This window comes from Antechinus flavipes, chromosome 3 (assembly GCF_016432865.1).
Source record: "Antechinus flavipes isolate AdamAnt ecotype Samford, QLD, Australia chromosome 3, AdamAnt_v2, whole genome shotgun sequence".
Classification (NCBI taxonomy): domain Eukaryota; kingdom Metazoa; phylum Chordata; class Mammalia; order Dasyuromorphia; family Dasyuridae; genus Antechinus; species Antechinus flavipes.
The window spans coordinates 255,593,250-255,737,428 of NC_067400.1; the positions used below are offsets into that span (position 1 = coordinate 255,593,250).

Genomic DNA, 144,179 nt, shown 5'->3' on the forward strand with positions numbered 1-144,179 from the left:
GTAATGTGATATTATGGTACCGTAGAAAACAATACAAAAGATGAGTAAAGAGAAGCTTGAACTAATGCCAAGTAAAGTAAGCAGAGCCAAAAATAAAATAACAATGTATACAGTCTCTAAGATATAAAAACCCACCAAGAAAAAATTGGAAAGTGAACGTTGCAAAATTACAAAGGACAAGGCTGTCCAGAAGAAATATATGAAGATAAACACTGATGCTTTTTTGCATATTGTAAAGTGGTACATTATATGTATTTTTAGATTTTTTTGTTGTATTGTTGGGCTTTGTTTTTTTTTTTTTTCCCCTTTTTTTTTAAACGAGATGGCAGGGAAGAGTTGTAGGGAAAAATACTGGGGAAAATTTATGCAATGTAAAAACAAATGATATCCCTAAAACAAGTTTTATAAAAAGAAATTTGGTGTAAAAGGGATTTAATATTGTGGGAGGGAGGAAGAGGGAAATATTGACAAGAGAAGGCTTACTGAAGAAGGTAGGACTTTTAAACTGAGTCTCGAAGGGGGTTCTAAGATTTTTTTTTTCCCAAAGCAATGGATTCAAAATTTATGTATTTCTAGCTCCCACCAGCAATAAACAAATAAGTACCCCGTTTTGCAGCAGTGAGCAAGAATTTAAAGCACAAACTCTTTCTAGAAGCGTCTGATCAGGACTAATAGACCAAAATATGAACTTCCAAAAACCCAGTTTTACACTTTAGGATAATTGTCTTACCTAAAGTTACAAAACAAGGTAAAATTAACAAAAGTAACAATAATAATAATAGGCAGCTATATAGTGCTTTGAACATGTTCTCATTTGATTCTCACAACCCAGGGATGTAGGTGCTGTTATTATCCCTATTTACAGATGTAATCAGAGATTAAGTACTTTGCTAGTAAGCATACCGCTAGTAAGCATCGTGGGACTAAATTTGAACTCAGCGCTTCTTGCCTCCACTTCTGTGATCTGACCAGGTTCCAACAGCAAGCTACTCTCCCCAGACAGAGCACAGCCTGTTCGAAGGCGTGGCCAAGTTGCGCAGACCCGGAAGACAAGCATAGGGCCTTTTCTGCGCCCGCGCATTCCCAGCTCACTGAGAAGCCCCACCCCCTTCGCCAAGTGCCCCTCCCCTGGGCTGGCTCGCTAGTGGTGCACGGCTAGGAACAAGCCAGACTCCTTCCGGCCTTGCTCCTTGGCTCGCTCCGGGTCCTCCTCCTTCCGCCCCACGTGGTTTGTCCGGGAATACACACCGGCAGTCTGCGCCCAGTGCGCAGCCCTTCCAAAGATACCCACATAGGCTCGTTACGACCCTTTGGCCATGGGAAACCCAAAGAGGAAAGCCCTTAAGGAAGAGAGTAAGCCCTCCTCGGCCGGTCCTGCGAAAAGGCCTCGCGGGGAAGATTTCACCGGGCAGCAGTTTAAGACACAGCTCAAAGACCCTCAAACTATGGTGTCAGGTACGCATCCCGCGCTGCGGGGATCGGGGGTCAGGGGTTAAAGGTCGGGCGAGGGGCGGAGCTCTTGCGGGCACGTGGTGCCGGCTCCCATTTGCTTCTGTGATACCTCCCCACGTGTGCGTCCTCTCTTGGTTTATTTGGGGCAACTCTAACATACTCAGCATCTGTCAATGTCCCAATTGACACTTTTGAAGATCACGCCCGCGCTTGTTTCCTCATCTATAAAATTACGGAATACAGTTAGATTTTCTCCAAGGACTCTTAATTTCAGGATCTCATGTCTATTCATCCTTACCCAGCTGTCACAATGATCTTAAAAACCCAGATTTTATAGTTTAGCTCCCAAGTTAAGTGAAAATCAGCGGTTCCTTGTCACCGCCAGGATCAAAGAAGAAACCCCCTGTTGGAGATTCAAAGCCCTAAATCATTCGGTCTCTTCCTACCTTTCTAGTCTTCTTAAATCTTAATCCTCTCCATATACACTGAAGTACTGTAACCCTGGTTTCTCTGCGGTTCCTCGTGGTAGATATTCCCTCTCCTACCTCTGGGCATTTTCCCTTGGCTTTCTCCCATGCATTGAACTCTCCTCTCGGCATCTCTAGCTTTCTTCAACTCACTCCTAAAGTTCCACTTTCTAAGAAGCCTTATCTATTCTTCCTTAATCTTAGTCCCTTCCCTCTGAGATTATCTCCATTTATTCTTTGTCTCTTGTTTGTACATAATTGTTTGCATGTTTTTGCCCTTTGTATCCCCAGTGCCTGGCACATAGTAGGGGGCTTAATACATTCTTGTTAACTTGACAACTCCTAGTATTTGTGATTTATTAGCATATCACAGCAAAAATTAGGACTTGATTAAAAAATATATTTAATAGGACCTTCAGATGGTTGAAAAAAAAAGTTTGCCATTCAGTTTAATGACCAGCACTTTAGAGCAGAAACTTTGCATTTGAGGAATTTATTTAATTAGATTCAGAGAATTTAGAGCTGGAGGAGACTTTTAGAAGTTGTCTGGTCTGACATTTCCATCCAGAAATTCTCTGAGCAGTGACCCAGAATTATATCTGGTGCTATGATTCCAAACCAACTTCTCCCTTCAAATTTTGTGTTCTTTTCACTGACCCACACTTAAGAAATTACATGCTAAATCTAGGTTAAGATTTTGATAAACATTCCCAGCTTTTTAATCCTGGATACTTCACTTTATCTTTCCAAGCCTGTTTCCTAATTGTAAAATGGGGAATATATGTACTACCTACCTCAAAAGTTTTGAAGAAGAGATTTTGTAAGACCTCTCATTGAGCCAAAGTTTGTCATTAGCCAAGTCTTTTTGGTTTTTGGATAGCTCTAATTGTTACTCACAAATATTACTGTAGCAAATATATATAAATTTTACATTTTATGGTATTCACATTAAAAAATGTAATATTAAATATATTTAATATATTTATGTATTATAAGTTATATATTTAACATATCATAAAATGTCTAGTATTTCTAATCATGACATATTTCAATACTTCAAGGATCTGTGATTTCTTCAATGGCTATATAATTGCCATCAATGAAAATAGCAATTCCATTATGTGGACTTAGTAAAAAAAAGACTTGGGAATTTCTGTGGCTGAAAATTTCACTGGTCCATGGTCAACCTAACGATGAGCTTCTCCAGACAATTCAACTGGTTCTTAAATGACAGATATAGTCATTAGGCTCTAACTTGAAGCCTTTCCAGTTTGGTAGGACATACCAAAGCTTAAATAAATAAGTAGTAGCCGCAGCAATATTAGCAGCAGCCAACATTTCTATAACATGAACTATTTTCCTGGTACTGTACTAAGTACCTTACAAATCTTATCTCATTTGATCCTCACAACAACCCTGAGAGGTAGGTGCTATTATTATTTCAGTTTTACAATTGGGGAAACTGAAGCAAACAGGGATTTAATGACTTGCCCAGGATCACATAGCTAGTCAGTGGCTGGATTTGAAATTAGGTGTTTCAGACCTCTGCCTCAATGAATTATAATCTACCTAGCTATTCAGTAAATTCCATTAGGCTTTGAAATCCCAAACTTATTTCCAAGCCAGGATAAGGCATTGGAATGTCATGTTAGTATATTATACTGTAGTATCTCAAAATAATTCTGAAATAGGCAACAACAACAATAATTATAACAGTAGCTGATATTAATATAGCCTTTTATGATTTTAACTTGGGAAACATTTATTAAGCACTTACTATGTGCCAGTCATTTATAAAAACAATTATCTACAAGCATTACCTTACTTGATAAAGTCATTCAGAAGCTTTTATTAAGCACTCTCTTATGTGCCAGGCACTGTGCAGGGCCCTAGGAATACAAAGATAAAGGAAATAACTCTTGCCCTTAAAGAGCTTACATGTTATAACTGCAAAGTGGATAGTAGTGCCTGTATTATATCCTTTATTGAATAGATAATGAATTTGAGACTCAGAAGTAGTGTGACTACCCCAGGTCATGGAGTTTATAAGTGACAGCTAAGATTTGAACCTGTGTCTTGACTGAAGTCCAGGGCCCTTTCTGCTCTGCCATGTTACATTTGCTTGGTAGTTATTACAGTTTTTTCCATTATGAACTTTTTGGTTAAATTTTGTTTTAATTTGCACTAAATTGGAAAGCTGGCCCAGGCAGACCTGAATTCAAATATTGCCTCTGCAAATTACTGGCTGTGTGTTCCTGTTCAAGTCACTTAACCTCTCAGTGCACTGGGCTATTATTCTATAATACTATTTGTTTCAAACAAGTCGAAATATGCATTGGTAGAGGGAATACTATCAAACATTATTAGATTGTAATTTCAAGAAGGCAAGAGTTGTCTTTTTTGTATCCCCAGCACTTAGCTTAGTTTGTGCCATATAATAGGTGCTTAATAAATATTTACTGATTGATTGAAATATATGGTAAATATCAATGCAAGAACTATTCCAAACTATGTCTGATTCCTGTATTTCCTCTCCACGCTTCTCAGTAAAAACTTGGATATCCTCACTATGGTCGGTCATGGATTATACTTTCTGTTGTAACTGGAATTAATATTCTCTATCTGTCCCCTGAACTTGACCTTTCATCTTTCCCTTCTGTGCTCACATAAAAGCTGTTGTCATTTCCTGGATGTAACCTCATCTCACCTTTGCCTTTTGAAATCTTTGAAATCTTCCTTGAAGCCTTCTCTTAGTTGCTGCCTTCTCTAAGAAGTCTTCACTGACGAGCCTTCTCATTCTTCTTCAAGTGTGTGTTGTATTTTCTAATAGCCCTCCAAGCCTCTTGAGTTGGAACTGTTTTGGTTTGTTGTTTTTAATCTCTAGCACAAAACACAGTACCTTGTGTTTAGTAATAATATTTGTTGAAATGACTTGAGAAATAGAAAAAAAAGAAAAACATGAAGACAGTTTTTCTTCTCTTTTCCCATGGTTCCCAATAGTCTTCTGTTTTTCAGAATCACAGCTTTGGTACTTTTTTTGGATTTACTCATCATTCACAGTTCTCCATAATTCAGTATTGCTCATCTTTCCTCTCTTTGCTTTCAGATGGATTTTTTCCCCCTCATAATTTCTTAGCTGGGGAAAGCACTTTAAGTAGACTTAGTAACACTAATGTGTAAATGACTAGATCATCAAATTGTAGGATCTTAGAACTAGAACTTAACCTAAGCAGTAAACTAGTGTTATATAATTTATCACCTTTTATAGGTGAACAAATAGAAGCCAAGGAGGTTAAGTAATTTGCTGTGAAGTATTTGTGTTTTTAAAGAGGAGATTCCTGTTAATCCACATACCTCTTAATTGGCAGGATTTCAGACAGTGTTAGAAAATGAAAGGGAAGAACTCAGATTGAGTGGGAGAAAATACTAAGGTTCTCAGACTTCTAACTTGCTAGGTCAGCACCTCTAAATTGTCCCCAATTTTTATACCTTTCTCCCTTTACTTTTGGATCTGCAGATTGCCCCAACTTCCCATCCCCCCCTCCCATATTTGACTGTCAGGGAATAATTAGCTCTGGTGAGGTGGGAAGAGGAAAGGAAGAAGCAGCAGTTGTATAGTTAACTGAGTAAAAGGTTACTTCTGTTAATGCCTACGTGTAACTTTTATTTCAGCTTTGGAAACTTTTGTCTCCATTGCCAAAATGTTACCACAAACTGGACTATATGATGTCGTAGAAGGATATATAAAAATTTCTGTTGAGTGCTCAGAGATTTTCCAACTTCTAACTGGAGAAAAAAGAACTGAACATGAAGTAAGTTTCATTTGAACATTCGTTACAAATGAAAAACGATCTATCCTGTCATCAGAGTTGGTATATGAAGGATAGCATCTATATGTGTCTAATAAGATGTGATTTTTATTGTTGTCATTGTGATTTCTAAAATACATCTTTTTTTATTAAGATGTTTAAAAAAAATGTTATTGATGCCCTTTTCTGTCTCAACTCCTCCTCCCAGCAAGCGTTGCCTAGTAATAGTGTTAAAGTCAAAAACAACCAACACACTGACCGCATATGGCAGCGCATGCCACATTTCATAACCTCGTTCCCTCTCTCTTTGATGAAAGGAGCATAATCCATTTCTTCATCTTGGACCGTTCTTGGTCATTGTAATACAGAATGGCCTTTTTTATTTTATTATTCTTCTGATTTCCATTGTTGTAGTTATTGTGTATATTATTTCCTTTTCTGTGCTTACTTCATCCTGAATTGATTCATATAAATCTCTCTGTTTCACTGAATTTGTATTCATAGTTTTTTATTGAACAGAATTATCCCATTGTACTCATATACCACAGTTTGTTTATCCATTCTTCAAAAAACAAATACCCATTTTTTTTAATCTTTTACTATGATTTTTAAAAATGTTATTAATATGTTTGTCTATGTGTAACTTTTATTTTTATATGCCCTAGGAGTGGAATCTCTGAGCCAAAGCATATGAACATTTTAGTCAACTTTTTTTTTTTTTTTAAGCACAGTTCTAAATTGTTTTCTGGAATAGTTGGACCTGTTCATCAATATCAATAGTGTATCATTTTGCCTATCTTCCTGTATACCCTCCAATATTAATTTTTTTTATCTTTTTTTTCATCTTTGTCAATTTGTTAAATGTGAAGTTAAACCTCAGAATTGTTTTAATTTAAATATCTATTTATTATTAGTGATTTGGAGAACTCTTTTATATGGCTGTTAATAGTTTGTAATTGTGTTGAGAGCTGTTTGTTTATATTCTTTGATTACTTAGGGATATTCATGTTTTTTTGAAAGAATTCTAATGATGAATAGTTATTTATAGTGTTGAATATAATTTAGTGAAATAGCATTTTATTAAAGGTAGCTTTGAATGTGACTAGTCATCAATACAAGAGACAAAAGACAATTAAAGATGAGAACAGATTTTTTAAAAGACTAGCAATATTCCACAGATTTCAGAAATAGGTGGAGTTGAATTTAATCTTTTCAGGATTTTATATAGTTGAAAATTTGATTTTGGGATGCTTGGTAAACTATTTGAAATCTTGAGTATTTGTAAGAATCTTTGGCCATTAAGATATTAGAAGACAATAAGAAACAGTTATAATTAAGGAAGATTTACTTTTTTTGTTTAGAAAGGAAAAAATGAAATTTGTGAAATGCTTAATTTTATCTTTTTCAGAGGATATTAATTTTTAAAACTTTAGAAGCCATATTACTGCGAACAGCAGGTGATCTTTCTCATTTTCATGTTGTGGGAACCAACATCATGAAAAAAATTATGACTAGCCATATGAAGCTGATTTATGATTCACTAAATGCTTCAAGTTACAAGTAAGTTATTGTCCATGTATCTGTACTGTTTTTAACTTTCGTTTTTACTTTCAGATTTTTCCAGTAAAAAATCTATTTGTCATTTTAGTTGACTGTATTTAGTACATTCTCCCATCTTCTTTTTTTATTTCCAGTTATCCAAGAAATACTTATCAAACACCTATTATTTGCCTGTTAAGAACTTTGATGGTACAACAAGTAAAAGCTTATATTTTGGTCAGGGAAACATGTTTATGTGAAATTATTTCTGAATTAGACCAGTATACAGCATCAAAAAACATCAAAAAAGTATGTCAAATTAAGTATACAGCCTATAAAGTTGAAGACTGGAGTAGTGTGGGAGTAGAAAAAACATGGTATTGTCATTAGAAGGCCTGAGTTTGAGTTTCAACTTTCTGCTCTCCCTCTTTGACCTTGAACAAGTTCTTTCATCATTTTGGGCCTTTATTTCCTCATCTGCAAAATAAGTAATAGATTAAATCATATTTAAAGTTCCTTCTCACTCTGACAGTGTAAGGTCCTATACTATTAGTCATGTAATTGTTATACAGTTTTATATGTAGTATCATCTTCTTAGGAAATACATGCTATCAAGGGATATTTTTTCTTTTTATCTTCCAAATGCAGAAATAAACTCATATGATTATTTACAAAAGGTTCATATACTCATTCTTTAAATCTCATGGCAGTAAATCATTATAATTGTGTTTTTTAACACTTTTGTCCTCAGTTTCCATAAAAGCAGGAGTTTCTGTTTATAGGTATTTTAGAGACAGAAGGAATTTTAGATTTTGGGTCCAAACACATCATTTTTTAGATGAGAAAGTTTAGGATTACAGAAGAGTCACACAATTGGCAATGGTTTCAAACCATTATTTGAAACTAGGTAGATGCCAGATACAATGATCTTTCAATTATACCACTTTATCTCTCTGTGAATACCTTTCCCTTTTTTCTCTGAGCACATAATGGCTTCTCCTTTTTTCCCCATTTCTCCTTTGGAGACTTCTCTCTGATACCACTTCCATCTTGGTTCTGACCCTTATTACCTCACTTCTGGATCATTGTGGTGGCCTTCTAATAGGTCTGCTTACTTCAGGTATTCTCATTTCAGTCCCTCTTTCATTCTGCTGTCAAAGTAATTTTTCCTTAAGTTTAAATTTGACCATGTAAATTTCAATGACTCTCCATTCTTTCCAAGATCAAATATGAAATTTTCTGGCATTTAAAACTCTTCATAACATGACCCCTTTCTACTTTTCCAGTCTTCTTATTTTTTACACACTCCATCTAATCTGTGATCATGTGATAGGCTATACCCTATATCTGGAATTCTTTCCCTCTTCATTCTTGCCTCCTTCAAGATTCAGCTAAAATCCTTTCTTCCTTTCTTAGGGACTAATTTTTTGCTTTTCTTTGTATCCTCAGCACTTAGCATAGTGCCTGGAACACAGTAGATGTTTAATAAATCTTTATTGTTTAACTGATTAGCTGATAGTGTTTCAGTATTAATGTATCTTGCATTTAGAAGAGTTGTTCTCACTGTAAGATCATATATAGAAACGTTATTTTGAATTAACTTTGTATTTTCTTTTCCTGTATACATAGAATGAGTCAAACCTGTTTGAACCTTATGTCAGCTATGGTGGCGCAGGGTCCAGATGCTGCCAGGGATTTCTATAGCCGATTTGACTTCAACAAAAATTCTTTGTATGGTTTGGTGAAAATAAGAAGTCCAAAGGTAAAGAACATTTAACTTCTGCTTTTAAAATTCTATTTGATTATTCCATATTTTTCTTAAAAATACTTATTTTCCTTTCTCTTGTTTTTATTTTCCTCTGTTTTAAACTAAAATGTAAGAGGTAGTATGAAGAAGGTGTTTTTGTGAATATGGGGGGTATTCGGGTGTTTGAGAATAGAGTCTAATCTGGTAATTTAAATTTGACACTGAAACAAAATGAGGCACTCATATTGAATGATCATTCAATAGTCAACAAAAGAAGATTTACTTAATCTTATCTAGAGAAGAATCAATAAGGACAGACATTGAGAATTCTTTAAATTGATTTAGCTGAAATGATCTCCCATCTCAATCTACCAGTCAGCCATCTCAGAACCTCTCTAGCTCTTTTGGACCACTTTGTCCTCAGGCAGTAAAGTGCTACCTAGAGTATGAGTCCTTAGTCCCCGAGGAAACCAAGTCTCAAGGAATATCTTTATACTTTTTAAGGAAAAAGTAGCTCCACTTGCATGGGTAAAAGATTCTTGCTATGTAGGAAGTGAATTATGGGTTAGGTTGAATTATTCTTTTTTCCAAGTAACAGAAAAAATTATAAAACTTATTTATTTTAGAAATCTCCTTTTTCCCTTTCTTCCTTGGTCAGAAATAAATATTAACTATTGTAGAATGTATATTTAATAAACTAAAACTCATTCTTAATCAGTATTAAGCCTGAAATAATAGAATGAACTTTGTCTAACCTGCCTAATTTGACCAATCCCAAATTAACAAAAGAGAGAGATTAAAGTAAAGGAAGAGCCAGCTTCATTTTGAAGACATATTGGGAAGAGAAAATTCTATTTGCAGCAGATAGAAAAATGTATCTCTGCTGGGCAAGTTCTCATAGCCTGGTGAATGGCTAAATGGGATGTGAAGCATGGTTCTGGGATAACTAGATATAGAATGATTAGATGAGATTTCACATATACCCACCAATCAGAGGACTGAGGTCCTAGGATGGAAATCTTAAAACTAAATGAACTAATTCTTTCATATGTACTTCAGATTTCCATGCCCTTCGATATTATTTCTGAATTTATACACTCTTTGCATATATACAATCCCATTTAAAACACCTACCCAAACAAACTAGATGGTAAGCAGAAGAGAAAAAGAAAAAAGTTTAGTTTTGTTGTCAGTATGCATAAGGGAAGTGGTAGTAGTGAAAAAGGATATGTAATCAGGGACCTTGTGAGGTCAGATCTTAGAATCCAGAGAGTTAAGCTAGCTTGGTATCTCAAATCACACTTTAGAAATCTTTAAGGTTTAGTTTATAATGTTACAGGGTAAAGAGTTGATCACACTGCTAAGTGATGTGAACAGAACCAGGAAATCATTATACAAGGTAATAAGATTATACAATGATCAATTTTGATGGACATGGCTGTCTTCAATAATGAGATGATTCAAACTAGTTCCAATTATTTAGTGGTGAAGAGAGCCATCTACACCCAGAGAGAGGACTGTGGGAACTGAGTGTGGTTCACAACATAGCATTTTCACTTTTTTTGTTGTTGTTTGTCTGCATTTTATTTTGCTTCTCTCTGTTTTGTTTTGTTTTTATTGGTTTGATTTGGTTTTTTTTTGTGTGGCATGATAATTCTATAAATAATGTATGTATATGTTGGATTTAACATGTATTTCTACTGTGTTTAACATATATTGGATTATTTGCCATCTAGAAGAGGAGGTGGGGGAAGAGGATGGGGAAATTGGAACACAAGGTTTTGCAAGGGCTAATGTTGAAGAATTGTCCATACATATATTTTGAAAAATAAAAAGCTTTAATAAAGAAAAAGAAAGGAAAAAATTCATCACACTCATTTTTAGTCTCTAAGGGCTCCTCCTTGCTGTTTTACTCATTATCATGTTTATTCTTACCATCTATTTTTCAGGGTATGATATATCCTTTTTGATTACTAAAATTAAAACACTTCTCATTAATTAGCCTGAAGCCTTTCCTAAGATTATTAAATATTAAACATGCTATTATTAAATGCTAATATTGAACAAATTGAAGAAATTTGTTACTATAAACAGTTGCTCTTCACATATATGCATATATATAGGGATAATAACATTTATATACATATGTAAATGCAGGTATACTAATTCTTCTAATCTTATTTACTGAAATTTTTGAGAGCCACTTTTCTCACTTATGGAGTAAATATCAGAGCCTTGTGTTGTCCCAGTATTTTCTGAGGTCCTTCCACTTAGTTCTTTGGGTATGTTCTTCAAGGATCACAGAATGGCTCAGTCTAAGGATATGGCAAAATCCTAAGCAGTCTGATCATTTCTTTCCTGGACTGAGCTTTCCAGACTCTAGATTTTGGTTTTGGTCCTAGGTAACACATTACCAACTTGGCTTCTGCATGGTAATCAAAGAGAACAGTTGCTGGCTCCAGTCCCTTTTAACTTACTGATAAGACCTACATATTTAGAATGATAGAACTTTAGGCCCCAACGTCCCTCAACCCTTGCCCTGATCACTCAGCCTCGATCTGAGTCCTAGATACAACTCTTTGTTATGATAGAGCTACCAGCCTTTCCTGGTCTGTGTTGGTGAGTTGAAACTAAGATCCTGTTCTATTAAGATGCTGGTCTTTCCCTGGTCTTTGCCCCAGACATGAAACCAGAATCCTACTTGTATGTCAGAGCTTCAGACCTGTAGTTTCAGCCTAGAATCTGGGATCCTGCTTGGCCTATCCCTCCCCCCCCTCCCCCACCCCATTCCATAGTTTTAGCCCTGGTCACTTGCCTATGAATTGATTTTATGATCTTGTCCTAGAAAAATGACCTATTGTGGTTTCTCTTTGGATTTCTCTGATAGATACTTGGTTTGGTGCTCTACTTAATTTTTTTTTTTTTTGTTGGAAGCATTCTTCTTTTGATTCTTCAACTCTACTCTTTTTGCTGGTTTTTCTTCAGTTTTATTTATAGATGACATTCTGTAGTTCTATTATTGTTTTCCTTTCTGTGTATTGATTTATTGTTGTTGTTGCTATATAACATTATCACTGAATATGAAGGGTGGTGCCAGTGGTGGTTGATCTTGACTTAGCCAATATATTTTAGGTTTTCTTTGCAATGGAATGACTTCAAAAGTCAAGAGTCCTTTTATAGGAAAGGAAAATTTGGAAGCAAATCTCTAAGGAAGATCACTGACCCTGTACTCTTCTAGCTCAGAGAATGTACCATGGCATATGGTGAAGAGTTATTATTCACTTAGGGGGAAGAAATGATTTCTTTTCCTGAAGTAAGCAAGTTACTTTTTAGAAAGCTGATTTTCTTTTGTGGAAATTTTTAGAGCTTATTCTCTTCTATGGAAAATATATTAAAAAATTAGATTTTTAATAATATCTAATCCTAGGTAGAATAAAACCATAACTTCAGAGAAGGTTTTCGTGATGTTCGTTATGTGCAAGTTTATGTTTTTTGTTTGCAGCTATTGTTTTAATTATGGTTGATGGGTTCTGTCCAAGGGAGACAGAAGTTGAATGATGGATTTATAAGAAGGCTATAGAACTATTTTAGATAGTTCCATTCCACATATCCCCTGCCTCCAATGGAATTTCTGTCTTTAAATAGAAAACATGAAATTGAACATTTTTATTATTTAGTGAGGATATTCATCAGGCATACGTATTACCAATAGGTTATTTAAGTGTTTCTTTTCATTTGCCAAATTGGCTTCTTTCATCTTCCAAGTATTCTGAAAGCTTCAAGTAAACCCTCTCCAAATCTTTCTTAGTGAATATTAAAAGTAGATAAAAATTTACACCAAATTTTTTTAAACCCTGTCATTTCAACTAGAAAGAACTATCTCTAGTTTATTTGACCAAATACTACTTTATTTTTTTTAGAATTTCTCTTAGATTTAAAAATTTTCAAATACTAATGTATTTTGTTATTTATATATCATAGCATTTAGAAGTAGAAGGGACTTTAAAGATCAGCTAGGCCAGGCGTACCCTTCATTGTAATCATGAGTGTTGATTAGCTTACAGTCCACTATAGTTCTCACATTTTTTTTTAGGTGAATTGCTATCTTTCCTCCCTCATGTGTTTGTGAAGCTGATTTTTTTTTTTTTTTGTATATACAAACATACATATACATACATATTGGGGTTTTAAAGTTCTTATTGCACTATATAATATTGTAAGGCTTAGAGTGAAGAAATCTGAATTCTAGACTAGTTCAGAAACTTTCTAGTTTTGTGACTCTGGGTAAGTCACCCACCTTTTTTGCACCTCAATTCCTTTATTTTTGAAAAGGGTAATTCAAATACTATTATCCCTACTTTTAGGGCTTTTGTGAGGAAATTGCTTTGTGTATCATTAAAAAGCACTATAACTGTGACATATATTTTTATAGGTTATAAAGTAGATTATGAGTAATCTAGAGAGAAGGAATTACTTTTTTTTTCTCTTTCTAACCTTACACAGAAACTCTTACTATATTGTTGTGTTCAGAATTGTAAGCCATGACATTGGCCAGTCTTTCCTTCAGCCAGCTTTAAGAACTTTGTAATTTAGCCTTGTAGACATTGATTTCTTTCATCTTGTGTCATTTGGAATTATCTTGGATCATTTTATTGATCAGAGCATCTAAGTCTTTCACAGTTGATCATCACTACAGCATAGCTGTTGCTGTGCACAATGATCTCCCGGTTCTTCTCACTTCACTTGGCATCAGCTCATGTAAATCCTGCCATTGTTTTATTCTGAAACCACTCCTCTTGTCATTTCCCACAACACAATAGTACTTCATCACAATCATATGCCATAATTTGTTCAGCTTTTTCCCAATTGATGAGCATCCCAGAATTTTTATTAATTTTGCCACTGCAAAAAGAGCTGCTGGGAATATTTTTGTACATATAGTTCCTTTTCCTTTGATCTCTTTAGGACATAGATTTAGTAGTGGTATTGCTGGATCAAAGGATATAAAATTTTAAAGCTTTTGGGGCCTAGTTCCAAATTGTTCTCCAGAGTGGTTTTACCAGTTCATTACTTTACCAACAGTTCATTAGTGTTAACTATTTTTTCCCTTATCCCCTCCAATCTTTGTCATTTCTGATAGATGTGAGATAGTATTTTAGTGTTGTTTTAATTTGCCTTTCCCTAATCAATAATAGTTTAGAGCATTTTTCATATGACTATAGATAAATTTGATTTCTTCTTTTTTATGGATGAGTTCATCTAATTCATATTCATGGTTATGATGACTATGTATTTTCCTCTATTCCATTATCTTCTGTTTTTTTCTCTTTTTTTGTTTTTTATCTTGTTCCTCCTCGAAAATGCTTTTAACTACTGCCTTCTTAATTTGCCTTCCCCTTATTACCTCCTTTCCCATCCCCTTTCATCTGTCCAAATCTCTTATCCCTTTCTCTATTCTATTTTCCTATTGGCTAAATCACACTTCTATATGCAACTGAGTGTGTGTGTGTGTGTGTGTGTGTGTGTGTATGATATATACATGTATATGTATGTGCGTGTATCTAGATATAGATGTGTATGTATTCATGTGTTTTTAATTTCTTTCAACCAGTTCTTTCAACCATTAGTTTCTTTTTTTTTCTTTCAGATAAGCTATTATCTTCCATACCCTCATTTTCCCCTCCATTGTGAAAGTTCTTTCTTATGCCCCTCTTTTTATGTGAGAAAATTTCCTCATTCTATCTCCCCCTTCCACCTTCTTCCACGATATCCCTCTTTCTCACCCCTTTGTTTTTTTTTGGATAACATTCCGACATAATCAACTCATTCACTTGCCCTCTATGTAAATTCCTTTGAGTTGTCCTAGAATGATAAAGTTCTCAGGAGTTCCAAATATCATCTTCCCATATAGTTCCCATAGAAATATAAATATTTTCACCATATTAAATCCTTTAATATTTCTCTTTTATGTTGAACTTTTTATACTTCTTGAGTTTTTAGTTTGAAAGTCAAATTTTCTATTCAGCTTTGGTCTTTTTATCAGGAATGCTTGAAAGTCTTCTATTTCATTAAATATTCATTTTTTTTGTCTCCTTGAAGGATTATACTGTTTTGCTGGGTAGGTTATTCTTGATTGCATCTTAGCTCCTTTGCCTTCTGAAATATATTCTAAGCCCTCTGCTCCTTTAATGTGGAAGCTGCTAAATCTTTTGTGATCCTGACTGTGGCTTCATGATATCTAAATTGTTTCTTGTAGTTGCCAGTACCAGTGTTCCTCTTGGCTCTGGAACAATAACCAGGTCCCCTGCTGTCCTACAGCCACAAGTACTAAAGGTCTTCTTGACTTTAAAGCAACAAGGGCCCTTGCTTCCTTATGAACAATGAGAAGTATTCCTTTCTGCCATGTACTCACTATCAACAAAATATTCCTTATAATTTCTTTTTGACCAGTTGTGTTTGTCCCATCCCACCCCAACAATTTTTCTCTTCTCTTATTTGCCCTTCTCTGTGGTTATGCTACTACTTTCATATTCCATGATCTTTCAAATTACACTAGTAGTGTTTCAGCAAACACATCTGCCTCTTCCTTTCATTGCCTAAGAAGCTAGTACATCTGACCTAAGTGACTTGCATTCATCAAAAGAAGGTAGATGTTTTTGTTCTTGTTTACTTATTTCGGTACCAACTCCCTGTGAATCCTTTTTATTCTGTTGTTCTTATGCAGTGATCGTTCTCCTTGGCAGAGAAAATAGAAGAGTAAAAGTTGGTAAACTCTGCCTTCCCCTTGTTATCTTTTATTAGTCTCATCCACCTATGTATATAGGTCCTACCGTTGGCTGTTAAAAAACTAATAACAGTATAAATCTTTTCAGAATGATAACATTCAGAAGAAGGGAAATCTACAAATCTATTTATTGTATTCATGTGAGAGGTAAATGTACATGCGCTTGTCTTTTGCTAAAAGCCTGTTGGAGCACAAACTATGACAGATCAAAATCAAAGGAAAAGTTTTTTGTAAAACCTAACCATAGATCTTCAGTTGGGCCTTGAAGATTCAGCCCAACTAAGTTTGGAGAGACTTAACTCCAAAAGGTTCCCATCTGGTAATGATTTCTTTTTTGTCCATAGCAATACATGAAAACCTGGAGGTATTGTGAACTGTGTTTTTAAAAGTACCCATGCTGATCAAACCATGGATTATCACCATTTTTTAATTATATCCATGTATCTATGTATGTGACATATCTCTTTCCTTTTCCAATAGGGGCTGCCAGATGTTCGATTGGCATATATCCAGTTTGCCCTTTCCTTCTTAATTGCTGGTGATGATAATACCATAGCACGAGTGTTGGAGTTGAAAGGTATTCATATATTTCTAAGGGAAGGATGTTAATACTTTTGGGGAAAAATTAATTTGAATAGCTTTGGTGAGAAAAAAAGAACTAGAGTCACCAGCTACTATTTATAAAAGAACATAAAAGAAGCTTTTGTTACATTAATAGCATTGACCAAAAATAACAGTGGTATATCAAAGTCTTACTATCTGGAATGCTGAGAGATAACAAAGAACAAACAAATACCTTCCAGAGTTTGGAAGCAAAGACGTTTTTGTGGCTTTCACAGGTACTGCTTGCGTGACTTTCCCTAGTGCTGATGTTTAAAAAACTGAAACTCAGTTAATTGTGCTGTTAAGACCATTGTGCTGCTTATTAGAACTAAAAATAAACTTTTAAAAAACCTGTCTCATGTGAACTGGGTACTAGGTTGCTTCCCTTTGTTTAAAAATGAGCAAAATTTGAGATTCATTTCTTTATTGTTTCTTGGGCTGGGCTGGCCTGACTTGAAGCTTTTGATAGGCTTCACCTTTGACCCAGCATATACTTCCTGAGCAAGCAGGGCCTGGTATCAGGCTCTAGCCTGTTTGCATCTCTAGTCCTCCCCATCCTCCATGAGGAACCAGAGGGGAAGTTGCAGGACAAGAGACCTCTTGGAACCTTGAACTAGACTTGGAATGTGATGATGATTTGGGGGTCAGGGAGACCTCTTTAGCCTGGGATTTTTGAATTATCTATGGAGTGTGAATGGAGAATGCTAGTGCTATAATGTTAACAGGAAGCTCTTCTTTTTGTAAAACTCAAGCACAAAATATTTTTTTTTCTTTAAAAGGAGATGCTACATTGTTTATCCTAGTTGTCTATTCCTATCATCCTAACATTTTTGTCTAGATCATCACTTTACCAGGAAAAGAGAAATCTTTTTTCAACTTTCTTTATTTCAGAAAGTCTTTAATTTTTTCTTTAAAAAATCAATTAATTAATTAATTTACAAAGCATATGCATGGGTAATTTTTCCAATATTGACTCTTGCAAAACCTTTTCCAAATTTTCCTCACCTTCTCCCCACCCCCTCTCCTAAACTGGCAGGTAGTCCAATACATGTTAAATATGTTGAAATATATGTTAAATCCAATATATGTATACATATTTATACAGTTATCTTGCTGCACAAGCAAAATCATATCAAGAAGGAAGGAAAAGAAAAACTGAGAAAGAAAACACAATGCAAGCAAATAACAACAGAGAGAGTGAGAGTGCTATGTTGTGTTCCTCACTTTGTTCCCACAGTTCTCTCTCTGGGTGTAGATGGCTTTCTTCATCACTGAAGAAGTGGAACTGGTTTGAATCGTCTCATTGTTGAAGAGAGCCAAGTCTATCAGAATTGATCATCATATACTCTTGTTTTTTCCATGTATGATGATCTCCTGGTTCTGCTCATTTCACTTTGCATCAGTTCACGTAGGTCTCTCCAAGCCTCTCTGAAATCATCCTGCTGGTCGTTTCTTACAGAAGAATAATATTCCATAACATTCATATACTCTAACTTATAAAGCCATTCTCCAATTGATGGGCACCCATTTAGTTTCCAGTTTCTTGCCATTACCAAAAGGGCTGCCACAAACATTTTGGCACATATAGGTCCCTTTCCCTCCTTTAATATCTCTTTGGGATATAAGCCCAATAATAACACTGTAATAATCTGACAGGTGTATAGTGGTATCTTAAGTTGTCTTAATTTGCATTTCTCTGATCATTAGTGACCGTTTCATGTGATTACATATAGTTTTAATTTCTTCATCTGAAAATTGTCTTCATATCCTTTGACCATTTATCAATTGGAGAATGGCTTGAATTATTATAAATTTGAATCAATTCTCTATATATTTTAGAAATGAGGCCTTTATCAGATCCTTTGGATGTAAAAAGAAAAGTCTTTAAATTGAACTTAACTTTTGACAATTTTATTTTCAGAATTCCTCCCTGTCATTTTTGCGACAGGCTTGAAGGAAGACAGAATTTCTACTATCAATCTTTTGTTGTCCACCCTGAAAACCAAGGTATGTTTTAATAGAGTAAACGTTTTCCAAGAGAGGAAAACTATAGAATATATAATTCCGTTGATGATCTTGTTCATAAATTTTTAGTTTGTCTGGAGGGGGGGGCGTCTCTAGACCCCTTTACTCTCTTAGAAATCAAGGACCTCAAAGAGCTTTTGTTTATATGCATTATATAAATATAAGTAACATCTCAAATGGGGCAGCTAGGTGGCGCAGTGGATGGAGTGCCAGATCTGGAGCTCAAATCTGGCCTTGTATTCTAATTGTCTGATCCTGGGCAAATCATTTAACCTTGTTTGCCTCAGTTTCCTCATCTGTAAAATGGTCTAGAAAAGGAAATGGCAAATTACTCCAGTGTCTTTGCATAGAAAATCCCAAATGGGATCACAAAGAGTCAGACATAACTAAAAGAAGACTGAAGAACAATAACAAAAACATCTCAGTATTGTTATGAAAAAAGTTTTGATGTTGTGGACTTACTATAGATTATAGTTCAGGATGAGAATTTTTGTTCATGTACAAATTCTGGAGCTATAGAGCTGTAAAAATTCTAACCCAACCCTTTTTAATCCCCTGACATACATATATTATATGAATGTGTTCTTTGTGTTCTTACCTAGTGGAATATTGGTAATAATGGAGTTAAAGAGGAAAAAAAGTAGTCTGAACTCTAAATTATATAAGTATGATTTGATTTCATAATAAATTGGATATATTTTGTCTGATAAAATAGTAGTTTGGACACTGTCAAAAATTTTGTCTTAAAAATAATAGTAATTTTTTAAAAATAAGTAAAGTTTCATATACTTTGCATTATTTTGCTTTATTACTCTCAGGTGGTTCACAATATTGGTATTACAAAGACTCAGAAAGTTCGTTTCTTTACTGGATATTTGTTAAATAATGTGGCTTCTCTCTATCGTTGGAATGGAATTGCTGATGTCAGCACAGAAAATATCAAGGTACAGTAGTAACTTTGGAATTAAGATTTTAGTGTCATTTTTATGTTTTGAAAAATGAAATTAGGTATTACTTTTAAAAATTCTAGTATGCTGCTTTTGACTTTTTTACATTGTTACTTTCCTTTGGCTAGTAATAAAGGTAACAGGATACTATTTTTTCACTGCAGAAAAAGTTTTTCTTTGGACAAATAATTTCATACTTACCCTCAAATAATTGGCTAGTACATTTTGGTCCTACAGAATTACTCAAAACTTACTCTGCTCTTTTTTCTCTCACACTGTTGTTTTCTACTATGGCTGACTTCCATCCAGATTTTTGAAGATTTCCTGCACCATGCTTCTAACTTCTTATGTTATAGGACATAAAATTTGTTATCTAATGCTTTATTGATAGGATTATTAACATTTCTATACTTAACCAAAGATATATAATACTTTATTCATTTTTACTTTATTTATATGCTCTTGAAGTTAAACATAGCTAAAGAAGTGAAAATTTTAGATCTCAAGTTTCTTTGTAGAGCTTTTAAATTAAATCTTAAGATATTCAATAATCCTACCTTCCTTTTATAATAGTAATTTGCATGTGTTCTCTTTTAAAAATACTTTGTTGTTCAAAAAGACTCATGATAGAAAATGCCATCCATAACCTTGAGAACTGAAGAGTCCAAATGCAGTTTGAAGCACAGTTTTTTTTTTTTCCTTTTGTTCTGTTTTTTCCTTCATAATGTGATTGATGTAGAAATATGTTTTATATGGTTGCACATATATAACTTCTATTGGATTATTTGCCGTCTTTTGGGGGAGAAGGAAAAAAATTGAGAACTCAGAATTTTTCAAAAAATGAATATTGAAAATTGTGTTTATATGTAATTGGGAAAATACTTTTGAATTAAAAAAAAAAAAACAAAGTAAAAATACTTTGTTGGTTTGGAAAGATTATTTGACTCTTGCATGCCAGAAAACTTCAGGTACTTAATAAAACACTTCTAAGTGTGGAATTTTATTTACGAGTAAAATAAATTTGATGTGTTAAAAAGGTATTAAGCTTGTTTTAGAATAAAAAATGCCATTTAACTTGCCTTTTAACAAAAATTCTGTCCTAATCATGTCACACTTTGATATAAAATGTATATATTTAGAAAATTTGTTTTTGTCTATTTTTACCCTCTAGTCATTGAATATTTTTGTTTTTTCTTTTCTCTTTTTCTGTTTTTTCCCCCTTGTTCTTTCCCTTTTCTTCCTCCCTAATAGCCTACTGAAGAAACAGGCAAGACCATGGTAAGGGAACTGGTTCACAACTTCTTAATGGATCTTTGCTGTTCTCTGAAGCATGGCATTAACTTCTATGATGCATCTTTTGGTACTCTGGGCAGGTAAAACACAATATTATTGTATATATAGTAGTCTGTATTGTTTAGAAGCCATTATATATATGTGAAAATCAGTAAATTCAATTAATCTTCAGTTAATTACAGAATTTTAGGATTCAGAGAAACCTTAGAAATTATCTTGTCTTTCCTCTTTTTATTTTTCCCTCCAGACCAGGAAACTGCCCAAAGAGGTTTTATTTATTGAGTTTTTATGAAGATGTCCAATGGTAGATTATACCTATTTGCTCTAGGCTTGAGACTTAGTTGCTGTCAACTGGATTTTGAAGCAAAATAGTTTATGTATAATCATGGGAACCTGTATCATTTGTGGAACCAGACATCCCAAGGAAGCTGGGTTGGGTTTTATGAATTCATTCTTCTCTTAGTAGACTGAGATTAGCCTGGAGGGAGGCAGAGCTCAGAAACTACAATAAAATGACTCAGACCCTCATTGAGTCCTTTGAACTAATCTGAATTATAATCAGGTATCTGGAAATAAATAAATGTGTCCATGACACACTTTTAAGTTTAATCTGCATTATTAACATTTTCATAAGTCTAGAAATCAACAAAACAATAAATTATTCCATGGTTTTTAGCTTTGTTAATTTTCAAAGTGTTAAAGTTCACAGTGAAAATTTAAAAATTGGCTCTTGTGAGTTATTATGAGCTGGTTCCAACACAACCCCTTAGATAAGGCAACAAAGTTCAGGTAAAGTGACTTATCCTCCCTTTATTATTTCCTCAGAATCATCTTGGGAGGCACATTAACTTTGAAAGAAGTTTCCTAAGATGGTGATTGCACCATTTAATTAAATTTACCTTTTTAAAGTACTAATTACTGCTGAAATTTAAAAAACTTGATATCTCATGATTTTTCCTGGTTTATGAGAAGCATGTTAAAAATTGCCAGTAAATATAATAAAATTTAAAAGGTGTATATATTATTAGCACATATGTATATGTACATATTATCTAAGTATATGTAATATGTGTATAGACATGTAAACATATTTATTAAATTTGATATTCTCTATAGTATTGGTCACATAAAATTAATTTTCAGACAAAGTGATAAATGGGGGAAAGAGAAAGAAAATTCCTAAAATTTATTGGTTACAACTTTACATCTCATTTTCCACACTATTATCATTAGTACTTTTTATTTTAATTTTCATCCCACTGAAAAATTTATTTTAATTGGAAGTTTGCTTGGTTTAGGATAAAATCTACTCCTTCAAATATTTGTTTCTTGATTTACTCTTAGCATTTCCAAACCTAGACTAAGAAATTTCTTTAATGTGTTGCTAGAGACAGAGTATTCAGAAGCAAGCAAGAAAAGTCAGAAAATCTAAGTTGTAGATGCTACAAGCTTTTCAGAAATTATTTTGGGTAAATGACATATTTTAGACATCTTATTTAGTGCTCTAAAAACTTTCTTGTGGAGTTAGTATAGGGTTTTTCTTCTCTAACCTTTTCTGATCTCTCATTTGGGTACTTTAGAACAATCCAGATATGAAAGAGAAAAAAGAAACAGAAATAGTTTTTTAAATATGTCTTTGGAGGGCATAAGGCAGAAGAATAAGGAGAAAAACAAAACAGGAGAACAGTTTTCATCTATTCAGATGTAGTAAAAATAAGATTTAAAAACCTCCCAAAAAAATTGAAGTGTTTCATCCTAGGGAAAACTTGAATAGTCTAAAATTAATTCCCCATGCTGTAGTATTGGTTTTCTTCAATCCTGGGGGGGTGGAGGGGTGAGGTGGAAGAGGTGGCATTTATTATAGTAATCACTGGCTTGTTATTGAGTTTTTAGAAAATTTTACACAGACCTGGTGGGTTTTTCCCCCCCTATTATTTATTAGAGGAGGGAACTTGACTCTCTTGAACTTCTTACTGGGTTTGAAGACAGCAGTGGATGATGACTTGGTGGCTGAACTTGTAGTGAACATCCTAAAAGTATGCCCAGATTTACTTACGAAGTACTTTAAGGAGGTGACCTATTCCTTTGTTCCAAGAATGAAGTCGGCTTGGTTAAACAATATCAGGCTACTAAGGAAGGTAAGGAAAAGAACTAAATGGAGATGAGGAATAACATGTTTTATTTCTTACTTCACCTCTAATGTGGAACACTTAGAAGTATTGTATTTGTATGTACATAAATTCAGTCCTCCAGCTGCCCCCGCTTTGCTTACCAAGCAGATGCAGCCCATCAGCACAGAAGATATAGAGAGTACCCTAAAATGCTGAGAGGCCTGTGATAACTTAACAAAATTTCAGTGGATATGAGTGTTTTTCTTCCTCTTTTAACTTTTAATTGCTTAGAATTACACTGATCCTTTTGAGCCACTCCATGTAATCTTTGAGAATGCCCTGAAATGTTTCATAGGCATTCAGTGGTAAGTGCCATAGGGAATCAATCACAGCATTAATGGAATGTTCCTCCATTAGCAGGAACTTCATGTTGATGCTCTTTATTTTATTTTTTGAGAAGTTTGCTTCAGGGTCTCCAGTGCTGGTGTGTGTGATGAATGGCACAGAAAGACAGTACAGGATGCAGTTCTTAATCTTTGTATGTGTGTGTGTGGGTGGGTGGGTGTGTGAATTCAATCTCTGCACCAAAATCAGAAATTGCACTATAATATACATATCTCTGACAGGAAGATAGGTGAATTAGTTCTGTTTCAGCACTTCTAGTAACTCTCATAAAGGCAACTCAGAGTTCTCATTGTTCTTCCTTCTGTGCACCCAAATCTGTGTTTATATCTTCCATTGTTTGGTCTTTGTTTTGTCCTGCAGAGCAGCACAGTAAAAAATTTCTTGACCTTTAATATTGTAATTATTACTTAACCATAATGATGCCATCATTCAATATTGATACATAGAATTAGCCTCAGCATTTAGTCTTAGCTCAGGCATTACCTAGATGTTATTTTTTCTTTTACAGATTTATGAGGCTCAGCCAGAGATTTCCCCAGCATTTAAAACTAAAGAGTTTATACCATTGTCTAGATTGCTTTCCATGGTCATGGTGACAACAGTACCCAATGTGTGCAACAAAATCATGTTTACTCAAGGATTAAAAGTAAGGTGATTTTATTGCTGTTAATCTAAATAGAAATTGTATCACTATTTTGAAAGTAATATGTTGGCTATATTTGTTTATTTCTGTCAATTCATTGTTATGTTCCTAGGAAGGAAATCTTACTTAGAAGCTATACTTTCTTATAGCAAACCATAATTTCATTTGTGTGGGCACTACTGCTTATGCAGGTGCAGCTTCTCCACATTTTAGTAAAGTATTTGATGAGTTCCTATGTCCAGCTCTCTAGTCATGAGTCTTTCCAGATTTAGCAGAGTTGGTCTTTGGAGGACAAATCATTCAGTGGAGAAACAGTTGCGTTATAATCATGTTGGCTCCTTTGAATGAGATTGTGAGTTTAAAATTTCTTTTGGTAATTTTCCAGCATGTGGTCTGGGCATAGGTAATGGGAAGAGGCAGATAGGGGTTGTAGGGGCACCAATCAAAAGGGACTTTTGTTCTGTTTGCCAAGTAAGTGAAATTAGGACTCAGATTGTTTGCCTTGTTCTTTGTGGGAGACATCATTTTATCCTAGAACCTGGCATGAAAATATGTTGGTAAGGAATTTGTCAGATACCTCCTTTATAATAGGCAGAACTTGGAAGAGGATTTGAAGTTTCTGAAGAAGTTTGATCTTTCTGGCAGTGTTTATTCCCTTATAAGATCTTAATTCTGACTGTCTCAGACAGTTATGAGATTAATTTTATATCCTAAATACCTACTGCTAAAATTGTAAGCAGAACTATGGATTGTACCCTTCCTTATATGGATGACCCGTTTCTCAAGATTTTTGCAGTCATCATATGAGTGAAATGTTAGTGACTATGGATATTTTTTTACCTTTTGTTTTTTGACAGCTCTTACCATGGGTAGTTAAGGGAGGAAGCCTGATCCGTAAGCAATAAATAAGAAGTCTGCTTTGTCCTTCTCATACTTGTTTTTTCTTGATTGGGCTTTAAAAAGAATTGGAACCTTAATATATTTGTCATTTCTTTTTTTTGAAAGCAAGGTTTGTAGCAGTTGACTCACCATCTTCCTTTAATTTAGTTTAGGTTGTGAATTTAAAGTTTTATTTGGTCCCTTAACCTTTCTGCTTTTGATGTAATTAAAGGCAAAATTCTTGCGATTAGTTAATATAATATATAGTGTATACCTTATATGGGATACAGTGAAATCTCAGTTAATTGTAATGCTCAGAAAACAGAATTTTTTCTTTTTTGGAATGTTGTTACTATAACCATTTGACCAATTTTATTTAAATTTTTGTCAATCGTATTTCTACTTTCTGTTTTCCTGTTTTGGTAAGTATAATATGTCTAAAGGATTTGAGAGCCTTACATTGTTTTAAGACCATCACTTTGAACATATTTGATTATCATGTAAGACTATTGATCAAGAAATCATAGCAAAGTATGATGAATAATTTCTAACCGCAGGATATATCCATGAAGTTGTTTCTTAAAATAAATACCTAATATGAACTTGATGTTTTGACACTTGTGTATTTATAAGTAAAGTGGCAAAAAAAAAATTAAATCTAGTTGGGAAAGTTTTAAATAATAAAACTTTATTACTCTATGATAAAACACATTGTATCAAAAACATCATAGGCACAGGGGCAACCTATATCGCATGACTCCAAAAAAAGTCTGTCTTGTAATCTGAACTCTTTCAGTAATTTTCCCTTCAAGGGAGAAAAAAAAAATCACTGCTTGATGATTCTGGGATAGTCCTTTAAAGGATCCTTGAGTTCTAAAAATCTTACATTTTGTCTTGGATTCTATTAGTTAGATTCCACCTTGTGAATTTACAGTTTATGTGTCTTATAAAGAAGTATCATTGATTGACCTTTTTCTCCTTCATTCTTTCCAGTTGGAAAACAAATCAGTAAATCACACAATTTTATCACTTATTTCCACCATTTTGAAGAGAGCATTAAAAAACATTGATCACTGTCTCAATAAGGATGTATGGCAGGAGTCAAGCATCTATACTCCTGTGATGATGGAGGAATTTGTGCATCTGTACAGAGAAGCTGTAAGCAAGGTAAGAAAGGAAGTAGTGTGGTTCTTTCCATAGTAATTTTAAAACACAGAAGTGAATAGCAGGTAGCTATTATGCAGCAGCAGCTGGTAAAGGAAGGTAAGTTGTTCTGAGTGAAGAACAACAGAAAATCAGAACAGGGAAAAGCCTAGAGATGGGAGTTCTTGCACAGCAAGAAGTAAGACACAAGAGTCCCATTGTTGGATTTAAGCTCCCAGCTTTGTGATTATGGGCAAGTCACGGAACCAGCTGCAACATCTTCAGTTTCTTTTAGCTTCTCCCAATGAAGACAAGTATGCAAATACTCCTAAAAATAAAGCCCAACAGAATTTTGATGGATTATATAAGAATAAATTTCTACTTATTATAGTTTGCATTTTAAAAGTATATATTAATTTTAAAGTGACAATGGTGTAATAGATAAAAAAATCACCCTTATGGTGAGGAAACCATTTAATGTATACTGGCTATGACCTTCACCTCTCCTGAAATTCCCTAAGATTAAGGTGCAGAGCAGCTCCTTATCTGCGTTGATAGAAGAAATGTTTCCAGTGGGAATTCCTTATACTAGTAAATTCCATATCTGTTCTTTGTATCTTCTTCTTTCCACATATTATTTTCTGTGTATTTATCTAAGTCTTATCTCTCCTATTCTTAGAAATGTAGTTGGGGTCAGTAAATATATTGTTTTGGTTTTACTTTTTTCACTGTGTCATTTGTTGTGTCTTGCCGTTGTGTTTCTCAAATATTTGTTGTTTTTTCCAGTGCAATAATATTCTATTTCGTTCACATATCTGTTTGTTCTACTGTTTTCCAGTAATTTGACACATGTTTTCAGTTTTTTAAATTATAAATTATGCTGCTGAAATATACTCATAAATCTTTTCAAATGAGTCAGTAATAATGAAAGGCAAGATCTAGAAATGAGTAGGATCAATTTTATGGTTCACATGACATGATTTCATAATTGCTTTCCAATAAGATTGCACCAATTCATAATTCTGCTAGCTATATAATTTGTATCATACTTTCAAATTATATACATTATTCATTTGAACTTCACTGTTGCTCTGTTTTTATTGTTCAGTCATATCTGATTCATTACCCCTTTTGAGGTTTTCTTGGCAGTTACTAAAGTGATTTGCCATTTCCTTCTCCAAATCATTTGACAGACGAGAAAATTGAGGCAAACAGGGTTAAGTGATTTGCTCGTGGTCACAGAGCTAGTAAGTAGTCCGAGGTCAGAGTTGAACTCAGGAAGATGAATCTTCTGATTCTTAGCTTGACTCTTTATCCACTGTACCGTCTAGACTTACTCATGTCATACAGCTACTAAGTATCAGAAGCAGAATGGGAACCTGGTCTTGCTGTCCAGTACTCTATTGCCCTAAATCACACTTCTTCAGAGTGGACCTGTTCTGTTACATGGAGCCAGGAGTAGTCAGACCACCTGCCTCAAAGGGTTGTTGTCAGTGTGGTGGAGAAAGTGCTTTGTAGACCTTTAAAATGCCATAGAGGTATGAGCTTTTGATACTCTTTACCCAGGGATTATGCTGAATGTACTAAAGTCTGAGAAAGTGGTGTGAAAATCAGATCAGCATTTTTCATGTATAGTTTAGAAACATAGGTGGTCTTTCATCAGATTACCAACAGGTTGTGTGTTGGGAATTCATTTTTAAGTCAGTCATTTAAAATTCATAGCCTCTTCACAGGATAAAATAATCAATGACTATGATAATCTAGTGTTTGACAAGCCCAAAGATCCCAGATTTTGGGATAAGAACTCACTATTTGATAAAAACTGCTAGGAAAATTGGAAATTAGTATGGCAGAAACTAGGCATTGACCTATATCTAACACCATATACAAGATAAGGTCAAAATGGGTTCATGATCTAGACATAAAGAATGATATAAACAAACTAAAAGAACATAGGATAGTTTACCTCTCAGATCTGTGGAGAAGCAAGGAATTTGTGACCAAAGAAGAACTAGAGATCGTTATTGATCTCAAAATAGATAATTCTGATTATGTTAAATTAAAAAGGTTTTGTACAAACAAAACTAATGCAGACAAGATTAGAAGGGAAGCAATAAACTGGGAAAACATTTTTTATATTCAAAGGTTTTAATAAAGGCCTTATTTCTAAAATATATAGAGAATTAACTCAAATTTATAAGAATTCAAGCCATTCTCCAGTTAATAAATGGTCAAAAGATATGAACAATTTTCAGATGAAGAAATTGAAACTGTAGTCATATGAAAAGGTGCTCCAAATCACTGTTGATTAGAAAAATGCAAATTAAGACAACTCTGAGATACCATTACACACCTGTCAGATTGGCTAAGATGACAAGAAAAGATCATAACAAACATTGGAGGGGATGTGAGAAAACTGGGACACTGATACATTCTTGGTGGAATTGTGAACAGATCTAACCCTTCTGGAGAGCAATCTGAAACTTTGCTCAAAAAGCTTTTAAGCTGTGCATACCCTTTGACCCAGCAGTGTTTCTACTGGGCTTATATCCCAAAGATATTAAAGGAAGGAAGGGGATCCACATGTGCAAAAATGTTTGTGGTAACCCTTTTTGTAGTGGCTAGAAGCTGGAAACTGAGTGGATGCCCATCAATTGGAAAATGGTTGCATAAATTATGGCATATAAAATGTTATGGAATATTGAAACGACCAGCAGGATGATTTCAGAAAGGCCTGGAGAGACTTACATGAATTGATGCTAAGTGAAGTGAGCAGAACCAGGAGATCATTATGCAAGGCAACAAGATTATACGATGATCAATTCTGATGGACATAGCTCTTTTCAACAATGAGATGATTCAAATCAGTTCCAATTATTCAGTGATGAAGAGAGCCATATGTACTCAGAGAGAGGACTGTGGGAACTGAGTGTGGACCACAACATAGCATTTTCATGCTTTCTGTTGATGTTTGCTTGCGTTTTGTTTTCTTTCTCAGGTTTTCTTTCTAGATCTCTTTTTTCTTGTGCAGCAAGATAACTGCATAAATACGTATACATATGTTGGATTTAACGTATTTTAACATACTTAACATGTATTGGACTAGGGGAGGGGATGAGGGGAAGAAGGAAAAAATTTGGAACAGAAAATTTTTCAAGGGTCAGTGTTGAAAAATTACCCATGCATATGTTTTGTAAATAAAAAGTTTTAATAAAATAAAATTCATAGCCCATTTTCTTGAGGGAACTTCAAAGTGTTTTCCTAGAGAAACAATTATAAATGGTAGTTCGGTGTTTTTATAAACCTTATAGAGAAAAAAAGTCCATAATGAAGATAAATCAGCTCATCAGAAGAACATGAATTCCTTGGAACGTGGCAGAAAGGGGCTTCTTGTTGGCACTCTGAGTTTTTGTTCTGGTCTTTGCTCCACTGTGATGAATGAAAATTCAGAGAGACATAATTTCTGGGCAATTAATAGTTTTATTAATTATGGTTAGGAAATAATAAAATGATGGTTCTTGGCTTTCTTTAATAAACCAAAGTCCTCCCTCAGGGAACATTCAAGGCTTTAAAAACTTTGGATAAGGGGACATACCTGAGAATGGAAATCAACTCTAATTGGTTAATAGTCAATTAGGGCATACACATTAATGATGAGGTGGGCAAAAAAGTTTTCATTTCCTTCTGCTGAGAATGAGACCAGAACATGGGATTCAACTTCCAGCAATGGACAAAATAATCTACCCATGTTATGCTGACTGATTTTCTCCTTCATAAGCTTCATAACGTCATCATCAATTCTAATGGAAGATCCCAAGGAAAGGTGTTTATTTCCTCAGAGCAAAATCTTGACTAAACTGGATTCTATTTGTTAAGACCTAGTTGAGAGGAGTCCCATTCAAGATCAAAAATCATGTTCCCTGGGAATTTGGGTAGTCCCAACTATCAGCAATGTCCTTCAGAAACCGGCTGAATAACCTACAGGAGTTGGTTTCATATGAGGAAATAGAAAGGGAAAAGCTTAATCTTAATAACTGGTTATTCATATATCATGCTGTGTGATGCACCATCCTAGCTGTGGTGAGAAGGGAGGTTTAAAGAATTTGTGTTGACTATTTTCCTTTTCCTATATAGCTTTTGCCAGATCTGAACAATATTGTATGTGTGTGGCAATCACTTGGAAAGCAAAAAACAGATGAAGATGGCGGGTTAGAAAATAAAAATTCACTTGAAGATGAGAAAACTGAAACTATGGAAGTAGACCACAAACATGGTGAGTGTATGTGTGGATTCTTCAAGTACATACAAATGATTTGTTTTTTACCTTCTGAAAAAAAAAATCTGGGAAAATATAGTAGTAAGTTCAGCTATTTCTGGATTTTTGTAAATGGATGTTATATTATTTTTCAATTTTGAGAGGAGAAAAAAAAAGTAATAGATTACACGACAGTTTTATCTTGAATCATCTGCATTGAAACATTAATTTTAATAAGTTATTTATAATTTCAAAGAAATAGATTAAAAATAGCTAGCTATTCCTCTCTAAGAATTTGGCTTGTAAATTTTGGTTTAACACGTTCTCCTTATCAGGAGAGACTATAAATACCTCATTCAACTCACATACCTTCAGTTATCAAATCTTGCCATTTTTATCTTTACAAAATTTCTTGTATGTATCTCAATACTCAACAGCTATCATCTTAATTCAGGCCCTCATCACTTCTCCTCTGGACTATTTCAGTTGTCTCCTAATTGGTCTTTCTACCTTAAAATTTTCTTCATTCCAGTTCCTCTTCTACATAACACTAAAGTAGTTTTTCTAAAACTCATGTCTGATTGTGTCAATCATTTCTCTTCCCTTTCCCCCAATCCCAATCTTAAATTACTTTAAATTACAGTGGTTCCCTGTTATCTATAGGATAAAAAATAATTCTTTTCTTTGGAATTCTTACCTTTCCAGTATTCTTTCACATTATTTTTCTTCTGTAAACTCTGCAGTTCAGCTAAATGGGTCTGTTCACTGATCCAAACACAATGTATTCAATTTCTATCTCTGTACTGTCTTTCTCTAATACCTGGAATGTACTTCCTCCTCCCCTATTTATTATATCTTCCTTCAAGTCTCATTTCCAGCTCTATCTCCTTTGTGATGCTTTTCCTGATTCTCCTCAATTGCTATAGTCTTTCACCTCTCAAAATTACCATTATTCATTGTTTATATAGTTATATATGTATATGTTATTTGCTTTGTTAGAATGCTAGTTTTTTGAGAATATGGTCTGTTTCACTTCTCTTTGTATTCCCAAAATAGTACCTGGTTCATAGAATTAAGCATTTGATAAATGCTTTTTGATTGCTATACTTGCAATAATTGCTAAGATGCAATGATGACTCTTGACCCATCTGCTAACCCCTGCACAGCCTAGCACAACGTGACTCCCCACAGTGGTATTCTGAGCCAAATTCAGTGCCTGGTTGCCGTTTTATGTATCTTTTTTTTTTTTTAACCATGGTATAGTTTTATGTGATTAATGATGAAACTTGTTTTAATTAATATTTGAAGAAATTTTTTTCTCTCTAGATCTTAGCAACATTATAAAAATGAGTATTTTGTTGGTATTAGAATTGATATGATTACTAAAGTGTAACTGATTAAAAGAAAAAAATGACTGTATTCTCTAATTTATCTTGGTCTTATTTGGCTTAGATGATGCAGAAACAACTCTTTTGAAGGCTATTTTACTTCAGGTCATTTGTCTTTATCAGATGGTTGTTCCCCATGTTGTCATTCAATGTACATTTGACTTCAGCAAGCTTCTAAAAGGTATGTCTGAGATGATTACAGTTATTCCTTAGTTATCTATGCCTCCAGCATTGAGCAGTACTGCAAATAGTCCAGAAGAGTAGGGAGACTTTTTTGGTGTACTTTGGTATGAATTATATATTTTTTCCCTCTAACAAATTTGTCTTCTTGACTATATTTGCCTAGCTAAACATTAAATAAGCATGTCTTCCTTTCCATATACCAGTTGACGAAGGGTTGTTATTATTATAGAACTATTCCTGGGAGTGTTGAGATATTTGTTATGGATGATACACAGACGGATCTACAAAAGTGTATTGTAAATCCTCTGTGAATTTATATGAAGGCCAGGCCAGCTTGCTCAGTAGATAAAAGTTCTTTAAGAAGATAGACTACCAGCTGTTATATTTTGTTCTTTTTCAGCATAACAATTCACAAAATGGAAAAAATGCAGATGTGTCAGTCCCATGAAACCCTGTTCCTCTTTTGCCATGATAATGGAAGAAAAGTAGTGAATGATCATCAGAATTTTAGGCTATTTAAAAGCATTAATTTAACTTCTGGTACATTTAACCTGTGATCTTTTTCTGATGACCAAGTTGGCAAAATTGGAGGAATTTGAACTATATGCTGTTTTTATGCCCTAAATGTAAATGAAATCAGTAGATCCAAAGAAGTGTCAAATGAATGTTGGCTTTCAGTTTCTCCTCATGGTTTTAGGACTTGATTGCTTCAGGTAATGAGAAGCAAACAGATATTATCATAACATACTAATCCTCTTTTTGCCTTATAGTATTCTGATGAAAGTAACAAGACCACTGCTTATTAACTACCATTCATCAAACTGGATAAAATAGAGAGCTTTTAGAAAACTTGATAAGATTCTGTTCCCTTCAGTCATCACATACTTTGATATTTGATAACTTAATTGTGAAAATCTTGCAAGAGAATGGGGGAAAGCTAGATTGGAAAGTTTGTGAAGGCTGGTAGCCTCAGAAAGATCACTTTGACAGTAGAATGAAGGATGATTTAGAGTAGAGTAGATCTGTGGCAGAGATCAATGAACAGACTATTGGAACAGTCTGGCCATGAGATAATAAGGGCATGCACCAGGGTAGTCAAGTCAATGATTTCCCATCCCAGAATATTTCTAGATGTATTGTGACATGATCATCAACTATGCAGGGTTAAATGGAAAATAGTTAATTGAAAAGTTGAAAAAAGATTCAGATTAGAATAGTCCACGCTTGAGGTAGTAATATGCTAAAATAGTGGTAGCTTTGGGAATGGTCAGCAAAGGGCAAAAACAAGACACTGGGAAAGAATCAAAAGAACTCATGAGTGACTGAATGTAGGAGTGAAACAGAATTACTATAGGAATCAAAGATGCTACCATATAATACTGATTGTTTAGCTTCCTTTCCTTTTGCAAAAACCAAGTCTTTTGTTTTGTTCATCTAACTGTGGGAATTAGATTCAGCAGCAGCTGCTACCTTCAGAAATTTCTAACTTAACAGCTATTCTTCCAAGACTCATTCATTTTTTTTCCCTCAAACTCTAGGTATCATTTCAGAAGAGGGATTTCAAGAGGAAGTGCCTCCTGTCCTTCAGTACTATATTCTGAAAGTGGCCCTAGAATTGCCTGCCAGCAAATTTGCCTGGTTAAAAGGACAGGTGGGGCCAGTTGTCTTTTGTCAATCATATAACTTCATAGTCTAAAATTGATATAATGTATCAAAAATCTTATGTAGGTACTAACTAGATATATTTCTAGCAGAAACATGAATTTTTATAGGAAGCAGGAGAGTAAAGAAAATGTTGGTTGAAGTTGAACAATATATCAACCATATTGTTTAGAAGTTCATGTCCAGATCTCTGAAAAAGAAGAACCAACTTGGGTGATTAATGGCAACATAAACTATGAAATTTGTCTTCAGGCATTTTGCCTATTAAGTTCAAGGGGTTTATGATATAATTGAATAAGAAATAGGACATATTTTTACTGATCCATAATCTCATTATGGTGCATACTTCTCAGTGACAATGGTAGCTCATGCTTTCTTATCCAGTATAACTCTTGTCCTTGCCCTCCTATTATGGTTATGGAAGGAGGACCTTTCCTCTAGATCTTGGGACATTATATGGACAGTAGTGGACCATATGGGCTGTCTGATATTTATTAATCCATCAATATCACTGCAGGACCAGAGCACTACCTTTCTAGTCTTATACATCTTTGATGTTATCTTTTATGATCTTTTTGCATAATTATTTATTGGTAATTTGATCTAGCTTGCTCACAGCTATTATGTATCTCTCTGTCTCCCTTGAATTGATCTGCAGTTTAACTCTTCAAAGACTGGTATTTCCTATCATATCTGTAATCAACCATAGTATAAAGTAGAACTTGATACATACAAAGGAGAGGGCCATGTAAAATTCTGTGAGAAGTCTGAGGAAAGACAATTAATTCACTTCCAGCTTGGGGATTGGGACAGTATAATGGGAATGAGGTTACCTACATTGGAACTTGAAAGAAAGTGGAGGGGGCAGTTAGATGGCACAGTGGATAGAGCACCAGCCCTGAAGTCAGGACCTGAATTCAAATGTGGCCTCAGACACTTAACATTTCCTAGCTATGTGACCCTGGGCAAGTCACTTAACCCCAATTGCCTCAGCAAAAAAAAATAAAAAAATAAAAAACATAAAGAAAGCAGAGATGAGGAGGAGGAAATGAGCCCATTTGGGGCATGAGACTAGTAGGAGAAAAGGTGTAAAGAGGGACAGAAGGTAAATTGAGGAGAGATAAGTGAGTAGTCCTGTAGGGAGAAAAAGTACATGAAAAGGCATCCCATAGGAGAAGGCTAGAATGGTAGATTGAAGCCATAGTGTCAATGAGGTCATGGACTTTTGGATATAGAGGTAGACCTTTTCTAGTTCAACTCCCTTGTTTTATAGTTGAGGACACTGAGATTATGACATATTAGGATCACATGAATAGTAATTATGTGCCATATTCACGATTCTAATCTAAGTCTTTCAGCTCCAAATTTACTACCTTTTCTGCTGTGCCATGTGAAGGTTTTTGAATGCCACAATTACAAGTTTATGCTTTACTCAGCAGGCAGTAGGGAGTCCCTACAAATGACTATAAAAACAAATTTAATTTTAATTGTTATGTGGTAATGTCTCCATCAGAATCAACAATGTGAAAGTAATATCAGATACAGTATTTTTAAGTAATCTCCAAAAATACTTGAGAATAGTATGGCATTTTGACTCCTAAATATACAGATACTTGGGTTTAACTTCTTGAGGCTTACCTTCATTATAATAAAATTCATACAATAAGGATATTAAGCCATAGGTTTTCAGTTCTTTGCTATTGGGAAAGAGCTGTTTATATATTTTATAGATATATTATAGTCATTATTATATAGTATATTACATAACATAAATATTTTGTGTTTATATGTGTGTGTATATATGTATATTTGTACAAATGAGTCTTTTTTCCTCCTGCTTTGATCACTTTGGGATTTAGATAAAGTAGTAATATCACTGGGTCAAAGAATATACACAGTTTAGTGACTTTTTCAAATTCCTCTCCAAAATAGATAGGCCAATAAACAGCTTCACCATTGGTTCTTTAATATATATATTTCTTATCTTTCCTTTGCTTCCCTTCTTTCACTTCTTTCTCTCTAGCATTTGGGGTTAAGTGACCTGGGTCTAGAGGCATTAATCACACATAACCTTTTCAAGGGGTTCAGCCATGAAAGGAAGGATTGATATAGGAGGATAGTAGAGATAAATGGATCAATTTTTGTCAAATGTGGATTTTTACTCTAGTAGAAGAAACCCCTTCTTTCCTAATTTTTTTTCATTATTCCTCTTGAGATTCTTGACCTTTTAGACTTTCACATTTCTTTATTTTTTCCTAATTCTCTAAAGTAATCCTTTTATATTTTTATTCTTATGGCCCTGAATAAATAAACCAATTTAGCTAGTATTATTTCGGCTTGATCTATTTTCATTGTTCTTCTTAAGTCTTCATCATTTCAGTTCCTTCTGTGCCTTCTTCCTCTTTTCATCTTTTAGCTTTTGCTTTTCTTGGCTTTTTCCTTCTCTTTTAAATTTAAAATCCTTACAAATTTGTACCTTTCTTCCAACTTCAGTCTCTGACTTTGAACTTCCAAAACTCTCCAAATTACTTTCTCATTTTTCTTCAACTTATGTCTTTCCATTACTTTCTATAGAAATTGGATCTGTAATGAATTGATCATAAATCAATACACTAGGAAGAATCCTTGGCATTGTCAATTGATTCCTTACCCTCTCCATAGTCAATGTTACTTGTTTCCTCACTTTGCTTGGCAGAACTCTGTTCAGCTTTACATTTTGAAGTGTTGCTTTCTCATTAATAAAAGCCACAGTGAATCTTGAGTTAAAAAATGCAGACTTGGCAGTTTTTTGGATCAGAAACCAATAATGTACAATGTTTCTCTTTCATGAGTGATTTTCCCTTGTGGGTTATTTCAAAAGGAATAAATTCTATCTTAAATGTCCTATCCTGTTTCCTTTAGGAAAGTCCAAATGGTGGAGAAAGATCTGTGTTTTATTTGCTGATGAAAATGTTTGTGACAAGTAAACATTCACAACTTAAAGCATCAACAAAACTATTGATTACAAAGGTAAGCATTTCCCATTGTTTTATATTCAAGCTACTATATTTCATCACATATTGGCTTCTAGGTTTTAAAACTTCTGTTGCCTTTAAACTTAAAAATATGATTTTTTGTTGTATGTCTCAGTTTTAACTTATATGCTCTTGGTAAGGACTGTTTAATGATTCATAGGAATACTTTTCTATATTCCAGAAACTCCCAGGTCTTTGATGAAGGAGTAAATTAAGGTGATTTCACTGTTGTGAAAAGCATCATGGAATAGTAGATAGGATTTTAGCCTTGGCATCATAAATATCTGAGTTCAAATTCTGCCTTTAACTTTTATCAGCTGTGTGACCCCTAGCAAATCATTTTATCTTTATGGCTTAGACAGCTTCCTAGAACTTATCTATTAAGACATAAATAGATCTCAATTTGCACTGGTAGAGGAAATTTCAAAACTGGAACTTTCTTAGGCTTACGGATTCGCAGATCCTTCCTAGTTCCCTTTTTCTCTTACACATTTTCTATAAATCAACATAATAATTGATATTCATATAGTTTTTTAAGTAGGGATGTGCTTATATAGTTTTAATAACTAGTTCTCTGGGGGAAAATGTGCACATGATGCACTTTTTGGTTTAAATTCTATTACTGACATTTTTCCATCGCTTTTTTAAAGTAATCAAAACAACTGGTTAAAGCTGGTTCTGGCACACTTCTGGCTTTAACATTTGCAAAATACTTCATCTTTATTATCTCACTAATCTTTACAGCTGTTGATAAGTGCTATAACTGTAATTATCTCTTTTTTATATTTAAAGAAACTGAGACTTAGAGAAGTTAATTGTTTTGTCTATGAGCACATAGCTAGGGAGGGTCTCAAAGAGAATTTGAACCTAGGAATTCCTGACGCCCAGTTCCAGCACTCCATCCACTGTGTTACCTAGCTGCCTCAAAGATGAGGTTCAGCCCAATCCAGAATTAAATATCAAAAATTTCAATCTGAATTAATAGATTTTTTGCTGTATTATACACAGTATTTGTTGCTTTGTTTTTTATTGTTATAAGAGCTATGCTATAGTTCCATTTTAGTAGAGAGACTTCTCTGGGATCTGAGATAACCTTGACTTGTCTTAGATTCTGTTCTGTGGTACATAGATTCTATTATAAATCATCACTGTAGTACCATGATTGAATCAGAACAAATAGAGAGGTCAAAACATATGCATTCTTTTCTATATAGTCCCTATTTTTAAAATATTGAAGTTAACCCCTATTTGATTTTCACTCCTTATTTATACCTGTTAAGTGGTTTTTTAAAATTTATTTTTAATATATATTGCTTTAGGAATCATGGTGGGAGAGAAAAATCAGAGCAAAAGGAAAAAAAAAAAAAACATGGGAAAGATTAAAAAAAAAAAAAACAGAAAGAAGAAGTGAACATAACATGTGTTGATTTACATTCAGTCTCCATAGTTCTTTTATTGGATGCAGATGGCATTTTCTGTTCATTGGGATTGCTTTGGATCACTGAATGACTGAGAAGAACCAAGTCTTTCATAATTGATCATTGCACATTCTTGCTATTATTGATGAGAGGTGTAAGGTAACACCTGAGAGTTGTTTTTTAATTTGTATTTCTCTTGCAATTCATCTTTCTGACAGATTTTACGTGACACTGGAGTATTTGAATACACATGGAAAGAGCTAGAACTATGGTTGGAACAATTAGATAACACGGCAGAAAATGGAAAAGAAGTTGTGATTCAGTTTTTGGAATGCGTAAGACTTTATTTCATATCTCTTAATGTGAAAGGAGACTGAACAAGGATTTTTTTTTTCCTTTTGACAATTAAAACTTTTATTTTTTTTAAAGTAGCTTTTAAATGAAGATTTTGAATTTTGGTTTAAAAATTTATTTCTGTAATGTAACAAAAAATTTAGATTTTCTTCATGGTGCTACTTGATTCTTTTAAGTATCAGGAAGCCATTATCAAGCTTGCTGAAAATCCCCTAAAGGATTTGGCAGGATAGCTTAAAAACTCAGTGGTGTAACAAATGGGAAACAGTGTTAGCCTGTCTGGGTCAATGACTTTTAGGTACATCTTGGTCCATCTGAAAGCTCTATTCATTCAGTGAGTTAGTGGTATTATAGTCCTTAAAATGGTTTAGTACTTGAAGTCTCCACAGATATTTAAAAAAAAAAAGAAAAGAAAAGAAAAAGAAAGGAAAAAACTGCAAGTATAGTTGTTTTCAATAGTAGAAAGAAATATTTTTAGGAATTGATCCTTGCTTGCAAGCATTAACACTTTTTATATTTATCTATATAACCAATGGTAATGACTTTTTTTTTGTCTTTGATGTACAGGTTTTGTTGCAATTAGTTACAAATCCCTATCCATATACAGACAAGGCAGCAGATTTTGTTCAGGAAGCTAGTACACTGCAAGCCACTATGATGAAGCAAGATGCTGATAATGTTAGCATACCTGTATCCCACATTGATGGTATGTACTCATGTGTCACTCTCGTCCTCTGGCTTTAATCCAAGATTTTAGAGATCAAATTGCAGAAAGCTATTGTGGAGTAGAAAAAGAGAAATTTAATGATTTATGGCATTTTCCTGAAAGGTAAATGTTAATTGTAGTAAACTTGAGAAATATCATAGTGTAATGCAAAGTATACTTGACTTGTGGTAAAGAGTCCTGGATTTGAATCTTTGTTCATCTCCTTAAGCTTATATGGCCTTAGACAAGCTACATAACCTCTTGGGATTCCACTTTTCTCACCTCTAAAATGATAGGATTTTAGGATTTGATGATCGCTTCTAGATCTTAGTTTGTGATTCTGTGTCATACCTGGCAAAGCCATAACTTTTCCAGATATAGATTCAGTAAATATTAGAAATGAAATAAATGCTTTTATTTGTTTTTTTTAATCATAAAATTTAATAGCAACTGCAAGTTCCTTGTATTACTTGGTAGAGTCCAGCTCGGTCACCTTAATTTGTTGGAGGGGCATATTGATATAATGGAGGAAATGCTTAGGGAGGAAACTCAGTCTGTCAGTGCAGATTGGCAGTCATTCTGCATCTTTGAATGTTAGACAGTTATCTAGGATGTTGACAAGTTTAGTAAGTTACAATGTGTCAGAAGCAGAATGTGAACTTAAATCTCTTTGACCCCAAAGCCAATTCTCTAGCCATTACTCCATGTTTTTGTTCTGTCATTTTTCTCCCCCAGAGTTTCTTCTGTGAATTTCAGATTAGAGAAAGCTTATATTATCTGCTTAACTAAATATCATGTATTTTATTAGTCATGGGCTTTTTTTAAAAATTTATTTAACCAAAAGCAATTTTCTCTAATTTTGTTACTCCACCCTCCGCCAAAATCAGGAAAAAGCAAAAAACCCCAACCTTTTAAACAAAATGTTTGGTCAAGCAAAACAAATTTCTACATTGGTTACATCAGAAAAAAATGTCTTATTTTACTATCTCTTAGTCAGGTAGTAACAATATTTTATCACTATTCCTCTAGTATTATGGTTAGTCATTATTTTGATCAAAGTTCTTAATGATTTTCAAAATGATTTATTTTTTACATTGTTGTTATTATTATATAAACTATTCTGGTTTTGCTCAATTCATTCTTCATTAGTACATATAAGTTTTCCCAGTTGCCTCTGAGACAGTCCCCTTTATTACTCCATATGGCACAATATAGTAATAATCCATTATATTCGTATGTTATAATGTATTCATTCGTTCTCTACTTGATGCACATCCCTTAGTTTGTAGTTGTTTTCTATTAGGAAAAGAGCCTATTTTTGTGTATAAAGGTTGTTTTTCTCTCACTTTGATCTCTTTAGGAAACAATACTAGTAGTATTATTGCTGAGTCAAAGGATATTCCCAGTTCAGTGACTTCTTGAACATAGTTCCATATTGCTTTCCAGAACTTCTAGTTACCTCACAGTTCCACCAGCAATGTATTGTCTTTTCTCATAACTCCTCTGGTATTTGTCATTTTTCTTTTTTGTCAGCTTTGACAATCTGATGGATGTAAGATGGGGCATCAGAATTGCTTTAATTAGAAAAAGTCTCTTATTTATAATGGATGAAGTATTGTATCGAGTTTTTCTTCTTTTCTGTTCCCAAACAGTTATTGCTTTCATTCTCTAGTTTATACTTCTTATGGAACTGTTTGTATTTTAGCCCTGTAGCTGTGTTTATTTGGATTTGATAATTTCTTGTAGATATCCTGGATATGGTGGATGTCCTCATGGAGGACAGTGAAGGTTTAGATGAGGAAGTTGGTTTCTCTTTAAATGAAGATATGATTCTGCTGACATTCCCATTCAGTGCCATAGTTCCTGCAGCTCTGGACAGCAGGAATAAATTGCTTCTTGGGAATGAAAATGATTCAGGTACCTTTTTATCTTCTTCATGTTAGCTGCCTAACAGTGGCTATGTCTTTGTGGCATAATAGGTTAATATGGATTTCATCACATTTGTATACACCCCAATTAACTTCATGCCATAACATAGCATATTAACATGGTTCAAATGTGGTTATATAGCACAGTTAATTTATTGCTAGGAACAATTTAGTTATGGAAATAGTTACTGGAAGCTTAAAGTAGTGAAAGTTCAAACTCTTCCTCAGCTGATATTCCCTGTAGTTTATAAATTTTCACAGCCATGTAACAGGTACAAAATGAATACATGTGACTTGTGCTTTGCTTCATGTGTCCAGGGGTCTCAATTTCTTTTTCCTAAGGAATTGGAATCTGTAAATATAGTAACTATTTAAAGATAATGGTTTAGCATCTAAAGTATTTAAAAAAGAAGCAGTGATAGCCATGCTCATTTCCTTTTTTGATTAAGTTATATTAGACTGATTGGTGTGTTTGGAAGCCATAAATAATAATAATGATAATACTCTGCATTTAAAAAACAACAACAGGCTTTGTTTTGCAAAACACTTGCTTGTATTATCTCATTTGAACTTCACAACAATCTTGTTAAATGATTTCTCATCATTACCTAATTTTACAGAGGAAGAAATTATGACTGTAAAAAAGATTTGTTGAGTGACTTGTCCAGGACTGCACAGCTAGTGTACGAGGCAAGATTCAACTTAATATCTTCCTGAAACTAGCACTTCAATTTTCTAGCTTCCTCTAGTAGATGGTTTATTTCAGGAAATCTTTTATACTATCTTGTTAATGCTGGTTTGATGATGGGTAATTTGAACAAAGCATATTAAATGAGTAGTTTTTAGGGATGTGTCACCTAATCACATTTGAACTATGTTGAACATGCTATGTTACAGAATAAAATTAATTGGGGTGTATAAATATGTGATGGAAATTGAATTGATTAGTCACAGGCTTTATTGGACAAATATCTTAAATGTGTAATTGCCTTTGTAGGTGAAAGCATAGTGGAATATCTGATAGCCATTCTGACAGACCTTCTACATACACAACGCGATCCTTTGGCTCTTTGTCTGATGCTACAGTCTTATGACAGTTTACAACTTTCAAACACATCTCTGTGTACTCGGCTTTACCAGTTCAACCGATACTACAGCCTGTGGATACCTGAGCAAGCCAGAGAAACTTTGGTGAGACTTAACCTGCAATTATAATTTAACTGCTTGGTAGTGAAATTTATGTTTTATCCAAAAATGTATGAAGATACTCTTATTTCTTATATGCTACATATATGTTTGCAATAAAACTATATTGTATCCCACTTGCTAAGGAACCAAATAGTGCGCTTATTTTGTAGATGATGAAAACAAGTCACAGATTCATCAAAAATATAATGAAATGAAATTCACTACTCCCTATTAATAATAGTCACTTTAATACCATTGCAGCTTATTACAGAGGTTCTTAACCTGAGTCCATGAACTTGGATAAGTAAAAACAATTATATCTTTATTTTGATTAACTTCCAATTAAAATTTAACATTTCCTTTAGTAATTTAAAAACATTCTGAAAAGGTATCCATAAGTTTTACCAGACTACCAAAGGGATCCATGACACAAAAAAGTTTGAGAACCTCTTGTTTATAAGGTTAGGATTTTACAAAAAGTTTTTGGTTTTTTTAAACAAACATATGTTTGGATTAAACTTCTCAAAGGAGACTAATATGTTGTTGCATTATCTGAGTTTAATAATTCCACACTGCTGCTGAAAGACAAACAGCAGAATCCTGCTAAAATTAAGGAACTAAAAAAAGAAAGAATTGATTCTCTTCTCTAGATGAGGATTAACTCTTTGTAATGTGATGCTATAATATCAACTCAGATCAAGGTTTTTTCAGAACACTTGCCATTCTTCATTTTAAATTTTTAGATCAATGGGTTTGTTTATTAAAATTGTGAAAGTATTCCAAAAAATCTGTGCATTTAGGGCATTGAATTGAACCCTTTTGTAGATTCATAATGGTTAAATTACTCAGTATAAGCAAACAGCTAAATAAGTGGAGGTTCTCAAAGGTTTTCTATAAATACTTGTCAGGTTTACACTAAATTTATGTTATTACTTTTCATGAGCGCTAGGAAATCACATCCAGAATGTCTTTATAGAACAGTCTTGTTATTTATTTATTTCTATTTATTAATTCTATTTATTTATTCTAAATTGATTAGATTTAACAACTTCGGAATTCATCTTTATTCCATTTTTTCTTGTTCTATGCAACATATTAAAATTAAGGATTGGTGGTTTCTTCTTTTTTTGCTGAGGCAATTGGGGATACTTGACTTGCCCAGGGTCACACAGCTAAGAAGTATTAAGTGTCTGAGATCAGATTTGAACTCAGGTCCTCCTGACTTCAGGGCTGGTGCTCTATCCACTGCGTCACTTAGCTGTCCCTTGCTGATTTCTTTTAAAGGCATAGTAATTGTAAGTTCTGTGACCATTATTCCTATAGTGTTTTAACTATTCCTGGAACAATGTATAATTAAATCTGTAATTATAATGAGGTCACATTAATTTTAGTTTATTCATTATAGTAAACTACTTGTAATTGTAGTAATATGAAAGCTTAATGTGCTAATGCATTACCACAATTACACTCTAGAAGGAATTGGATGTTTACATTGATCAGTTTAAAAGTTTGGGATTCAGTCTTTGTTTCCTTTTTGATTTTTTTCCTTATGTTTTTGCTGTTTTTCCAAAGGAATTTCAAGCTACCAGACCCACTGAGGCATCACTTGTGGTTGGCTCTGCCTTTTCCACCTTGTTAACAGATACCTATGAGAGGGGAGTTACCCTCCTCTTAGAAGAGCATATCCAGGGAAAACTGAGAGAAAGGATTGCTCAGCTCCCAATGCAGAAGATGCTGCTCTCTGTGAAGCAGGTGATGCTGTATCTTAGAACCACTGTGGAAAACTTTGCCAAGGTGAAGCTGCTTTTCTTTACACTATTTTTTTCACCAACTTTCTGAGGAATGAATGTTTTGGATAAACTAAAATTGTGCGAATTAGTAGCCTTTTGGGGGGAAAATTTTTGTTTCCTCAAGGATTGTTCAGGTACAATGAGTTGATTCATATAATCAATGAATTTTAGAGCCAGAATGAAGGTTAAGGATCACCTAATCTAACCTCCTGATTTTACAAAGAGAGCTTATATGCTTTTTATCTGTGATATATCTCATCCCTTTCTGCTGTCTTCCAATAGCATATAAGCTTCTTGAAATAAGGATTCTCTCTGTTTTTTATTTGTAGCCCTAGTGCCTGTCAGGCACATAGTAATTGCTTAGTACTTGCTGATTGATTGAAGTCTTCTGACTCCTAAACTGATGTTTTTTGACTGTGCCTGTCCATCCTACTTAATGATGTCCATCCTACTTACTGATAATATTACTCAACAAACATTAGTGCCTGCTCTCTGTAGAACACTGTGTTGAATACCACATAATAAATAAGAGACCAAATCCAGACCCTGGAGAAGGAAGGATGGTGGTGATTATCACTCAGAAGTGGGTCTTACTTGATTGGCCTTCATGGGTGATTCCCCAGGTGCCACGCACCTAGGTTCAAAAGTCAAGATTTGGCTAGGCCTGATGTACCATTGTTGAAATTGTCACAGATACAGGGCCAGGTAGTTCCCAGTGTCCTAGATTATTGGTTATTAAGTGTTTCTTACCCATTGTCTGACAGTTATCTTACTAGCACAAAGCTTCTTTAAACTGTGAGTCACATTACTGAATGTGGGGGTCATGAAGAATTTGACAACAGTAAAAGTTTTCTGAATGCAGTGACCAAAAATTAATTCAAAATCAAACAATTAATGAATCCAATGTGTTTCTGACAGCATTTGCCTGTGGTGCATCGTATGACTTCACTGCAGCTTTGGATCTGAACACACATTTGTACTTTGCAACTTCGAGATGGAATTATGTAAATATTTCTTGGATGGAAAGGAGTTGCAAATGGAAAAAATTTAATAAGCCTTCTGCTAGATACTTGAAATTAGTCTGCAATCACATTTGGGAAGAACAAATTCAACTGGTAGCATTGTGTCTTTTCAGTGGCTGTTCCATGCCTAGAATGTTCTCCTTCCCCTTCTTCATCTTCTAGCTCACTCCCTAATTCTTAGTATCTTCCCTTCTGATATTACCTTCTACTTATGCTGCATATATTTTATGTGTATAATTTTTGTATCCCTAGTACTTAGACATAATAAGCTTTTAATAAATACTTATTGCCTCTTTCTCAGTGTCTCATCTACTTTCCTGACATGATCTTTTAATAGATTCCCGAAGGATAAACAAAATTAATTCCAGTTTCTCAGGCTAGGAAAACAAATCAAGTTCTTAAGTTAATTGTGGATCATTAAGAGACCTATCTCTAGTTTTTCCAATTTTTTTTTACCCCATCACCTCTGTGGTTAACATTTACTTAGTTTGGATTTTTTTACTTACATCTTTTTTCTCCTTTTAGGCAGAATAATTTTTTGAAATTAGTATTACATGTTAATAGGATTTGAGTCCCTCTTGCTCATTATTTTCTAGTATATCCAAAGGCAGTTAATCTGTTTTTTTATTCCACAGCTTGGTAAAAGTTCAGGTCCTGCTTTGCTTCAGCTCTTCATGAATTTGCTCAGTCACCTGTTGAATCATTGTTATCATTTGGACACATGTAACCAGCAAAAATGTGAAGCTGCTCAAGCTGAATCTGCTATCTTTTTGGATGAGGAGTCCTTGGCCACACTGGAATTAGCCAATGATAAGGTAGTGATGTTCTTGAGATTTTATTCCATGAAAGCATTTTTCTCTTATGACATGTGAAATGAGCATCTTTAGAAAACTAATTAGAAAGTGGATTTTTTTTCCCTAATTGTTGCAGCTTGAATTGAAGAAAGGACATGTAGTTGAAAAAATCTTTGCATTGTATATTTCTAGAATTGCTGCCGTGAGAAGACAAATTATTCTTCTCTTTGTTATTCATTCATTGGTTCTACATAGACTCCATGGGTCTATGTTGATTGGGTCTAAGAAGCAAACTTATAGCTCATTTCACAATTTAATAAGATCTGGGCCTTCTACATATCACTTAATTGACATTCTGAAAGTATTTATTGCAATAACATTTGCTACTTGCATAACTGTCAAAATTCTAATCTATAATCATTCTCTTGTTTATAGCCTAGAAATTTATTTTTTTTGGTATTTGAATTTCTCTCTTTCCTTGGAAATAAGGAAGGAAAGAAAATTGCTTCTGTCTATGATACTAATTGTCACTCCATTTGATAGAAATTACTTTTAGCAAGAGTGCTTAAACAGTAGCATCATTTTATTTTTTTCTGGCTTAATAGTATCTACTCAGCCATACGGATGAAATAAACTTGAAAATTGTCAGCATAGAGATGACAATTAAATTCATGGCAGCTGATGAGATCACCAAGCAAAGTGGTATAAAGGGGGAAAAAGCAAAATCATTTGAGAAACCCTTTCAACATTTCTACTTAGAAGGTACTATCTGAAAGAAGATTCAGCAAAGGAGACTGAAGAAAAGATGTTAGAAGGCTGGGAAGAGCAAAAAGGCCAGCTTAGCTGGACTATAGACTTCTTATAGGGATGAGAAGTGATGGCTAATAAAGCTGGGAAAAGAGCGAGGATAGGTTAAGAAAGTTTTATCCCAGGGACTACATGGAGTTAGTGGAATTAACTGGAATTTATTGAGTCATATTGGTCAGATCTATGCTTAAGGAAAATAGCTTAGGCTGCCATGGAGATGAAAGATTGAACTAGATCTGAGACAGGGAATCTAGTTAGGATGCTGCTACAGTAGTCTCATCAAGAGGTATCAGGGACAGATCTAAGTTGGTAGCTTTGGAGATAGATGTCAAAGACATATACATAAAGGTCTTATATTGGCAGTATTTATGGAGTGAGGAATTGAGGATAATACAGACCTGATATTCTGAAAGAGTTGTCCGTGGCCTTGACAGAAACAGAGAAGTCTGGAAAAGGAGTGGGATCATGTAGGAAAGACAATGAATTCTTTTTTGGACATATTGAGATTGAGATGAGTTACATGCATCCTATTTGAAATATCCAGTAGTCAGCTGGCATAACAGAACTAGAGTTCAAGAGGTAGCATCAGCTCATCAACAGAAGTGTTCCCTTTACTGCTTGCTTGTATTACTGCTAGACTATTATTAGAGATATATATAGTTTTTCTCTTAGTCTGTACTGTTCCCTTCCCTGTCTAGCTTTCTTTGATTTTATTTATACAAAAGCTTTTCAGTTTCATATAATCAAAATTGCCTATTGTAATTTCCTTTGTGATAAATTTTTGATTCCAGACTGACTTCCCATTGACATGGCCTACTTGAGACTACTTATCACTTCATAGTATTAGGAAATACAAACATTTCAGTATTAACTGACCTGAGCTAGTATGAGTAAAAGAGTAGATATGTTGAAAATAAAATAGAAATTAAAATTATTTAATTTTATTCATTGTTTTGTATGAGATGTTTTATTGCTCCATTACAATCATTCAAATCATTGAGAATGACTGGAACTGGAACTGATATGAGAGGTCACCCTTTATAAAAGAGGAACTGAAGCTGACATCACATAAATGACATGTTCGCAGTCATCCAACTAGTAGGAATCAGGAAGGCTTTTATGCTCACGTCTTATAATTCCAGAGCCAATGCTGTTTCTGTTGTGCTCTACTATAGTGAACCTGTGCAAGATAAAAGGGACTTAGACCAATAGTCTTCTCCTAAATCCTACTGTTTGTGAGTTAAAGAATTTGTATTCATTCAATAGCATTTAGCACAAGCATTTATTCAGTACATTGTGATGCATAAATAACTGAGTAAATAACACCTGGTCACTTTCCTCAAATATTGCTTACAGTGTTACACAGAAATAAAATGTCTTCATAGAAGAAAAGGATGGATAGTGTTTCAGAAGGCAGAGTTGGGAAAGCATTTGGGCATAGTTCCTTATGCTATAAACAAAAATTGAAAAATGTGTGGATAGGAGCATATAAAGTATATCAGTAAAGTAGTGAGCTCTTTGAAGAGAGCTTCAAGGGAATGACTAGGTGGTTGGACTTTATTTGGGAAGCAGTAGGGGACCATTATAGATTTTTGGACAGACAGAGAAATGAAGAAGTATTTAATTAACTGATCAGATTTTTATATATTATTATAATATGTACTCTATTTCAGACTCTGGAAGATGTGTTGATAGTAATCTTTAGTCACCCCACGTTGGAGAGCTGGTACTTAGCCCTGGAGCAGCAGACTCTTCCCTCACATAACCTCAATCCAATCCTCGTAAAGCTTTTAGCAACTTACTTCAGTGCTGGGGTTCTCTCACTCCTGAAACTGAGTGCCCCAATTCTGCAGGAAATGCAACGTATGGACATCCTTTCCAAGTATTTAGAAGCCATTACTAAGAGTGTCTTGAAAGAACTACATACCCTGAAGAAGACAGATCCTGTCATTGCATATGGGAAACCTTCAGCTCAGCTAGAAGCTTTGTACCAACTATATCCCTACATGGATGGAACCCAGCTTAGGGACATTATGCTTGCACTCCTGGCTCTTCCCAAATCAACCCTTTTGGGTCAGGGATCTAAGAAATCTCACCAAAAAGAAAAACATCTGAGCTTTTTAGGGGAAATCCTCAAACAGCTTATCACTGAATCCTACCAGGAACAATCCCAGCAAAGAGAATTACTGTTGTCCCTAGAATATGTGAAGAGAATGAGTGTCCTATTGCCTGCGCTGGTCATTGAAGAATTAGAGACTGTGTTCTTCCAAGCTTTACAGAAAGAGCCAGTTCTGGTCCATGTAGTTGAATTAGATTTATTGACCTACTGTCTAAATCGGAGGACAGAAACTTCTCTTTCCATTGTAGCTTTGTTGATTCAGCAAAGTAGTACTCATCTGCTACACTTTGAGTTGTGGTGCTTACAGGGCTTAGGGCCCTGCCTTCCAGAAAACTTCAACCTCTTTCTTCCACTTATCCATACCTATTTACAGTCTTGTGTACAGGGAGACTTTACACGTCCTTCCAAAGGTAAACCACATTCCTGCATTGGTTGGGAAATAATTGGTTTTATTTTTAAAATTCCAGATCTTTAAACTTTCAGATTATAGGTGAGTATGATCTTTATTCTAAATGAACTCTTTAAAGTAGAAGTTCTTGACCCCCTGTATAATGATTAGAAGCAGGGGGAACCCATGAACTTTGGTGGAAAAAATCACATCTTTATTTTTACTATGTTCTAACTAAAATTTGGCATTTCTCTTATTATTTAAAAACATTATCCTAAGAAAGGACCCATAGCCCTTATCAGACTGTCACAGGGTTTTATGACTTAATCAAGCTTTTAAAAACTCCTATTTTAGAGAGAACTCTTATCTTTCTGTGGTAAGATCCCATAACATCAAATCACAAGGAGCGTTTGTGATTTTTTGAGTTCAATATATGTTCCTAGATGTCCCATGAATTGGTGTGAGAACAAGAGGATAAAGGATCAGTGCCGGGGTACCATATTTCTTTATGCCTGTACCCAATGTGGTACCCTTATAGAAAATCAGTGTTTCTGTTCTCCAGCCATCCCAGCTTTTATGGCAATTTCTAGTTTATAGGAAAAGTTAGGCCTATGTCCTCAGCCCCTTCCCCCTGAGTATTCTGCAGCCTTCCACTTGGTTCTAAGAACAAGTAAATAGGGAAGTTATGTTTTATGGTATAATTTAATCTGTCTTTGATATTCTCTAACTTGTTAGGTGAATAGTGTGAGTTATCTTGCCTCTATATAGCATCAGATCAGTTAAACACTTAATAAGTGTCTGTCAGTCAACCATTTGTCATTTTAAAAATATGTTTTTCTTTTCAAGCTGGCTGATGTCTATTTTTACTTTTTACCCTTCTGTCACCCTGTAGTTTTTCAAGAAAAAATCAAATTATTTTAGGTTGGAAGGATACTTAGAGATCAATCATGATTATCTTAGTAGCATATATAAGATTTTTACTATTGTTAAGCCTGAAAGCATACTTTTTTGTTCTGAAAGGGCATGTGGGGGGAAGAGGTAGTGGGGAGGAGTCTGAGTTAACAAGCTATAGTTGACTTTCTTTTTTTTTTTTTTCATGTTTATCTCTGCCTCAGTGTCTAGAAATGTCATGAATGTGTTGAGAAAGGTCCTGTGGAGAGAACTTCAAAACAGTCTTTTAGGAGATGATCCTCAGGATCTTGGGATTCAAGAAGAGGTCCTTTCTAAATTGATTCCATATTCAAGAGCAAAAGAACTTAGACTCCTCATTGACAAGCTGCCCAGCATTCTTCAAAAGCCAGAGAAATCGAAGAGGTAAGATAAACATCAATGATGGCCCATCAGAAAGACCCTTTGTTTTAAAAACTTAAGTGGCCCCCCCAAAAAAGGGAATACAAATAAAGAGTTTAACGGAGAGAATGGGAGGAAGAGTTGAATAATATGAAAATAAGTTTTTGAAGTATTCTTTCATTCTAAGACTACATGCATGCATTCATGTTAGCTAGGCTAGGGAGAAATTTGGAATAAGTTGGCCCCCATGATGTAAGATACTTCCATGAAGAAGACTCACATTAGCATCTTTATTCATGAATGCTTTAATACTGACTTGCTGCCTGTACTTTTATGACTCTGTCCAGGTATAATTTATTGAGAATTCACACACACAAAAAGAAAGAAATATAGATAAGGAGCAGCTAGGTAGTGCAGTGGATAGAGCACCAGCCCTGAAGTTAGGAGGACCTGAGTTCAAATATTGTCTCAGACACTGAATGCTTCTTAGTCATGTGACCCTGGGCAAGTCATTTAACTCCAATTGCCTCAGCAAAAAAAAAAAAAAAAAAAAAGGTATCTATTGAAAGCCATCTTTTTAGCCACTTAGAGAATTATAATGAAGTATATACCATGATTCCTGCTCTCAGGGAACTTGGAATCTAGTTGATCATGTAAAGTAGTGAAAAGAAGTATCACTTTAACATTTTGGGAAGAAATGATTCCTCATTGGAGCAAAAAGTAATCCTTTTATTCTTCCCTAATTCACCCTCCCAATAGCAGGTAGACCCTCACCCCCCTGCTGATCACCATCGCTTTATACATGTTCCCCTTTCGATTGTAAGTTCCATAAGAACAGGGACATGTCAGTTTGTATTTATATGTCCAGGTGGTTAGCAGGGGGTTTGAAGCATATAATAAATGCTTTTCATTCATTTCTTTCTCTCCGTAAGCCTCTGATACTACCCCCTTCTATACTCATACCTGAAAATTTCACTTCCTGCTTTCTCCAAAAAAAGAACCTTCACTGTGAATGAGTTTCCTCTTCTCTAAATCTCAGTCCCTTGAATTCACTTCTCCTTTACTGAGGTTTCTGTTGAAGAGGTGAACTTTCTCCTCAGTAAAACCAATCTCTCTTTCCCATTTTCTTCAGTAGATTATCACCAGTCATCTCTTTTTCCCTCTTATTTTTAGTCTCTTCCTTTGTACTGCTTCTAAGTAATTATGTTGTCTTTAAACATGCCTAATTCTTTAAAAAGACGTTAGTAATCCCTACAATTTCATTAGGTTATCTTAACCAAATTCCTAGACAAAAATATCTGCACTAATAAGATTTATAATAGAAAGTTTTATTTTTTTCATGAAAATTTTTATCAGAAGAGTAGAAATAGATAGGAGACTAGTTGGGTTGGCAATGCACAGTTATTGTAGATTGGCCAGAGTTTTTGTACTTCACTTCTAGAATGCAATGGTGCTGCTATCTCTATCTTTTTCTTATTTAAATCCCATCCTTAAATGTGGTATTCTTGTGCTATTTTTTTTTTTTTTTAAGAGTGAAAGAGAACATGTTATCTCTGGGTATCTTTAGCCCGATGTGTAGTTATTATGACGATACTGGTGTTCTCTGGAGCCTATTTTAAACACTTGTGAATTATAAGGGTATAATTCTTTCAGTCCTTAGTTCTTAACATATTTCACATTTGTTGCAGCTGGATTGTATCAGATGCCATAGCATTAGTACTGGAAAAATCTGTGGAAGAGCTGGATGTTTGGAAAAAGACTTTGTTGGGGTCATGTATAAAATGGCTAATTGCTTCATACAGCAGTAGTATTAAAGAAGAAAATACCCAGAATGCAGAGAAGTCTATGTTGTCGCGATTTAATGAATTATTGGTGAGTCCTTTTCCTTTCATAGATAGTAGAAACACTTTATAATTTTCCTAACTATTTAAAGCAATCTAACATTTCCATGAATTAGCAAGGAAAAAACAACTACAATTAATGGCATGACTTTAAGAAGCAGTGACCCAAAATATCACTGTTGTCAGCACTGTGAGGATACTTTGACATGTGCCACAATATGGAAAGGAATTGTCAATCAAACATCTACCCTCAACCATTTTACCACATACATAGCCATTGCTTGTTTTGTTTTGTTTTTATTTTTGCTGAGGTACTTGGGGTTAAATGACTTGCCCAGGGTCATACATCTGGGAAGTGTTAATTGTCTGGGGCCAGATTTGAACTCAGGTCCTCCTGAGTTGCTTATTTTTAAAAATATTTCCCCCAATTATATGTAAAGACAATTTTTAGCACTTTTTAAAAAAATTTTGAGTTCCAGATTTCCTTTTTCCTTTCCCCTTTCCCTGTGAAGGATAAATAATTTGATTTAGGTTATACATCTGCAATCAGGGAAATCATATTTCCATATTAGTATATTGTAAAAGAAAACACACGTTAAAAAAGTAAAGTAAAAAGTTGTGTGCTTCAAGTTCTTTCTCAATAGATAAAACTTTTCGTCATGAGTCCTTTGGAATTGTCTTGAATCATTGTATTGCTAAAATAGCTAAGTTATTCACAATAGATCATCTTACATAATTGCTATTGCTGTGTACAATGTTCACTTTGTATCAGTTCCTATATGTCTTACCTGGTTTTTCTGAAAGCATCCATGTCTTAGCCAATTTGTTTTGATGATTACCACTTTGCAGTATAATTTGAGATCTGATATGGTTAGGCCACTTTCCTTCACATTCTTTTCCATTAATCTTCTTAATATTCTTAACCTTTTGTTTTACCAAAGAATTTTGTTATTTTTTTCTAGCGCTATAAAATTATTTTTGGTGGTTTGATTGGTATCAAACTGCTGAATAAGCAATTGATTTAGATAGAATTGTCATTTTGTTTTATTTAGCTCAGCTTATTAGTGATTTAGATCTGACTTTATTTGTATGAAAAGTTTTGTAATTGTGTTCATATAGTTCCCGGATTTGTTTTGGCAGACAAACTCCTAAGCATTTTATATTATCTACAGTTATTTTAAATTGAATTTCTCTATTTCATGCCGCTGGGCTTTGTTGGTAATATAGAGAAATTCTGATGATTTGTGTGAGTTCTTTTTTTATATCTAACAACTTTGCTAAAATTGTTCATTATTTCAGCTAGTTTTTTAGTTGATTCTCTAAGTTTATCATATCATATACAAAAATGATAGTTTTGTTTCCTCATTGCTTGTTCTAATTCCTTCAGTTTTTTTTTCTCTTATTATACTAACATTTTTAGTACAGTATTCAGTAATAGCGATGATAATGGGCATCTTAGCTTTACCTCTAATATTATTAGGAAAGTTTCTAGCTTATCCCCATTCCATAATGCTTGCTGATGGTGTTAAATAAATGCTACTATCTTTTTAAGGAAAGCTCCATTTATTCCTGTGCTCTTTAGTGTTTTTAATAGGAAGGAGTATTGTATTTTCTAAAAAAGCTTTTTCTTTATTTGTTGAGATAATTATGTGATTTCTATTGGTTTTGTCATTGTTGCTTTTTTTTTTCCAAATATAGAAAACCATGGCATCAGCATGTAATTCTTTTATTATGTTATTCTTATAATTCTCTGTATTATGACAGAGAATTTAAGAATAAAATTGTATTCAAAGTAAAAACTGAAATATAAAATTATAAAGAATCTATGGATTTTTGCCAAAAATGAAATTCCAACCCAAACTTTATGCTATATATAGTATATTATCCCTGTTACTAAACATTTCTTCCACCAGTAATCTTTTCTTCTAATTACTATTTCTATGAGTAAGTTGTCAATTTAATATTTTTATATTACATCTGTTGAAAAACATCCATATACATCCTAATCTATGAGTGAGCTCCCAAGGAGGTTGGGACTGAAGAGTGGTAGAAATCTAGCATTATTGTGGCCCTTAGTCCCTCTTTCCTCCCATCCCCCCCCCCAAAAAAAAAAGAGTTAACTAAAAAGAGCATTAAAAAGAAATCATGCAGAGAAAAACAGAAGGAATTTTGAAAGAAAACATAGACAAACAGAACATTCATTCTTTAAAAAGCAAATTGTATATAATAGAAATATATGAAAATGATCATTGGACTTTTTATATTAAATGTAATTTTTAAAAAAGGCATTTAAAAGAAAATTTCAGGTGTTTCTCAGGAACATACTAATTACATAAAATCACAACAGATTAGATTAAGTGGCAACTGACTTCAAGATTAATATTGTATGTTTTAGGGCATTAAGTACTTGGAATTGCTGGCTTTTGAAAATAAGAATTTTGGAAATGCAAAAATTAAAGAACAAAGAATAAAGAGGAATACTCAGATCATACAGATATTTAATGACATTAAATTTAATCTAATAGTTATTAACTGCAAAGAAAAATAGTGCTTTTTTCAGAATAATTGAGTAATCTTTGTTTTCCATCCTTATAAAAAATACTATATTTATTAAATGACAACATTATTTATTCATCATATGACAGCACTTAGAGGGAGTTATGAAGGTCTAACTGGTTTTACAGTTTTTCTACTTAGAATGTACTGTCATGGTATCTCCTATTACTGTACTTAATCATCATAGAAGTTGAATTGGTTAATCTATCCTGACCTAACTTCAAGATACTCACAGAAACCTGTCTTGCCATTTGATAGAGCATTGCATGAAGATATCTGCCATTCTTAGTTATGTGATTCTTATTTGTCTTTTATTAAAAATTGCTTGTATTATGCTCCTTTATTTAGATGGCAGCATTTTTTAAAAAAATCATTTCAGATAGATGTGAGGTGATATTTCAAAATTGTTTTAATTTGCATTTCTCTAATCATTAGTGATTTAGAGCATTTTTTCTTGTCTATAGTTAGCTCTTCTGAAAACTGCCTGTTCATATCTTTTCAGCAGTTCAATTGAGGTATGACTTACTTTTGTAAATTTGATTCTCTTCTTTAAATATTTGAGAAATGACATTTTTAAAAGAAATTTGCTATAAATGATTAGTATGTATTTCTCTGCATCATATTCCCCACCCTGTTTATGACACATTGTCTTCTTTCACTGTCCCTTCTCAGAAGTGTTTTGCTTTTTCATTCACTCTCTTCTGTCAGTACCACCCCTGTTTTCTCCTTCATTATGAAAACTCTTTCATAGCAGATAATTTACCTTGTTCCCTTCTCTCAGTATATACTCCTTTTTCTCACCCCTTAATTTAATTAAAATAATCATCCCATCATATTCAACTCATGTCTCTGACTTCTATTTTAGTAGTTATAATGATCTTTTTCCCATGTAGGAATGTAAACAGTTTCACTTTATTAAATTCCTTATGATTTCGCTTTGCTCTTTACCTTGTTGTGCTTCTCCTTAAGCTTTGTTAAATTTCCTATTTAGCTCTGGTCTTTTCATTAGGAATTCTTGAAATTTCTCTATTTAACTTTATGTCCATTTTTTTCCTCCTGAAAAAATTATACTTAGTTTTGTTAAATAAATAATTCTTTGTTCTTTTCTTTTTTGGCCTCCACAATATCATATTCTAAGCCTCTGATTCTTTAGTTCTAAATCTTGTATTATCTTGATTGTGACTCCACAATATTTGAATTGTTTCTTTTTGACTTCTTGCAATATTTTCTCCTGGAAAGTGGCTATAATTTGGCTAAAATACTTCTGGGAGTTTTCATTTTGAGATCTCTTTCAGGAGGTCATTGGTGGATTCTTTCAGTGTCTATTTTGCCTTTTGGTTCTAGAATATCAGGGCACTCTTCTTGAGAAATGAGGCATTTTTGAGACTTCAAAAAGAGACTTCTTAGTGGCAAGAGCTCCTGTTAGGGAAATAAAGGCAATCACTTAGAAGAGGGTATCTTCACAGTGGGCAAGAGTCCTGGCAGGCAGTTGTGCTAAGGAGAGAGGTCCCTTGACAAAGCATAATTCTACTTCAGACTTCTGCAGAGATTTGAACTTGAAAATTGTCTTTTATTGGTAGTCTAAGGCTTGGTTCCAGGTGAAAAGAGAGTCAATGCTCCCAGACCTAGATACTTATCTTGGAGTTTCAAGCCATTCAATAAGAATATCAGATCTCCAACTGAATAAAATCATTTTGAAGGCTTTTTCCCAGAGCCTGGAATTTCCTGAAAAGGATTCTGGCCACCCTGAACAGATCATTGGAGGGTGATTTGACTCCAGATTCTCCAATTGAATGAAGCCACTTAACTTAAGCTTTTTCCCTGGACTATTCAGAGTCTGAGACCCCGAATCTAGTTTCAGGGTTCTTGATTTTCTTGCACCACTTTCATTTCTCTTCCCAATATTCTACCTCTTATTTGATTGTTAAAATCCTTTTTGAGCTCTTCCATGATCTGAGGCCAATCCATATTTTTCTTTGGGGCTTTAGATAGAGCATTTTTGACTCTTGTCATCTTCTGCATTTGTGTTTTGAGCTTTCTTGTCATCATAGTAACTTTCAATAGCTAGGGTGTTTTTCTGGTGTTTTCTCATTTTCCCAAATTATTTCTTGACTTTTAACTCTATGTTACTAAAATGGGACTCTGAATTTCTGAAATGGAAGGTAGACCATCCCAAGTTTCAGAGGTTTTTGTGCAGCTGTTTTTAGAAATAATTCTGTGGACCTGTAAACTTTTGGTTCTTTTAAGATAGTATGATTTAGAAAGAAATAGATTTACTGCTGTCTTGGCCAATGGTCTGGTCTATAAGGGACCACAAACACTCTTTTCTGCCCTGGAACTATGAGGATGATCCCACTCCCCTACAACCCTAAACTCTGATATGCTAGTGCTCCTCCTCATCCTGGGATTGAGACTCAAGAATGAAACCCAGATTCAAGTGCTGCCCCTGTAATCTCCTTTTGACCATTTAGTCTGCTCTACTTACAGTCTGTGGGGTCTAGAAACATGGTAGTATTTTTATACCATTATTTATAACATATTTTAATTATTGCATTTATTCTTTATTTTATTTTATAAAACTCAATTCTTCTTTTTCTGACCAGTTTCATAATCCTTAATAATGACAAAATGGCTTTCATTTATCACTTTTTTATCAATAATTGTACAGATACTTTTTTAAAAAAAGACATTGGATAGACACATAGAGTTGGAAAAGGATCTTGGATATCACTTAGTTGAACTTCCCGAATTTACAAATGAGATAACAATCCCTGAGAAGTGAGGTGATTTGTTCTCAGGTAGCCCACGAGTGGAACCCAGGTTTTCTGTTTCCCTGCCCTGTGTTCTTTCCATTGTCAAACATTTCTTCTAAAAAAAATATTTTTACATTTTTGTCATCTGTTCTCTGGACAGTTAGTTGTACCCTAAGAACCTCTCTTTAGCATTGGTTCTCTCAAGGCAGAAGAGAGCTATGATTGATTTATAGTTTAATTATTCATATTTAATACCTCTAATATTGAAGCAGTTTATTTTATAGAATAAAAACCATTGTGATAAGAAGAATACATACTTTTCTTCCAATGCAACTCTGTGTCTTAGTCCATATAGCATACAGAAGAACTTTTAGTCAACAAGTAGTTCCTGTTAAGCTTTTATTTTCCAAATGCTTACTATGAACTGGATAGTATGCTAAGTGCTGAGAACATTTAAAAAAAAAAAAAGGCCGTCCTTTGAAGGAATTCAAAATCTAATGGGTAACAATAGTATTTATATTTCCTTTGAGGTTTGCAAAGTGCTTTCTGTATGTTATCTCATTTGATCCTCTGGATAGCTGAGTAAAGTCAGTACTGTTGTTATCCCCATTTTGTAGATGAAGAAACTGAGGCACAGAAAAAGATTATGTGCCTTGCTAAGGGTGGTAGAATTAATAAGTGTTTGATGCAGGATTCAAATTCAGATCTTCCCAACTCTTCAGTAGATTGTCCTGTTGTAAGAGTTTTCCTGAAGAATCAAACAATTCTGCATACAAGTAGAGAGTATATCTTATTATCTACCATCATATTTATTGTTTCTCTTTGCTCACTTTCTTTCCAGAACTCAGTTAATGAAGTTGATCCTATTGATTGGCAGAAGTTTGTGAAGACAGGCCTTAAGTAAGCTGATTTTATTTTACTGGAAAGATTTTCTTTCATTGTAAAATTTGTTGACTGAGGAAAAAAAAAACCACCTCATTTTAAAAATTCAATTGATGATTAGAGGGGAAATGTAAAGTAAAAATAGATTATTCTATTTATATTTTAATATTATTTAATAAATTTATTGCATATTTTATATTATTATTAATTTTATGTTATAATTGAATTATTATGTGTAATGTATTATAATGTATAACATAATATGTTATGATACAATATATTATAATTATATGTTATATAAAATAAAATTTTAAAATTTAGTAAATTAAAAAATTTAATAAAATGAAGGTGTTATCATTTATAATAATATTATTACTATTAATTACTATTAATTTGTTAAGTACATATTGTTATGCCTTTTTGAGTGACTATCTTGTTGGTATGTTGGTAGCAATGGTTCTTCTTAATTTAAATGTTGTTAGATCAGGAGCCCCTTTTGCTTCTCCACCATTACCTGAGCACTTTGCCATATGTGTGGTTTGAAGGTCATTCAGGATCTGGGGAAAATGTCTTGTTGCTAAACTGTTGGTTGTTTCTTCTGAAATTCACGAGTAGCTTTAAAATTGTTTCTTTATTGCGGAAGCATCATGGAAACAACAGCTTTTATCTACCTTGATTTCTCACTGTAATTTATAGTTTTATTAAATAGAATTTACAAAATAATTTGGAGATTTGAGAAATTGAATAGAATGGATAAGAATAGAATGGAAAGAAACAGGTATTGGCTGATAAGTAAGCCAGTTATTATGAGATAAGCCCTTCTTTTCTAAAACTGTTGTTTTTCAAGTTCTGCTCTTCTAGTGAATCTTCAGACTTTAGATTGTTCACCATGTTAGTAGCCTCAAGAAGATAAATGTATCCCCACTTCTCAGACCTTTTGTGAATGTATTTATGTGTATGTATTAGGCATTTAGTATGTGCCAGGAACTATGCTTGGGATGCAAACAAAAAATTGAAGATAATCTTTGTCCCAAGAAGCTTACATTACATATGAAAGGAAGAGGCAACATATTTAGGAGAGCAGACCCTTGAAGGTGTAAATTGTCATACTCTTTATAGGAATAATGACAGAATTTATTGCCTTATGGTTCCAAAAGTAGAAAATGGTGGAAAGGTAGAGAGACAAAAGAGGGTACTTCAAAAAGTATAGACAGCATAGCAGGAGCTGAGCCTGGAAGATAGTGGGGTAACTACCAATCAGCATAGCAGGAGTTCCAGCAATGTAAGCCTTAAAGCTAATAAGGTGCTTGGTCTCTAGACTGCATTACATATGATGGTTAGAAGTTTAGGAAATGAAGTGTAATATAAAAATTACTTTTTATATTTGTTGAATAGTATCTACGTTTAGTACAGGCTTTTAAAAATTGAATTCTTGCTTTTTTTTAGGTTCCGCTACCATGATTACACATTTTTAAAGACTCTACATACTTGTATACTGCTGTTATATAAGCCTGAAAATTCCCTTTGCAAAAACTTAGTGCAGCTGTCACTAATGTATGTGATGATCACACAACACTCTATGTTTTTGCCAACCATATTGCAAACAAAAGAAGATGACACAAATATCCAAGTAAAAGGTCTCCTTATGTGTTTATATATGTATTTTATTGTATGTTTTGTCCTCTGATTTCATCAAACTAGCTTCCCTTCCATATTTACCTCTGACTTGTTTTTAGAATGATTTTTAAAACAGTATCAGAATGTTATAGTCCTGTTCTATTCAAACTTTGACTTGTTTTCTTAGACTTAGAAATGATTTGGGGTTTTTTAGTTTAAACTGCTAGTGTGTTTCAAATTTACCAATTAAGAATTACAACTCATCTGTAACATATTGTCTTAGAAGGTTGCCTAGGGAACTCAGAAGATAAGTGATTTACTTCAGAGACATTGAGTCAGTAGGTGTTAGTAGCTAAACCTGGGTCTTCCTGTGCTGTGTTCCCTGACCAGAGTTTTATTTATTATGTCCTTCTTGACTTTTCAACAAATAATTTCTGTACCAGCTGCCCCTAATTGTTGATTAGTGAAATCCTTATCTTACGGTAATGCTGGCTAACAGAATCTGATCCACGAGCAGAAATTCAGTAACTAAAAAATCCATCTGATGTTCTCTTTTGTTGCTAAGCATTACTTGAATTTCTCTGGCTAAAGTGAAATAAGGACAAATTTTTTTTTAACTTATAAATTTTTTTTATTATAGCTTTTTATTTACAAGATATATGCATGGGTAATTTTTCAGCATTGACTGTTGCAAAACTTTTTGTTCCAATTTTTCCTCTCCTTCCCCCTATTCCCTCTCCCAGATGGCAGGTAGACCAATACATGTTAAATATGTTAAAGTATATGTTAAATACAATATATGCCCATACAATTATTTTGCTGCACAAGAAGAATCGGACTTTGAAATAATACACCATTAACCTGTGAAGGAAATCAAAAATGCAGGCAGACAAAAATAGAGGGATTGAGAATTCTATGTAGTGGTTCACACTCATTTCTCTGAGTTCTTTCGCTGGGTGTCAATGGTTCGATTCATTACTGCTCTATTGGAACTGATTTGGTTCATCTCATTGCTAGAGATGGCCACATCCATTAGAATTGATCATCATATAGTATTGTTGTTGAAGTATATAACGCTCTCCTGGTCCTGCTCATTTCACTCAACGTCAATTCATTTAACTTATAAAGTTAAGTAGCATTATGAGTAGAATGATGGACTTGCAATCAGCAAAATCTGAGTTAAAATTCTGCCTCAAATACCATGTGTGATTCTGGGCAAATCACTTAACCTTTCTCAGCCTTAGTTTCCTCATCTGTAAAATGAGAATATTTTTTCATGAAGTTTTCATGAAGATCAAATAGTTAAAGGGTTTTGAAAATCTTAAAAGTGTTGTGAAAATGTTAATTATTATTATTACTTGAATAATAGAATTGAAATTAGGAGAAAAGTAATAACAGACTACTTCATTCTTTCCCAAGAAATCTGTCAATCTAAAAGAGTATTTGCTACGAAATTTTTAGCAAAATGCTTCTAAGGGCATTAGAGCAAAACTGTTATAGGAAAGAAATTGAAAAACATGTAAATTTTTTTTCTCTCTTGTACCTCCCCTAAATATATACGAAGTCCATAAATTTAGAACTGAAAGAAGAGGTTGTCAAATCAAACTACCTCTTCATTACCCCGTTTTACTGATGAAAGACACAGAGGAAGAGGGATTAAGTAATTTTCCCAGGATGACATGGTTAATGTCTGAGGCTAAATTTGAACTTGGGTCCTCCTGACTCTAAGCCCAGCATTTTACAAAGCTACCTGTCATTACCTTTAATGCTAAACATTTCAGTTTATTTTTTCCCTAGAAATGTTAGTGGACCTAATATCAACTATTGTAAAACTTTGCCCTTCTGTCTGTGAAAGCAACCACTTTGCAGTGCTACTAGGAGGCTATGGTGCAACCCTCAGTGTTCTAGGTAAGCATATAAAAGCATAGCATTTTATGTTGGATTTGTTTGTTTGTTTGTTTTCATATGTAAATACCATGCTTCCTTATGATATTTACTTCATTCTAAATAGAACTTCATTCACTTTCTAGATCAGAAGATATTGCTGCTTCTTAGATTGTATGAAAGAAATGATCTGAGCCTCATAAACTTCAGGTGAGTTTTTGGATGAAGTAAGTCAGTGTATCAAATCAATGATTCCATCATTTCTGAAAAGTGTTTATCAACCAACTATTTTATAAACCAACTTGTCCTACTCTGTTATTCATCAGACATTCCTTTCCTTGATCATCATTTCCATGTATGTGCTATTAAATTGTAAACTTCCTGAGGGCATAGATTCTAACTTTTGAATGTGTCCCCAGTGCTTAATGAAGTATCTATCACATACTAAGTGTCACATAACTTATAAGTTTTTATTTGAGAAGCATGCATGACCTTTACAAGAATTTGTTAGCATCAATGTGAAAAAAAAATTATGGTGAATTTGTTTCTTGAAAGAGATGGGAGGTTGAAATTGTCAAGCAGTAAATGTCTAGTAGAAAACTTCTCTAAGAATACCATCACTTTATGAGGTGCTTCTGAGTTCTAGAATTGGCATCAAACTACTAAGGATGTGTTTGTAGAAATTTTCATGTTTCTTGTACTAATTCACCTTCCATTCAGTTTGACAATAGTACTTGAATTATTGAAAAGGTTTGTCATTCCCATTTTAAATTTTGACTGGATTTTGAGCTTGGTATCTTGAGGAAGCAGGATGAGTAGGCAATAATTAGGGCAGCATTTCCCATGCATGGTACTGATTTGCATGCTCAGTGATAACTGACCTATCTTGTTTGTGTTTTCCAGAACCTAGCAACCACATGAACTTAGTCATGACTCAGATTTTGAGGGATGGTGGTGGTTCTACAGTCATTTCAATAGTGTCTAATTCTTTGTGACCCCATTTGGCATTTTCTTGGCAAAGATTTCCTTCTCCAGATCCTTTTACAGAGAAGGAAACTGAGGCAGACAGGATTAAGTGACTTGCTCAAGGTCATATAGCTTAAGCAAATGAGGCCATATTTGAACTTAGGGCTTCCTGATTCCAGACCAGGTGCTCTATCCACTGCCACCTAGCTGTCCTGTGAGAGTGATTGAATAAATGCATTGTCCCATGAGAGTGAGTAAATAAGTGCATTCATTAAAATATTTTTGGATTGTTCTTTTACCAAACTTGGAAATATGATTAATGGTAAGACTAGAAATTCTGCGTTTCAATTTCACAAGCAATTTATTAAGCATCTACTATATGTAAGGCAATGAGTGCTAAATGTTGGAAGTACCAGAACAAAATGAAAAACAACCCTTACTCCCCAAAGAACTCTCATTCTTAGGGATATACTATTTACATGGATAAGGGGGAGAGAATACCAGAACTGAAGAGGATCTAGAATAACTTTCTAGATGGCAGTTAAGGTGAACTTTGAAAAAGATTTTATTGGACATTGACCTACACCTAATACCATATATCAAGATAAGGTCAAAATGGGTTCATGATTTAGACATAAAGAGTGATATTGGAGAATGGCTGAATAAGTTAGGATATATGAATGTTATGGAATATTATTGTTCTACAAGAAATTATTAGGATTGATTATTAGGATGATTTCAGAGAGGCCTGGAGATACTTACATGAACTGATGCTAAGTGAAATGAACAGAACCAAGAGAACATTGTACATGGCAAATATAAGATTATATGATAATCAATTCTGATGGGTGGGGCTCTTTTCAACAATGAAATGATTCAGGCCAATTCCAATGATCTTGTGATGAAGAGAGTCATCTACACCCACAGAGAGGACTCTGGAAACAATATGGCTTTTTCACCCTTTTTGTTGTGGTTTGCTTGAATTTTATTTTCTTTCTCATTTTTTTTCTTTTTGATCTAATTTTTCTTGTGCAGCAAGATAATTGTATAAATATATATGCCTATATTGGACTTACATCTATTTTAACCAAGTTTAACATATATTGAATTACTTACCATCTAGGGGAGGAGGTAGGAAGAAAAGGAGAAAGAATTGGAATTATTGAAGGCCTAGGAAACATTCTGTCCAAAGACATAGAGGTTAGATTTGGAATGCTTAGTTCAGGAAATGGCAATCAGCTTGGTTATAGAGTATGTGAAGGGGAGTCTGGGGAGTCTTATGGAAGATTTGGAAAGATAGGTTGGAGTCAGCTTATGAAGGACTTTAAATGTCTGGCTGATCTTCCTGTGTTCAAATTTGCCCTAGACACTTATTAACTTTGTGACTCCAATCAAGTCACTCAACCCTGTTTGTCTCAGTTCTTCATCAGTAAAATGAGCTAGACAAGGAAATAGAAATTCACTCCTCTAGTTTTGCCAAGAAAACCCCAAAAGGTGTCAGGGAGACAAACAGGAATAAAGATAAAGGCCATCTTAACATAAGTGGATAGAGAGCTGGCCTCAGACACACCTGGGTTTAAGACCCATTTCTGACACATACTTTGAGATCCTGAGCAAAACACTTAATTTCTCAGTGCTATAGACATTTTTAAGACTTTAAGTTGCAAAGAAGATACTGATCAACATTAATAAAGACCATTCCCATTACAATAAATAAATGTAAAATGACGTTGCTTTATTAGTAGCAGGAAGAGGAACAAACCTGAAGTAATAGGAAAAAGTCATTATCTCATTATGAACTACGAGATATGTAACTGAATATTCATTAAATTAACTGGTGCTGCCAGTATCATTATGATAGTGTCTTTGAGAACATATATAATGTCTTTCATAGCTGTTTTCTTCCTAGAATAATTGTTAAAGGAAAACATACTTCAACAAAAACTAAGAAGTTTAAAGAAGTCCTTCTTACTGTTGTTAATTTAGTGGAAATTGATAAATTTCCCTTTTATAAGATGAAGAGGCTGAAAATAGACTGAGTGCTCTTAGGATTGAATTTACAGAGATTTGTTGTCATATTTGTTTGTGGGAGAGTACCATTTAAAAATCAGAATTCTTTTGCAGCTATTACTGTACCTTCAGTTGAATTGTTGATAACAGTTTTATTATAAGTTCCAAAAAGTGAGTGTAAATATTTAAGAATAGAAATTTTTTCTGTTAAGATAATAAGTTAGTACAGGTAACTGATAGTAGGTAATAAAATCTTGGATTTTTGTTTGCTTCTGAAGGTTCTGAAAAAAACAATTCTGAGTAGCTGTTAAGAAAAGGAAAACTTTTTTGGGAAAAAAAAAAGTGCCAAGACTTTCATTTTCCTTCAGTCAGATAGGTTTAGCCATTTTTGCTTTGTGCTGGAGAATCCTACAATGAATCAACTGTTAAATTACCCAATTTTAGAATGCTGCTATGGGGCCCTGCTGCTGTGGAACATCACAAGACATGTAAGAGCCTGGGAAAGTCACTATGGCAGCAGCCAAGTGTGGGAGAAATCTTATGTCTCCTGGATCGAGAAAGAATGATGAAGACCATTCTTCACTTCCCACAGAATCGAAAACTTCTGCTAAAGGAGGTATTGTTCTTAAGGACTATTTCTGCCTGTTTTTGATAAGGGAGTTATTTTCTTTTGATTATTTCAATAATGGTACAGATTTTCTCATGGTTTCATCTGTTTTAAGTCTAAACCTCCTTCTATTTACAGCCGTGCCAAAATAAGATTGTCCTAGAGCTAACTTGATTTGGCTCACAAGAGCTAATTGGTCAATTTTTTGTGTAAGCATTTACTTTGGAAATTTACAAATACTATAAACCAATACTACAATACTACAAATAATGTCATTCTGATCATTATCTAGATTTACAAAAATGACAGAAAAAAATGTTAATGTAAATTAAACTTAAAAGTATTGCACTTTTTTTTTGTAAAATTGCTTATTAAGCATTTATTAGCATAACCCTGTCCAAAGTATATAAACTAATGAATGACCTCTATCAAATATCCACTCATCTTTGTACCCAGTCTGGGCAACTAATAACCTATGAAAAATATACCATATTAATAGTGCTTTTTCAAAATAATAGTAGCATTTTTGCTTTTAGAATCTTCTTGTCTGTTTCAGTCTCAGAAATGGTGACCCTGAAGTTCTAAAATTATGAAAAGGCATTGAGTTTTCTAGAATGAGATGGCACTTCAACTTAAGACTTTTATTTTTTGCCTTTATTTTAGGATGCACAGGATATATTCAAAGACAAAAGCAAAGTAGACTTTGATGAACTTTATGATCCCTGTTTTCTACTTCACCTTTTCAGTGAACTTACCAGACCAGGTAAAGAATGCTATCTCTTTACAGGCCATTTTTTTCTATCTACTATTTATGCCTATTCAGTTTATTTTCTTTGAAAATTCTCATTGGAAGGAGCATTAGCAACTACATAGTCTAATATATGCCTGAGCAGAAAGTCCCTCTCAACCTTCCTACTAGCTAGTCATTTAGGTTAATCATAAAATCCTACATCTAAGAAAATCCTAGATCTAAGAATGGCCATCTAGACTTCATTTTAGAAATGAGGAAACTGAGGGCCAGGAAGGTTAAACAATTTATCCATGATTACCGAGACAGGAAATAACAAAGATTAAGATTTGAACCATATCTTAATTCACTATATTTCCATGGCATGACCTCTTCATGCTGGCTTCTTATGATCATGGCCTCCTTTTCCAGATATTTGTGTATAATTGCTTTCATAATACATTCTAGAATTTTCCCTGGAATTAAAGTCAGGTTTATTGATTTGCAAACTCCCTTTTCTTTCCATTTTTTAAAACTGAGATATTGCTTTCCCTTCTCTAAATTCTTTAGTACCTTTCCCATCCACCATCATTCATATATTATTAATAGATGCTCAAAAATCACTTCTGCTGGTACTATTGGTGTTCTAGGAAGATTATCTTTATAGGCAGAGAAAAAAGAAACAAAATAATGGTTCAGCAGTTTTGTCTTCTCTATGTAATCTGTTTTCTTTATCCTCATCCCAAGAAGTGGTCCTATAATCCCTCTTTCCCCAGTATAACTAAAGAAATTCTTTTTTGTTTTGCTTTTTTCACCAACTATAGCTTATCCTGAGTTTTGGCATACCTGGAATTATCCATATAGGACTAGGTTGTACTTTCATATTGATCTTACCTTGCCTGCCCTTGATTATCTCATCTGTAAATGACTTTAAATTCAAGTTGGCTCATGAGTCATGTCTTTCTGACATTTGTAGCTGTCCATCAACATAAGTTTCTTTCAATTGTTTCTTCAGAGTTTTATTCTTGAGGTGTTCTTCTCTTGGACTGGCAAGCAATCTCTATCCCATTCTCTTCCTACTATATCACTCTATTCTTGATGATTAAATAGCAATCGCTTTTTAAAAATAATTAGAAGCAAAAAGCACACATTTATTAAGTATCTACTCTGTGCCAAGTATTTTGCTCAGTGTTAGAGATAAAAATTCAAATGACCAAGATAGCCCCTGTCTTCAAAGATATTTCATTCCAATAAAAGACATCACTTAAAGAAGAGTCTTTTCAATGATAGAAAAGGCAAGGAAATAGCATGGAAGTCTAATTCTGGGCAAGATAAGGTAGAAAGTCCACCATCAGAGCCTGGTGTTCAGGGCTGGATCCAAGGTGGTAAGGAACTAAGTTAAGGGTTGAAAATGAAGCCAAACTGGTAATGGACATACTCTTTTATTATTTTAATTGAGAATATAAAATATTTAGATATATGTGACTGTTGATTTGTCCTTTGTTCTTGAAGAGGACCATGACAGGCAAGTGAATTGGACTTAAGGGAGGGAGGGAGAGCTGGGTAAGGTCACCTGCCCCTCTTTCCCCTCCAGAGCCATCTGGGTCCAGTGGCAAGATATGGATCAAGACAACTAGAGATGGCTCAGATGAAATGGAAGACCTTGGTCTTTTTAAGCTAAGGTTTTCAACAGATCTCACTGTGTACTAATTCAGTGATTAAGAATAGGTGGCAATTGAGGTAGAGAATCTCCTATTTTATCTAGAATCCACCTTCCCCATTGTAAATTAATTAATTAATTAATTAATCTGAAAGGGGAAGACCCTCAGGGTTTCTGGCCAAAGTAGAAATGATTACTATTTATGTTCAATTTGAGTCAATCAGGACCCAAACATATTTGAGTCTTGTATGGTGGCAAAGCTGTCAAAAATCACAAAATACTAGTGTAGAAGTCAAAGGTATCAAGAACTGAGTCTGGTTTTTTAAGCTAAAAATATTATGTTTTATTTATTTTTGTCTTTGTCATGATGATGAAGTATCCCTGTACCAGGATATTTATTCTTCCTCTCTCATTTCCCGGATTTGATTTTGGGACCATGGTACTGTATATTTTCATTGCCTTCCAAAGAGCTTTGTTTAGCTTTTCTCTGTAAGGATTTATTCTCATGGTTCTGGTTCTTGTGACCCTGAGTACACAGGCACATGAGTTCAGAGAAATCTACTTTGTTGAAGATGAATACCCATGCTCTTGTCTTTTCTCTCTGGAACCTTGGCCCAGATACAGCTCATCCAAAGTTGCTTAATAGTGACAATGACAGATATTTTTTCCATAATGGATCCTAATTTCCACAGAATTAGACTGTAATTTCTAGGTTATTTTTCACAAATCAAAGGATCATGATAGTAATAGACTCAACCAGAGTAAGAGCCTCTCACTTTTCAGGTTAGTCCTCCATGCCTTCCCTGGTTGAAGTGATCACAGTGGCAGATTTTACTATGTCGGTAGTCTTTGTTAAAAGATTGGCAAGGACATCAAATAGCATATTTCTGAATTTTACCATCCTCCAAATTTTATTACTTTATCCCACTTGTGACTATAATTCTATGAGAGTTTACTGAGAAAAGACCTCATCAAAGTTATTTAAATTCAACTTTAAGGCTGATAAGCCTGTCACCAGAAATCTTCAGTGGTACTTTGCAAGGTTCTTTAAACAAATGTGATGTCATTGATTGTGTTTAACTTTTTTTAAAACAACTTATTATTTGGCAATTATTTGCATGTTTTGAACACCACAAGGGCATTTGTTTCCCAGGGGAAGGAATATTACTAAAGCAAGATTTTTAGAAAGTGAATCAGGGTAGCAATTCCTAGTTCGAAATAGGACATGTGACAAATTCACAGTGGCCATTCTCTTTGCCAAAAGATATGTTTGTGATAAGAGATTATAGAGAAAAAGAGGTAAAATAGGCACCAAGAGTGATAAATATGAAGTAGATTTGGAGAGCAATGGAGAGTATGAGTAAACTATTAACTGGCAAGCTAAATCCATAAAGGAGTTTAGCACTCTAACCAAAATTAGCTATGGTAAAGAGAAAGATGCCATTAAAAGGAAGATAAGAGGAAGAGGGAGAAAGAGAATACCTCATAGGGGAATTCATCCTGAAAAGGACTTAACTAAAATCCTCATCATGAACACATCTTTTATAGGTGAACTATAACCTCAGGGGAGGAGAAATAGGAAGTTTGGTAGCTCTGAGGGGGCGGGATCAAGGAGGAGCCAGATGGAATCCACCTAGCTGAATAGGATGCTAACCTGTGTAAAGATATGCTAATCAAAATCTCTAAGGTTGTTTAAAGATGCTCAGAGATTGGAGGAATAGACACTGATACCATCCTTACAACCACTCTGTACAAACTGTACAGTCTGGGACTTGGTTATGTCTGATAATAGCTGAATGGGCTACTTCCTGATTTGGGAAGAAGATAAGTTCCTTTCAAAGTCCTCATCTGTACCTGGACTGAAGATGGGCAAATATTTTGGGTTTTAATAAAAGAAAAGAGTAAAATTTATGAATTATAGGACTGGGCACTTGACTCTGATTCATGGGAAGTTCTAGAATTTAATATTAGGGAAATGGTTAATGAGTCCTAGAAAAAGAAAGTATTACAAAGAGCCAGAACAAGTAATGATAGACTGATCTTATTTTTTTAAGCATTTATGAATTAGTAGATGGGGAGAGTATTGTAGATACAATTCATCTATATTTTTCAAAATTTTTGAGAAAGTGTCATACTATCCTTATAGAAAAGGTAGCTGTGAATAATAATACATTAAAATAGACTTAGAATTAGTTGAATGACCAGACTCCTAAGAGTTGCTAATGGTTTAGTCTCAGCTTGTCTGGAAGATCTACAATGAAATTCCTAGGATATGTGCTTGGTCCATTGTTATCAGTGATGGATAGAGGCATAAACATAATGCTAATCACATTTGCTGGGACCCAAAGGTGGAAGAGGTTAACTAATATTGAATGATAAAGTCAGGATTCTAAAAAATTCTCTAGGCTGGAGCATTGAGGTGGTTAAAGGACAAATTCATTAGAGGTGAATGTGTGGTTTTACATTTGTGTCATGCACTTGTAATAGGCACTAGGATCACCAAAACTGATCCTGCCCTCCAGGAGCTTTTATTCCTATAAAATGATTGATTGTTTTTTTTAATTTTATAGTTTAAAACGGTAGCAAGTTTCAGTAGTAGATATATTGTGTTGCTTTATGGTCTTATCTTATGGTTTTATGTTTTAGGAGATTCTCTGCAAAGATACTCCCTCTGTTAAGGAAGACTGGTTGCTTTTCTTAAATTTAGAGTATTAGAGAGTTGTGTGGGGACATTGGGAAGGTTCAATAACTTGCCAAGGATCACACAGCCAGTATATGTTAGGGGCAGAACTTGAACCCATATTTTCCTGACTCTAAAATTTCTACTGTGCCACATTGCTTCACTAATCTCAATTTTTCTTTGTTTCCTATAGAATTTATAGTGGATTGTCACAAATTTGTTGATTCCAATGCCCTGGGCCTCACAGTTTCTGCCCTTAGCAGTTACGATCCTCAGATGCGAGCAGCAGCTTATTATGTTCTGGCTTCCTATTATTCCCATTTGGAAGGGGCTCGATTTCGAGAACAGCCACAGGTAAAATTAGTAGTGCAGAAAGAAGTCCTTAGAGAACAGAATCTCCACCAGAAAAAAATCATGGATGAATGTTGCCATGATGTTTTGTAGGAAAGGAGCAAAAAGTCACTTTTGTAAAATGATTTGGAAAGCTGACTTTGAGTCACAAATGCTTGTTTGGTTTTGAAATATATTTTTGATCTAAACTTTAAGATCAAATTGTTCTCTTCCTCTCCTTCCCCCACCTTGACAATTGTGACATCTGGTTGGATGCTGGTTTCCAACAATAACAAGTATGTGAATTTACAATGCTGTTTTGTACTCCTGTATCATTGTGTTAAAGGAAAACTTGGTCTGGGGGAGGAGAGGTAGAAAAGGAAGAAGGAAGGAGGAGGGAGATAGAAAGAAGTAAAAGAAAGTGAAAAGAGTAGGGTAAATTTAAAAAGGGAGAAAAGGTGGGAGAGTGTAGAATGGGGGAGACCAAAGCTTTGAAATTGCTCTTATTGATGAAGTGGCAGCAGTTGAGTTCTTGAGTCATGGAACTGTCTTTGAACTTTTATTTGCCTCATGATGGAGTTGGTTGACTAGATCCTGCAGTGAAGAGAGTGTGCCATTACCAGCAGTATTTTTTATATTATTCCCATAATCAAGGGAATGTCAGGTTCTGCCTTATTCTGTCTTAGAGGAAAGCTTGCATTCTGACTGTATACAACTTGATCTCATTCCCTAGTGATGAGGTCGAGGTAGGAAGACCTAAGACTTAGTTCTAAATAAATGTGACAAACTCACAATGGCCATTCTCTTTGCCAAAAATAAGGTTTATTTAGAAGAGTTTACAGAGGAAAATAAAGAGATACAGTAGGTCCTAAAAGTGGCAAATATGAAAGAGAATTGGGAGAACATATAGTTAAGGAGAGGAATTTGGAAATCTATTAAAGGAATATTCCATTGACTGGCAGGTTAGATCCATAGAGGAGTTTAGCAGACTAATCAAAGTTAGCCAGAGTAAGGAGAAATGTGCCATTAAAAGAGCACAGATCTTCATCATAAACAAATGTTTCGTAGGGGAAAATGTAGCCTTAAGGTTTCTCAGGTGCAAAGGTGGGAAATCAAGAGGGAGGCTCTAGATAAACAAAAACAGCACTTCTCTCCATTTGATGAAGAACTAGATGAAATGCACCTGGTAAAACCAGGTCTCAGACCGTTTTATATGTCAAACAAGATAGTCTGAGAAAACTAACTTTCTTTTTGTATGCATTTACAGGTGATAAGAGTTTACAATTTTCTTAACTGAGAGTAATAAAATAGTCTGGGAAAACTAAGTTCCATTTAGGTTGTCTCTAAGGTTGTTGTGAATGTCTTTAAAGATGCTAACTAGATTGACTTTACATTTTTCATTAGGAACAGGATTTGGGGTTCTTCCTGATAGAGGAAGAAGATAAGTCACATCACTAGGATCCTCATTTCTCTATTTTTTTTTTCTTCAAGCTGCTCTATCTCTTGGACATATTACAAAATGGAATCAGAAAACAGAATCTCAGATTGACCTATACCTTGACACTGTTTATTGCCAAAACTGCCTTGCAGATTCTGAAACCAGGTATTACTGATTTGTTTGTGTTTGGAGTATAAATAAAAAATGAAAGCTGATCATAGTGACTCATAAATATGTGAATTACTATTAAGATTTGTAATTTTAAGATTACTTAGCAAAGGTTGTTATTGTCAGGGCTGAAAAGTAGTAGGGCTTCAAGTAAGAAAATATAATTCATGAACATAATGGATATTGCATTACTTTCATACTTCCCTCTCCATGTGGTCACTGATAGCAGATGTGGCATCATACTTTGATTGTGGGAGTGGGATAATTTTGTCTATCATAAGAGACCTTTGTGATATTTTAGAACTTGACCTGAGAAATCATCTAAGCCAGTTTTCACTATATAGGTGAAGAAACTGTGGTTCAGAAAGGGCGAGAATAACTTATCCAAGATTATAAGGCTGTTAATGGCTGAGCTAAGATTGTATAATCAAGTTTTTTGATTCCTCGGTGTTCTTTCCAGTAGAACATGCTGTCCTACTAGAGGAAGTTCTAAGGGAAAAAAAAAAAATCTGTAGTAGATGTTTGATTTTTTGTGGACAGTAGAGAAAAATGTATTTTAAATTTCCTATTGTTACAAAAGACCTCTAAATGAAAATTCTAAGTCCATAATAATAGTTATATAGTGCATTAAGATTTACCTATGTTATTTCTTGATCCTCTCAACAACCCTATTATTATTATTATTCCTCTTTTATAGAAGGAAAAAACTAAGGCTGAGAAAGGTTATGTAATTTAACCTAATCTCATTAGTAACCATTTCAGACAGAATTTGATCTCTATTCTTGTTAATTCCAAGTCCAGGATCTATCCACTACATTTTCTAACTGCCTGCTTGTGGGGGGGAGGGAAGGAAGGAAGCAATCTTCATCTGTTTTAGCTAAAACAATTAGGCATAATTTTTAAATTTATTAGTATTCTGTTTGGAGAGTCTATCTGAATTCTCCTGCTAATCAGAAAATCCCTAAGCAATTTCCTTCAAAATTCTTTTTACATTTACTTTTGCTAACTGTATTTCCCCCCATGTATTCTATTCTCTCTCTTTCATCCTGTCTCTGCTCAAAAGTGTTTGCTACTGACTGTACCCTCACCCAATATGCCTTTTTATCACCTTCCCCTCTTCTTGTATTCTATTTTCTTATTTTCCTGCAGGGTAAGAGATTTCTATACCCATATTAAGTGTGAATTATTTCCTCTTTGATCCAATTCTGATAAGGGTAAGGTATACTCACTCCTCTTTTTCCCTCTTCCCCTTCACTGTAAAAGCTTTTTCTTGTCTTTTTTTTTGTGACAGATAATTTACAGCATTCCACTTTTCCCTTTCTTTTTTTCCCAATACATTCTTCTCTCACCCCTAAATTTTATCATTTTAAAAAATGTTATCCCTTCATATTCAATTTACACCTGTACTTCTTTCTATGTATATACTCCTTCAAGCTGCTATACTAATGAAAAAGTTGCCCTAAGCGATTTTCAATTCACAATAATTATAATCTTGAAATTAAAAAGTGAAGAAATTCTGTAGCAAGATATAACAAAAGTGCATAATTTTCACGTAGAAATTGAATTACTCATCAAAGGAAGCAGTGAAATATTAGTGGGATTATGGAATGAGAGGAAGAGCGACATTCCTGAAACTTCTCCCCCTTTTGGTCTGGTCCAGATAAATAAAAAACGACACTTCTCTTCTTTTGATGAACAAAAGGACATTCCCAATCCTGGGGAAGGATGTTGGAGTAGTGGGGTTAATTAAGTACACTGCTTCATTTGCTTAGGGCATTTATTTAGACTTGAACCCATCCTAGAACTTCTAGAAGGAGAGAAGGACAGAGAGAACAATTACTAGACACTTAGATCTGCAACAAATGCTCAAAATATATATTTTATGCAAACAAAATAGTTCCTCCTCTCAAGAAGTAGTTTTATTGTCTGTGTTGGGGAGAGATGATTATAAAGAAAAAGCTTCCTGCTTGGGAGTGGGGGTAGGGGGTTGGGACAAATCTGTTGCAGAATGAGCAGAGAAGTCTAAAGGGAAGGAATGTAGAAGCTGTAGGAGCTTGGGGGGGTGGGGAGAGTCATAATGGAAAATTGCGGCAGCATGGCAGAGATGATTAAGCATTGGAAACCATAAGACTTACATTCAAATTCTACATTATCTATGTGCTCCATAATCCTTGCAAATTACTTAACCCCTGTGAATCTTGGTTTCTTTATCTATAAAATGGAGATAATTGTATCATCTAATTCATTGCATTGTGGTAATATTCAAATGAAATACTTTGTGTAAAATATTTTGCAAATGTTAAAGCACTTACTAAATGTGAGGTATTAATTCTGCTGTTTGCAAACTTTAAAGCATTATAAAGCAAATATATTTATGCTTTTGGTGAGAAATTAGTGCAACAAAACCTAAAATGATGTTTGTTTGTTTGTTTTTTAATAATAACTTTTTATTGACAGAACCCATGCCAGGGTAATTTTTTTACAACATTATCCCTTGCACTCGCTTCTGTTTCGATTTTTCCCCTCCCTCCCTCTACCCCCTCCCCTAGATGGCAAGCAGTCCTATATATGTTAAATATGTTGCGGTATATCCTAGATACAATATATGTTTGCAGAACCGAACAGTTCTTTTGTTGCACAGGGAGAATTGGACTCAGAAGGTAAAAATAACCCGGGAAAAAAAAACAAAAATGCAAATAGTTTACATTCTAAAATGATGTTTCTGATAAAGCATGGTGTGACCACCTTCTTCTTTCCTCAGCTATGAATCTTTTTGCTGGTAATGGTGAAGGATCAGGTTTGAGATTCATGAATGAGTCTGTTGAGAATGTAAACTTAAGTTGTCTTCCATTTGGCACTTTATTAACTGAAAATCTTGATGCAATATTTCTGAACTCAGGAGAAAAGAGGATAATTTATTAAAACTCTTTGTAAACTAAGAAAAGCACTAGGAAAACTTAAGAAATCTGTAAATTATAGAGACACCCTTATGCCCTTAAATATCTGTATTGACAGAGGAGGATTACATTAATTATATTAAGTTCTGTTCATCATTAAATGTGTTCTGTTGCAACCTGATTCTTTGAAATGTAATTAACCATGTTATGTTATTTTAAAAATCCTACTTCCTAACTGTGGCAGAAAAGAAAAAACCCTTGTCATGTGTGGTTGTTGAACATTTTAAATAACTGCTTGAATCTCTTTCCAGAGGAGCATATGTACATGAAGATAAACAAATTCCTTTTGTCACATCAGGACTTATACTTGAACAAAGTACCGGGATTCTATAACTTTTTCTACAGCTCTGACTCAGAGGTAATTCATTTCAACAAATGTTATTTAAACATTTACTATGGGGATACCAATGCCAGTTAGGTGGCTCAGTGGATAGAATCAGAAAGGCCTGGAGTCAGGAAGACCTGAATTCAAATTTGACATCAGACATGTAATTATTGTGGGAGCCTGGGCAATCTCTGTCTGCCTTAAACAGAGAAGGAAAGGCAAACCACTCTAATATCTGCAAGAAAACTCTGTGGATGGTATATAGTTCACAAGGTCACAGATTGGGACACAACTGAACAACAATGGGGATATTAAATGGTTGTGGACTATCTTGGGCCTCTAGTCGTTGAAGTGTAAGAGTTACAGGGGTCCTCAAACTATGGCCCGCGGGCCAGATGCAGCAGCTCAGGATGTTTATCCTCCTCAGCCAGGGCTATGAAGTTTCTTTATTTAAAGGCCCACAAAACAAAGTTTTTGTTTTTACTATAGTCCTGCCCTCCAACAGTCTGAGGGACAGTGAACTGACCCCCTATTTAAAAAGTTTGAGGCCCCCTGACTTAAGAGATGTTTAGATCTACCAATACTTTGATTTCCTGGAATTTTGTTTCTCTTTGGGGTTTTAAAGTAGGACTAAAAAGCCATGAGAACTCTAATTCTGAAGGCCTGATTTTTTAAAATATTGTTCTAAAGTTTAAATTTTCACCAGAAATCTGATGAAAATTCCTGAGTTAAACATAATGTAAGCTTTTAGTCAAGTTTTGACTTGGTCCTTTGTTTTGATCTGAGGGAATGGAATCTAAAATGAGATGAGGAAGGAACAAAACTGTTTTTCATTTTGCCTTTGTAATCCTAGCACCTACCACTAGGCTCACAAATCCTAATTCATTTGGTTTAAAGATAAGGAATGAATCTTAGATTTCATTGGTATAGGAAAACTCCCAATGAGAAAATTTCCTTTTCCAAAGTTTATCAGCCATTGCTCTACAATTTAAATAGGTTTAGAAAGTTGACCAATGTAATTAAGATGTAGAATGGCTAAGTCTTCCTGACTTTGTAGTTGGCTCTCTACCACTGTGTCACTGAAAGAAAATGCCTAAGATCAGAAATCAATGTAATTATTGAGGGCTGTGGTATAGTACTTGTCACTTCTTGGAAATAGTATACTTTGACAAAAGAATAATTTGCACAGCTTGGCACCTATTTGCAGAATTCCTGAGTGTCCCTGACACATTAAGTGACTTGGCCAGGATGTATTAGAAGGGAGACTGGAACCCAAATTGGTTTGACTCTTAAGTCAACTCTATCTCCTGTTCTACGTTTCTTTGAGCCACACATCATTATAAATAAAAAAGGAGGACGCTATGAGGAAGCAGACCTGTGAGTAATCATAGTATGAGGAATCATCTCAGAAAACAGATAATGCAGCATAGCCATCTACTCTCAGCAGAGAGACTGGGGACCACCAGGGCAGACAGAGTGTTATTTTCATTGTCAGATGTCACTTCCAGTTATTTTTGCTTTACGGGTTGTTGTTTTTTTGTTGTTTTTTTTTTTTACCAGTGAGGATTCAATTCTGGTGTTTTGGAGATAGGATAAAAGGCATCCAAAAAATTCTTTAAAATATTCTAAAAATCTAATTAATAAAAATTTTGCTGTAAATAACAAAGACCTTTTTTGCTTGAATTATAGTATAGAATAGAACAGGAGTGGATATTTGAACTTCTGAGACAAGGAATTCGAGACACACACTGCTATGATTTGTATTCCTCTCAGAGAATTTTCCATATCATCCTGTCCTTCTTCAACAGCCCATTATGTGATGAAACAATGCAGGTAAGATGTACTTCTAAAAGCTTATTTAATAAAGAAAAATATGTCATCTGAAAGCTAGAACTGTAAATTCTTTTTTTTTTTTTTTAATAACTTTTTATTGACAGAACCCATGCCAGGGTAATTTTTTTACAACATTATCCCTTGCACTCACTTCTGTTCCAGTTTTTCCCCTCCCTCCCTCCATCCCCTCCCCCAGATGGCAAGTAGTCCTTTACATGTTAAATAGGTTACAAGAACTGTAAATTCTAATCCTGACTTGAATGCAAATACTTTCCTGATTTACTACTATGACCCTTCACTTGGTTTTTAGTGTGAAGAAAATAAGATACTTATAATGCCTTCTTTATTAGAGAGCCTTCCTAATTACAGTTGAGTTCTTTAACAGTCTTAATGCAATTTGTGTTCAATATTTGCTTTCTGCCCATTTCTAAAAACGTATTTTAGAGAACGTATTCTCTAAAACATTTTGTACTGCTGCCTCTTTATACTGTGACCCCTCTGTTAATAAAGAGCCTTTTATTTGCCCAAGAGGGGAGACTGTTAATCATCTTCTTTCTTTTTGAGACTAGTGAAAACATAAGTTTTGCCATCTAAGTTGGTAATTAAGCTTCTTGCTTCAGGAACTCTCAAGCCACTTAGTTCTAGATTAGCTTTTGAAAGTTGTATGATACCCACTGAGAGCCTAAGATGCACTTGCATCCCCAAGTGCCATACTTGGGATAGATTGACACAGGGATCAAGAGAATGTATTCATTCATCTTTTCCCCCTTGGAATTCAATCCAGATTGAATAATCAACAGACTGTTGGAAGAAATAAAGGTGACAAAACTCTTGTACTCTCTAGTGCCTGTTCACTTCTAGCTTAAATTTTCCTGAAATATGGACCCATGACTTCTGGTTTCTAAAGTGATACTAGATTTGGTGAGTAGAAGCTAAAGGACCATTGTTAACAGAAGTCAAAAGGAACAGAATATTTTTATTCAAATCCAATTCACTCAGATTTTTATAGCTGTGCTTCTTAGCTCACAAATATCTAGGGATTCTATAACTCTTAAATAATCTGTACAGGTTAAGAAACTGAGGCATAGAGAAAGAAAATGAATTCTCCTAGTTAACTTGGTAGCAGAGCTAGAAACATAATATTAAACTTATAATCCATGACCTGATTTTGTTGGGTTTTGCATTTTACATGCTATTACCTATGTACTAATTCCAAATAGTGTATTGTTTTTTTTTTTTGTCTTTCCATCTTCAGTGCCCGGCACATAGTAGGCATGTAACAAATGCTTGTTGGAGTGGATTGAACTAGAATGTATCAATATAAGTTGTGATTTAGAACTGAGATTTAGTAATTAAAGTGAAAATTTATGTGATGCTATGATATTCTTCATTATAGATACTTTGTTTTCCATAAACAGATAGCAACTACAGCACACTTTTTAAAAGGTTATCATTTGGTTAAATAATAAATGATTTTTCTCTATTGAGGATTTTTTGTTTGTTTTGTTTTCAGAACTGGATTATAGAAATCTTACAAAATGCTGCCCAGATTACCAAAGCTGCCTTTGAAATTGTGCAGGAACATAGCCTTTTAACTTGGATTTTGCATATCCTTGGAAAAAAGTGAGTGATTATTCTTTTTTCTATGTGTTTGTCCATATTGGGAGAACAAATTGACAACTCATCTACTTATATTAGTGTTGGGTAGAATTTTCACAAATTCTCAGAGATAGAGTGGCCTTGGAGATTGAGTCTAGCCTTCTCCCCTTTCTTCCCCCCAGAAATCCCCTATATGGTATCTTTTCCTATTGGTAAACCAGTCAGTCACACAAAGATAAATGAATGAATGTTTTGAAAGATAATTCACCAATTTTAAGTTTCCAGATAATAGTTCTTGAATGCAGCTTTTATGTTACCAAAAAGTATTAAGTTTGGGTTTAGAACAACATAAGTGATTTAGTAAGTATCCAAGACTAAATTTGAGCTCAGGTCTTCCTGACTTCAGATCCAGGACTGTGTTGACAGCACAACCCAGCTGTCTTCATCCCAGTGCTAGACAAAATCAAAGTGAGATAAAAAAGAAGAAAGAAAACTATAAACCAATATCCCTAATGCATATTAATGCAAATATTTTAAATAAAATGTATTTAAAACCGTGAGTCAGCATTACATGGGATATAGATAAACCAGAGCTCTTTTCTGTAAAATCAGGGCTGACAAAAAGATGGTCCTCATCTTTTTTGTCCTCAAAGGGCAATGATAGCAATAAGACAATAATAAGGAAAAAAAATTGAGGAAAGAAGCAAAAACAAAGAACAAACAAACCATCATTTTTTGCAAATGATGTGATTCTTAGGGAAACCTAGAGAATCAATTAAAAGTTTGAATGAAACAATAACTTTAGCAAAGTTACAAGATATAAAATTAAGCCACGGAAATTATCAGCATTTTTAAGAGAATCAACTCATTTGTAACATAAGAAGATTGGACTAGGTGGTCTCTGAAGCTCATGTTCAGTGAGCTTCTTTTACTTCAGTAGATCTGTTATCTCATTGATGTGGGTATTCTGTCAGCTGGTCATTCAGTCTTTTGTAGCAGACAAAGCACCTCAATTTTGTCTTTTTGGAAGGAGATTAATAAAAGTTCACATATAATTTGGCAGCAATAAGAAATTGACATTACCCATTGTGTGAACCATACAAAAGGATATGTCATCTTTAATGTACATTTGAGTTTGTTTGGTATTACAAAAAAGAGAAGAACAATTCTGGCAGTCCAAGAACTCAGAAAGATAAATGAATAGTGTAACAAACCTTTCAAGATAGTAAATGACCTATTTTAGATTTTATGAAATATTCCGTTGTAAACAATATCATTTTTTTCCTGACTAGAAAATAGCGTCATTTACCAATCCTATACTAGGAAAGGTGGTGATCACCTACTGTGTTTAGAGAAACTTAAAATTCTTTTAGCTTCTCTGGGTCTCAGTTTCTGACTGAAAAATGAGAGGTGTATGATCATCAAAAACCAGAATAGTTTTTTAAAAGCATATATCCATGTATTAACTCTGAATTATACCCTGGAAGTCTTTATTTTCCACTATGCAAGAGTGGAACTAGAAAGAGTCTGTTGCACTGCTGGATTTCTGACTATTTAAGAAATAGAAAAATTATAGAATTTTAGATTTAGGGCTCAGCATCCATCTAGTTCCACCCTCTTTTTTTTTGTAGGTGAGAAATCTGAGATCCAGGGGGATTTGTCCAGAATCACACATGTAGTAAATGGCAAAGCTGCTATTTGAACAGAGGTCTTCTCCTCTACTTTCCACTGTACTATGCTGCCTGTTCAGAAGGGGAAACAGGGATATTCAAAACATCATGCAAATATATTGGTGGTGGACAGTTCTAAAATGTCTGTGAAAGTGTTTTGAAAACTCTCTCATAAAAATATAAGGTGGTATTATTGCTATTTTTATAATAAACAGCATATGTATTATAAACTGCAGAAATATAAGGGACTGCTTTACAAGATAAGTAAATTGTCAGGAAAGATGTTACATTTATCTTTAGCATAATTGAAACTAAAAAGTGAGAATTTATTCAGGACATAATCACTTTAATAAAACAGAAGCTGTCTTTGATATAACTTATGCATCATATCGATCAAGTATTCAACTTCATGTATATCTAATGAGACATTCCAAGATAATATTGATTAATATTTTCCAAAGTTTTTCTTTGGTAAGAAACGTTTCACATTCAGTATATTTTATAAAGTTAATTTAAAACTTAACTTAAAATCATGTTCTTGGTGTTATTAAAAGAACAATACATAACTAAATAAATTAACAGGCCCATCAGTGCTACAAATTACGTATGAATCATATTGAAAGAAGCAAATGAATCTAGCATTCCTAGTATTGGATAAATCCAAAGATCTATAATGCTGTCGGGGTGGGAGCCAAAGGGTAAATTTGTTTTCTATGCTTATTTGTTAGATGAGTTTTTTATTTTTAATATACTAAGTGGTCTAGAGTTGATTTGTTATGTTTTCTTGTATATGGTGTTTTCTTCACTTTCAGCTTTTTAATTGAGATAAAGTCTGAAGAGAGACCTTGTACGAGAAATAAGAAACAAACTTTTCATATATTTGGTAGTATTAGAACCTTTATATAGACTTTCTCAGAGATTTTAAAAGTATTTTATATCATTAAAATATATATATATATATATCTAATCCTAAATCTAAGGTCCTAAGTCTACTTTGATACTTTATAGATCATCCTGGTTGATGTTTTTAGATTTCTGGACAATATAAAATTAACCTGCTTCATTTCCCTCTTTTAGAAAATAGCATCATTTTTCTTCAGTGTTTTTTTGTTTTGTTTTTTTAGTCTACGTTAGCTGACTGATTTCCTTGGAAGGCAGCAATTTTGAAAAAAGTGCTGAGAGCTATGTGTCTTTGGTTGTAGGTTTTTGGAAAACCAGATGCTATCCAACATTATATGCTTGCTGCATACTCTCTGGATATCCAATTTGGGAAACAAAAGAATGGAAATACAGGAAGACCAGCCCTGCGAGCTTATGACTACACAGTCACCAAAGCTGCTTCCTCTACAATTTGTCAATGAATTCCTCTATGTTTTGGTTGTGTTGGCGAAATATCTTCGGTAAGTGCTCTGATTCTTTGTGCTTGGGGCTATCCTATTAATGAAGATGTTGGCTCACCATATGACCTCAGGAAGACTATTAAATCCCTGCCTTTATTTCTTCCTTTATGTAGTTTTTACTGGATTTGTAAAAACTTTAAAAGTACTTATTTTAAAATGTTGTAGGGCAAACTAATGATCCATCCAGTTTAATGTGCCAGGGATACTAAGAAATATTTTGTAAATGGGCAGACTTGTCTGCCAAAATTTCACCCTAATAAAGTTAAGGATGTTATCATAAGCTTTGTTCTCATCCCTTAATAACCAGTTAGGGATTAATCATGTATGATTTTTGTTTAAAACCTCAACTCCATCTGTGTTTTTAGTATTTAAGCTTTTGTTTTGTTTCAAATAGTTCATCCTCACTAAACACTCATAAGATGAGATGAAAAACATTAATTATCATTTAATGACTGTTTTTGTTGACAAAAGAACTTAAGACCTAGAATTTGTGATTTAACTAAGTAACACAAATCAAAACAACAAATTGATCACAATACCTCAATAGATCTCTTGAAAAAATTAGGAACAGAATTTGAATTTTTTGTATATGTGTTCATAATTTAAGTTGCTAAGTAGCCATCTTTATTTAGGGTAAGTAAAGACCAGGAAAAGCACATTAGCCGGGGAATTGACTTCGTCACTTCTGTAAATATTTGGATCTTTTATTTTTAAAAACAAAACTTGTTGTGTTATATGGATATTTAAGTTGACATGGAGAGTTCAGATGGCTATGTTTATCCATGATCAACAGAATCTTGTCTATTTTCTGCCATGTTTGATAATAATTTTAAAAGTTTAGAGGAAACTTTAGTGGCTTCCCAGAAAGAAAGATAGAATACAGTATTGGAGGTTTCCCTATAGAACATTTTTACTTAGAAATTAAAATTACATCTATTATTCAATCTTTCTATCTTTAGGAGGTTATGATATCTCATGTTGGCAAAAGATAACTAATGCTCTTTGGACAGAAATCTATTTAAACTGCAAGAGTCTTGGCCTACAAGGTTTTTTTCTGCCAAATCTGTCAAGATTTCTTGACAGAGCTTACATCTGTTTTGTACCACTAGGAACTAAACCTAGAGAAAAGAATCTTTTGAATAAGTGTCTGTCATTTCTTGATCCTTAAATAGGCCCACCTTGGACCCTATCCAGATCACTCACTATTTTAGTACTTTGAGCTCTGTGCTGAGGTACCGAGAAACTGTTTTAGAAGCCTTCAAGGAAATGGACCGATTGACTGTAAATGAAAATGTATTTTCTACCAAAGATGTCCTCATGCTCTTACATAAGTGGAGCATAATTAAGGAAGATGTTAAGCTCCAAGAAGACTTGAAAACAATGATTGAAAAATACCAAGTCAAGGAATTAATGAGTAAGTTTCAAAGTTGATGTCTGTTTATGTTACAGTGTTATCATTTCATCCAAACTATATATATCTTCTAGGTTTTGAAGAGCAGGCAGCACGAAAGGATTCAAATTATAAGACTATCCCCCAAATAAAACTTTCTTTTACTCTTCCCTTTCTGCTTTTCTGCTATATCCTCTACTACCTAAAACCCCCTGGACTGAGGTCTTATTCCAAGGGTATTCTTAAGGTATCTCAGTTTCATTTAGCATGGGAGGAGAATCCATATTAGGAGAATTCTTTCCTATACTTCATCTTTTTTGTTTTATTTTTTATATAAACTTTTTAATTTTTTGAATTAAAAAAATTATTTTGAACTTAATATTAGATACCTTAAAAACTTTGGATGAGAAGGAACAGGTTATACTCAAATCCCTGCATGTTTATCTTTCATGACTTTTCATTTAGGATCATTCTTTGGACCAGAAGGAACAGTTTATACACAAAGCCCTGCATATATACCTTTCATGTCTTTATTTAAAGTGAGGTAGAATTCTAGAGCTCATATAATCCAAACTTCTAGTATGGATTGAGAAACTGATGCCCAGGGGAAAGTGATTTGCTTGAGATCCCATTAACTAGGTAGTGACAGACTAAAATTTAAATCTAAGTCCTCTAACTCTTTCATTCTACTCTTCCAATTTGTTTCATTGCCCCTAGAGCAAGAGGGGAGGGGAAATAAATTATTCAAACCTATGTTGTTTTTAGAGTATTAGAAAATTATCACTCTATCAATGTAGTTACTTTTCTACATCTTCCTATAATTATTCTTCAAATATGCTGCACTTTAGATTATTTGCTACACCAACCTGAGTTTTCTGCCATCTTTCGTTGTCTTGCTCTGTTCCTTGCCCTGAAAAGCTCCCTTTTGCCCCACCCCCTTCTCCCAAACTTTTACTTTCAAAAACTACCCAGTCTTCTGGGGCCCATCTCAAATACTCCCTCACCCATAGTTCTGCTCTTATCCCATCTCCTTGCCACATGTACTAATCTGTCTGAATTCCCAAAGTATTATGTAACTCTTTAATGAACTTATATTACCTTTCTTGACTATTTTGATATTTATTATGTCTCCTTCATGGGACTTTAAGTAAGCTGCCTAAAAGTATGGACCATGTCTTGTTCATCTTAGATTTCTCATAGTGCCTTGCAGCTACTAAGTGCTCAATAAATATGTCTAATAGTGAGTATTTGGGAGTCATTCATATTACTTATGGTATTGTGTTTGTGTTTGTGTTTGTGTGTGTTTATGTGACAGAAATTATTAAAGATAGGAACAAACCCTCTGCACCAGCTCGATCTAAAGCTCAACGTAACAAAAAAAAGATGGAGGTAGATCCAGAGGAAACAATTGATCCAGAGTTAAAGGCTTCCAACCTGATGAAATGCCGAGGTCTCCTGAGATCCATACTGACCCACTGGGACCCCGCCTTTGCTGTGGTAGAGACAGAGCCAAAGCAAGAGCAAGTCTGCTTAGCTCCTGGTCTAGAGAGAGAAGCTGTGGATCTTGTTGGGGCCACCGCTGTGCTGGTGGCCCAATGGGAGATCAGCTCTCTCATGGACCCAGTGCTGGATATCCAGGGAGTTCCGGAGGTCCTTAGGTGGTTTAAAAGCAGCATTTTGCTTCATCCTATGGTTGTCACAGAACTTGTCAGAGATGTTACGTGGAGAAATAGCATCTTTAAGCTGTATAGCCAGCTTTCCCATGCCAGAGAACTGAAAGCAGCCTCTCAGAGCGTCTTCTGCCTCTTCAATACAGTCATGCTTCACTTAATGGCATCCCAAGGCCCAATAGAGAACTCTTTTCATGAAGTGGTAGAAACAATTGCTCTTTCTTCTATAGATGAAGAAGACAAAACAAAACAAGGTAATATACTTTCATTTTGATCAGCAAACAAGCATTTAATAAGCACTTGCTATGTGCTAGGCATTGTACAAAATGCTGGATGTATAAAGACAAAAACAAAAGCTACTGCTTTAGGGAACTCTGACACTCTACTGAAGAAGACAACATAGACATGATGCATATACAAAACAAATAGGAAGGAAGAAGCGTTTATGAAATGCCTCCTAGGTGCCGGCCATTGGGTTAAGTGTTTTACAGCCATCTTACTTGATCTCCATAAGAGCCCTGGGAAATAGATGCTGTTATTATCCTTTAATTATCCCTATTTATTTACAATTAAGCAAACTGAAGCAGGCAGAGGCTAAGTTACTATATATAGCTAATGTCAGGCCAGATTTGAACTTGGACCTTCCTGATTCCAGGCCCACTGCTGCATTCATTGTGCCACCTAAATACAAAACAGTTTAGGGAGGAAGGGCACTGTACTACTTGGAGTTACTAGCAAAGGCTTCCTGTAAAAAGTGGAGCCTGAGCAGAGATGGGGAGAAAAAGGCGAGAAGAAGGCATGAGGACAGATTGTGCTGAGGGAGTTGAGGTGCCATGTGTGAGAAATAGCAAGAAAGTGAGTTTGGACAGAATACAAGAAGGAAGTAATATATAATAAGATGGGAAAGGAAAGGTGGAGCCAAGTTGTAAAAGGCTTTAAAAGCAGGGCCAGAGTTTATGCTTTGTCTTCAAGGCAATAGGGAGCCACTAAAGTTAATTGAGTAAAGGTGTGACGTGATCTAATCGTTGCTTAAGGAAAATCAGTTTGGCCACTTGATAGAGGATCTATGAGAAAGGGAAGAGACACCAATAAGAAGTCATTGCCATAAGAGGTAATGAAGATCCAAATTAAAGTGGTGACTGTGTTGGTGGAGATAAGTAGGAGAGAAGAAACATGCAAGTTGTTAGAAGAGCAGAAATGGCAAGATTTGGTTATTGATTGGGAAGCAAAGCTGAGGGTAAGGTACTAGTAAACTTTGATGGGAATAATGATGATACTTTTGAAATAGAAAAATAGAGACGTTCAGGAAAGGGGAGGTTTGGGGGAGAATAATGAATTTTGTTTTAAACATGTTGTATTTAGGAGGCTGGGAAACATCCACTTTTAAATGTGATTGGTGATTTGGGACTAGAACTTAAGAGAGACTAGGGGCTGGATAGTTCTGGGAACTATCTGTTTAAAGTTGATAATCTAATTTTGACTAAATCACATTGAGAGTATGGAAAGAAAAGAGCCTAAAACTGAGCCTTGGGATATATCCTAATAGTTGATGTGGATGATGAACTAGCAAAGGAAACTGAAAAGAAGCCTTCAGACAGGCAGGAGGAAAACTAGGAGAAGGCAGTGAATTTAAAAAACAAACACACAACCCCAGAAAATAGAGGGAGACTTGGTTCATCAACAGTGTTAAATGTTGCAGAAATTAAGGAGGATAAAGACTGAGGAAAAAAATGATCAGATTTGGCCGTTCAATGAGTAAATCATCAATAATTTTAGGAAGGGCAATTTCACTTGAGGATAGAAGAGGAAAGCCAGATTTAAAAGGAGTGAATGAGAAGAGAAGTAAAAGTCAAGTGTAAATAGCTTTTTAGAGGAGTTTGTTTGATAAATGAAAAAGATATGCAAGATCATAACTTGAAGGGGGGTATGATAGGATATAGTGATTGTTTTTAAGGATGAAGGAGAATTGGGAATGTTTGTAGGTAGCAGGGTCAGAACAAAGGGAGAAATGAAAAATTAGTTAGAAAAAGGTAGTGATTAAGGGTACAATCTGCTGTAGAAAACAGGGAATGGGATAAGGGACACAAGTAGAAGTGTTGGCTTTCTTGAAGAAAGGGCTATCTCATTATTAGAGACTAGAATAAAGAAGTAAAGAAAGAATAATGTCAAGAGGTTTTGAGATAAAGTAAAGGGGAGAAAAGGAAACTCAGGATTAATCTCTTTTTTGAGTAAAATATGAATCACAAGTCCTGAGAAAGTTGGGTCAAGGAAAACATGGGAAGTTTGAGGAGAGTTTATGTTTAGATAAAAGAATTCCTAATGGACCTCGTCATCTGTGTTGGTTTATTTCTAGTATGGCTCATCAGCACCTGAGTAGGATTAGAATAGGTGGAAGATAGGAGTAATAATAAGCAGGGATTTGGAAAGACATTAGCAGCAATAGGAAGAAGGGTGAGAACTTCCAGAGAACTGTAGAGTTGGAATAATGAAGTCAAGACAGGAGTAATGACATGAAGATAACGACAGGATAGAGGAATTGGAAGTCATCATGAGGAAAAAGAGTAAGTGAAGGAAATATAGAGAGATGAAATGAAAAAGAATGCCAGAGTTTTGATCATGAATTGGAGTATCTTGGACAGTAATGAAATCTGTGGTGTAGCCATTCCTTAGTGTCCCATGGTTAGGAGAAAAAAAAACCGTCAGTCATGGAACTTGGAGAATTGGGAGGTCAAGGTGTTTGAGGAAGCAAATAAGTGGACATCAAGCTAAAGCTGGAAGGAACCTGAAAAGCCATCTCATCCAAACTCCTTGTTTTATAAATCATTAAACTGAGGCTCAGGAAGGTTATGTTAACAAATATTTATTTATTAAGTGTCTACTGTGCTCAGTGCTAGGGATACAAAGGCCTGTTATCAAGGAATTTAATGGAGGAAATAATGTGCAAACAATTGTGTACAAACAAGATATACATATATATACTTACATTGTGCCACCTAAATACAAAACAGTTTAGGGAGGAAGAGCACTGTACCAACACAGGCTTCCTGTAAAAAGTGGAGCCTGAGCAGAGGTCGGGAGAAACATATAGATAGACATGCATATTTGGTTGTGTATGATATGCTGGAGATGATTACAAATGGAAGGCATTAGCATTAGGAAGATTGAGAAACAGTTCTTGTAAAAGATGGGATTTTATCTGGGACTTGAAGAAACCCAGAACAAGATGATAAAGGAATAGAGAATTCTAGGCCAGTGACAGTATCCAAAATCAGAAGATAGAAGTATCTTTTTTGAGAAGTCCATGGAGAGGAATAAGACAGAAGCAGTGCTGCCTTGTGAAGGACTTTAGAAACCCAATAGAATTTTCTGTTTTATCCTAAATGTAATAAAGGACTTGCTACAGGGAGTAAGTGAGGAGGCTAGGTGCTTGGGGAAGAGGAAGAAAGATACAGATAAGACAGTCTCTCTCTTCATAGTTTCAGTCCAATGAGGAGATATTACAAACATACAACGAACTAAAAGACAAATAACCTTGAGAAATAGTTGTATCTAGGAGATCGGAAGGAGAAAAGAACCATCTATATTTATGGCCATAAATATAGATCAGATAGAAGTCAGAAGAGAAATGGCCATCAGGGAAACCAGTTACATTTAACATTTGCTCAGAAGGATTAGAAACTGCAGATGATCGAATAAGCTTAAGAACTGAGAACAGACCATTGGATTTGGTAATAAAGCAGTCATTAGAAACCTTTGGGGATTTGTTTTTTGTAGATTCTTCATACATTATAAAATTTTCAGCTGGAAGGAATCTTAGAGCTCTGGTCCAACCTTCTCATTTTATAGAAGAAGAAATAGGCCAAAGAAACTTGAGTCATTTGTCTAAGCAGAAAGAAGGGGATTGGGTTTCAGACCTGGTCTTTTGATTCCAAATCCAGTATTCTCTTCATTACAACACAAGTAGAAGAAGCAGGTGCCGTATTGTGTCCCAATTTACCGTCCACTCTTTTTCTAGTACAGGAATTGATTTAGGTAGAAATATAACACATTGGTGTGCAAATGAACAGGTGACAAAGTTAAACAATTAAATTTATTGACTTTGACAATCAGCTTACATTTTACATATTTGAAATGATTTTATAATGCTCCCTCGGTGGCAAGCACTTGTTTTATACAACTTCACATTGAGTTCACAAAATTTTAATATATTTTTTAAAATTCATTATGAAACCACACTTTTATGACGTGTGTAAGTGTATATTTTTTAAGGAACAGCAAAAAATGTTTCCCCCTTTATTTTCCAACTGCAGGAAACCCAATACCAGGAATCACCAACCAGCCTTCCAGCTACTAATTCCCTCTGAATATCTTTGCTTGTTTTCTGAGAATTAGAGGGGTTTGGGGTAGTATTAGTTTGCTAATTTTCAAAGTTTTCTGTTTTGTATAGTCCTTTCCTTTATGCTTCGGTACAACTGATCCTTTTTTAAACATTGTTGGTTTGAACGATTCTTGGAACTTTTGACTTCCCTGTGCCAACAGCGGTTGGACTATCTCTAATATTTATTGAAACATACTCTTTCATAAGTCCTTGGAGTTACAAATATCCATCCTTAAAAACCACAGAATAAAAACTCAGCAAAAGAGAGCATTAGTCATGCACATGTCCTAAAATGTGTCTCAGCCAGAGAGAAATAAAGGTGGGAAACCAGTTCAATCCAGGCAGCTTCTTGTCACTAGACGCAACCATGTGTCACCATTACTGTCACTAAATGAAACCCTCTCAGAATTGTTGATTGTCACAAGTAATAAACACTGAATGTGTGTAAGAAAAACCATTCTGGCAGTAGTATAAAATGTGGGCTAAAGCCCACGTTAGGAGTCTACTTCAGTAGTTTGGGTAGCTGTAAAGAGCCTGTAATAAGACAGTCAATATGAGAATGAAAAATAGAAGGTAGGTATGAAGGTATTGTGGAGGTGGAAATCCCAGTATATCTGATATTTATTCTTAACATTAGTTGTTAAAACCAGAGAGGTTCAAATTATCAACCCACCCACAATTATTCTAAGTATGAGGAAGTGTCATTTTGACTTAGATCAAAGCCAAAGTTAGGCATGAGCAGGATCAGTTTTTAATCATCTGTATTATCAAGTAGTATTTGTTAAAATGCTGCCAGGTGCACAGAAACATGTTTTGAAATTAAGGTAATGCCTTTGAGTCACTGAATTGTTTTCAGTCTGAATGATTTTTGTAGTCTGACATCTATGTAACCTTTCATTTTTCAGCTGCTGCAATGTTCCTGGTATCTCTTTATATTAAAGATATCTGGCCAGGGGCAAAGCCAGTGAATACCTTCCTGACTCACATCCGAATGATCTGTGATGCCACAGAGTTGTTCTGTGGGGATGAAGAGAAGTCTCGGGAACAAGAAGAAGCAATAGTAGCACTGTGTGAGAATATCAGTGTTGCCACCTGAGACTATTAATTTTGTGTACAGCATAGTGCTTTGTGTACTAATAAAATTTGGTTTTATTGTGTCTGATTTTAACTGATGAAGCCTAATTTTAAGATAAAGATTATAGAGATTCTGTAATTCCAGAAAGGATTATTTAAGAACAATCTTTTGTTAAGCACAATCTTTATTTTCTCATGATGTTTTTAATATTATATATTACAGTCTGTCACTTCTGGGGGAGAAACTTCCATTAAAAAGTTTTTGGTTTTTTTTTTCATGTAGGCAGAGACTGACTCAACTTTATGGTACTGAGGTAGGTACAGAAAAGTGGAGAAAAAGGGGCTTAATGATAAATTAAGAATGAAATAATGAATAAGAGCCTGAGTATATACTAAGTAGGTATAATATCAATAAAAGTCAAAGTAGGAAAAGAGAAAACTACTTCAGATCCCTTTGTACTCCTGTTTCCTCTTCTACAAGAGGAGTCTTTCTTTTCATCTAGATAAAATTCTACACATTTCTGCAAATAACCTACTGAATCTCATGAACTGAATTTTAAATTTTCATTATGGAGCCATCCTCCCATAAGAGACACAAACATCAACTAACCTACTTGAGGATCCTACATAAAATCAGCAACATATTTTATTTGTAAAATTGTAATAACATTTTTTTTAATTATAGCTTTTTATTGACAGAATACATGCATGGGTAACTTTTTACAACATTGTCCCTTGCACTCACTTCTGTTCCGACTTTTCCCTTCCCTCCCTCTCCCCCCTCCCCTACATGGCAGTCAGTCTTATACATGTTAAATATGTTAAAGTATATTCTAGATACAATATATGTATGCAGAACAGAACAATTCTCTTGTTGCACAGGAAGAATTGGATTCAGAAGGTAAAAAATAACCTGGGAAGAAAAACAAAAATGCAAGTAGTTCACATTCATTTCCCAGTGTTCCTTTTCTGGTTGTAGCTGCTTCTGTCCATCATTGATCAATTGGAACTGAATTAGTTCTTCTTTTTGTCGAAGAAATCCACTTCTATCAGAATACATCCTCATACAGTATCATTGTTGAAATATATAATGATCTTCTGGTTCTGTTCATTTCACTCAGCATCAGTTCATGTAAGTCTCGCCAGTCCTCTCTGTATTCATCCTGTTGGTCATTTCTTACAGAACAATATATTCCATAACATTCATATACCAAATTGACTCAGCCATTCTCCAATTGATGGTCATCCATTCATTTTCCAGTTTCCAGCCACTACATACAGGGCTGCCACAAACATTTTGGCACATGCAGGTCCCTTTCCTTTGTTTAATATCTTTTTGGAGTATAAGCCCAGTAGAAACACTGCTGGGTCAAAGGGTATGCACAGTTTGATAACTTTTTGGGCATAATTCCAAATTGCTCTCCAGAATGGTTGGATTCGTTCACAACTCCTCCAACAATGCATCAATCCCCTCCAACACTCATCAATTATCTTTTCCTGTCATCTTAGCCAATCTAACAGGTGTGTAGTGGTATCTCAGAGTTGTCTTAATTTGCATTTCTCTGATCAATAGTGATTTGGAGCATCTTTTCATATGACTAGAAATAGTTTCAATTTCATCATCTGAAAATTGTCCATTCATATTCTTTGACTGTTTATCAATTGGAGAATGATTCGGTAATAGCATGTTCTAATTTTCCTCATGGTCAATCTTGACCTGGCTAAATCTATTGTTGTACCTAACTGAGCTTTTAAAAATTTTTTGGGTTTAGTTTTGTTTTTTTTAAAGCCACCATAAGTATGATTAATTTGGTTGATTCATACTGTTCTTTTTGCTGATACCATGGAGTTAATACTTTTCTTCCACCCTTCAGTCTTCAGTCTAGATTGAGGAGAATATCATGACTGTTTTTAAAAAGAGGGCAATTTTACCATCAGCTCAGACCACCAAGCTTCTATAATGTTCATTTTCTTGTACAGGAGGAGTATTTTGAGGTACAATGATTAGAACAGAATCCAGGATGCAGTTATTACCCTGTGGCTGCTCATAGCTAGAGCTTCCATCTTCTAGTTCTTTGATTTGGCCTTGAGGCTGTGAGGTGTTGGTGAGGCTGTTTTGAAAGCCTCTGGCCTTTTGCACGAAGAAGAGCAGGTTGAAGATATAATTCCATGGGCATTTACAGTGTGAACGGGAACCCCTGTGGATTGATCAGAATAGGATATTGGTATTGGCTAGGCAGTACATCATCATTAGGCCAGTTTTTCATATTTTATTTCTCCACTATAAATAAGGAAAGGGGAACTAAGGTAAAGAAAAACATAAGGGACAACCCCCCCAAAACTTAAGGATAATAATGACTTACTAAGTGCCCCTTGGCTTTCTGCTCCACTTCCCAGTCACCTCTGAGCTTCAGAGTTCTAGTATACTGAAAATTTCTTTTGAAGTAGGCTTTAGGGATTCAAAGTGGATGTGAAGGTGATAAGTGTCCATACACAAGGAATCAGATTTTAGAATTTTTAGCTCTTGAGTTTCTGACTCTAGCTTAGCTTACTTAATGACCCCATTTCTGATAAAATATTTATTAGAAGTGTTATGTGCCCAATAGGTTTTTGAAAAACATTACTGATGCCCAAGTTAACTTCATCCTCACCAGTGTGACAACTACCACATAGAATGATTGTGACTTTACTGATGTTAATTTATATACCTGAGCTTACTTAACCATGGCAGACTTACCTTGTTGGAACTGAGCCAGACCAGGACATGTAGAGCAAAATTAGGAAGAGAAGTACCACAAAAGCTGCAAGACTAACCCAAAAAGCAATGACGATTGAATCTGTTGGCAGGAAGAAAGGGCATTTCAGTGTTAAATTGATGCTGTCCAAAAGGGAATGGAATTGAACCAAAGATAGACAAAATGATGCTCTGTGAGAGAGAAAAGTTGCCAACAACAACAAAAAATATGGTTTGAAAAAAATAAGAAAGAAATATGAATTGATAAAAATGTAGGAATACATGAACTTATGGTGAAATGAACAAATAATGTAAAAGTAAAGGAAACTGCTACATAATTGTAATGGCTGAGGTAGGACCTAAAAAAGTGAGCAAAAACACCTCATTGCAGAGATGAGAGACTGGATGTGGAACTTTAAATGAACTAGAAAAGATTACAGACTTCAGTGTCTTTGTCAAGAAAATTGTAAAAGGGGTCACAAAGAGTCAGACAAAAATGACTAATTGCAGTGTTTTTCTTCTTTAAAATAATATAATGGTTTTCTCTGGGGGAGAGTAGGTTTCTTGGGGATATTTTCTAGCGGCAGCTTTAGTTGCAGTTGAGAGTAATAATCACCTCAAAATGCAGTCAGGTGATAAAAGTTCAGATCTTTTATTATCTCCAATATAGCCCAGTTAGCTTAGAGCCTATCTCTCTGCTTGGCTCCAAGAGCTCCCTTCGAATGTCTCCAAATCCAAAGGTTTGTCCATCAGCCTCCAGTCAGCACAAAGATGAATCTGTTTTGCCTCTGAGAGAGGGCTTGTGGACTTCCTCCCAGAGTGCTCCTCTCCGACCCCAGTCAATGTTCCGAAGTAACTCTCGTCCGGGAGAGGGCTTCTGGCTGAACTCCCTTGACGCTCCCCTCTCAATCTAATTCAGCTGAACTCCCTCCGAGAGTCTCTGCTTGTTTCTTATATATGAGAGAATAGGATGGTGGTTTATCTCCCAGCATGCTCTCTGGCCCTAAGAGCTTCAAGGGAGGTGTGAATTCGGATATCTCATACTAAACCCTGAAATCTCTCAAAGGTGTGAACTCCAATGAGTAAAGGTGTGAACACAAGCATTGTATCAATTAGTTCTACTTAGTACCTTGTTTCAGATTCTGGCTTAAAACATCTCCTTGTAAGATCAGATCAAGGATACTGAAATGCTAGATTAGATAATTATTGTCTCTATAACTCTAATGACTTAACAATTTGTAAAGATTCCAACAACTAACAATGCTGGAATATAAAAATTGTCGGTCTTTACCTCAAGCTGGCAACCCAACTGGAGACAGCACACATATAGATAGATATGTCAAATGGTTATAGAATAGTAGTAACACAGCTTTGGGAAGGAAGATACTACCGGGGTGGAAAATCAGGAAAGGTTCCCTATAGAACAAGGTTTCTTAAACTTTTTTACTCATGACCCATTTTCACCCAAGAAGTGTTTGTGTGACTCCTGGCATATAAAATAGGTATACAAATCAAACATTTACTGATAATAAATCATAATTTCATGACCCACATTTTTAATTATACAACTTCAGATGAGGTCACAATGCACAGTTTAAGAACCTTTGCTATAGGAGGTGTTGCTTGAGATGTAATTTTTCTGTCAGGTTAAGTTACTTTTGCTGAGGTGCTTTCCTCCTCTAAAGAAACTTCACTGAAGAAGAGATTTTGGGGTCATGTTCAGGTATCTAAAACTATCATGTTGGAGGAGAGATTTAGGGATAAACCCAGAAACTATGGGTAAAAATTGCAGAAGTAAATAAATATACGGTTGAAGTCAAGAAAAACTTCATGACAAATTTAGTGTTAAAAAAAAAATAAGGTGGATTGCTGTGGGAAGTGATAAGTTCCCTCTCTACTCCCTCTCTTCACATTTTCTATTTATTAAAAACCTATTACTAATTAGGATCCAGGCTATTATTTCCTCATTTAGGGCTCAGCCCCTGTAGAAAGTCAGTCTTTGATGGTCATGACTAATGAATGGATGGCCCTAAAATTTGGGGGAACATGTTACTCAGTCTTGGGCAGGACCCTATCCAACTAGGAGACCTTATTTTTGGTTAAAATATAAAAAGAATCTAATCTAGATGGATTCTTGCTCTTAGGAAATAAGCTTATGTCCTTGTATCCTTCCATGGAATCCTCCAACTCATGAAGGAAAAAAACAACTATAGTGGTCTGGATGGAGATGGATTCTCTTGTCAGATTGCTAGAGAGAATCATAATCATGATCAGCAGGAAGAGCTGAATAGTTTTAGCTCATTTCCTTATTAAATGCAGCAATCAGGGTTGATTTCTCCTGACAGAGACATTCCCTTTCAAAAAATACATATAAATCATTCAGTATCTTCATTTGTTATCTTTGGTTACTAAAAGAAATTATTAACATAATTTATTGATTATTAGCTAGCCTGATTATTATTTAGCCAGAAACTCTTTCTCTTGGGTTTTTTATTCATCGTAATTCCAAAGGAGATTTAGAATTTTGTCCAAATGATAAATCACTAAATGAATCAATTAAACATTGATGGATTCACCAAAGCTTTTTAGAAGGAAAATGACATACTCAGAATTGTGTTTTAGGAATATTAATTTGACAGTTGTGTGGAGGCTGGATTTCAGCAGGGAAAAACCGGATACAGGGAGATCAATGACAAAAGATGTAGAAATAGTTTAAGTAAATAGTAATAAATACCTGGAATTGAATAGTTGTGTAAATAATAAAAAGTAGTTGTAAAGAGTTTTGAAGGAATCAGCAAGACTTAGAAACTGACAGGACATGGGAGAGGAATATAAGTTAGTGTGAAATCAAAGACTGAACAAATTTTATCCTAGGTCATGTAGATTCCCCTAACAGAAATGGAATTTTGATTTAGTGGTGGGTTTGAGGGGGGAAATGATGAGTTTTGCTTTGGACATTGAAAATGAGATGCCTGCAAAACATCCAAGGTGGCAGCTGGAGATAGAGAACTAGAGCTTGAGAGAGATGAGGATTGAATATATAGAATTACAAATCATCTGCATAGAGATGCAAGTTGAATCCCTGAGACCTAATGAGATTGCTTTTTATTGTTTAGCCTTTTTATTAAGTTCTGACTTTTCATGATATCTTTGGGGATTTTCTTGACAAAGGTACTAGGGTGGTTTGCCCTTTCCTTTTCCAGTTCATTTTTACAGATAAGAAAATTGAAGCAAATAGGGTTAAATGATTTGCCCAGAGACACACAGCTATTAAGTGCCTGAAGGCAGATTTATAGTCATAAAGATTAAAGACTTCCTGACTACAGTCTTAGCATTCTACCACTGTATCACCTAGCTACCCTATCCAGTGAATTCACTAAAAGAATATAGAGAGGAGAGCATAGTAAAGAACCCTGGAGGACATATAGATGACAGGACTTGGATGGTGATCCTGCAGAAGGGACCAAGAAATAGCCATCCATCAACTAGGAAGATAACTGTGATAGAACAATATTATGGAAACCCAGGAAGGAGAAAATATGCAGAAAGAGGGGGTAAAGAACAACATCAAATACTGCAGAGAGGTCAAAAAAGATGACTAAGAAAGGTCCATTGAATATAACAAAAAAAGAAATTAATGGTGACCTCAGAGAAAGGTTTCAGTTAATTTGTGAAAATAGAAGCCAATCTGACTCAAATTTATAAGAAATCAAGCCATTCTCCAATTGATAAATGGTCAAAGGATATGAACAGACAATTTTCAGAGGATGAAATTGAAACTATTACCACTCATATGAAAGAGTGTTCCAAATCATTATTGATCAGAGAAATGCAAATTAAGACAACTCTGAGATACCACTACACACCTGTCAGATTGGCTAAGATGACAGGAAAAAATAATGATGAATGTTGGAGGGGATGCGGGAAAACTGGGACACTAATGCATTGTTGGTGGAGTTGTGAACGAATCCAACCATTCTGGAGAGCAATCTGGAATTATGCCCAAAAAATTATCAAATTGTGCATACCCTTTGATCCAGCAGTGTTTCTATTGGGCTTATATCCCAAAGAAATACTAAAGAAGGGAAAGGGACCTGTATGTGCCAAAATGTTTGTAGCAGCCCTGTTTGTAGTGGCTAGAAACTGGAAAATGAATGGATGCCCATCAATTGGAGAATGGCTGGGTAAATTGCGGTATATGAATGTTATGGAATATTATTGTTCTGTAAGAAATGACCAGCAGGATGAATACAGAGAGGCTTGGAGAGACTTACATGAACTGATGCTAAGTGAAATGAGCAGAACCAGGAGATCATTATACACTTCGACAACGATATTGTATGAGGACATATTTTGATGGAAGTGGATTTCTTTGACAAAGAGACCTGAGTTTCAATTGATAAATGACGGACAAAAGCAGCTACACCCAAAGAAAGAACACTGGGAAACGAATGTGAACTATCTGCATTTTTGTTTTTCTTCCCGGGTTATTTATACCTTCTGAATCCAGTTCTCCCTATGCAACAAGAGAACTGTTCGGTTCTGCAAACATATATTATATCTAGGATATACTGCAACTTATCCAACATATAAAGGACTGCTTGCCATCTAGGGGAGGGGGTGGAGGGAGGGAGGGAAAAAAAAATCGGAACAGAAACGAGTGTCAATATAAAGTAATTATTAAATAAAAATTAAAAAAAAAAAAGAAAATAGAAGCCAATAACAAAGAACTGAAAAATGAGAGGGCTATGGGAGCGTGGAAAGTGAAAGTAAGAGTAGACAACTTTTCCTAGGGAGAGAGGGAGAAATGAAAATGAAAGGGAGAAGAGATAAAGCAGTACAGAATTAAGGAATATTAAAGCCAAGTGAAGATTTGTTTGTTTTTGTTTTGTTTTTAAGGGGAGGAATATGAGCATGTTCAAAGGTTGCAGGAGAAGAATCAGTAGACAAAGAGAGGTTAAAAATTAGGGAAAGAGAAGGTTTGATTAAAGAGGCAAACTGCTGAAGGAAATGCGAGGAGGTGGGATCAAGAACATAAGTAAAAGGAATGGTATTGGCAAGGAAAAGGACTACCTCATCCTTTAAGACTAGAGCAAAGGAGGAGACAATAAGGGATGGTTCTAAAAACTAATTTAAAGAATAGAATCAAGGAAAACACAGATCTTAGAAAGATGCCTTCGATTTTTTTTTTAATGAATCACCTGGTAAGGAAATGGTATAGTGGGAATCACATTCCAAGGCCCCACCTTACACATTAGGCTAGTTTTTACTAAATATCACTAAATAAGAATTTAATATACAAGATATATAATACAAATACATGACCAAAGAGCAATTTCCCAAAAATTTGGAACACAAAGTTTTGCAAGTGTGAATGTTGAAAACTATGCATATGTTTTGAAAATAAAAAGCTTTAATTAAAAAAAAAGAATAATGGTTTAAGAGTAAAAGAGCTTATTATTCTGTGTTCAAGAAATGAGATTTTCCCCAGATGAAAAATGAACAGTGAGGATCAATAGTCAAGAAATGACCAGACTAAGATGACAGGAGAAAATAATGATGAATGTTGGAGGAGATGCGGGAAAACTGGGACACTGATGCATTGTTGGTGGAGTTGTGAACGAATCCAACCATTCTGGAGAGCAATCTGGAATTATGCCCAAAAAGTTATCAAACTGTGCATACCCTTTGATCCAGCAGTGCTACTACTGGGCTTATACCCCAAAGAGATACTAAAGAAGGGAAAGGGACCTGTATGTGCCAAAATGTTTGTGGCAGCCCTGTTTGTAGTGGCTAGAAACTGGAAAATGAATGGATGTCCATCAATTGGAGAATGATTGGGTAAATTGTGGCATATGAATGTTATGGAATATTATTTCTCTGTAAGGAATGACCAGCAGGATGAATACAGAGAGGCTTGGAGAGACTTACATGAACTGATGCTAAGTGAAATGAGCAAAACCAGGAGATCATTATACACTTCAACAACGATATTGTATGAGGATGTATTCTGATGGATGTGGATTTCTTTGACAAAGATGGACAGAAGCAGTTATACCCAAAGAAAGAACACTGGGAAATGAATGTAAACTATTTGCATTTTTGTTTTTCGTCACGGGTTATTTATGCCTTCTGAATCCAATTCTCCCTGTGCAATAAGAGAACTGTTCAGTTCTGCAACATATATTGTATCTAGGATATACTGCGACATATTTAACATATATAGGACTGCTTGCCATCTGGGGGAGGGGGTGGAGGGAGGGAGGGGAAAAATCGGAACAGAAGTGAATGCAAGGGATAATGTTGTAAAAAATTACCCTGGCATGGGTTCTGTCAATAAAAAGTTATTAATTAAAAAAAAAAGAAATGACCAAAGAAGCAATTTCTTGTACTGCAGATGTTCCTGAATGGACCAATTACATTGAAACCTACAGGCTAGAGTTGTGAGATGTTTTTTTTTCCCTTGATTGTTTTCTCTGCGAGGTTCCTAAAAGTGTGCAGCAAATCTTTTTTATAGCTATTAAGTACATTGATAGAAGAGTGTAATCTGGGTTTATATGTGTATTATGAATTATTTTTCTCATTTCTATATTTGTTCTAATATGTTAGTACTATAATAGTATTTATTTAGCCTTATTGTTAGTAAATGGTTAATGTTAAATTAAATAATATTCTAAAAATATCATTATTGTGAGTGACTGTTTGCATAGAAAAAATACTGGGTAAGTGCTCAAGAGCCAGGGTGATAAAGAGAAATGTATTTCCCCCTCAAAAGGGTCCTAAGACCCTCAAGGAATTTAAACTAGATAGTGATAATCTATTTCTGAGAGTGTCTAATATTGAGTTAGAGATATAGACATCAAGAGTTCATTAGATTGAGTCCCATCATAATCCACCATATGGTATTATATTGTGGGGCATTGGAATAGACCATGTACTTCAATTAAAGCCATTTTTATTTTTTAAGAAGAAAACTGATCAGGTAAATAAATTGATATGCAGCAGTGAGGGCTCAGTTGAGATTTGCTAACATAAATGTGAAATGGACCTATTTGGCTTGTTTGCATTACTGACTTTCTCTAGTGGTATTCAGCAATCAGGGATAAGACCTGAGAAGTAATCCAGTATTGAAAGAAGGGGATCGAAAAGGAAGAACAAGTGACTAATAGTGCATTATCATTAGAATAAACTATACTATAGTTAAAAGGTTGTAAAAAGCCTATAATGTAATTATAATATAATTTGTTAAGCTTCTACTACATGAAAAACATAGTAATAGGTGATAAAGATACAAAATTTAATTATGACATAAACTGGTAAAAGGAAAAATACAAGAAAATAAGTGAGATAAATGCAAAGGACAGGTTTCAACAAAGTACTCCAAAAATATAGAAGAAAGAAATATCATTTTCACTGGGAGGGGCTTCATGTCTATGGTAGCTGTTGAAAAGACCTTAGAAATAAGAGAATTCATTCTAAACCCCCTCTGGAGAACAGATAAGAAGTTAAGAAATGATAACTAATCATCTTAAGTCATCCTTCCAGGATACACACACACACACACACACACACACACACACACACACACACACACTCTTTAAATTTTTTGGTTCTATTACTTTGATTTACCATAAAACAACTGTGATCTACTGCAGAGAGCCTTGCATCTCTACTAAGGGTTTGAAAACTGTCTGGCATTATGGGTTCTTCAATTCAGAGAGACAGGCATTCCCTCTACATCCTGAGAATGATTTGGATTGTCAAGATCTTTGAACCAGAAGGCACATTTGCGTTAACTTGAGGTGTGCTGGTGAATATTTAATAACTAACTCTTAAAATAACACCCCAAAATAACCAGTTTATAGGGGAGACACTTTTACATTTAATCTGCATTATTAACATTTTATACATATCTTTCTTAAGTTTAGACAGCAAAGAAAACAATAAATCAAGCCCTGATTAATATCATTTGCTGATTTCCAAAGGGTTTCCAAAGCTCACATTCAAAATTTTTTTATTAAAACTTTTTATTTTCAAAACATATGCATAAAGTGAAGGTGGCCTAGCTGTACCAGATCTAAAATTATATTAAAAAGCAGCAATCATCAAAATCATTTGGTATTGGCTAAGAAACAGAGTAGTTGATCAGTGGAATAGGTTAGGTTCACAGGACAAAATAGTCATTGCCTATAGTAATCTAGTGTTTGACAAAACCGAAGACCTCAGCTTTTGGGATAAGAATTCACTATTTGACAAAAACTGCTGGGAAAATTGGAAACTAGTATGGCAGAAACTAGGCACTGACCCACATATACCAAGATAAAGTCAAAATGGCTTCATAATCTAGACATAAAAAATGATATTATAAAGAAATTAGAAGAACATAGGATAGTTTACCTCTCAGATCTATGGAGGACGAAGGAATTTGTGACCAAAGAAAAACTAGAGATCATTATTGATCACAAAATATTATTTTGATTATATTAAGTTAAAAAGGTGTTTGTACAAACAAACTAATGCAGACAAGATTAGAAGGGAAGCAATAAACTGGGAAAATATTTTTGTATTCAAAGGTTCTGATAAAGGCTTCATTTCTAAAATATATAGAGAGAATTAATTTAATTTTATAAAAATTCAAGCCATTCTCCAATTGATAAATGGTCAAAGGATATGAACAGACAATTTTCAGATGAAGAAATTGAAACTATTTGTAGTCATATGAAAAGGTGCTCTAAATTACTTTGATCAGAGAAATGCAAATTAAGACAACTCTGAGATAACACTACACACCTGTCAGATTGGCTAAGATGACAAGGAAAGATTATGGCAAACATTGGAGGGGATCTGGGAAAACTGGGACACTAATACATTGTTGGTGGAACTGTGAATGGTCCGACCATTTGGAGAGCAATTTGGAACTATGCTTTAAAAATTGTCCATACCCTTTGACCCATCGGTACTTCTATTGGGCTTATATCCCAAAGATATCTTAAAGGAGGGAAAGGGATCCCATATGTGCAAAAATGTTTGTGGCAGCCCTGTTTGTAGTGGCCAGAAACTGGAAACTGTGGATACCCATAAATTGGAGAATGGCTGAATAAGTTATGATATATAAAATGTTATGGAATATTATTGTTCTGTAAGAAACAACCAGCAGGATGATTTCAGTGAGGCCTGGAGAGACTTACATGAACTGATGCTAAGTGAAATGAGAGGAACTAGAAGATTGTTATGCAAGGCAACAAGATTATATGATAATCAATTTTGATAGACGTGGCTCTCTTCAACAATGAGAGGATTCAAACCAGTTCCACTTGTTCAGTGGTGAAAAAGCCATATAAACCCTGAGAGAGGCCTGGGAACTGAGTGTGGAGCACAACATAGCATTTTCATGCTTTCTGTTGATGTTTGCTTGCATTTTGTTTTCTCAGATTTTTTTTTCTTCTTAGATCCAATTTTTCTTGTGTAGCAAGATAACTGTATAAACATATACACATATATTGGATTTAGCATATATTTTAACATTTAACACATATTGGACTACCTACCATCTAGGAGAGGGGATGGGGGAAGGAGGAGATGTCGGGAGGAGAGGATAATTTGGAACAGAAAGCTTTGCAAGGGTCAATGTTCAAAAATTCCCTATGCATATGTTTTGTAAATAAAAGGATTTGATAAAAATATGCATAGATAATTTTTAACATTCACCTTTGTAAAACCTTGTGTTCCAATTTTTTTCCTTTCCTTCCCCCCACTCCCCTTCCCTTAGATGGCAAGTAATCCAATGTGTTAATTCTTTTATATATTCTTTTGTGCAATTCTTTTATATATATTTCCATAATTATGGTACACAGGAAAAATGAGATCAAAAAGGAAAAAAAATGAGAAAGAAAACAAGATGCAAACAGCAATAAAAAAGGTGAAAACACTATCTTGTGATTCACACTCAGTCCCCACAGTCCTCTTTCTGGGTGCAGATAACTATCTCTATCACCAGTCTATTGGAACTGACCTGATTCATTTCATTGTTGAAAAGAGCCACATCCATCAGAATTGATCATCATATAATCTTCTTGTTGCCATGGACAATGATCCCCTGGTTCTGCTCCTTTCACTCAGTGTCAGTTCATGTAAGTCTCTCCAGGCCTCTCTGAAATCATCCTGCTGGTTTTTTCTTACAGAACAATAATATTCCAAACATTCATATACCACAATTTATTCAGTCATTCTCCAACTGATGGGCATCCATTCAATTTCCAGTTTCTGGCCACTACAAAGAGGGCTGTCGCAAACATTTTTACCTATGAGGGGCCTTTTCCCTTCCTCATGTTTCTTTGGGATACAAGTCCAGAGAGACACTGCTGGATTAAAGGGATAAAGGTTTGATAGCCCTTTGGGCGTAGTTCCAAAGTGCTCTCCAGAATGGTTCACATTCAAAATTTAACCATCAGCTTTCTAGAGTGAGTTCTAACTTGCTATAGCACGCCCTGGTTACACCAAGAGTTAAAAAGAAAAAAAAAGAAGAAGAAAAAGAAAAATATGCACAGTCAGTAAAAAAAAAACAAAAAACAAAAAAAACAGACTGAAAAAAGAAATCATAACTACATAAGCTGAGCAGCAGTAGCAGTGAGAGAGACTGCATCCTTAATAATACTTGCATAATACAGGGCCAGATTGAAATGGCTAATGACAATGACTAACATTTATATATCTCTTAGTATGTATGAGGCACTGTGCTTTATAATTATTATTCCATCCCAATTTATCATTGCTTCCAACAACAGCTCTGGGAGGTAGGTACTATTATTATCCCCCAGTTTACAGCTAAGGAAACCAAATCAATCAGGTTAAATGATTTGTCCAGGTGTCATACAGATAATAAATATCTAAGGCTGTATTTGAATTGAAGTCTTCCTAATTTCAGACCCAGTGTCCCAACTTTTGTTCTTTCTAGATCCTTAGAATTTTAATTGTGGCTTTCAGGATTGAGCTAAGTTTCAAAAGTCTGAGTTCTTCATTGTGAGATGCTTATAAAGATCTGATATCCCAGTTTGATCTGTCTTTTCTCTGCTGCACTTCAGCTCTCCTTTCTCTCTTTTCTTCTTATTCCTGTGCTGCTTCTTCTCTTTATCTCAATTAATTAAGTTCTCACCAGAATGGAGGATGCCCTCTCCCCAGTAATGGCTGCTGCTCAGTCTATGCAGTCCTTGCTCCTTCAATTCTATAGAATTTTAGACTCATCCACCTTATTGCACATCCAACAAACAAAAGACCTTTGGGGAAGAATGTTAAACAATCTTCCAAGTGACAAACATTGTTCCAAATAAAAAAATAGGAAGATAAAAATGCTTAAGCTTTCCATTTACCCAATAAACCCAGCAAGTTTCTATGTGTGACATAATGCTTGAAATCTCCTTGCCTTCATAGAAATGAAATTTGGCATGTTTTCCCTCTATTTCATCTATAGTATTTGAAGCACTGTGGCTTGACCTGCCAAATTTTCATCAAGCTGTCCAAAATGACAGTCTATTTATTAGATCTAATTATGATAGCTCATTTTTTTTTGTCTTAAGGCTAAAGCATTCACAATTGTTTTAATCCATGGCTACCATAATATATTCATGAAATACACTGAAGCTAAGAGTTCAGATAGCATGGGACATATTAACTGATTTTATCATGCATGATGATGCAGACATACTGAATATAATAATTTTTACAATAATTTTTAAAATTAATTTTTCCAATCAATGAAAATCTCTGTTCTCCAGCTTTTGAATTCCCCCACCCTTGACTGAGAAAGGAAGAAAAGTAAAATTCCTGCTACATACAAGTATTGGCATATAAATGAAGGAAAGGATTGTCAATTTTTGGGATGGGGGGAGAATGTAGCATTGAATCCTCTAGACTCATGGTTTGCCATTGCATGAATCAGAATTCCTTTAAAAATTATTTGTTTTGGGGCAGCTAGATGGCACAGTGCATAGAGCACCAACCCTAAAGTCAGGAGGATCTAAATTCAAATCTTACCTCAGACACTTAATACTTCCTAACTAGTGATCCTGGGCAAGTCACTTAATCCCAGTTGCTTCAGGGGTAAAAAGTTATTTGTCTTTACAACATTGTTGTTGTTATAATTTCTTATCTTGATTCTCCTCACTTCATCCACATCAATTCATACAAATCTTCCCAGATTTCTCTGAAATTTTCCTCTTTATCATTTTTCCATTGCAATCATATATCATAAATTGTTCAGCTATTTCCCTGTTGGAATCCTTACAAAGTGTTAAGTCATTAGAGTTGATAGAGACAATAATTATCTAATTTAGCATGGTTCAGTAGGATTGATATGATCCTACTAGGAGATGTTAGGGGCCAGAACTTGGTACTAAGGTACTAAGTAGAACTGATAGAAACAATGCTTGTGTTCACACCTTTAGAGAGCTCATATAAGCAAGAAGCTCTTAGGGCCAAAGAGCACTCTGGAAGGAAACCCATAATCCCACTCTTAGAGAAGGAGCATAAATAGAGCTTCAGTGAGCCAGTCAAATCAGTTCAGAGAGAAGCCCTCTCTTGGAGGCAAGACAGATTCATTCCATTTTCCACCTTGGTGCTGGCTGGAGGCTGAAAGACAAACCTTTGGCTTTGGAGACATTCGGAGGGAGCTCTTGGAACCAAGCAGAGAAATAGGCCTTTAAGAAGGGCCCTCCTGGGCCCAAGGAAGGAGAAAATAAACATTTGGATTTTATCAGCTGGCTGCTTTTGGAGTTATTACTACTCTTAACTGAAACTAAGGCTGCCTCTCGAAAATCTTCCCGAGAAACCTGCTCCCAGAGAAAACCTTCATATTATATTAAAGAAGAGAACACCACATTTCCCAATTGATAAGTAACCCCCTAAATCTCCAATTCTTTGACATAAGCAGAACTAACATAAATATTTTTGTGCATATGGATCCTTTTTCTCTTTTTTTGTTCTTTGTAGTATAGACAAAGTGGTAAGATTAAGTCTGCCAGTTAACACAACAAACTTGTTCTGTTGACCCCAATTTATATTCCTAGCTTTGTCACCATTCCAACATATACCATAACAAGATGGAAGGATTTGTCATCTGCTGAGCTTGCTTTACATTCTCTTGCTTCTTGACCTTTCTTTACTCATGCCATTTTCCACACCAGTAATAACTTCACCTTCCATTATCCCATGCAGAATTCCTATTCATCCTACAATATTTAGATTTCTTAAAAATCTCTATTTTGAAATCTTCCCTGATCTCCCTAATCAAGAGTGACTTCTAGTTCTGGCAGCTGGTAGCACAGTGGATACATATCTGGCCTGGATTCAAGAAGACAAGTTAAAATACGGCCTTAGACACTAGATGTGTAACTTCCTTTGGAAAGAGGACTTTTACCCTCCACTAAATGAAAGATCTCCATTATACACTTCAACAACGATATTGTATGAGGATGTATTCTGATGGAAGTGGATTTCTTTGACAAAGTGACCATCAATTGAAAATGATGGACAGAAGCAGCTACATCCAAAGAAAGAACACTGGGAAACGAATGTGAATTATTTGCATTTTTGTTTTTCTTCCCAGGTTATTTTTACCTTTTGAATCCAATTCTCCCTGTGCAACAAGAGAACTGTTTGGTTCTGCAAACATATATTGTATCTAGGATATACTGCAACATATCTAACATATATAGGACTGCTTGCCATCTAGGGGAGAGGGTGGAGGAAGGGAGGGGAAAAATCGAAACAGAAGCGAGTGCAAGGGATAATGTTGTAAAAAAAATTACCCTGGCATGGATTCTGTCAATATAAAATTATTATAAAATATATTAAAAAATAATAAATAAAAAAAATAAATGAAAGATCTCTGAGCTTCTGGGGAGGCTCAAGAATTGTCCTTTTTAAGTCCCTCTCCTAGTTTGTTGCAATAGAGTGACAACAAATTTTATATCATTCCCAATGGCCTCTCAGATACCAAATTAAAGATTGCCAAGCAGTTCCTTCAGCTTCAGATTGTTTTAAAACAATCTTTAAATTCCATGCTTTAGGGAGGGACTAAGCCCAAGGAATACTGGCAAATTTTTAACAACTGGATTTCCAAAAAAGAAAAAAAAAGATAAGCAGGACACACTTTTAAGCTTCATGTTATTAATATTTTCTCCATTTTTTCCTTTGTCTAAACAATTAACAAAATAACAAAGCAAGCTCTGATTTGCTAATTTCCAAGGTATAAATGTTTCAGAAAATTTTACAATTGACTTTCTTGAATCAATGGGAACTAGCTCTTACATATCTCTAGCTCAAATCTACTATAGGTGTTTGGCAGGCAAAATATAATCTCTCCAAAATAAAAATTAAGTAAGCTAAACAAACAACAGTTTATAGCCTTTATCATCATCAGGACATAGTTCTTAAATGTTCTCAAAGATACAACACACAGTCTTATTTGTCTCTGCTAAATTCCTTCAGATTTCTATTCCCCTCAGAGCAAAGGCCATCTCAGAGTATTCATTCAGCTCCACCCAAGGCAGGATTCATTTTCCTCCTTTCATCTACTTTAATGAGGTCCTTCCAGTGGAATACTGCTAAATATTACCAATTGTCTTAGAATGGCTCTGATTCATTCTGGTTTGATTCTTGGGGTTCAGATTGGAATTAAATGAAAAGCTAGTAAACCATTAAGGATTAACAAAATTAGTTTACTTAGCCAAAGTAGTAAAAACATTCAGCAAGATTATTGCATTGATTCAATTGGGCCTAAGATGGACAAGTTGAGCCTTTCCTGTCTCTATTAGCCATACTGACTCCTTGTTTTCTGTTTTTTTATACTTCAGCCACAAGAAATCTGTGTCAGTGGCTTAGCCAGGGGACATCCTGAGCCGAGGCAAAACTAGGCTAGTCTTTTTGGCAGATATTGCTCTGACTACAATAATTAATACCAATTTCCTGTTAGCAATATAGTTTAGATTTTATATGTTAAGGTAGCAGCCTCCTCTTGAATACATTTTATTGTGGAAGCTAATCAAAACTGACAAAAATTTTAAGAAGTTTTATTAAAGCTATCAAAAGATAAGAATATGAAATTACTGAAGTAAATCAGTATATATGGAGTTTTCTCCTCATTTGATGACCTTCTCGATAAGTTAAAGAAAGTAACCATTTTCTTCATCCTGCCAGTTCTAACATTAATTTAGTGGTTTATTATTACCAGATTTTTATGATTTAGCAAGAGTAAGCCATTGTGAGGTACTTAGAAAATAGTATTTTTTTCCTCAAGGCATTTTCCCAACTAATTTATAGAAATGTGGAATATGATATCCATTGCAACCAATTTTGTATTCTGACTTACATCATTATCCATGACATCCTCACTGCTTATTATAGCAGGGTAGAGAAGTCAGTCATTAAATAGCTAGTTCCCAAAGAAAGGAATGTTATCTTTGGCTACTCCCACCCTGAAATTCAATGACTCCTTTAAAAAGAATATTCACACGATGTGTGTTTCATTATTTGGGGACATTTTACAAAGGACTAAATACAAGCAAGTTATTTAGGCAAACCCACAAAAAGCTACTGATAGGGCAATTTTGTACTGACTGATAGTAGCCAAAAATGGAAACTATTTGGGGATCACTCTACTCTGCTCCAGATTATTTAGGATGATAGACTTTAAAATTTTTGTCATCCTCTAAATTATTATTCTTGATATGATTTTGTGGAAGGAATGCTGAATTTGGAGGAAAGAGAATTTGAATTTGACTCCTGGTTCTACTAGTTCTTGTTTGCCTTTCATTCTGGAAGACAATCATGACATCAGGATAGTGGTACTGTGACTTGCAAATGAATTGAATTTGAGTGAGGAAGACTATACAAAGTCAGGAGCATCATTTTCTTTTCCAGAGCCAACTGGCTCCAGTGACAAGACATAGATTAGGATGACTAGAGAAGGCCCTAGAGGCAGTGTGAGACCTTGGCTAGTTATGTGACTAGGCAAATCCCTTAAGAGTAAGTTTTTTCCTCTGTAAAATGAGAAAAAAATTTTTTTTCATTGCTGCCCCACAAGGTTACTGTGAAGAAAGCATTAGGGGAACATTAATCTCTATTTTCATAATATGAAAACAATGGGTAATATGTAAGTTGAATGCAAAAGTTGAATTTAGTACATTTCTCTGACAGGTAACAATACTGTATACTATAGAGGGCTAATCTATGTTTATGTTCAACTTTTAACTTTCTGTAACTAGGTTTGATATTTCATGTATAAAGACTTAAGATCACCTTCCTTTAAGGGACTTGATGGTTCCTAGGATACTGACAAATATGAAGGGATTTTGGATTGGATTCAGAGTATAGATGACTTCCAAAGCTAAAAAGAAATTACTTTTAGGTTATACATAATTATCTGTTCCTTTCTTATCTCCTGCTCCTCAATCAGAGCAGAATGCTGTTAATCTGAAATCTTTTACACAATAAAAATCCATTAAAACTGGTTTGTTTGCCAAAAGAGAAATAAAAATACATTTGGAAACTGAAAACAATTTAATGAATTTAGTGAAGAAGAAATATATTCTGGATGAAACATTGATCACGTAGGAATCTCAAAGATTATTTTGGACGATGGTCATAATTTAATGGGGCAAATTCTCAGAGGGTCTTTTCATGTATTAAAGCATCATAGCATCAATAATTAATTTTCATCAGTGAAGCCTCAACATCTTATCTCTTTCTGAGTTGACATTTCATTCATAAAGTCCCTTACTATTAATACAACTTTATATAGCCTTTGTTTGGGAAATGCATGAAGGTAATCAAAGGTTTCCTTGCTGGATCCCATAAATTGCTCAGTGAGCTATACAGTTATAGCCCTGTCACATTCAAGTAGGACAGGATGGTCTTCCAAATCTCACATTAGAAAACTAGAATATAGATAATAGTCACATAATGTGGTGGGTTTTTTTAATTGGGTAATGTTAAGCTAAGAATCTCAGTTAATTAACTCAAATTGATCAAAAAAGGATTTTGCTAAATTCAAAATTATTTCTTACTATCACCATATTTCTATAATCACAGAATTTCAGAGTTGGAAGGGCTATTTTCCCCTATTTTTCCAAATTAGGAAATTGAAACTCAGAAAGATTTGTATCCAAGGTCACAAAATCTGACAATAGTGACTAGAACCCTGGTTTCCTGATTCCCAAGTCAGTGCTGTTTCTATTATACCAACTCTGAGTAAGATGATTGATAAGTTAGATCAAAAGAAGGATGTTATGATTACTGTAAGTTCTCCTAATAGAATAATGGTATCCTCTCCTTAAAACTTTGTGCTTTTGACAATATATAGAGATCTTTATATATACCCTTTGCCCTTCACAGCCATTATTATACTTTTAATTTTGTATAAGATACCATTTCTCAAGATGGTGTTAGGGTGATTATTGTATTTGCCAAGAAGAAAAGATACAGAAGAAAGATTAGCATCTATCATAGAGGTATATGTTCAGTATATCCCGACTGACTGATAATACTAAAAAACACATATTAAGCTCTGGAAAGAGTAAATTAAACTGAAAGCTTATTTAAATGCTCCTTTAAATAAGATGGCCTTGATGGCAATCATCAATGTTCCATCAGTCTGCCACATTTTTAATGAAAATATACCAGTCAAGGATATTACAATTTTAGACTAAAGTATACCATCCCTTTACACAAGAAGAACACACAAGGCCATTTCCTTTCAGTGACTACATTTATATTCTGACAGAGACAGGATGATTATGCTGAATATATAGTATCCAAGGTGACCAAGCTTCCTTATGTGCGTAGGTTAAGCTAGGTTTCTGGAATTGTTGCCTAATATTCTGTGACCACCACTTCTATTCATTGTTTGACCTAACAGGAAGCACCTTACAAAAGAGATGAAGGTCCACAAGTAGGGAACTGGGAATAAGACTGACAAAATGGATGCTAAACTAAACTAGGTGTGAGTGTTTTTAATCTAGTTGTTATGATTGAATAATCTGAGGTAATTTTGGGGAAAATATGTACATTATGTAACATATGCTTGCTAGAAAAGACTAAAAATACAATTTGAAGTAATACATAATTACTTCATGGTTCAAAACTAAGTTTAACTCTGTTAGGAAATAGGACTTTAAAAAATCCTCACTGCTAAAGTGCTTGTTTTTAAAATTATATTCTTTAACAAGTTTGAAGAGAGAAAGCATGGGATAGTAGCAGAGAATTGGTCTTGGAGTTGAGAGGACCTCATTCCTGTCCTGTCTTTGATATATACTGGCTGTGTCTGACATATTCTGACTGTGTGACCATGGGTAATCATTTATTCTCTTGGTGTCCCAGAAGATAATTGAGATAATAAGACAGTGGAGAAGCCAGTCAATAAACATTTATAAAGTGCTTCCCATGTACTTTGGGGACACAAAGAAAGAAAAAAACATGTTTTCTGCACTTAAGGAGAATACCTTCTAATGGGATTGGGGAGTATAACATATAATCTCACACACATATAGTTGCTGATCTGCATAAGGAGGAGTTTCTACACTAATAAAATTACAAAAAAAAATTTGCAGTCAACTTCTACGAAAAAATATATCAACATCAATTCATAGGTGACATTATACTGGCATTATATAGCATATGTTCAATCACAAAAAATGCAAGGTTCTTTCAACCTCTGGATTTTAATATTTCCTTAACAGTTTAATTGAATGCTCAATACTTACGTTTGTTAGCCTTCAACTTTCTTTCATCTACTTGAGGAAGGTCCACATAGTCCATATAGTATTCATAGCCATAATAGGAGTTAGAGTCAGTAGAATTAGTTCTGTTTGCCATTTCAGTTATGCCTCTAGAGTGCTGTGAAAGAGAAGCAGGGCCCTTTTAAGCAGAGCTAGCTACGCTCACTGGCCCTGGACATTGCATAATTGATTTCTGGGTAAATAATTCCAAGTATGTCTTTGGGTCTCCAAGCTCAGCAGCCTCAAGGACTGACTCTACAGCAGAGTAATTTAGCAAGAATAAATGCCTGGGTAAAATCGACCCTTTCAATGTCACATCAAAAAGAAGATTGGAATCAGAGTACCTAGGTTCAAATAGGTCTGTCTGACACTACCTGTGTATTTTTGGGCAAACCTTTTAACTTCTCTGGGTCTTAGTTTGTTCAGCTGTAAAATAAGGGATTGAAGTGGATAGCACTTGAGATCTAAAACTATGATTATGTTTACTTACATACACATACCTTAGCTTTAACCTTTTAGGAACTAAGCCTATAAATTTCAGAAAAGCTATTGATCTGCACTAGGAGAATTTCCTTAGCTAGACATTCCTTATAGCAACAAAATATAGTCAAGAGAATGTTGAACCTGGAGTTAGGAAGACCTGAGTTTTGACTGTTGGTTGTATAACTGTAGCTAGTGCAATACATAAAGTGAGAGGCCTAGAGTCAGAAAGATTTGAGTTCAAATGGGACCCCAAACACTGATATTATATGTGTGACCCTGGGTAAGTCACTAAACCCTATTTGTCTCAGTTTACTCATCTGTAAAATGAATTGACTTTGCCAAGGAAACCCCAAATAAGACCATGAAGCATCAAAGACAATTGAAAACTAATGAAGAACAACAATAAGAAGGCAAGTCATTTAAACTATCAGCCTTATTTTCCTAATCTAGCAAAACAGGAATAATAATAGCACCTGCCTCTCAGAGTTGTTTTGAGTATAAAATAAGGCAAGTCACTTAAACTATCAGCCTTATTTTCCTAATCTAGCAAACAGGAATAATAATAGCACCTGCCTCTCAGAGTTGTTTTGAGTATAAAATAAGGCAAGTCACTTAAACTATCAGCCTTATTTTCCTAATCTAGCAAACAGGAATAATAATAGCACCTGCATCTCAGAGTTATTTTGAGTATAAAATAGAGTAATATTTGTAAAACTTTATATATACACTACCCAATATTGTTAAATCTCAGGTTCAGTTCCTGTCCTAAGTAATGAGGTGTGAGAATGTAACAATTCCTAAGAAACCCTAAGGCTACCTGGCCTTGGGAGTGGCACAAACAATGCTGGTTGTCAGAGAACAATCTGTTGGTTAGTAGGCCATAGAATACATAGCTGGGAACTATTTCACCCCTACTACTCTTCAATTGTACCTCTAAGCCATAATATTAGCATATCAACCTAATCTTTGTTTCTCTTTCCAAAAAAATTATCTTCTTGATTCTGACTCTGCTAAATTCCCTCAGAAGTTAGCCCACTATCAAGCAGCATAATATCTTCTTACTTTTGACTCTTTATTAGATTCTCTTGGAACTTTTACCAGGCTTCGAATGGTATCACATTAAAGTGCCCCTTAACTTGGAGCAAACTGAGCATACATTTTCTTTCACCAAACTAATCAGGGGACCCTAATATTGTTGGGATATCTTCTGCCTCAACAATAAATGCAACAAAAAATCATCCTTCCCTTGAAGAGGAATACAACAGGAAAAGAAATGGGGAAATATATGATTATTTGGGTAGAAAGAGAAAACTAATTAGCAGTACAGGGAATCAAGAAAGGCTTTCTATTAGATATGTCAGTCCTTCTGGTCAGCGCAGGTCCTTTATAAATGAATTTACGAACCGGAAAAGGTAGACTGGCAAAAGAAGTTTATTGGCATTTGGCATTGGGAAGTTAGCCTTTGCTAGGAAAGACTGACTTCCAAGTGGTAAGGTCACAACAAAGAAGTAAAGGTCTAGCAGAGAAAACCTGTAGCAGAGAAAGAGAAAGTTTCTAGCAGAGAAATCCCGACAGAGAGGTAAAGAGGGGTATAGTGCAGTTAGGGAAATGTGTGAGAGAAACAAAGAGAAGTTAATGTTGAAAAAGAAAATGTCTTTTCAGTGGGCGGAGAGTCCCTCACAGGCAGCTATGCCAAAGGAGGTTCCCTTGGCCTGGCATGATTCCTGCTTTTGCCCTCTCTGCAAGGAATTGAGGTGAAGGAAGCTTGTTATATGGGTAGCTCTTGGTGGGGGCTGGGAGCAGTTTGAGTTGGAATCAGAATAGAAAATCTTGGAATTGAATAAGTGTCTCTGGACTAATCTCCAACTCAATAGAGGTAGATAGAAATCTCCATCTCCAGCATAGGTTAAGTATGAATGGTCCTGGACTCAACTAGTCCCAGATAACAGAATGAAACCACTTTATCTTAATTCCCTAGGGCAGGTTCTCAGGGGAGAGCTCCTCTGAGAGAATTCCCAAGCCTTCCCTCCAAAGTGTGAGAGAGTTTAGGGGCTCCCCTTGTCAGTATTATTAAGCAATGATGACTCAATGGTGGGGAATCTATGCTTGTGGATCATGCTGTCTGTCCAGGAGTTAGCAATTTCTTACAGGCACACATATCTAACGTTACAAAGGAAAAGGAAAAAGCATACCTCACAAGAAGATATAATGCTCTCCTCCCATTTTTTTGTGTTTCAAAAAATCACATGGTGTATTAACATTTGTCAAAATCAAAGATGTCTGTTTATTTGGCGGTGTTCCCAGACTATATTATGCTCTTGGGAGATAGGATCCTATGATAGTTTACTGAGTTCTTTGCTGATATAATATGTGATGAGGATGCTTTTGAGTTTCTGCCTTGTCTCACACTAAGTTGTGTCCTATTTGTTCTTAAGACTAGGACTTTAATGAGCTAGGACTTGGTGGAAGTTTAGATAGGATCCAGATCTTTTCAGTTTTTCAAATACTTGGAATAAGCTGGAATAAATGTAGATGATTCTTGGAATTATCTATGGAAAATAAGGAAGAAGTTAGAATATAAAAATAGAAGGTGCCTCTAGAATATTCTGCTTATGGAGACAGGGTTTTTTTTTCCATCATTCTATGCCCCCCCCCCCCCACACACACACATACACTCAGGGGTTGGGGAGAAAGCAGTTGGGATTAAGTGACTTGCTTGGAGTCACATAGCTAGTAAGTATCAAGTATTGAAGGCCAAATTTGAACTCAGATCCTCCTGAGGATCTATGCTCTATCCACCAAGCCACCTAGCTGCCCCAAGGTATAAGTTTTGATTCATTTCTTCACAGTCCTAGCATGGATCTACGCAAACAGAGATTATGTCAAGTCCCTGAAGCTAATCTTTCCCTATGGTCCAAGCCATGTTGATTGACCCCCTTTGGATCGCACTACAATATTGTATCCACATGGTATCTCTCCTGACCCCACTATGCTTCTCAACCCCATTTCTAACTAACTCTTTTAGGGTGCTAAATTTCTTTCAGAATTTAGCCTGCCAGAACCAGGAGATCATTATAACAGAGCAACAACAATATTATACAACAATCAATTCTGATGGACGTGACTCTTTCCAACAACGAGAAGATTGATGCCAGTTCTAGTGATCAAAAAGGAAAGAAAATGAGTAAGAAAACAAAATGCAGGCAACTAACATCAAAAAGAGTGAGAATGCTATGTTGTGATCCACATTCAGTTCCCACAGTCCTCTCCCTGGGTGTGGATGGCTCTCTTCATCACAAGGTCATTGGAACTGGTCTGAATCTTGTTGTATAATCTTGTTGCTGTGTATAATGTTCTCCTGGTTCTGCTCACTTCACTCAGCATCAGTTCGTGTAAACAAACAAACCTTAACACCAAAACAGAGGAGAATCTTTAAGAACCTCTATACAGAGACAATGAAGTACCAATTCAAAGAATTCACAGATTACCTCTAGAAGAAAAAAAAAAGGCTACTAACTCTAAAGCACTAAAGTTCATTAAACTGAATAATTCAATTCAGAAACAACAAGTTCAGCCGGTCATCAGGAGAAAGATCTTAAAATACAATGGTAAGGATATTCAAATAAATAACATATTAGAAAAAGGAGGAATATAATAATATGTTCCAGAAAACTTTGGAGCTCAGGATGCAGCCCAAAATGACTATTCTATAAATCTGAGTTTAATCAGGACAAAAGCTGGACATTCAATAATAAAGTGTTAGAAACATTTTTAGAGAGAAAATCAGAACTGAAGAGATTATTTGCTTCTTGAACACTCCAAATAACAGAGAATGCAAGAGAAATGAGTAAATGTAGCAGGTAAAAACAACAACCAAACGACAATAGAAAGATTAGTAAGAAATTTCTTTCTAAATATATATAAGGAGACAACGATGTGATTTATGATGTGGGGTTTGGCACCAAATAATGTGGTTCAAGGACCAACATAATGTTGGTGCTGTAGATACCACATGATGATAGGCACCAAAAATTGTAATTCTGTCATGTAAAGGATTCACAATGGCCATTGTCTTTGAGATTTGTTTAGAAGGGGTTACAGACAAAATAAAGGGATACAATTGATACTAGGAATGGTTCCCTAGTGGAATTTGCCATTTACCAAGAGAAAGGAAACATCCCATGAGGCTGGGGCAAATCCTTAGTTGGCAGGTGAAATCCTGAAACAGACATAGCACCCCAAATGAGCTAGATATAAGGAGAAGTACAATTGGGAATTATAGTTGAATTAGAAGAGATACCACATGACATGGGGAAGGGGAATGGAAAAGACACCATGAGGCAGAATGCCACAGTGGACTGACCCAAAGGAAAGCAGTAGCCATGTATAGTAGCCCATAAATAGATTTTATAGGGAAAATTTAACCACAGGGATGACTGGACTTCTGACAAGGCATGGCAAGGTGAGACTGTTGAGATTGGGAAGAGGACCCCAAAAGTTTGGGGCACAGACCAGTGTTATAAAGTATCTCAAAAGAATTTGCAGGCTTGAACCTATTTCCTGGTCAAGGGGCAAAGTTTGCTGTAATTGCAATGCCATTACAAAGTGGGCTGAATTCCAAAAGAAATTAGCAGAGAAACAGACGCAAGGAGACACATTTATCCAGCTTTCTATCATTGACATGCTAATTCTATGGCTCACAGGCAAGATAGAGGAGTGCTCATCTCCAGAATTTGGTTCTCCCTGACAAGATTATCAGTCAGCAACAAATTGAGGAGTAGTTTCTGGAATTTGATTCTCACTGACCAACAGATTATTTGACTTTGGAATCAGATTGCCAGAACAGAAACTCCCCAAAATCATCACTATATTTCCCTAGAAGTAGTCCTTCAAGACTGCTGGAGACCTCTATAGAGGATGGATCTCAAGGATTTGACATAGCTTGGATTTTAGACTGGACTATGTCCCCAAAGGGTGGGACTGATGCAGGTCTAGAGTAGAGAATTGATGTGAGAATCCCCTCTGGTGCACAGGTCCAGCGTGAAAGAATTCACAAATCCAAAAAGTCTGAATGGTAAAAGGGATTTTTATTGGCACCAAGAAGCCAGCTTTGCTAAGAAGACAGATTCCTCAGTAGCAAGAAGTCCTGACAGAGAAATAATAAAGGTTATCACTGAGAAGAGAATGTCTTTACAGCGGGCAAGAGACTGTCTAGTTGTGCCAAGAAGAGATGTCCCTTGGCAAAAAGCATAATCCTACTTCGGACTTCTGCAGCGATTTTGAGTTCAAAATGGTCTTTTTATTGGCAATCTGAGGCGTGGTTCCAGTTGAAAAGAAAATCAATGCCCCCAGGCCTAGATATTTATCTTGGAGTTTCAAGCTACTCAGCAGACCCAGATTTCTAACTGATTAAAATCATTTTGATTTCTTCATTTTTCCAGAGCCTGGAATTTCCTGAAGAGGATTAAGCTACCCCTAAAAGATCAGTGGAGGGTGATTTGACCAAGATCTCCATTTGAATGAAGCCACTTAATTTGTCTGGGAAAATATGCTTTCCTAGACTTTTCAGTCTCTGACTGAAGACTCCGAATCTCCCTTCTTTTACAGCTCAAAGGGGACACAATTTCATATTCACCATCATTGCTTCCCCCCAAAAGTCAAGGGGGACAGTTTCAGGGTTCACCCTGTCAGGATCATGAACTAACTGATATATATCAGTGCCCTCTCCCTTCTGCTTCATTAATTTTTATCAATTCTTCAGCTAACCACACCCAACATTGAATAACTCATCAATAGGATTGAAGGTGGAAATCTGATAGAGATAACTATAAAGAGGTGGATGGGAGTATTATGAACAGAACATGGAGAACTCCTACCTCAGATGAATATTCTTTTATGAGACTACATTATAATAGGAGAGGGTACATTAAAAAAGGAAGAGAGGAGTAGGAGAATAGAAAAGAAAAAGTTATCTATTAGAGCTAAATCAAAGTCTAGGTCTCAAAAAGAGAACAGAGGAGTTCACCATAGGGAAATGAGGAAATGAAGTGGTAATAAAGGTGTCAGGTACCAGGAGTGGTGATATGGAATAGAAATATGAGATACATTTTGGAGAACATAATAGTTCAACTGACACAAAGAAGTTATAGGCATTCAACACAAGTGATAAAGATATTGCTATTTATTACTTGAATAACACACTGTCTCAAACCAATCAGAACTGAGAACCATAGACTTATACATGATTTGGGCAATTTGCTTTTGGGGAACACAACTTTTTATAGCACAGGGGAGACAAAGCAATGGGAGGAGTACAGGACTAAGGGGATAAGGAAAAGAAGCAGGAAGAAATTTGATTGCTCAGAGGGAGTAGGGGGAAATAAAGGCAGGATTTAGAAGTGACCAAGGATATATATTGAGATGTTGAGATTGCCTTAAAGACAGTCTGGGAAAATCTGAATTCCTATCAAAGTGGTCTCAAAGATTGGAGACAGAAAGGATGAATTAACAATAGACTGGGAGAACTGACCCCATTATGATTAATAAAGAACAGGATGAGTTTTTTCCTTTTCTTTTTTCCTTCCTTTCCTTTCCTTTCCTTTCCTTTCCTTTCCTTTCCTTTCCTTTTCTCTTTCTTTCTTTCTTTCTTTCTTTCTTTCTTTCTTTCTTTCTTTCTTTCTTTCTTTCTTTCTTTCTTTTTTCTTTCTTTCCTTCCTTCCTTGATTTCTTCCTCTGTCCCTTCTTTCTTCCTTTCTTCCTTCCTTCCTTCCTTCCTTCCTTCCTCTTTCTTTCTTTCTTTCTTTTTTTTTTTTTTTTTGGTCAATTCCTGGGAATATGCTGGTCTAGCCCACAAGCTCATCCAGAATTCCCTTCAGAAGAATGAGGAAGAAGAAAGATCAAAAAAAGAGGAAAAGAAGAGGGCCTTACTTTAAAGGAGGAAGAGGTTTCACTGATTAATGCGTCTATAAGAAATTGATAGGCATTTGTTTTCCACAGTTATGAAAATTAAATCAACTTGCCTCTCGTGGCAGGGTAAAAAATTCCAAAATCCAGGAACTATAGTGGCAAGTATTGAAAGTAGCTCTGGAAATTTCTCAGGGATGAGCATACCACAAGCAAACCTTGGGTAGTATTGTGGAGACAGGCACTCTCAAACCTGCTTTGCCTGGAAAACGGGTGGGCACTTGTGGAATTGGCTATTCCTTTTTATCTTGGCATTCAATGAAGTATTAAAGACTGAATCAGGCAGAATTAAGTCAAGGATAGTAACTGATGAATTCAAGGCTAGAAATGTAGTTCTGCATTTGAGTCACTCCTACTCTGTTGAGCAAATATTATTAGATAAGTTGCACCAGAGAAATAGTGAAGAAAATAGCAGAATAATTGGTTAGCACTAATAGAATGGCATGGGAAAATGGAATGACTCTAGGAATGTTATTGGCAGGAAAAGGAGGAACATGTATTATAGTTGGAAGTAGTTTTGTTTAGGGGTGAAACACCCTAACATGTTTGGGGGTTCCCAGGCCGGTGTCACAGATTTTTCGAAAGAATTCTCAGCCCTAGTTTCCTAGATGAGGTTTGGCAAAAGGGTTTATTTACACTGAGCAGTTCTCAGTGGGCTAGTTTCTGATTAGGAAGTTTAGCAAAGATTTGGGAGACAGAGTTTAATTTTATTTAGCCTTCTGTGGCCAGGTGCTAGGGATGATCTCCAGATGAATTGAGGGAGGGATATCATCTCCAGATGAATTGAGGGAGGGATCTCTAAGTAAATAATGAGTGGTGATTATTCCCAAGGCCAGGATCTCCACATGAATTGAAAGTGGGGATTATTTTAGGAGTTTCTTGGGGCCAGGCTAAGGTGGGGAGGGGTTATCAGAAGGTTCAGGGTTTTCTGATCCAGGCTCCCCAGAAAGATCAGGAGGATCCTATTACATCATTCCCTCTCAAGCAATCACCCCCAAATTCATTTGAGGCAAAGGGACAGAAATCTCATCTTCTGGAGCTGCTTCAAGCTAACAAGGATTGTAGAGCTGTCCCTATGCTCAATGGGGGTTCAGACCAGGAAGGGAAGTATAAGATCTGAAGATGGCAGCAGCAACATCTAGGGGATATTAAGTGTCCCAGTAAGTTGTCTCATGATCTTCAGACTGAAGTTGGAAATTCATTGCTTGGAGCCTGGAAGTAACAAATCTCACAAGTAAGGTGGAGATGGTGACATTTGGGAATGTGGTCTTTGAAAATAATGCATCAGGTCCCATCTGTGTGTTATCTTGAGGATGCTGATGGCTGACCCAACAATGAATGCCCCTGAATGCCCCTACTGCCCATGGAGCTCCCTAGCTGAGACTAAGAAAGAGTTAATATCCTACTGGCATGAGCCATAGAATAATATCCATAGAAAAGAAAAGCCATAGAGAAAGTGCTAGGAACAAAGTTCTCATCCATGGAGTAGGAAAGAATAAGGAAGAAGATTATGACAAGGGGAGCCCCAAAACTCTCTTTCTCGGACTTTGGAGGAAAGCTTGGGAAACTCCCTCAGAGAAGCTCTCTCCTGAGAGACCCACCCCAGGGAATCAAGATAAAGTGATTTCATTCTGTTATCTGGGTGGGACTAGTTGAGTCCAGGACCACTCTTACTTAGCCCGTGCTGGAGATCAAGATTTCTATCTAACTCTATTGGGTTGGAGATTAGTCAAGGGACACTCATTCAATTCCAAGATTCTCTATTCTGATTCTAGCTCAAACTGCTCCCAGCCCTCACCAAGAGCTGCCCATAAAACGAGCTTCCTTCAACTCAATCCCTTGCATAAGGCCAAAAGCAGAGGACCTAATCATGCCAAGGAACCTCTCTCTCCCCTTGGCATAGCTGCAACCCTCTACTTGCTGAAAAGACATTCTCTTTCAGCGTTATTCCCTCTTTATCTCTCCCACCTATTTCCCTAATAGGACCTTATTCGCCTCTCTGTCAGGATTTCTCTGCTAGAAACCTTCTCTGCTACATCTTTAATAATAAACTTCTTTTGCCAGTTTAACTTTTCAGGTTCATAAATTCATTTATGAAGGACCTGCACCAACCAGAAGGGGGTTCCCACAACTCCCTACCCTGTGCCAAACCTCATCAATTAAAGTGAAAGAAAGAAGGACACAGACAATTTTACCCTTCTTTCTCTAGAGTGTTTTCAGGGATCCTGTGGAAGAGAAACTTCAGGTCCTCTATGGGTTCACAGGAATATTCTGAAATATCTGAAGGAGAGGTAGAAGCAGCATTTTTAATCCTAGAAACATGATCTCCCTTTGATGGTAGTTCTGGGTGCCAGACTCAGGGAATGCTGACCATGGAGCTTAAGACCAACTCCATCCCCATTCAGAGTTTCCTTACGATACTTTAACATTCCCTTTTCTTTCTTTTTTAAATTAAATTAAATTAAATTTTAATTAATTAATTCACAAAATATATGCGTGGGTAATTTTTCCAACATTGACCCTTGCAAAATCTTTTGTTCCAAATTTCCCCCTTTTTCTCCCCAGCACCTCCCTTAGCTGGCAAGTAGTTCAATACATGTTAAATATGTTGAAATATATGTTAGATCCAATATATGTATACATGTTTATACAGTTATCTTGCTGCACAAGAAAAATCAGATCAAGAAGGAAGGAAAAGAAAAACTGAAAAAGAAAACAAAATGCAAGCAAATAACAATAGAGAGTGTGAGAATGCTATTTGTGTTCCATACTCTGTTCCCATGGTTCTCTCTAGGTGTAGATGGCTCTCCATGACTGAACAAGTGGACCTGATTTGAATCTTGTCATTGTTGAAGAGAGTGATATCCATCAGAATTGATTGTGGTATATAGTCTTGTTGTTGTTGTGTATAATGATCTCCTGGTTCAACTTGTCTCACTCAACATCAGTTCATATAAGTCTCTCCAGGCTTCTCTGTATTCATCCTGCTGATCATTTCTTACAGAACAATAATATTCCATAGCATCCATATACCATAATTTATTAAGCCATTCTCCAGTTGATGGGTATCCACTCAGTTTCCAGTTTCTAGCCTTTTAAAGAGGGCTAACACAAACATTTTTGCACATGTAGGTCCCTTTCCCTTCTTTAAAATCTCTTTGGGATATAAGCCCAGTAGAAACCCTGCTGGATCAAAGGTTATGCACAGTTTGATAATTTTTTGAGCATAGTTCCAAATTGCTCTCCAGAATATTTGGATCCATTCACAACTCCAACAATGCATCAGGGTACCAGTTTTCCCACATCCCTTACAACATTTGTTGTTATCTTTTCCTGTCATCTTAACCAATCTGACAAGTGTGTAGTGGTATCACAGAGTTGTATTAATTTGCATTTCTACATTCACTTTTCTTAATCTGATCTGAGATGAGAGGAGTTAGTAAATAGATGGATTTGGGCTATATGTTGAGCTTGTTAGCAATCCCTACAACTGAGATACACTCACAATTCCCAGGGAGTGGAGTGAAGAGGTCTCTTAATTCTTTCTGGGTGCTTTCCCAAAAGAGCAGAAAGGGACTCAACATAAGATAGGAGTCAAGAAAGGGTTAGCATAAAGTTGCTATTTACTTTGTTTTTTTCTTTTTCTTTTCTTTCAGAATGGAGTAAATTCCTGGAATTATACCCAATGTTTCAGGAATTTTTCTTGCATCCTTAAAGTGACTATTGCCAAACTTCTTAATCATTGCTCTCAAAACTTTGAGAATTTGCTATGATGTTATTTTAATTTTAATTAGCTAACTTTTTGTGTAGCGCCCCAGTTTGACCAGAGCTGAGGTCCCCCCAAAAATGTTAGGCTTTTTAAGAAGTCTTCCCAGCATTCTAACTATATTATAGAAGTTTTTTCTTTCTGGTTGCATTTTAAATCTTTCCAGATAACAAAATCTGACTTACAGAACAAAAATAACATTCTGCACAGAGATGCAGATACAGACAAAAATGAAATGAAAGAGGACTGTCCCATCTTTGCCAAAAGCCATCCTATAGCACTTTGTCTCTTCTGGCATCCCAGGGGTGAAAAAGTGGCAAATGTTCCCTAGGAATTTTGCAGAAAATAGAAGAATTTCTAAGTCTGGGTGTCCCCAATTAAGGAAAACTTACTGAGCATGGAGTTGACAATGACTTAGACAAGTTTTCTTCCAGTGGCTTGGGGTGTCCCAACTACAGGATTGAGGGAGGAAAAAAATGGGGGTCTTACCTTGACAAGGAGGCCAGACTCTCTCTGTATTGTGCCAGCAAATGTTGACATTGGAAAGGGAATTCAAAAGGTTGGCTGTCAGACTGGTGAGACAAGGTGTCTCAAAAGCATTTATAGACTTGAACCTATATCCAAGCTTAGGGTCAAAGTTTATTGTAATTGTATCAACAATTGAAGTGGGCTAAAATCCAAGAGAGTTTAGCAAGGAAGCTGAAGCAAGAAGACACTTTTTTCTAGTTCTTTATGTTACTGATATGCTAATTTTGTGGCCTAGAGGTAGAACTGAGGAATAGTCTCAGGAATTTGGTTATCACTGACCAGCAGACCTAGGAATATCCTAAAGTCAGAAGACTTTAGAATCATTGACAAATAAGAATGTCAGAAAGATAGAGAGTCTCAGGATCACTAATAGATCTTCCCTAAAGTTTAAGAGAAGAAATATCATTATTCCCAGGCCAGAAGACTTCTACTATCATTGATAGAACAATAGCATTTTTAGATTATACTGCCTTAAAGTCATAGATTCTAAAGCTAGAAGTTTAGAATCAGTGACATATTGTTAGAACAGAAGCACTCTAAAGTCAGCAAGACCTTATTATTGCTGTCTCCTCTAGAAAAATATATTCCATCATATGTACCTCTCTCTCTCTCTCTCTCTCTCTCTCTCTCTCTATATATATATATATATATAATATATATTATACACACACACACACATATATATACACACATACATACATATACGAAATAGTATATCTTTTAGGGGAGATTGCACTAAGAGGACCCCCTGACTTTGGAAGGAGCTTCTGTCCTAACAATCTACCAGTGATTCTAAAGTCTTCTATATTCTAAAGGCTTTGGAATTGGTGATCCTGAGGGATCTCCCCCACCCCCTACCTTGGAGTATTATCATTCAGGCAATCTGTCAATGCTTGTAAAAGTCCTCTGATCTAGGAATATAATAATATTTCTTCCCTTAGGTTTTAGGGAAGATAGATTAGTGATCCTGAGATCTTCTGACTTTAGAACATCATTGTCAATGACTCTAAAGTCTTCTGGCTTTAGGAAATTCCTAGGTCTGCTAGTCAGTTATAACAAATTCCTAAAACCAGTCCTCAGTTCTACCTCTAGGCCATAAAATTAGCATATCAGTTACATGAAGAACTGGATAAAGGTGTCTCTTTTCTTCAGATTTCTTGCTAAAAATTCTTTTGGAATTTAGACCCCCTTCAATTGGTATTACAATTACAATAAACTTTGCCCCTTAATTTGGACATGGGTTCAAGCCTGCAAATTCTTTTGAGGCACCTCATAACATGGGTATGCAGTTCCCAATCTTTTAGAGATTCTTCCCAACCTCAACACAAGCACTATCTAATTCCAACTGTATTGGGATCAGATTTATGAGAGCCTCTTGTACTTACGCCTGTACTTAAGTATAATGCCTGTACTTAAAGACTCATCAGTTTAAAAAAAAAAAAAAAAAAAAAAGGAAAATAGGAAATTAAAAAAAAAAAAAAAACCCAAAACCTAGCCTAATTCATAGAAGGACAGACGTGGTGGAGGATTTTTGGTAGATAGGGATGCCATGAGAAAGTTGAAGGGCTAGGGCACCCACAACGTGAGCTGAGGACTAACATAAAATTTGAAGGATTGTTGGTTTAAGGACAGGGAAGAATTACAGCCAGAAGAATTTCTCTATGTCTGATCTGTCCTTGACTCTGTTCTATTGCATTGCTAATGCACTGGTAGGAAGAAGCGCTCAAAGTCTCATGTATTCAAGATGTCCCATACAGCTCAGTGATTTATACTGAAGCAACTGTGAGTAGAAAAACAGCAGGATCAAAAGCTGATCCAAGTTCCTGAATTTCCCAATTGTTTTGACTTTTACCCATTGAGGACTGTGGAGAAAAACAATATACTTGTAAAAAACAAAATATTTTACCAAGAACTCTGTTGACCCACTGATGAATTCAGGAAAGATTTATTTTACATTCTTTTTTTTTTTTGCTGAGGCAATTGGGGTTAAGTGACTTGCCCAGGGTCACATAGCTAGGAACTGTTAAGTGTCTGAGACCAGATTTTGAACTCAGGTCTTCCTGCCTTCGGGACTGATGCTCTACCCACTTCACCAAATAGCTGCCCCTATTTTACATTCTTCTAATAGGTACCTAGCTGATTAGACCTGAATGTCCACCCCTCATAATGTAGCCAGTCCTTGTCCCAAAGAAGCTTCCATTCTTGCTGAGAGGAAGGTAAAAGAGGAGACCTAAGGGCAAAGAGCAAAAGATTCTTTTCAAATCTCAGGCCATATTTGATTACAGCCCTGATTACAAAAGTCAGCCCCTACCCTTTGGGAAGCTTGCATTCTTTGGGGGGAAGACAACTAACTTGCACCCTTGATTATTCTTTGATGTCCTTGTGGGTTTCAGTTTTCTAATTTTAAGTTTCGTTTCTCCAATTTAATTTTTATAACTGTGGAAAACAAAGAAATGCCCCCAGATTTCTCATATTTGGGAATATCAAATGTTGGAAATACTTTCTAACTCCAGTTTTGAAAATATATGCAAACATTCCAGCATTGTGGTTGCTTATAGCTTCTACTGGGAGTGGCCAAATCTAGATACTTGAATTATGACAAGGGGTTTGAGTTGTGGCTATAGACAGGTTATGGGTTGCTGCTTGGGTCTTAGAGAAACCATGGAAGTATAATCTATATGTTAGTCATTTTAAGATATTGTATTTTATTTCCTTTCATTCTATGATAATGAATACATCACTGAATACAATTCATGCCCATGTGATGAATCCATTGTAATATAATAGAGAAGGAAAGAATTGATGAGGTCTTCAATATTAGATGTGGTTAGTAGAATTGATAAAAAATTAAGACTCTGATAGAGATCAGTTCAACTCTAAGGTCCCCTCCTCTGTAAAGGTCTCCAGCAGTCTCACCTTGCCAAGACCTGACAGAAATCCCAGTCATAGCATGTGTTGATTTATATTCAATAATCCTTTTTCTGGATGCAGATGGCATTTTCTGTTCAAAGTCTATTGAGATTGCTTTGGATCACTGAACCACTGAGAAGAATCAAGTCTTTCATAGAATCACTGACAGATTGTTAGAACAGAAGCATCTTATACTCCTACATAAAATTATTGCAATTGTATCACCAATTGAAGTGGGCTAAAAGAGAGTTTAGCAAGGAAGATGAAGCAAGAAGACACATTTTTCTAGTTCTTCATGTTATTGATATGTTAATTTTATGGCGTAGAGGTAGGACTGAGGAGAGTAGTAGCAATACACATTCTTGCTATTATTGTGTATAATATATTCCTGGTTCTGCTTGTTTTCCTTATTTGTGTAAATCTTTCTAGGCTTTTCTAAAATCAGCTTGTTCATAATTTTTTATAAAATAACAATATTCTATTATCTTCATATGCCACAATCTATTTAGCCATTCCCCAACTGATGGGCATCTACTCATTTTCTAATTCTTTATTACCACAAAAAAGAGCTGCTACAACCGTTTTCCCTCATGATTTCCTTGGGATACAGGCCCAGTGATCTTACTGCTGGGTCAAAAGGTATGCACAGTTTTACAGCCCTCTGATATGTATAGTTCCAGATTGTTCTTCAGAATGGTTGGATCTTTTTACAACCCCACCAACAATACACCAACAATCCAGTTTTCCTACATCCCTTTCAACATTTATTATTATCTTTTCTTGTCATCTTAGCCAATCTGAGAGGAGTGAGGTGGTACCTGAGAATTGTTTTAATTTTCATTTCTCTAATCAATAGTGATTTAGAGCATTTTTTCATATAACTATAGATAGTTTTAATTTCATCATCTGAAAATTGTTCATATCCTTTAACCATTTATCAGTCAGGGAATGACTTGTATTCTTATACCAATACAATGACTTGTATTCTTACAAATTTGACACAGTTCTTTATATACTTTAGAAATGAGACCTTAAAAAAAAAAAAAAAAAAAAAAAACAAATGAAAAAAGGTCAAAAATAAAAGACGTCAAATAATTAAAAAAAATTCTTCCTGCCATCAGGAACAAAGCATCAGTGTCTCCTCAATTCTTAAAAAAAGAAAAAAGAAATGAGAACTTTGTCAGAAACACTGGCTGTAAAGATTTTCTCCCAATTATGCACTTCCCTTTTAATCATGTTTCTGTTAGTTTTTCTTGTGCAAAAACTATTTAATTCAATTTAATGTAATCAAAGTTATTCATTTTGCCTTTTATAATGTTCTCTAGTTCTTCTTAGGTCATAAATTACTCCCTTCTCCAAAGATCTGGTAAAATTTCTCCCTTTTATCATCATCCCCACCTTCATGTTTCAGTTATTTTCTTATTTACTGGCTGTGTCCTTACTGCTTATAAGCATGCCCAAATCTCTTCCATTTCCCCCAAATCATCACTTAATCTGTCTATCCCCATTAGCCATCATTCAATATTTCTCCTCACTTTTGTGATTAAACTCTTTGAGAAGACTATCTACAATTGGTACCTCTACGTTCTTTCTTTACTATTAAGTTTCTATATTCTGACTTCAACCTCATATACACTTATCATATTGCTCTCTCAAAAGTTACTTAATTGCCAGATCTGATGTCTCTTTTTCAATTCTCATTCTTCTTGACTTTTGTTACTGTTGATTACCCTCTTCTCTTTGATACTTTCTTTTCTCTGTTTTTGTGTGACACTAATCTATCCTAGTTTTCCTATCTGTCTGACCCCTCTTTTTGGAGGTCTTATTTTCCTTATTCTCCTTCATCCAGCTCACTCCTGCTACTCTTGAATATACCACATTGCCCCTATCTCATTTATTAATATCATCTCCCATGGATTTAATTATATTTCTACGTAAATAATGCTCACATTTACCTACTTCTCTCCTAATCTTTAGCCTTGCATCTCCAGTAACCATCACAATGGTCATCCCAAACTGTATTCCAAATAGACATTTTATCCTCATTCTCTTTCTTCCAAAATTTTCCTCTTTTCTCTATTTTCCTATTATTATCAAGAGCATCAATATTTTTTTCAGCTCAAGTTCTGGTCAACCTAAGTGTCATCTTACTTCCCATATCTGATCTGCTGCCAAGGTCTGTTATTCCCCTTGCTCAACATTTTTCATATACATCCTCTTCTGTCCCTTATTTGCATGCCTCTGGTGCAGATCATTATTTGATCCTTGCATTATTTGATATCTGCAATAACCTAGTGGAGATTTTCCTAAACTCCAGTGTCTCCCAATAACTTCCAAGATAAAAAAAAAGTCCTGTTTGGGATTCAAAGGTCTTCATAACCTGACACTGAAATATCCCAGATAATAAAATTCAAGACAGCCATGGTGGTTCATAATTTAGAGACAATTTATTTTTTACTGGCCTAGATGGCTTGCATGGCCGGGACAGACCTCCAGTAGGGTTCCAGCATGGTGGAACTGAAGTAGGGAGCCTTATAAGCATTCTTGCTCACCCTTGCTGTCACATTTTGATGTTAAACAGTGACTCAATTTTACAGGATGAAGAATACAATGGCAGATGTTTAACATAGTTTATAGGTCAGGGTTATCAAACAGATACCCCTCTTTGTTGAGTAGGCACTGTGAAGTGCAAAACTCCTCCTTTAATCCAGCTGAGCAGACATTTCTCTGAAAGCCCGAGGCCCTTAACCTAAAGACTGAGGGAGAGGAGGGTAGGCCAGTCCTTTGTCCATTTCAACACCAATCTTCCTACATCTGGCACAACACAATGTATTCTGTGATCCAGTCACACTGGCTTCCTTGCTGTCAGCAAGACATTCCTCCCAACTCTTGCATTTTTACTCTGTCGCTCATGCTTGTGAGTGTAATGGGAAACTGAGGACTTCTCAGAATAGTCACTTGATAATTCCAGACCCATTTCAAAGGTTTTAATCATTAACACTCTGGGAAGGAGAACAAAAAACTTGCTCTTCTAGTAGAAATAAGTGAGAAGATCTCCTGGACTTCTACTTAACTACTTAGAGAAGAATCTAACTATTTAATGGTCTGGAGATAGTCTAAGAGGTCCATAAACTGGTTAATCTCTATTTGTTGGTTGGGGAAGCCCGAGGTAAACTAAGTCTCCTTGGTTATTCTAGCTTAATGGACTACTTACCTCAAAAACAAATCTCCTTATTGTGGGGGGATTATATGGTTTTTTTTATAAAATTGTTAACTAAGGTAGATTGAATTTATAGCTTAGATTCAGTTTATCTGGGGAATTTGGGGAAATGAAAAAGGGTGCTCACACTGGCTCAAGTAAACAGTTGTAAACCTTGTGAAATTGACTACCATAAATGCATAAGTTTAGGAAAACACACCTGTAAACAGTAAAACTGATCATATGGGCCTGACCGGAATTTGGCAAATTTGTGCCACAGTGTGGGGAAGTGAGAATTGATCGATAAGGGGAGGGGTGTCATGAATTCTTGTGATCCCGACTATATAACTCACTTCAATCTCTGTAGAAATTCTGGTGGAATTCCAGTGGAGAGATGTTCCATTCGTTTCTTGCAAGATTCTAAAATAAAGACTCTTACTCTTCACTTGAGATAGCTCAAGTATTTGTAAATTGGATTCGCCATACGATAAACTTGGAATTTTCTCCGTTTCCTTTCTTGGTTTCCTTGAAGACTCAGCCAGAATCCTGCCTTCTACAATTCTTTAGCTTCTCCCAGTTCTCCTGAATCTTGTGCCTTCCCTTTGAGATTATCTCCAGTTTATATCTTCTCTAGTTTCTCCAGAGCTGTTTGCATGTTCCATGCATTAGACTGAGAGCTTCTCTAGGACAGAGGTAATCTATTTGCCTTCCTTTAGGCTCTTTTAGAGCTTAAAACAGTGTCTACCACAGAGCAGACGCTTAATAAATGCTTATTGACTGAAATTCTTTCAATCAACAGTGGTAAACGTGTATTGCAAGGCATATTCTTTGTCTTAATATTTGCAGGGACAATCTCGGGAAGAAACACGATCAAAAAGGAAATCCGAAGAGTTAGTTTAGAACTGGGACATCAAAATTCCGTCGCTGAGGACAGGACCGCCCTTTTGATCTGAAGCATGCGCAGTGAGGCCGAGGAAAACCCCCTATTCCCGCGCCCCGCCTCTTTTTCCCCCCTCTTCCTCTCTCAACATCTGGGATTAAAGGCGGAAACTAGAGCTAGGTAGCTTCCGCTCTTCTCTCCGCCCCTTCCCCGCCTCTACTCTCTTTCTTACCCTGCCTTCCTTTGGGCACGCATGCGCCCCTCCGGGGCTTCAGAGCCTCGCCCACTTCCTTCGTTGCGCGCGGGCTGGCGGGCAGTTTGAAAGCAATGGCGGAATCGGATCCTTTGGAGACTACCTTCCAGAAGTCCTTACACATTCAGAAGCTAAAGGCCCGAGAAGTTACGGAGGAGGACGTCCTGCGCTGTATGCAAAAACAGTCGAAGATCATCAATGGCCCCGGAACTGGTAATGACCTGGACGCGCGGCGGCAGGAGATGCCGTGCGTATTCCTGTGCTCCCGCTGCCAGCGGCCCTTGGGGGACTCGATGAGCTGGGAAGGCACAGACTTTGACGGCAACTGCTTCTTCCTGCGCGGTGAGACTGTAGGGGAGAGGGAGAAGAGGGAGGAATGGGGAGAAAAGGAGAGAGCAAGAAGCTGCAAGTAGAAGGAGAAGGGAGGGAAAAAGAAGGGCAGGAAGAGGAGGGGTAAAGGAGGGATTGGGAAGGGGGGGAGGGGGAGGGAGTGGGAGTGAAGGATGGTATTCAAAACTAGAAAAATATTTTGGTTTCCTCCCAATTATATATTAAAACAACTTTAGAAAATATTTTTTTAAAGTTTTGAGTTCCAAATTCCACCTCTCCTTCCTCTTCCCCACTCCGTGAAACGGTAAGAAATCAAATATGAGTTATAGAAGTGTAGTAGCTTCGGGGACCCCTTTGCTTCCTCTCCCCCACTCCCCGTGTTTTAAACTCTATTTCGATTTCCTTATCTATAAAATGGGAATTATTGCACCTACCTCCTAGAGTATTGTTATGAGATTAAATGAGAATAATCATTAAGCACTTAGCACAGTGTCCGGCATTTTGTGCAATTTAAATGTTACTTTTTATTATTGTAGACCTTAAATACTAGCTGTGGTGATGATAGTGTGATTTTTGGAGTGTCTCTTACCTCTTTGGACCTCAGTTTTCTGTAAATTATAAGGTTAGATTAGGTAATCTCCGAGGTCTTTAACTAAAGGCCTAGGGACCTTTTTCTCATATCAGTCCTAGGAGGTAGATGGTTTATATAAGGGTTGTGCACTGTTTAAAGATGAGGAAGACAGACTAAGACATTTCCCTGTGTGGACCATTTTGGGCAAATCAGATAACCTCTCGATTGATTTTCCTAATTTTATTTTTGCATTTTTATTTTTCAAAACACATGAGTGGACAATTCATCAACACTAGCCCTTGCAAAACCCTGTATTTGTCTAAAACCTGCATATTTTTTGCAGTCATGGACCACAAATTAAGGACCACATCGACTAAATATTGCCTCAATTCTAGTACTTTATATGCTATTCACATTTTAAAGATGAAGAAAAAACTCAAGAGTTGACTTATTTCCACACGTTCTTAGCTGATGAGTAGCTTTACTCTGACCAGTGCACTTTTCAATGCATTGTGTGAACATCATTCTCTTGGGTTCTCACAGTTCAGAAGATCATGCTAGACCTTTTGTTTATAATATGTTTATTTACAAACTAAAATTTTTTAGGTAATTTTAGAGTTACTAGTAGTTATAGTAATGTATTTTACTCTGACAATGCAATTACTAAAAATTACTTTTGGTGAATGAATAATTTATTTCCAAGGAATCCTTATCTAGTCACTTATTTCAGAAGCATCAGAAAAAATCCAACCTCTTCACTTCCCCCCCACCCCAACAGTTAAGTACCAATTTTGTGCAGAGCACTGTGCTGCCTGAGATTCAAAGTTTAGCACATAACTGGTACCTACTTCCTAGGAGATAAGTCTAATAAGAAGATAAGACACCAATATATGTAACCTATTTAATATGTATAGGACTGTTTGCCATCTGGGGGAGGGGACGGAGCGGGGGAGGGGAAAAAATCGGAACAGAAGTGAGTGCAAGGGATAATGCTGTAAAAAATTACCCTGGCATGGGTTCTGTCAATAAAAAGTTATTTAATGAAAAAAAAAAAAAAAGACACCAATATAGCTGCCCTGTGATATTGTAAATTATAGTCACATTAGACCAAGTGCTATATGAGATCCGAGCTTAGTTTTAGTACTAGCTCAAGTACTGTGTTGTGATATTGCTGATATAATATTTTGTGAGATGTGTGCCAACACTGTAAAGTAATCTAGCTGTAACTGACATAAATGGTCCCCAAATAATTTTTAAATAACAAAGCATTTTTCTTTGCAAGAATTGTCAAATTTTTGACATTGATGGAAAGAATATTTTGAAAAATATTGTGTAAAATTTTAAGAAGTAAGAAAGAAGACTAAGTTATGCAACTAACTGGGGACCATGTACTTCTAACTCAAGTATACCACATTACAGATATTAATCCACTTTGTAGGGTTGTCTAAGAAAATGACTGTTATGATTGGTGCTATTATGCTAGTAAAAACTTCTTTTTGAATGAGTTTCTTATTTGTTAAATGAAAACATTGGATTAGATAAAATATTATATCTTGCATAGCTCTAAAAATTCCGTGAGAATGTCAATAACCAGCTGTTACCTTTTTCTCATTCTAGCAGTCTCAGCTAATGTTTATGTGGATAAAGAACAGAAGCTATCCACTAGAAAAAATGAATATGGCTGGTAAGATGAAAGTTAATTATCCATGTATAATGCTTAATTCAATAAAATTTTTTAAACATACGCAAGCCATTGTAATAGGTACTAGGCATTATAAGAAAAATTAGAGGGGGCAGCTAGGTCATGCAGTGGATAGAGCCCTGAAGTCAGGAGGATCTGAGTTCAAATGTGGCCTCATAAGACACTTTAAGACTTACTAGTGTATAACCCTGGGCAAGTCACTTGACCCCAATTGCCTCAGCAAAAAATTAAAAAAAAAAAAGAAGAAAAGGAAAAAAAAAAAAAAAACTTCAGTCCTAAAAGTGCTTTAATATTCTATTGGAGCAATAATAGTTATGTACAAGGTAATTTGAGGAGGAGAAAGAGCATTAACAACTATCAGGATGAGGAAAGGTCTTTAATTTTTATAAAATAAAATTTATTGTGAACTTGCTTGACTCATACATATTTTCATATGCAAAAAAATTCCCAGAAAAAGGCAGTGTATATAGAACTGAATTTCTATAAAGTATAGCTTGGCTTTTTAAAAGTCTACTTTATTGTGGTAGTACCAATGCTGGCCTCCTTTGTGCCCTCCTCTCTTTTGTATATGTTTAAAATTAGTCATTAATTTTCTTTTTTTTTTGGCATTACTATGCTATCCCTACAGCCTTGTATAAGTTTCCTTTTTTCCCCTTTTCCATTGTAATAGCATAATAGTAATCCATCACATTCATATACAATAACTTGTTCAGCCATTCCCCAGGTGATGGGTACTTCCTTTAATTTCTAGTTCCTTACTGCTACAGTAAGAGCCACTATAAATATTTCTGTATATATAGATCCTTTTCTTATTTCTTGAATTGTTTTGCTGTTTAGTATAGGTGGGGCAAATAGTATACATACTTAGTAATTTGGGGGGCATAGTTCCAAATTGTTGTGCAGAATGGCTAAACCAGGTGTTCACAGCTTCTACCAACAGTGCATTAATATGCCTGTTTCTCCTCAGCCCATCCAACATTTGTCATTATCCTTTCATCTTTATATATATTAGTTGGAGAATGGCTCTTATTCTTACAAATTTGAATCATTTCCTTTCCATATCTTAGAAATAAAACCTTTATCAAAGAAACTTGCTACAAAGATTTTTTTTTTCCTTCAGTTACTGATTTCCCTTCTAATTTTGACTGCATTGGTTTTACTTTTATATAATCAAAATTGTTCATTTTATTTTCTGTATCTTCTCTATTCCCTGTTCAGCCATGGACTTACTCCCTATTCATAGATATGAAAAGTACTTTCTTGCTTCTTTAACTTTTTATGTAATGATACTTTATATCTAGGTCATACAGCTAGTGGAAGCTTATCTTGGTATTTGGTATGAGATGTTGGTATCTGCCTAATTTCTACCAAATCATTACCTACTTTTCAAGTAGTTTTCCTTAAAGTGAGTCTTTACCCCCAGTAGTTGGGGTCTTTTGGTTTTCATTTGCTTCTTTATATATTATACCTAAATCTCATTCACAGATTGACTTCTCTGTTTTTTAACCAAATCAACCTGATAATTGTTGCTTTGTCATGTAACTTGAGATCTGGTACTGCTGGGTCCCCTTCTTTTTTTCCCCTTTACTTTCCCTGAGATTCTTGATCTTTTTGTTGCTTTAGAAGAATGTTGTTATTATCTTATTTATTACTATAAACTATTTGTTTTATAGTTTGATTGGTATGACACTTAATATTTAGGTTTTTATTATTTTATTATATTGGTTTAGTGTAGGTATGAGTAGTTAATATTCCTCTAATTATTTTTTGGCCGATATTTCCATAAAGTTTTTTATTTTTAGTTATGTTCACAGAGTTTCTTTCTGTGTCCTAGTAGGTAGAGTTCTGAAAATTTTGTACATTCTTTAGTTATTTTAAATGGGATTTCTCCTTTCATTTCTTCCTTTTGGATTTTGTTGATGATACACAGAAATGATGCAAGGATCCACGTCCATTATCACCACTGCTGTTTGATATAGTATTAGTTATAGCAATAAAGCAAAAAGAAATTGAGGGAATAAACATAGGCAAAAAAAAAAAACCAACCCACAAAAGTATTTTTTGCAGATTATATAATAATTTACATAGAGAACCCTAAAGAAAAGATTCAACTAAAAATTATTTGAAACAATAACTTCAACAGAGTTGCAAGAAATAAAATAAATACACAGACGTCCTCATTTTGGCCATTTCAGATAAGTAAGTTTCATTAAGTCCTACCTCCCCAGTTTCATATATCATGTTGATATATTCTTTTGGGGGCCCCAGTTTTGAGAAGTAGTGTGTTTTTCTCTTTCCTTCCTTTTTTATTTATTCCCCAGTTTATTCATTTTTTTCCCTCCCTTTTCTTTCCTCGTTTGACATATATGGGACAATCAAACCCTCCTAGGGTTTTGTTTAGTTCTTTCTATGACCTATAAAGTCGAGAACTAAGAGGACTTTTCACTTTTCTCCAGCTATTAGCATGTACACACTTCCTTCGTTAGCCACTTAAAATTGCTTAAATTATTTACCTTTCTGGCTCTTTTGAATTTCAATATTTTTGTCCAGCTAGTCTTTTCATCAAGAATTCTTGAAAGCTCTTTCTTCTTGTAAAAATCTTACTCTTCTCAATAGGAATACGTTCATTTTTGCAGAGTAAGCAAACTCTTAGTGAGAAGTCTTTTGCTTTTTGAATTGTCATTTCCAAGATTTTCACTCTTTATAGGAGTTTGACTGACTTGGGTGGTGCAGTGGATAGAGCCCCGGGCTGGGAGTCAGGAAGACTTGAGCTCATATCCAGCCTCAGAGATTTATTAGCTGTTAAGATCTGAGGTAAGTCATTTAATATCTCTTTGCCATAGTTTCTTCATCTGTAAAATGGAGATAATGAAAGCACCTACCTCTCAGGGTTGTGAAGGATCAATTGAGATAATTGTAAAGCACTTAGCACAATGCCTAGAACATAGTAAGTGCTTTGTAAATGTTAGCTGTTATTATTATGTTCCTGACACTATACTGAGCTATACTGAGTCCTAGGGATACAAAAAGAGGCAAGAGTTCTAGACAGTCCCTGCCCTCTAGAAGCTTACACTGTGCTATGATACTAAGAAGTCACTTAACCTCTGTCTACCTCATATTTTTCTACTGTGAAATAGAGATATTAACACTTTGTTGTGAGGATCAGATGAGATATTATTTCTAAAGTGCTTTACAAATATTAAAACCTATATAAATGCTAACTAATATTATCCTGAATATGGGCTTCTTCATATTTGAACTTTTTCTTCTTGGCTGCTTGTGCTATTTTTTCTTTGACTTAGAAGCCCTGGGTTCAGATGTTTACAATTTGGGATTTTCTTAGGATGGTTTTTTTATATTTTCACTTTGCCTTCTGTTTTCTGATAGATCTGGACAGTTTTTTAATGTGATTTCTTGAAGCTTGGTATCCTGGTTTTTTGTTTGCTGTGATTTTCAAGGAATTTGATGATTTGTTATTTTTCCTTGACCTGTTTTCTTGTTTAATTGGTTTTTCTATTTTACATGCTTTTTGTTTTTTTTCAGTCTTTTGACTTTATTTTTATTTCTTGTTTACTGGTTGAATTATTTGGTTTTGTGTATTCTGTTTTTCAGGAAGTTCATTTGAGTAAAATTTTCAATTTTGTGTTTTAACTTACTCTTAGTTTTTTTCCTAAGAGCTCTCATTTAATATTTTATCTTTTGTTGAATTTTTTATGACTACTTTTGGAGGACTTGTGACTAATCATTTATTTCTGTTTTCTTTTGAGTTAATCTTTTATGTTATCTCTTGAACCATATTTTTTCATTGTTCTTTGCTTTCTTTTTTTTTTCCCTCCTTATTCTCAATTCAGTTCTTAAAGTGGGACTTTGTGCTAGAGACATTCTTTATTTCATAAAATATTTAATGATGGTGGAGACAAACCCTGTTTCTTTTTATGCCTTCTGTAGTTTAAATGTACTGCCATTGCTGTTTTAGATGGGTATCTGGGGCCAGGTCTTTCCTTTTGTGGCATAGTCCAAGGGTTGATCCCAGCTCTTCTCTGTCTCTTTGCACATTCCCTAACAGGGAATTCTCTGTGTTCTACTGTGACTCTCTAAGTTCAGTTCATTGTTGGAAAACTTCTTTTTCTCAGGCCTCCTGCAAATCTTCCTGGCCTTTGAGCTGGCCTTATTTTCTGTTGATGTGAATGGGGACAGGTTTTGTCCCTTACTGCTACCAAAACAGGTCAGGGCTAAGATCCGATGGGCTTCAGGTCCTGAGTACTGAATAGTTCCTCTTGCACAGTGCCCTTCCACAATTTCAGCCTCTGAGAAATTAGTCTGAATTGGGGGCACTTGCACAAAGCACTCGTGAGCTACTATCCCCATGTGATTGAGCTTCTTTCAGGTACTTTTGATGGGTCTCAGAGAGCTCACCAAATTATTGACCTATTGACTTAGGATGCCAGCCGACTTCAGACCTTTTTATATCAGTTTGCTCCATTTTTGAGACTCTTCTCTGAACCATGATAGGTTTCTTGACTTTCTGTAGTCCTGGATCAGATGGAAGAACTTAACTGCTGTTTTTTCTATGGTGCTCTTGATCACTGATCTTTCTGGTATTCTTTTAAATGTGTTTGCTCTGTGTGCTTCTCTTTGATCATTTATGGTTCTCTCTTAGCCAGAAGCTAAGAATTGAGTATTAAAAGAAGTTAAGAATTCTGATAGGCCAAGGTGAGGTGAAGGTGTGAATTCTAGGCATGGAGAATCCAAATTCACAAAAGTGGTGGGGAAAGGGGGTTAGAGTGTTCAATATAGCTGAAACAAACAGTAGATTATGGGGCATACCATGAGAAGTTGGATATATGGGCTTAAGCCAGACTTAGGGACTTTAGAGGACTTTAAACACCAAAGTTAGACGTTTGTATTTTATGCTATAGACAATAGGGGTCCATTAAAAGCTTTTTGCTTGGGGGTGTAACATGGTACAAAAAGGGTAGATTGGAGGAGACAGAGGGGAAGCAGGGAGGCTATTTTATTATTATGGTGAGAGATAATGAAAATTAACGTTAACATCATAATGTTAATATTATGTATTCTGTGCATAACATGCATGTAACAATAATTGTTTTTTATGGCTTTGACAGTAATGGCAACTTTTTTAAAGTTGGGATTTTTAAAGTGGGGGATTTAGGGTTGGGTTGGCAAACATTGATAACTAGTTTTCTCAATGGCAGAAGCCAGATTAAAGAGTCTTGAAGTGTAGCTGATAGCTCTACTATTTCTGACTGATGGGGGAGACAATCAATAGTCCCATAGAAATGCTTTGAATGGATCCATTTATCTCTTCTTTTGTGAATCAGCTCCCTCACTTCCCATTGGTTGTTGATCTGCCTGGGAGACTCTGACTACTTATTATTAAATTCTCTAGTTTAATAGGATCCAAAATGATTTTAGTGAATTGAGATTTTACTGTATGAGTTTATAAATGCAGAAAGTATATGGGTTAAATGGGATATCAAAACTGGATAAGGTTAGTTGAGGAAGGCTTACTGCAGAGGATTTTTCATTATTGATGAAGGACGTGAGAAACTTGGAATAATAGGGAATGAGGAGAATGAAATGTAAATAAGATCAAAATAGAGAATCATGGGGCTTTTTTGTGTATGTAATAACATAAATTTTATTAGAAGGGAGAATACAGGATTATTCCAATATTTTAAGTGCTTACTACATGCATATATCCATATATAGCTTGATTGTAAATCCCTAGACTCCTTCAAGCTCCACTAAAGTCCTGTCTCTTCTACTTGAAGCCTTTCCTGATTCCCTTAGTTGCTAGTGTCCCACCTCCACCCTGGAATTACTTCATATTTACTATGTGTGTTTATTTTACACACACACATACACATACACACACACTCACACTCATATAATTATGTTACACGTGTTTTTATATACACACACACACACACACACACACATACACATATATTATATACACACACACGGTGTTCCAAAAGTCTTTATTTGTATTTGCTTAATGTATCTATGTGGTATTTAAGAAAACTTGATGTTTGATTAATAATTTTGATCAGTATGTTTGAAGAATTTTAATTTTAAAGAATAGTTTATGGTTTTATAACAGTTGAAATCTTTTAAAATATAAACAAGCATAGTCTTTTCTAAAGCAATGATTTTTCTTTAGCATGATTGAAACTTTGAGTTGTAATGGATGTTCACTGAATATTGGCCAAATATACAGATGTACACCCAGACATCTTGATTATAAGCGAGACTTGTTTTGCTTCGATGTTTCATCAGTTGATGGGTAAGTCCATTTTATTGAGTGTTACTTTAAAATTGGTTCTTGGAAAATGAAAGGATGTAAAATGAATTTGTAAGTATTTACATACAGTTCTTACTAAGCAGTTATGGTTCCATAACTGGTGACGGGTGGCTTCTGGTGTAGCCCCACTAAGAATCTTCCAGCTTCCCACTGTGGCTGTGGGGGCTGCAGAACTGTGGATGGGGTAGGACCATGCACTCCTTCCTAGGAAAGTTAAGTGAGAACTGGCTGTGGTTTAATTCTTGTTGCAAACCCAAAAGTTTTATTATTTAAGTAGACTCTAATCTTTGATATGATTTGTCAAAAGGGACTATTAACCAATTTAAATAAATGTTTATGATTTTGGTTAGGAGTATGAAGGCTTCCTTTTATTTTGAGAATATTGTAATTTGCATATTTTTATATATTTAGATGTGTTGTCAGTTTGGAATCAACTTTGTGCTTTATTGGGGGGGTATACATTTGAATCCCTCAGTTTTCTTTCCCCTTGCCATAGAGCACATTTCAGGGTCACAGCCCTATGAAATATACTTGGAGAAGGGAAGTTCATTGGAATCTTAGCATAAAGCATAATTAATAGTATGATAGTTATCAAAAGAATCATGTGAATACTGATATATAACCATTAATTCTCAAGTTGGGTATTCAAGTCTCGTGTCCCAAGTCTCGTAAGATAATACTCAGAATATTTTAGGTTTTTTTGGAAGCTGAACCTTAAAAAATAAATTAACAATTTTTTGTTGAGAGTGGAGGAGAGGAGAATTGATGGAAATGATCTAGTATGTGACCAAAAAGGAGCTATTTTTAACTCATTTTGAATCCTAGAAATAGAGGAGGTCCACATGCTCCGAGAGATAGGATTGAGATCTCAGACCAGCACTGGGGTATAGGAGATGCTGCATTGTTACTAACCTAGAGGGAGGACTTTGGACTTAGATCCTAGGTGAAATTTGGTGCTGCAGCATGGTCTGTCACTAATCCAGAGCTGTTCTCTCAGTCAGACTTCAGGAAAACAAGACTAGCACTGTCACTGACTCCAGAGAAGGGAGAATAAAAGTAAGCAGAAAATATGTTGCTTTGAACCTCTAGAACCTTCCTTCCAGTTGATAAGAGTTGGGGCCAACAACTTCCCTAGCATTCCAATTAAGGGCAAATCTGCAGGTTTATTGCCTAGATTCCAGTCATGTTTGGGAAAATGGAAAACCAGGAGGGCAAAGAATAGATGATGCCCTTGACCAGACCACTTAGAGTTCTCTGAAAGTTTGCAGTTTCATGCCACTCATCTGATCCTTGAAGAATCCAGCATAAAATGTCCAGGAAATGTAACTGCAGACCACCAGATAAAGACAGGCCAGGACTAGACAAGGCTATAATGCATAAAGCCTTACAATAAAAAATGACTGCCACATAATCAAAATAGGATTTGTAGTAAAGATCTTAAACAGCATAAAATACATAGATGTTTATTAAGAACAATATGGCAGTAGAATAACCATTGATACCTACCCTAAATCCAGCACAGTCTGCCTCATAATTAGTTTAGAAACAGAAGAATTAAGGAGTATTTCTTGACTTGCTGAAAGAAATGAGAAAGGGGCAGAACATCCAAAAATCTTCTTTGTTCAATTCAAAGAAGAAGAGTGAGAAAACCTGATAGTTTAGACCAGAACATGACCTTATTAACCTTTCTTGCCCATTATCCAATCTGACTGAACTGAAAATTGAGATTGTTTTACAATGCAAATGTTTTATGTGATCTTAAGATGTCTGAAGTCAGTTTGCAAACAAAGTAAAATAATACTCTACTAAAGTTCAATTTATATTCTTTTTTTAAGAATTTGTTTTCTGTACCACAAAGTACCCTTGAAGTTTATTTTCTTCAGAAACTAAAAAATAATCTTTAAAAAAATTCTTTAATTTGACCCAGACACTTTGAATTGTTTTAATTGATTTATTTCCAGCAGTGTATTTTTGAGATTAAAAAAAAAAAACAAAAAAAAAAAAAAAAACATAAACCAATCTGGATAGAGTTAAATTAACCAGAAGAAGAGTGTTTTCTGGATAAATGCCTAAGATACTTCTAATGGCAAAACTAGTCCCTGTTTTTCCTTCAGTGGTAATAGAATGCTAAGAAGTAGAGCATTATGCTTTTAGCTTTAATGTTAATATTTACTGTTTTGTCCACATTTTAACTTTATGTGCATTGTGACCATGCTATATTTCAGTTATATTCTAGGTTCTGCTGAAAATGAAGCTATGCCTGAAAATGAAGAGCCTGTAACTCTTGATAAGCAAGATGTAATGGAAAGCCTTTTAAAGAAGGTGATCAGTTTCATTTACAAGTTTTATCTCTTTGCCTATAAAAGACTTTATGTTAAACTAACAAATATTCTCCAGAAGATGATATTCCCTATTAACTTCACTGTTTTGGTGTATAAGTTCACCTTCATAATTGATTATGTATTGTTTCACATTAGTTTTGTTATTGAGCTTGAGCTGTTAAGGGTAAAATGATTGGTTTTTTTTTTCCCTTCTATATTGTGTACGATATGACAGAGAGAAAATTAATTATATGCCTGATTTTCTGCCTTTTTTTGTCATCATAACTTGAAGATTTCAGGTTCATTGATTTTGTACTTTATAAATCTTTGTAGTTTAGTTTAATTTAAAAACCATACAGACATTTGAGTATGTGGGATTTTTATTAATTAAAGTAAATTAAATTAAAAATTAATTAAAACTGCTATTGTAATTTCAGAATAATTTTGAATTATTTCAGAATTTTTTTCAGAATAGAAAGTAGGGCTATTCTACAGCCAAATCTACACCTAAAAAGAGGCATTGTGACATAATGAAAAGAATGCTAGATTTGAAGTTCAATCATCAATAATAATTGATAAGCAATTCTTAAGCTCCTATTATGTTCAAAGTGCTGTGCTAAATGACTGAGGGGTTCAAAGAAAGGCAAAAGACAGCCCCTGGACTCAAAGAACCCTCAGTCTAATAGGAAAAAGCAACACATAAAAAAGAAACTGAAAAGGGATGGGGGCATGATGACCTCTAAGACCTAATGCTAAATTCCATACACTATGAGTGACAAGCAAAAACTGTAAAAACCAAAAACTCAGTTTTTTTTTTCCCAGAACCTAACACTCAATTTTTAAAATGATTGAACTGAAATGTCCATGTACACCTTGAACTAAAGCAGTATTTCACTAGTTTTAAGTTCTTGAAAAAGAATAAAAAAGCTTTACTGTGTGACTTATAAAGTTGTACATGTGACAGATTCTTGAAAAAATGAGGTTTTTCTATATTTTTTCAGCAAATTCTGATGGAAGTTTCACACTTTAAAAAAAAATTAGTTTTTGGGGCAATGGATACGGCACCAGCCCTGAAGTCAGAAGAACCTGAGTTCAAATCTGGCCTCAGACACTTAACACTTCCTATCTGTGTGACCCTGGGCAAGTCACTTAACCCCAACTGCCTCAGCAAAAAAGAAAAAAAAAATTAGTTTTTAATTGCACATGTTTAACGTATGTTGGATTACTTGCGGTCTAGGGGAAGGAGTGAGGGAAAGGGAGGTAATATTTGAAACAAGGTTTTCCAAGGATCAACATTGAAAAATTTTCCATGTATATGTTTGAAAATTAAAAGATTTAATAAAAAAAAGAAAATAAAAAATAATAGCTTTTAAGTTTCAAAATACATGCAAAGATAAGTTTTCAGCATTCACCCTTGCAAAACCCTGTCTTCCATTCCCCCACCCCCTTTACTAGACAACAAGCAATTTAATATGTTAAACATGTGCAGTTCTTCTATACATTTTTCCACATTCATTATGCTGCACAAGAAAAGTGAGATCATATGTTGTGATCTACATTTAGTTTCCACAGTGGAAGCTTCACATTTAAAGAAAACATTTTTACTTCAAGATGTTTTCATTATAGAATAAGATTAGATTTGTTGATTCATTCATAAATTCATAATATTATGATTTTATCATGTTTCTTATAATTTTTTCCCTTAATTTATCCAACAGCTGCAAGTTATCATGCATGGATTGGAGCTAAGGGTGTCTCTGGTTGAATCAATTGTTTCAGGTCTTTGTGACACAACATGAAAGAACTTTCCCTTTATTATTATTTTTTTACTACTACTTTTTCCCCCTTTGTATGTATTGTAATTTGTTGGTAT

The 144,179-nt window shown here is 35.1% G+C and overlaps 3 protein-coding genes across 3 annotated transcripts in view; 2 read left to right on the forward strand and 1 right to left on the reverse strand.

Moving 5' to 3' along the window:
* The first annotated feature begins 1,214 nt into the window (after positions 1-1,214).
* Positions 1,215-90,662, forward strand: URB1 (URB1 ribosome biogenesis homolog). The gene is made up of 39 exons (XM_051984972.1): positions 1,215-1,455; positions 5,592-5,731; positions 7,137-7,288; positions 8,897-9,029; positions 16,279-16,375; positions 18,323-18,408; positions 19,245-19,370; positions 20,625-20,746; positions 22,609-22,804; positions 23,691-23,828; positions 25,698-25,871; positions 29,982-30,120; positions 31,555-31,671; positions 33,212-33,324; positions 36,237-36,344; positions 37,986-38,102; positions 38,689-38,827; positions 40,574-40,744; positions 41,753-41,946; positions 43,516-43,737; positions 45,391-45,570; positions 48,030-48,885; positions 49,979-50,177; positions 51,842-52,025; positions 58,145-58,203; positions 59,632-59,822; positions 61,600-61,710; positions 61,833-61,896; positions 65,107-65,278; positions 65,933-66,032; positions 70,530-70,690; positions 72,158-72,269; positions 75,481-75,587; positions 77,244-77,387; positions 78,901-79,010; positions 81,859-82,056; positions 83,229-83,470; positions 84,762-85,370; positions 90,400-90,662. The coding sequence occupies exons 1-39, from the start codon at positions 1,317-1,319 to the stop codon at positions 90,588-90,590; spliced, it is 6,813 nt and encodes a 2,270-aa protein (XP_051840932.1). The 5' UTR covers positions 1,215-1,316; the 3' UTR covers positions 90,591-90,662.
* A 73-nt stretch (positions 90,663-90,735) lies between these two features.
* Positions 90,736-112,168, reverse strand: MRAP (melanocortin 2 receptor accessory protein). The gene is made up of 3 exons (XM_051984971.1): positions 112,058-112,168; positions 93,306-93,405; positions 90,736-92,766 (listed from the first exon to the last, which is right to left on the reverse strand). Exons 1-3 carry the CDS (start codon positions 112,110-112,112, stop codon positions 92,508-92,510), a joined length of 414 nt encoding a protein of 137 aa, XP_051840931.1. The 5' UTR covers positions 112,113-112,168; the 3' UTR covers positions 90,736-92,507.
* Positions 112,169-131,047: 18,879 nt separating this feature from the next.
* MIS18A (MIS18 kinetochore protein A) overlaps positions 131,048-144,179 on the forward strand; it is a 13,539-nt gene continuing 407 nt past the window's right edge. Inside the window, exons 1-5 of the mRNA XM_051984974.1 lie at positions 131,048-131,396; positions 133,573-133,639; positions 139,845-139,967; positions 142,211-142,307; positions 144,025-144,179. The exon at positions 144,025-144,179 is cut by the window's right edge and continues 407 nt beyond it. Of these exons, the coding sequence (XP_051840934.1) occupies positions 131,129-131,396; positions 133,573-133,639; positions 139,845-139,967; positions 142,211-142,307; positions 144,025-144,105 (636 nt within the window). The 5' untranslated portion in view covers positions 131,048-131,128 and the 3' untranslated portion in view covers positions 144,106-144,179. The remainder of the gene's footprint in view (positions 131,397-133,572; positions 133,640-139,844; positions 139,968-142,210; positions 142,308-144,024) is intronic.

What these genes read in the sequence shown, in the direction of transcription:
- URB1 (XM_051984972.1), top strand. Translation starts at nt 1,317, where the DNA reads ATGGGAAACCCAAAGAGGAAAGCCCTTAAGGAAGAGAGTAAGCCCTCC. An exon ending in TGTTTACTCAAGGATTAAAA is followed by an intron (nt 23,829 to 25,697) that starts GTAAGGTGATTT and finishes CATTCTTTCCAG; the next exon opens with TTGGAAAACAAATCAGTAAA. An exon ending in CAAAACTATTGATTACAAAG is followed by an intron (nt 36,345 to 37,985) that starts GTAAGCATTTCC and finishes TCTTTCTGACAG; the next exon opens with ATTTTACGTGACACTGGAGT.
- MRAP (XM_051984971.1), bottom strand. Translation starts at nt 112,112, where the DNA reads ATGGACTATGTGGACCTTCCTCAAGTAGATGAAAGAAAGTTGAAGGCT. An exon ending in AAAGTTGAAGGCTAACAAAC is followed by an intron (nt 93,406 to 112,057) that starts GTAAGTATTGAG and finishes TCCTGCCAACAG; the next exon opens with ATTCAATCGTCATTGCTTTT. An exon ending in TCTGGCTCAGTTCCAACAAG is followed by an intron (nt 92,767 to 93,305) that starts GTAAGTCTGCCA and finishes ATCAATCCACAG; the next exon opens with GGGTTCCCGTTCACACTGTA.